Source organism: Gavia stellata, chromosome 1, assembly GCF_030936135.1.
Source record: "Gavia stellata isolate bGavSte3 chromosome 1, bGavSte3.hap2, whole genome shotgun sequence".
Lineage (NCBI taxonomy): Eukaryota > Metazoa > Chordata > Aves > Gaviiformes > Gaviidae > Gavia > Gavia stellata.
In genome coordinates, this window is record NC_082594.1 from 95101254 (window position 1) to 95245432 (window position 144179).

The 144179-nt window shown below is 39.5% G+C and overlaps 3 protein-coding genes across 7 annotated transcripts in view; 2 read left to right on the top strand and 1 right to left on the bottom strand.

Moving 5' to 3' along the window:
* The first annotated feature begins 9402 nt into the window (after positions 1 to 9402).
* USP9X (ubiquitin specific peptidase 9 X-linked) lies at positions 9403 to 90288 on the top strand. Of its 4 annotated transcripts, XM_059822222.1 has the most exons (45): positions 9403 to 9618; positions 11533 to 11678; positions 11995 to 12074; positions 15664 to 15776; positions 16563 to 16781; positions 17760 to 17875; positions 18120 to 18371; positions 18448 to 18586; positions 20191 to 20343; positions 24290 to 24394; positions 25921 to 26127; positions 27040 to 27176; positions 31995 to 32128; positions 36758 to 36845; positions 38434 to 38776; positions 40627 to 40722; positions 42312 to 42523; positions 44206 to 44446; positions 44655 to 44804; positions 44912 to 45032; positions 45491 to 45621; positions 45880 to 46158; positions 49196 to 49321; positions 51804 to 51929; positions 55272 to 55438; positions 61251 to 61359; positions 61941 to 62087; positions 62208 to 62354; positions 63159 to 63381; positions 66577 to 66797; positions 67191 to 67381; positions 67835 to 68008; positions 70171 to 70312; positions 70491 to 71241; positions 71767 to 71890; positions 73214 to 73439; positions 74601 to 74730; positions 78023 to 78208; positions 79906 to 80126; positions 81215 to 81303; positions 85718 to 85874; positions 86320 to 86532; positions 86984 to 87079; positions 87774 to 87784; positions 88534 to 88572. In XM_059822222.1, coding segments are annotated over exons 1-45 (7536 nt in total). In that variant the 5' UTR covers positions 9403 to 9522; the 3' UTR covers positions 88535 to 88572. The 4 variants fall into 4 exon arrangements, with proteins under 4 accessions (XP_059678205.1, XP_059678183.1, XP_059678197.1 ...); XM_059822200.1 differs by lacking the exon at positions 87774 to 87784 and having other exon boundaries at positions 88534 to 90288; XM_059822214.1 differs by lacking the exon at positions 87774 to 87784 and having other exon boundaries at positions 88555 to 90288.
* A 12375-nt stretch (positions 90289 to 102663) lies between these two features.
* On the bottom strand, positions 102664 to 106765 carry RPL8 (ribosomal protein L8). The gene is made up of 5 exons (XM_059818307.1): positions 106626 to 106765; positions 105054 to 105195; positions 104394 to 104612; positions 103150 to 103265; positions 102664 to 102864 (listed from the first exon to the last, which is right to left on the bottom strand). The coding sequence occupies exons 1-5, from the start codon at positions 106761 to 106763 to the stop codon at positions 102706 to 102708; spliced, it is 774 nt and encodes a 257-aa protein (XP_059674290.1). The 5' UTR covers positions 106764 to 106765; the 3' UTR covers positions 102664 to 102705.
* A 29059-nt stretch (positions 106766 to 135824) lies between these two features.
* DDX3X (DEAD-box helicase 3 X-linked) overlaps positions 135825 to 144179 on the top strand; it is an 18551-nt gene continuing 10196 nt past the window's right edge. For both annotated transcript variants that reach the window (XM_059830155.1, XM_059830215.1), the window contains exons 1-3: positions 135825 to 135953; positions 138497 to 138554; positions 139611 to 139661. In XM_059830155.1, the coding sequence (XP_059686138.1) occupies positions 135909 to 135953; positions 138497 to 138554; positions 139611 to 139661 (154 nt within the window). In that variant the 5' untranslated portion in view covers positions 135825 to 135908. The remainder of the gene's footprint in view (positions 135954 to 138496; positions 138555 to 139610; positions 139662 to 144179) is intronic.

The following is a 144179-nucleotide window of genomic DNA, read 5'->3' on the forward strand; positions in this document are numbered from 1 at the left end:
TCTGCTTTTATGAAGAATATTAATTGTCAAGAATTGTAGGCTGTATTGTGCACATCCTCATACAGAGAAAATGTGGAGATGAGTACTACTCGGTAAACTTAGGCGTCTGGTCTGTTGTCCTTTTCAGACTTTGTAATACATCCATTCTGTACGTTCCCAAAGGTTTTTATTCCCCTTTCATAGTGTGCTTCAGCAACTAGTAGGAAGCCACCGATACCTGAATGCTTAGAAATTTGTAAATTTCTTTTATTCCCCAGTGCTTTGCTGTAAAAATTCATGTCTTGCTGAGAAGAGCCTTCATGACTTAAGTGAAATTGAGCCTATATTTTTTTGCTACCCGTAATACTGGAATGCATTTTGATTTTTTTTTTTCCCCATTGACTTTTGAGCACCCAATAATAATGCTCTTTATAGCAAAAAGGCAGAGCAGTCAAGTTGAATGTGAAGTAACATTAAAAGTTAATTATCCCTTTTTGAAATGAAACAAGAGTAAATATTTTTAAAAAACATCTAATAGTGCAACATCTTGCAATTATTAGCATTTGGATTAATGCTTTAAGGAGCAAACAGGGTTCTTAAAGTGTTCTGAACAGTGAACTTTGCTATATAGCTTGGAGAGGTGTAACTATTAAATCCATTTTAGAATTGGATGAACAGCTTGAAGTATTTGATATGGCCATGACCAAACTACAGATTTAAAAATCAGAAACAAGGAACCAAGACCATTTAATCAGTCTTTGGTACGAACTTTAGACACACTGTTTTCTTGAAGTAGTGACAAGTGACATGATACAGTAATAATTGCTCCATAAATGATAGAGCATCAACTGTAAATGTGTGTATTTCTTTTAATCTAGAACATTATTTTAATGTAAACATTAAACCATGATTTGCCCTTGCTTATAGTGTTCTGCTGCTGCCTGTAAAGGACTGAGGTTGCAGTTGGACCCGCAATATCAACTTGATCATAATTAGCTATATTGCCAAGAACACGTTTTTTGGGTTGCAGAAGGGCAGCCTCCTACATAAATAAACTGTAGCATAATTGGAAAAAAGTGCAACATTGTGTTGCTTAGCAGCATGAGATTTAATCTGACTCCATCTGAAACAAATGTACATACAAAAGTTCTTAGATCTGATTTTTTTAAAAATTATTTTAGTGTTGAGGTTGTTTCCTGTTGCAGCTCATTCTTTTAATATAAGGTGAAAGGAAGTCTTGCCCTCTTCTTTCGCATTTTCACTGTGAATTCAAGAAGAGGGCTGCATAGTAAGTGAAAGTCATAGTTCAAAACATTTAAGCAATTTTTAAAATAGCTGTTAGCATTTTCCAGATAGAAGTGACTTACTAAGTTTGCTTTTCTCAGGTTATAGTGCATGCATTTACTGATGCTTTTTTTTATTTACTTCATTCTGTTCTTGGAAAATCTGGTTTGTTTTACTGCTGTGGCCAAAATTCTCATCTCCCAGCATAAAAACCCATGTTATCTAGCTACTTACAAGTACCTTGAATGTAGTTTTTTAATCACTTGGAAATATTTAAAACAAGAATTTAAATAATAGAATTGCAGGGGCTGTCACTTTTATGTCCCTCCTCCTTCTGTTATTGAGACATATTGAATATCATTGAGGATGCAGTTTCGTACCAGTTGAACCAGTGTAACTCCCATGGAAATCTCCTGGGAGTGAAGGAATGGTTGTACTGTGTGAGAGGTCCAGTCTTGCTCGCCGCTGTCCATGACAGCAGCCTGAAACCTATGCCTACAGAAAAGCATGGCAGCAGGGCCACAGCTCACAGTAAATTGTTTTAACATTTGCTGGTTTTGTATGTAAGGCATTGACTGCTTGTTTTCTTGGTGCTGTTCTTTGGAATTGTTTTCTATTTACTGTCACATGAGCAAAACACTTCTCCTTCAGAAGAGGAACTGAAATTGATTTTTCTGTTTGGTAGTCAGAACTAAGTGTATGATCTGAAGACCTGATCTCTTATTACATTATCTGGGAAAAAGCATCACGTACCTTAAGTAACCAGTGGTACACTATCTAACCGTTAAATGCCCCAAGAATTACTGGCAAGTGAATGTCTTTTAGAGAAAGACACTTGTTGCTGCTCTCCAGTTCCCTTTCAGGGCCTGACCTTCATTGATTATTGCCTTGAAGTAAGATAGTCCTTTGACTGGTGTAAAGAATTTCCTTGGTTTTTTTGAAGTCCTTTGGGAAGTTGTTCCATGTGGAAACAAGAAGCTGATTATGTTTTGAGTATATCAGTTTTGTTGCCTTGACATGCAGGGCCAAATACTGGGTTCTCAGCCTTAGCTTGAATATGGTTTGCTTTGGTTAGAATTTCTTGGGCTCCAAGCTCGGCATTTCAATGAGAATTTTATATCAAGACAGGAAAAAAATTTGGTGGAAGGGGATCAGCTTTAACCAGAGAAGCCTGAGGAGAGACTTTACTTCTGATCACCTGAAAAGGGAATCTGAGAATCGTAAGCTTAGGCTACGTGTTACACCTGAAACAGTTAAATGTAGTCAGATTCTGCTCTTCATCAGTATGTCTCAAGTCCGGTTAAATGAGAAACCAGTACCATTGTCCAGTTTTCTGTTTGGAATTTTTGTTCCAAAAGATTAAATAATCCATGTGGTTTTGCTGTAACTGAGCTATATTAAAAAAAAAATGCTTTTCGTATCATATATGTCTAGTTGTTTTGTTTTGGGTTGTTTTTTTTTAATAGTGATGGGAGAAATACTGAATTCTCTATTCCTGTTCTTGAATTATGCTACATAGATGAGTATTTTAGTTCTCTTAATACAGGATGCAAGTATGGCATTTTCAGTTCTTTGAGGTTGTTGAACTTTGTTTTCCCCAAATCTCATTCATATTAAAGCTTCAATCTTTGAATGTCATCAGAACTTTAAGTTTTTCAACCAGACCTCTCCGTAAGTTCCCCAGTGCTCTAAAATATGGGCGGAAGACCATAGGATCAGGCTGTCACACCTGTAGGTCTATAATACAGATAATATTCATATTTGTTGCTCACGCAGCAGGAAACATCATTGCTTAAAACTAGCATTCTCTCCAGTGTGTTCAGCATAGAATGCTGCTTAGCTGGTACTTGAAGATCTGAACGCGTTTAGATGACTCCTTTGAGACCATATTTATGGGGTTGAGAGTTGTGGTCCCTGTTCTTTGCCCTAGGCCTGACAATAAACGGTGATACGTTCTTCTGGAAGTTCACTTTCTGTGCTTTTACTGCTTGCTTAAATTCATGTGAATGGTAGGTGTAGGAGCATCTTGTACGAAGTGAAGTCACATACCATTAAGTAGATGTAGTTTAGCTACACCTAGTCTCAACATAAAGCTTTGAAGTAAAAAAAAAAAAAAACCACAAACCCAAAAAACCAGAAAAAAGTCCTGAAAGAATTGAATTATGTTTCCAGACATCCCACTTTATTTTATCATGTGAGGTTGAGGGCAAATAGATTTGTATGTTTGCATGGATATCCCCAGGGTTCAAGAAACTTATGCTGCCAAATGTCTTAATTTCAGATGTATGATGTGGAAAGATTAACAAAAAAAGATTACTCTATTTTTCAATGAGAATAGTTTTAGTTCATAACAATTATAGTTACTCAAAAATCTGCCTTTTACTGTATCACGTAAAAATTTATTGCTTTGAATTGTGTTGGAGCCTGATGCAGTTGGCTAAGTTGATTAAGTCCGATATACACTCACTTCTTTACTAGGAGAAGGAATCCAAATTGTCTTTGTCATATAAACTACTTGAAATAGCCTTTTCTCTGATTGCTGCTTATCAGGTATTTTTTAAACATTGAAAGTTAGACACTTCTTGCTCTGCTGAATAGTAGCGTAATGACAAGTTTTTCATTAATCGCTGAATACATTTCTATTTTAGTGCATGTCAGTGTTAATGAGCAAATTGCTGGGACCATCAGTTTTCTATTCTGATTATAGAAATAATTTCCTCCTTCCTGAAAGATGCAAGGCACAGAGAAGAAATAAAATTATTAAATGCGTGGGGTTGTGTATAGATTGTAACTACTAAATTAGGTCAGTGTTACAGTTTTGGGGGAGGTGTTTCTAGATGAGAAGGTGTTTTGATTGAAACAATGGAGTAGGGTGGAAGGTTAGATTCCTAAGTCTAGAATTTTTAGACTAGAATCACGTCATAACCCTTGTGATGAGTCAGTATTTATTAGGATTTTAAGAAGGCAGTTCCCAGAATCCTATATGAAACAAATCTGTGATACCTTTCAACCTAAAATTTGCATTGCTGCAGTTACGCTTTTTTGCAGTACAGTATTTATGATGAAAAAGCAAATCTTCTGTGAGATCCTGTTAAGATAGGAATGTTATTCTATAAATAATGCTGGAGAACAAATAACTTTATTTTTTCTTAGCACAGTTGTATAATTTTTAGAAAGTTCTATTGTTACATGTTGAGTAGACTAGTGTCCTGGCATATATTGTTATGACACTGCAAGTAGATTTTGTGGCATATATCCTCACTTGTATAAAACCAGAACACTTTAAATAAAAAAAAAATAGGTCTGTGGCCCTAGATAGGGCTTAGGTAATGCACATGAATAATAAATTGTATTTTGAGGTCTGCTACTGTCATCTGTCACCTTGCATTTGCTTTTTTCTGAGACTATGTTATAGGTAGCTAATTTAGGAGAAAGGCTGTATGTATTGGGGTATTTCAGTTACTTTTGAGGAGAAGATCTTGAGAAACTCACATGAAAGCTGTTCTAGAAGTCAACTGTATTAGAAAATGATGTATGTTCCTTGATCATTATATGCTAAAGTGCCATCCTTTGTATTTTCTGTTACATGTCCTGTAAGAGAGTAATATGTACATATTTGCTTCTTACCTAGCACTTAGCTGGTTCGCTTACCAGGAACCTATGTATGATGTTTTTTTCCCTGGCTTTTGAAAAGGTGCTTGATTTCTTCTCTTCTCCAAACAAAATTAACCTATTCTGCCACACAGGCACGAGGTTGCTGGCTGTGGAAGCTGAGGTGAGGCTCAGATGTGCAGCTGTACTGAATGCTTGAGCCTGGAAGCAGATGCCCCTCCCGGCAGGCAGTGCTGTGTCCAGCATCCTCTGCACAGTCTGCTGGTGCTCTGTTGGAATGCTACTTGCAGCAGGTGGTGTCTTCTAAATGGGGAGCATGTGGAGTCAAAAAAACTATGGTTATTTTTTCCTGGTGTTATTAAAATTACAAGGAGTCAGGTGAAACAAAAGCTGACTTTCACTTACAATTTTAGTGGTGGATCAGGGTGACATAAGGAGATGGCAAAAGCATGGTAAATCGGAATTTGCTCAGTTGGCAATTAAAAGCAAATGTCAGTGGGGTTCATTTGACTCAGTCTTCGTAGCCTCATATGTCACTTCATTAACAATGGATTAGTTAGTTTGTCATTTAATAGGTGTCTGTCTCCATCTTGACACTGTATCAAAACATCCATTCAGAGCTTTGGGTAAAGGTGATAATTTTTAACATGGCTTAGTGTGCTGAATCCAAAATCAAATCTAGTAGAAATGAGACATATATAAAAATTAATATAGAGTCTCCATTAGAATTCAGCTGGATACAGGCAGTTTGAGTTGTTTCTGTTGGGCTGTCTGTATGCTCAAAACCAAGGTGTCGCTGCATCTGTTTATAAATAATCAAATTAATTATAAATAGGTGTAAAGCTATTCTTGAGCTGAGCCAAACTGTGCCTTGGTGAGTTTTAACTCTAAAAAATTGAAATTGAATAGTCTGAATTAAAGAAGTGATGGGAATTCATCAAAAGAAGCATGACCAGCAGGTTGAGGGAGGTGATTCTCCCCCTCTACTCGGCTCTCATGAGACCCCCACCTGGAGTACTTGGTCCAGCTCTGGGGCCCCCAACATAAGAAGGACATGGACCTATTGGAGTGAGTCCAAAGGAGGGCCATGAAGATGATGAGAGGGCTGGAGCCACCTCTTCTATGAACGCAGGCTGAGAGAGTTGGGGCTCTTCAGCCTGGAGAAGAGAAGGCTCCGGGGAGACCTTGTAGCAGCCTTCCAGTACCTGAAGGGGGCCTACAGGAAAGCTGGAGAGGGACTTTTTACAAGGGCATGTAGTGATAGGACATGGGGTAATGGCTTTAAGCTGGAAGAGGGTAGATGTAGATTAGATATGAGGAAGAAATTCTTCACTATGAGGGTGGTGAGGCACTGGAACAGGTTGCCCAGAGAAGCTGTGGATGCCCCAACCCTGGAAGTGTTCAGGGCCGTGTTGGATGGGGCTTTGGGCAACCTGGTGTAGTGGAAGGTGTCCCTGCCCATGGCAGGGGATGTTGGAACTAGATGATCTTTAAGCTCCCTTCCAACCCAAACCATTCTATGAGTCTATGAACTCAAAATTTCATGGTTAATCAGTTGTAGAGAGATTAATGCGGTAGTGTGTTCTCTGTGGGCATGCAGTTTGATGTTTTCTCTAAAACATAAATAGTTAAATCAGTGGCTGAAAACAGGACTGTTAAACCTCCCTTCTAATACTGTTTAAAATGCATAAATTAGATGATGATTTGTGCTTACAAAAACATGTTTGTGTACTCTGTAATTAGAAGGAAAATACCTGAACAAGAATATCCTTGCAATTCAGAATATGCAGATACTACAGGAAGCAATCAGAACATTTATTGGAGATGGGGTGTTTTTAGTTAGCTGCAGCATAACTTGAGGTTACTTTTGTATCTCTTGAGGACATCACACAAATGGGGGGGGAGAAGCGATGAACTCACTTAAGCTGACCTTGTATTACGCACATGGCCAAGCCAGGTGAACTTGTCTGGAGGCCCTGAAATACACTATTCTGGGAATGTAATGTAAGTAATACACAGGGAGTATCATGATTAGATTCTTAAGTGAACAGTCACTAAATAAGAGGAAGAAAAAAATACATTAGTCTTTTGTGTAAATGTTCTGTATTTACTAGTGTCTACAAAATACTGTATATTTTCATTACACAGATTTTGTTTTACTCTGAATTTACAGGATTTTGAATAAGTTGGCTATTTCAATAGTAGTTTTCTTGTATCTCCTAGTTAAATTATGTCACTCACCTTAGGCAGGAAGGACTTTACAAGAATACTTTGGCCAGATCCTTCAACAAAAGCACAGAGGCAAAATCTGAGAGTGAATCCACACTAGTGTAAGTCAGTCTAACAGGAGAGCTGCAGTTTTGTCCTGGCTCCCTGGCTGGGATTAGGATGAGTACTCTGGCCTTGTGCTACACCAGTTCAGGTAATTAAAGAAACTGAAAAATAATCACAGTCTTTGTAAATTGAGGGGGTGGGGGTAGGTGGTTGTTGTTTCCTTTAGTGCTCTGAACTGGCTCATTGCATGATAGTTCAGCTAAAAGCATTAGAATAAGAAAAAGATGAGATTGAAGCAGCTTGCACTTGATGTAAGTTACTGTGGAAGCACAGCTGCCAGTGGTCACTTCTTGCTGCAGTTTAAGCCAGCCTAGACCAGGATTGGTGCTGAAAGGAGCTGTTTCACCCTTTTCATGCTTCTTTGCTACCTCACTCCTTGTGCCAGCTCAAGTTCTTGCATGGCCATATTGTGAACCAGACCTGTTAAGGAAGAATGGTGGTGATTAAGGAAGGTTTATTGTGGGAGTTGGCTTAGGGCTGTTAAAAAGTACAATGTAACTTGGCAGAAGTTTGATTTCCTTGCTTTATGCAAGTACTTAGAAGCCTCAGTCAGGTAGTGCAGGGAAACTGACTGCATTGAACTGCAGTAGACTGCAGTGTGTGTGTGTGTGTATATATGTCTCTATGTGGCAGGAAACTTAGTCTAGTTAATACTTTCTACCTAGTGATCTTTCTAAACATCAGTAGAAAACAATTAAATACTCAGGAGGGCATTTAAAAAAGAGCACCAATTAAAATAACTTCATTTTTAAAATTGCATTTAAAAAATCAGTTTCTTCCTAAAGAAAATTTGAGTTGGTAATGCCTTTGTTCTGGACTTGGCAGGCTTACGAAGCCCTATGAATATGAATTCTGAAGGGTGGGGATGGATTACAATTGACTGTATTCAAAGAATGCAGTTTTGTTTAAAAGTGGACGTTATTTTAGTGCCAATATTAGAGATCTCTAAATTTGTTGATTCTGTTAATATTGGACACTGGGCAGGGGAGGAATAGCATATTCAGTCAAAATTTTTATTGTATATGTAACAGCTTGCAAATTTTCACAATTTAGGAAAGGATTTTAAAGTGTCTTGGAAAAAGATAACAGCACTGAAAATTAATTTGATATGAGACATCATAATAAAACACTTACAAATATATATAGTATTACAGCAGAAAATTCACTCTTAACTTGTTAACTTGAAGCTTTTGCTGATTGAGTCAGGAACTTAGCATTGCCAAATGAATCTTGCTGAAAGCTTATACAATTCTTTCTACCATCCTATGTGGCTTTTGGACTTTGAGTACTGTTGTTGGTTTATGTGGTGCTTGGAAGTGTGAGTTGCTCTGGAAAATTACGTTTCGTCTTCCATGGTTATACAGTGCCCTGTGGTATAGACTGGAACTGCTGTTATAACTTAACTTTTTATTTCTGTATTTAACACAATGAAGTTGAAATACATAGTAATTATTGAACTGTTGGTATATTATGATTACAAGATCAACAAATAAATCTGATGTCAGAATTTTCCTCTCATAATCTGCTAAAATAGTTGGTGAGGATGTGATGTGCTTTGTAGTGGGCCTGAAAGGCCAGTGGACCCAGGCTTTCATAGGCACATGCTGGAAGAAGGGAATACAGGTCAAATGCCCTGGGTAAATACTGATGTGCTAATAGACGAAGTTTGGCTGTAGGGTCTCTATTAGTCTTAGTGGAGGTAGAATCAATCTCTAACTCCCTCTCAGACATCTGCAGTTAGACAGTGTCAGGAGAAGAGTATTGGAAAAGATGACAAATTTGGCTGTTTATGCTCTTAACCAGGTCATTTCTACATAGACCTTGATCAGCACCTTGAATTCAAATTTAAAATCTACTGTAGCAATTCAAGCACAACAGAGTCAGCGTAAACAGCTGTGTTTTGGATGTGTGTCAGTTTCTCGGTGTAGAGGTAATTATTGGTGTAATTTTTACTTAGAACATTAAAATCATGTTAAATGTTTCAAATGTTACCTTCTTCTGGTGTCAGTTGTACTCAATAAAAAGAAATACTATGTCTAAAAGAAAAGATTCTTTATAGCAGTGTATTAGTTTTTGTAGTGTTCTTTTCCAGGTACAGATTACTTTTATATGCATGTGTTAATATAGCATATGGTCTTTTTTGTTTTTTTTCCAGGTTATGCAATGGTCTCTGCAAGATGGCATGTTCTTGAGTTGGAGCTTTTTAAGGCAAGCATACGCTGGTACTTCAACTTTAATAAGTGGACTATAATTTCTTCTCTCACAACAACTACATAAGCAGACAAAATTGCAAAGATCTGCCCTGTGTCGAGTATGACAGCCACGACTCGTGGCTCTCCGGTAGGAGGGAATGATAGCCAGGGCCAGGCTCCTGATGGACAGTCCCAGCCTCCCCTCCAGCAGAATCAGGTATGATATTAACAATCAAGTTATCTAAAAATAAAGGGGTTAATTCTTTAGAAAAAAAATATCTGAATTATTTGAGTTTATATATTCCTAGAGATGTCTAGTTAAGTTAGATTTTTGTGTGTGTCTGGAAGTACAGAAAGATTTTGAGGGATGAAGGCAGTGCTATTTGCAAAGTAGATACAGTTAGGGAGCGCTGCATTGCAAAAGGTGCTCACTTTTCAGGCAGTGGAATAGTTCTTTCAAGCATATGTATTTTGAATAAGAAGCCTTTTTGGAATAAGATCAGAAGCTTCTTCAGAACTTCATTGTAGACTTACCTGCCACAGATTGGTAAAACTGCTCTCTGTGAGTTCAGTTTATGCTCAGTTCTGCAAAAGCACTTTTTGGATAAAATAGCTTACAAGCGGGTATCAGCTCTTTAAGACCAGCTTCAACTAGGTCTCCGTTCATTGTACTAGACTTCCTGAACAACTTAGCATGTTTCTGTTGAATAGGTTATCCTGCTTTCAAAAGACAAGCAAAAACTTTCAAATACCACATCATAATGTGATGATTCTTTTTTGTTGGGGAAAAAATACCAGAAAAGATGCTTGTCAACAGTGCATCCAAACTTATTTAAAAGAAAAGCCACACTTTGTCATTTAATTCAGTATGAAGATGACATTTGTTTAATACCATAAGGTTTAATGGTTGTTATTTCCTGAGAATGAATTCTTCTTTGGAACATGTGTGGTGGGCTGACTCTGGCTGCCACCCAGGGTCAGCCCCCACCCTGTTGCTCACTCCCTTCATCTCAGTGGGATAGGGGAGAGAATCGGAAGGGAAAAGTGAGAAATTGTGTGGGTTGAGATAAAGGCAGTTTAATAAGTGAAGGGGTAGGGGTGGAAACAAGTGGTGCAAACACAGTCACTCACCACTAAGTGATGGATCCCCAGCTAGTCCCCAAGCAATAACTACCTTGGAAAAAAACTACCCCCCTGTTTTATTGCTAAGCATGACACTATATGGTATGGAGTATCTCTTTGGTCAGTTCAGGTCACCTGTACCAGCTGTGTCCCCTCCCAGCCTCTTGCCCACCCCCAGCCTACTTACTGCTCGGGGGGGGCAAAGTGAGAAACACAAGGCCTTGAATCTGTGCAAGCACTGTTCAGCAACAGCCAAAACACTGGTAGTGTTATCAATACTGTTTTGGTCACAAATCCAAAACCCAGCACCATACAGGGTGCTGTGAAGAAAATTAACTCCATGCCAACCAGATACAGTACAACATATGAAAAATGTTCTTGAGGTTTTGATCCTCCCTTGTCCTCCTAAATCTTGCTGTTTTGATTTGAATCTTTATTATTGTCAATTCATACTATTTCTATATATGCATAAGCATGCATCTACAAAATGCATTGTATTTTGCATGGCCCATCAAAATGGGCTTAACTAATCATCTTCTTGGAGGTTGGTTAGTAGCCAACTGTAGTAGTGTGTTACTCATTTTTAGCAAACTTTTTTAGAAAATGTTTTTCATTATCATTTTCTTCTGTGCTGTCGCTGAAGTTTGTCTTTCTACCTAAAATAGTCATCTTTTCTGCAGAAGGTTTGTAAAAACTAGAGCATCCCTATAGTCTTTATTTTCGTGTTCTAGATGGGTGATCTGCTGAAAGTAATAGTCTGTTACAAAAACCCCCACTTTCCTCGCTGGGAAAGTAGCTTAATTTTTAAACTGTTGAGATAGAAAGCATAGAGCACATTTTATGCTCTAGTTTTTTTTAATAAATCTGAAATCAAATTATTTTATTGTATTTTATGATGACAGGTACTTATTTCAAGTGATTCTTTGAAACACACTGTGAAGGGAAAATGCCAAAATAAGTGACATGTAAGTGCAGGCAGTATTTAAAGTATTTTCCATACCAATTCTAGACTTCTTCGCCTGATTCTTCCAATGAGAACTCCCCAGCTACCCCGCCTGAGGAGCAGGGCCAAGGAGATGCTCCACCCCAGCTTGAAGATGAGGAGCCTGCATTTCCACACACAGACCTGGCAAAGTTGGATGACATGATCAACAGGTATTTTCACACTTTTTTCAGAGGGTGTAGATTATTTGTGAAAATATCTTCGTAGTGGAATCAGGATTCTTGTATCTTTGTTTCACTGGATTTCTTGAAATACTTTTTTTATTGGGTTGGAGTTGTAAAGAGAAAGATGCTCAGATCAGAGGTGGGTTGGTTGGTTTGTTTTTTTTTTTTAAGTGGAATACTCATCAGGACCTTTAAAAAAGTATATTCTTACCCTATATTAAAAACATTACAAAGGGGCAAGGATTCTTGATTTTTAAGAAGCACAATTGACATACAGGGGTATTTGTTTTCTTTTTTAATATAGGCCTCGATGGGTTGTTCCTGTATTGCCGAAAGGGGAATTAGAAGTTCTTCTAGAAGCTGCTATCGACTTAAGTAAAAAAGGTAAGCTGAAAAGACAGTTAATGATTACTGGGCCAGTGTGTAAGGTCTTCTCTTATTCTTTTGAATCCCTGGTGGGGGCTTAAAAATTCTTAATTATTTCTGCTGCAATCCTGGTCCTGAAGATTGTGTCAAAGTGGTATGCAGAACCTTCGTAGATCAGAAATTTTAGAAAGCCATCAATGTAATTAGAAATTAGGCGCCTTAGCATGAGTAGGGAAGTTGAATAAGCTCACAGCAATAAAAGTCTTGTCATTCCTGTCCTACCTGTTTTTCTGTATTCACTTTGATACCAGACCTAGTGGGTTTGGTCTTTATAACAGATACTCAAACTCAAAGAATTCTAGTTTTTTTAAAAATAAGCTACTAGTCTAGCTTTTCATATGTCTTGCCAAAATTTTTGTTCAAATTTGGCACACACATACTTTTGAGAATATTAGAGAAAAGTTAGAGTTTTAAACAGCATGACTTAGACTAATAATTCCACCATACTGTTTGCTCTGTCTGAGTTGCTTGGAAGTAGGAGAGTTCCGTATCAGGACTGCGTATGTGTTTGCTAAATTGTACTAATCAGATTGACAAGTTTGTCATGTGTTCTGGAAAGTTGCTTTGGTCTGCTTTGGTCAGTATTTGTTGCCCCAGTATTTGAGTAATACCAGAAGTCAGATCAAAATATTTTTGTAGGAGATCTACACTTATGACCTAGTTGTATGTCACTATATTTAAAACACAAAGTGCCTGTTCCTTACTTTTGCATAGCTGGACCACGACGACTTAATTTCCATTTTAATAAAGGTTATTCTTAGGCAGTTTTAAGAATAAAAAGCAGATTGTGGTCATGATATTCTGGGTTATCTTGATTGTTTTCTGTAAGTCTTTTTTTCTTTGGAGCACTCTCTGGAGAAACAAAACTTAGGGTGCACCCTTGTGATCCAAAATAGGATAATGACACGTTGTTGCCAACACTGATTTGTCAGCCGTAGTTGCGCTTGGAATTGGCTTCTTTGCATGTAGCTAGGTCTGGCAGGAATCCTAAGGTGAGTGTAGAATTTTCAAGTGAGGACATCTGTTCAGGAGCAAAAGAAATGCCAACTTACGGCAAGAAAACGCAGCCATCTATGTGTCTGGGCTGTGGGAACAGTGCAGTAAAAGGAAATTCTGTGCTTGTGATTTGTGAGAGAGGAGATGTATGTAGTGCCAGCTGTTAAGTCATCTTTAGAAAAAAAACAAACCAAAAACAAAACCAAAAAACTGTCAATGCAATGAAATAATAAGAGCAGAATTAGATTTTTGGCCACTCCTAATATCAACGTACTTCTCCAAAGTATTAGACTTTGTTGAAAGTTCCCAAACAAAGTCTTCTCTTTTTCCTCTTGAAGTTGTGAAAAACAGTGGAGATCTAGAAGTCGTTGATGTCCAATTCTGTAAAAGGCTTCTGCGTTGCTATTTAATTATTCTTTGTCCTGCCTTCTAGATGAATTCCTATGTGTGTATGTACGCAAGGATTATTGGCTAAGGAGAAAACGAGGAAAGCTGTTAGAAGGAGTTTGTTAACTGTGTTACCTTTACAGTTACATCCTAGATTTTACTTTTTTTTTTCCTCACTACTGGAAGTTACATGATGGCTAAGATGGTTCTTTTTTAAATAACTTCCAGTGCTCAAGGAATATGGTAGGGTGCCTATTTGGTGTAACTGACACTGGGTAGCTCAAAACTTGGTGTACAGTGTTTCAGAGCTGTGTACATACAGAGAAGTAATATAAATGATTCTGTTGTGTACATTTTTAATAGAGCAAAAATGTGTTCCATTATCTCAGTAAGATCTAAAATTGGACACCTTGCTACCTGTCTATGAAGCTGGCCAGCCATTGTGGGGGGAGATGGTCCAAGAAGTACTTGAAAGTTTGAGAGATATTTCAGTGCAGTATGCTCGTACTGTAAGGAGCATTAAAATCACTTGAGTGCCTGATTTAAATTTGTATTCAAGAATTAAGTTCACTGTTACTTCTGGGTTCAGAAAGGAACATTTCCCCTAGGTCAAGCTGACTGCATTGGATGCCTTCCCTGTCCTCTGTTTTGTATAGGGTGAAGTTTTCATCTTTACCTCCTTGAGGAGTTAATTTAACAAAGTCCTTTGTTTACTGCAAATGCCTAAGTTTTAGGCAGTGTTCATCTCTCTTTCTGTCACGTTGTCATTGCTGTGGCTTGTGGCCTTTGGTTACTGGTCTTAGCACTTACTATATAGCGTAGGGATATCAGCTATCCAGATTGCAAGCTACATAGGAAGATAATGTGGAGTTTTTTATACTTGGCGGCATAGTGTATATCATGTACCTCTGGTAGTGAATAAAAAGAGGGAACGCTGGAGTAGTTTTCAAGGAGGTGATGGGGGTTGTCCAAAGATTCCTGCTTTACTTGAGCTGCTTGAGAGCTGCACGTACTGTAAGAGGGCTGGCAAGCCCTGTTACGGGAGTTTGGAAAGCCTTTGTGGTATGTACTAACAAGCAGGGCAGATGCTCTGTGACTACTTTTGAAAGGAACCTCTGTTGTACCGTTGTTTGTGACTATGAGAAACTTTAATTTGATAACCCAAATCGATCCTTCCCAAACCAGTGAAAGTTACTGTCAGGATGTCTCATTAAGGAGGTTGCGGGGGGCTCTGGTGGTGGCAATAATTTTTGTGAATCTGGACTATGTAGGCTTGGTGAATGCTAAGATTTCCTGATTGAAAATTAAACTTGTTCTGTAAAGAAACTGTGCAGGCAGGTCACAGTTTTCTTTTTGTAATGAGCCCAGTGGCTTTCATTGTTTCCAGTGTGTACTGATACATGTTCAATTTATCTTTCTGTTGACTTTTAGCCCTATTTAGATTTTTCTAACTGAACTTTTGAAGGGGAAATACAGATTTCTTGAAATACTGGGCTATAAATAACTCAAGAATTTTAAAATAGGTAAAAGAAAAGTATGGAATGCTGTTCTTTAGTTTTAAACTTGACATAAGGCAGCTGCAGAGGTTTACGGCAGTGTGGGATCTAGGTGTATTGGGTCCTGGCAGCAGAATTACAAGAAACTGTACTTCAAGTGAGGGTGAGAAACAGAAGGATTAATGTTTATTTTTGCAGGTTAATTGTGTCTGGGAAGCTAAGCGGGTGTCACATTTTCTCCTCTTCATTCACTGAGTTTTACTGGTAGCAACTAAATAAGAGAAGGACATAAATGCATGCATACCAGAAGAATGGAAGATAAAGATTGTACTTATTGTTATTTTTGCTACTATATCTTTGAGTGTTACAAGTGTGGAAAAAAAACCCCCAACCCTATCACATGTTTTTAAAATAACTAAAAAATTATCTAAAGGAGTGCAATTTTTGAGGTGGCTTTACTAGAACATTAATCTGTCAGGGTTTTGTACATTCAAGCTTATGTAAGTTTGTTTTCATCCAAGGCTTCTCTTTCTAAAATAATTCTGAAACTTTGAACACCAAACCTTTGAAGTCCAAATCATTACTTTCAATATTTAAAAGTTCTTGTAACAACTAATGAAATTGCCTATCTAATAGTTTGGGTTTTTTCTTTTCTGTTTTTAAAATAGGCCTTGATGTCAAAAGTGAAGCATGCCAGCGATTTTTTCGAGATGGGTTAACAATATCTTTCACAAAAATCCTTACAGATGAGGCAGTGAGCGGCTGGAAGTTTGAGATTCATGTGAGTTTTTAAAGTTGTGTTTCTGGAAAGCATAATAATTTAAATGAGGAAGGAGCTGCCTTTTTGTCACTATGAGGAGACTGCAGAGACTGAATCTTGTTTTCGAAACTCACCTCAACAGAGAACTGGGAGAACTCTTGTGTACATGGCTCTTGGGGTGAGGGGAAAGTCATCCTTCCATCACTGTTTCATCTTACTGCCTCTGGTGGTTTTGGAAGGAAATAAAACATGAGAGATGATACGGGAAGGAACTGAACTTTTTATGTTCAGTAGTGCAGCTCTTGTTAGGCAGGCTGTCTTTGGACAGTTGTCTAGAGACCTGCTTATTTTTATGTGCATGGTAGGACATGAAAACCTCCTTTTTTAGTAAAAGCTATTAGCAACCTGTTAACTTCTGAATGTTTGTATCAGCTGTTTGAATATAAAATCTACCTGTTGGACAGCTAGTCACATGCCAGATTAGAAACTGTGAGGATCTTCATAAGCAAATTAAAATCTGTGAGAGAAATGGGTGAAAGAAGGAAAAGTTAGTAGTTCAGTGGCTCATCGTGAATGTCTCAAATAACCAAAAATATTTGTGTCTTTTTCCTAAATTTAATTTTTAGCTGAAAACAGATAGTTTAAAGTTTGTTTAAAGCCTTTATTGGAGGAAGTACAAATTAAAATACAACGTAGTAAAACTTCTATGCAACTCTGCATGCTAGGTACAAACGGTTCCGAGTTTATAGTTCATATTCATCGTACAGTCACCCGCCATATCTTGGTTGTCATTTTTTTTCTTAACAGAGATGTATTATTAACAACACTCATCGACTAGTGGAACTCTGTGTGGCCAAGCTGTCCCAAGATTGGTTTCCCCTTCTTGAACTTCTTGCCATGGCCTTAAATCCTCACTGCAAATTCCATCTATACAATGGTACTCGTCCCTCAGAAACAGTTCCTGCAGGAGTCCAGCTCGCTGAAGATGAACTTTATGCCCGTCCTCCTGACCCACGATCACCAAAGGTACGAGAGCATTTTCAGACTTGTATTTTTAATTTTATGCAGTGTTACCTAATTACACAGTAGCCATAGAGAAGTGTTTTTACAGTGGAAAAAAACCCCTTCATTCTCTATATCACTAAGATGTTCTGTTGCTTTTGACTTGTATATTAAATCATGATTGGTTAAATTTGTCCTTCTAACTCTTTCAGTTTTTGGTCCACAATCAGTGTCATGTGTTTCTGTGGTAAGCTGGCACAGCTCTATTGGAGTGCCATTCCTACATGTGTTAATTGGCTTGCTTGTATTTGCCAGTTGATGGACTTACGTTCTCACTCAATGTGATTTTGTAGATGACATATTTTGAGGAGGTTATGTGATAAAGTAGGATTTTTCTCTCCCTTTTCTTATAGTTCCCAATGATGGGAGAAATGTTTTTAATTAGACATGGGATGCTAGTGTCAGTGTGCTTTGGGGGTTTGGTTTTTGTGGGTTTGGTGGGGGGTTTTTTGGGTGGTGGTGTTTTGATATGTAAGAACCAAAGATAAATAACTCTATCCTTGGACTTTTTACATTGCTGACCGTGTTTAGATGAATGTTATTTTGCATTCTTACTGCTTTTATATGCAGCATTATCCACACCCAGGACCAGAAAAAAATACCAGAATCGTCATGCTCTCTGTAGTAGCTTAGCAGCCAAAGATGAACCTGAAGTATAGTAATTTTTATTCCTATATATTTGATAAAATTCTTTGAATAACTGATATACAGCACCTGTTTTTTGAAATGATAATGGGAAAGATAGTGTTGCCTATTTTTAAGCATTTCCTTAAAGCTGAGTATTTAAACTATATAGGCAAGTTCACTGTCAGTTCTATTACCTTCTAACGTTTTATTGTGCAAGGACTTTTTTAAAGCAAGTTTTGTTACTAACAGGTACTTGAAAGTATTTCTAGATGGTAATTTGTAAATGTCAGAAAATAACTGTTTATTATATTGCAGGGTTGGCTAGTAGATCTTATCAACAAGTTTGGCACATTAAATGGATTTCAGATCTTGCATGATCGCTTCATGAGTGGATCAGCATTGAATGTTCAGATCATTGCAGCTCTCATCAAGTAAGTTTTTTAAAAATAATAATTTACGTATTTTGAAAAATTGGACTAAGTAAAATATTACATTAGCGCAAAGCTTACTCTTTTCTTGAAGCACTTGTTCCATCTCTTAACTAGTTGTGTTTACTGTCAACATTTCATGTGCTTGTAAATAGACTCAAATTTCTTGACTGAATTGCTCCTTACTATGTTAATATTACACAACTACTGATTATGGCACTTTGATCCCTTTTTTCTTTCTTTTTAGGCCATTTGGACAATGTTACGAATTTCTAACATTACATACAGTGAAGAAATATTTCCTTCCAATTATAGAAATGGTTCCACAATTTTTAGAAAATTTAACAGATGATGAACTGAAAAAAGAAGCAAAGAATGAAGCCAAAAATGATGCTCTGTCAATGATAATCAAATCTCTAAAGAACTTAGCGTCAAGAGTTCCAGGACAAGAGGAAACTGTAAAAAACTTAGAAATATTTAGGTTAAAAATGATACTTAGGTAAGATGCTACTCCTAATATGATATGCTGCTTCTGACATTTTTTTCACACTTCTCACATTTAATTTCTCTTACAGGTTGTTACAAATTTCTTCTTTCAATGGTAAAATGAATGCACTAAATGAAGTTAACAAAGTAATATCCAGTGTGTCATATTACACTCATCGGCATGGTAATCCTGAAGAGGAAGAATGGCTTACAGCTGAAAGAATGGCAGTAAGTTCTCCTTTTCACTGAAATTCATTGAATGGATTTTCTTTCTCCTTATTACTTTACTTGTAGAAGTAGCTATATATTAATGATCCTGCACACACTGCTAATTTTCATATCTAGTGTTATAAAGGGTAGGTATCACATCATGGTAATAAATCATTTTAATAGTAGTCTTTCTGTGAAAAATTGCTGTATTTGTTTCAAAGCTGCTGTTGAGAATTGGTTTCAGTGCTGCTTCAAAAAGGGATCCTTGAATAGTACGGTTTTTATATGGTGTTTAAAAGAAAAAAAACCCCAAACAAAAAACCTAGATAAAACAGGTGTGATTCATTTGAAACTTTAGTGCCACTGTACTTAAAAATTTAATGTTAATTTAAATAAGGATATAGTCTGGTTTTTGTGCTTCAAATAATTTTTTCTCATTAGCATTCTAAGGTACAACTCTGCTTTTCACACTTCAGAAGCTGGATTCTTCAGTACAGAAAGTTCTAGATTACACATTTTTATTTTTTTATTTATTTATTTCATATTTACATACTTTGACTACTGTTTCGTGCTTGAGTGCATATGCAGGGAACTATTAAAACGAGCATTTATAAAACAGTAAGAACAATTTTCTCTCCATCTTTGTGAAATTTAATTGTGTTAAGTGATTTTTGCATTGTTGTGGCCCATCTTTGTGACTGGCTACCTGTTGTGAGGTTTATAATCTGCAAAGGGACTGCTGACAAAAAAAAATGACTGCAGTTAGACTTTCTAAAGCGATAGGAGGGAATAGGTCTCTTTTTTTACATACTCCCTATAGTTTGGCATCTCAGACAAGACCTCTGTTTTTAAATTAGAACTTCTAGATTTAAGTATTTCACGAGACCAGCTTGAATATTGTAAGTCTGTAATTAAGAACACTGTTGGAAGGTATGATGCTGTGTACATTTGTTTTCAGTGATCAAAGCACACGCTGTTTTGCTTCAGTCAAATAAAAAATACATGACCCTAATCTGTGTCAATGACACCACTGAAAAAAATTGCATCTACTTAAATAAGGCTTGAATATTTGCCTCTAATTCAATTAGAAGCATTTAAAAACACCTATAAGTGCCAGTACTTAAATAATCTAACATTTTTATACTTCAGTCCTTGCTTATGCTCTTTTTATGTGATACGATGTAGGCATACCAGTAAAGCTAGAAGTGTCTTAAACAATTTGGGTTTGATATTTAATGATTGTGAATTGGAAGAGAAAAATTCTGTTCCTTGAATAGAAGAGTTAACTGTTTTTCCCATTGGCTTTTTATGTTTGAAGTTGTTTGAACATTTTTATGCCTTGAGTTCATGAATTTAATATGCCTGAAAAAATATTTCCCTTTAAGATATCACAGTGACTAGCATACTGGATTATTTTAAATGCTATTTATTTTTTTTAAAGAGGAAATGAAAGTTAGAGATAAATACCTTACTCTTGTGCTGCATCTTTCTCACTTCTCCCAATTAGAATATAGTATATAAAGCCATTAATCTGTAACAGGTTGAAATTTTTCTTTTTAGCTTAAATATCAGTGACAGCACTTCAATAATTTGAGATGACACTGCTTTCTTCTTCTATTCAGGAATGGATCCAGCAGAATAATATTTTATCAATAGTGTTGAGAGATAGTCTTCATCAACCTCAATATGTAGAGAAGTTAGAGAAAATTCTTCGTTTTGTCATCAAAGAGAAAGCCCTCACTTTGCAGGATCTTGACAACATTTGGGCTGCACAGGTAAAGAATTCAACTGCTTGTCTCCTACTGTGCAGGAGGGATCTTGTTCTGTGTCATGTATTGAGAAGACGACTTGTGCTTCTTACGCTTGGTTTTAGACAAGACTAAAGAAAATCAAACGGTGTTCTTTTTTGGGGTCCTGGATCTCAAAATTGTCTTCTCAGATGTCTTCAGTAGAAGGGGTCAACTACACATGTATGGAAAGTCTCAAGGAACAGTTCAGAACATGGTGCAAAGATAATCCTTTTTAAGTATTAAGGAACCCTCAACGTTGAGCAAGGTCTTTATTAGGAAAGAACATGATATGTTATGGCTTAGTATTTTAAAATGCGTTAAGAATATATATTGCTCATCTCAAGAGTTCACCACAGTTACATAAATTTTTCATGGGCAGAGTGCTATTAATAGGGCTTACAATAATGACTGTTCTAGGAGTTGTTTTAACAGCAAATTCTTTCCTTTGTGTTGTAATGATTATTTTTGAAAAATTATAAATTCTGCAATATTGGCTTGTCTACTTAAATGATCGGTGAAGCTGGGCTTCCTAGCTGTAGGCTGCATGAGTTTAGCACACATAAAGGGCAGCTGAAGAGACAAAATCATTATTAATTACTGAGTAGGCAGAAAATAAAAGGTCATTTTAGGATAGAAACAAGCATGAGTACATATATCCTTGTTCACAAGTAATTGGTAGTGAAACTCTTAACTTGATTGTACAAGTAAGCCCTTAGGCCAGTCTTTCAAGTGTGGGAAGGCTAAATCTGGTTTCCAAGGTAGAGGGCTGTACTGGTTTTGGCAAGGATAGAGTTAAATTTCTTCATAGTAGCTTATATGGAGCTATGTAGGTAAAGTAAAAGACTTACCTGTTAAACTCTATCTCAACCGACGAATTTTCTCACTTTTGCCATTCTGATTCTCCCCCATCCCAGTGTAGGGTGGGGAGTGAGTGAGCGAGCAGCTGGATGGTGCTTAGTTGCCAGCTGGGGTTATACCACGACAAGGGCTAATACAGGAATTGGGTAGTATTATATCCCTAGTTTACATGTGTTCGTGTTCTTCTGAAACTGTAACAGTTTGACTTAAGTCCACTTATCCAGGTGTCCCTATTTTCAGGCATGGTATTTTCAGGTTATGTTTAAAGCCCTTGAGACTAGAGATGATGTAGTGGAGGGTTGACTTGAGATCTCTGGTGTTTCATCTAACTTCGTAATCTCTAGACTTCAATTCCAGCATGATAGTAATTGCACAGGCTGAAACTCAAGAAAGTCTTTATTTTCTCATTATTCCTAAGTCCCGTTTAGAAAATTACATCACATAACAGAGTAATATACAGATTAAGGTCTGTGATCATACTGTTAGTTTTCAGCTTATGGTCTGTAGACCTTTCCAGACTGTCTTTGTAAGAAGCCTGTGGGGAAAAAAAGACTTTGAGAAGTTAGTTTGCTGTTAGTAGGCGTGTATTAGCTATATTAAAGCCTCACCTTTTATAAGAAAAAAAAGAAAGACATTTGGAAAAAAAGTCTTCCAAGCAATTATATTACTCATAGTGCCTAGATATGGGACACGTGGATAAGCTAGTTCAAGCCAAACTTTTTACCCTTCCAGAAAACTGTGAACAAGTGATGCAGCCCTTAAAAGATATGGATAATCCACCCCAACGGTTGCAAAAAAGATTTAGGAAGAAATCCCCCATGCTCTCAAATACCTGACTTTCAATTAGGTAGTTGCCATAGTGCACTTGCTGCAGTTTTGCCCTGTTGTTTTTTGGTTTTCTTTTTTTTTTTTGTGCGTGTGAAAGTTGAATTCAGTAAGTATTACTCAGGTAGATGGTTTCACTGTGGCTTTGGCCATAGAATTAAAATAGACTCAAAGGTAAGAATGCCAAAATCTGCTAATACAGAATTATTTTTACTAACTTCACTACTCCATGTGTTTAGTAGTTTTTAGAAGTTCTTATTAAATGACTGCTTCTAAGAGCAGCTGGAGCATGAAATTCAGTAGTGAGGTGTTGATTTACTGTGTAGCTTTATATAACAGGCAGGCTATTTTAGCTCTGGCTCAGTGCAGCAGTGGTGTGGTTTTGCTTTCAGGATAGAGCTGTTATGTTGCTGCCTGGGTTTAGAAGGTGAGCATGCATAAATTTACAGTTGACGGTATAGAAATGCCCTGAAAATCTCAGTATACAACTAGAATAAAAATAAGTAGTTTATGAAAAGTAATAAAATCATGCTGCTTTTGTCTTTAGGAGGCACCATAAGTTCTAAGTTTTATTGAAGTGGTTTCATGTCTTACAAAGAGAGTGCTCACAAAATAGAAGTATATTTGATTCAAGTAATAATGTTGGAAGTCTCTAAAGGCAAGCATTAAGTTACAGCCTGTTGAATTGCAGGGAAAGATCCAGGTGGACAAGAAATAAAATTGCAGAGATTAGTGTTGGAGTCTCATTACTTCTGGAGCATTTAACTAGAACTTCACATGTGATTCCCTGTTTCAGCACAGCAAGCTGACAGTTCACACACCAGGTTCCTTATTTCCTCCTGCTGTCTTGTACTGCTTCCTCAGCCTTTTCTGTTCTTAAGGGCTTCCCCATGTCTGCTAAAAACCTCCCAAGACAAGATTGTTGTATGCCTTACTCTTAAGTCTTCTTGCTCTGGCCCTGCAGTAGCTGTGCGTACTTCTCCTTCTATTTGTTATATTGGAGATGCTCTTTCTGCCCTGTATGCTCTTGGTTTTTATTTCTATCCAGGAAACGGTCTGGTTAGAGAAAAAAATTATACAATGTTTTACAAAATCAAGTGGAGTAAGTGGTTTAGTAATTCCCTCTCTCATAATCTGACCCATAACATGAAAATAAATGTTACTACTTAAATTCACTTTTTTAAAGAAAAATTTATGGCATGCTGTAAAGAATTTATTCTTTAACAACGCTATTAGTCTCTTTTTTTGGTTTTAAGTGAACTACTGATGCAAGCTTTTAGACGGAAATTAATTTCAAAACTGCTCATGCATGCATTTTTAATACCGTACAAGATTAATTACATCAGAGTTTGTTTTCTTAGGTATTTGTTTCGCATTTTTTATTCTATACTTACAGAAAATTTTCTACAGTAAATCAGCTGTTGATTCACATAGTGCAAAATTATTGGTTTTCAGTGCAGATTTAAGGTATGGGATGCATTTTCCAGTCTGGGCATGTAGAAAAGAAGTTTTTTTCTCGCCCAGAGTTAAAATTGAGCTAACTGTTTTTTCCTTCTTGCCTTCCTACTTGACTGTGAAAATTGTGATGTACACCAAACTCTCATTTAAAAGTGTCTAGTATATAACTCAAAATCTTGCCATTAGTTGTTTGATTGTTAGACTTCCTAAGTTTATAAGCTGCTGGACTTCAAAATGTTGTCTGCCAGCAGGTTGTTTGTAATAGAAAGCTTTAGTTGTCCATGACTCCACTAGCACAAAGGAAGTACTTCAGCTTGAGAAACTATGTGGAAATACTAAAAATTGTTTTACAGCTTAAAACACCTCAATGAAATTCATTGAGGAAGAGGATTTTGAGTCCTTCCTTAAAAAAAAAAAAAAACCAAACAAAACCAAACTACATTAAATTACTGATTTGTAAGTTAAAGTACCTTTTAGCCTTTAGTCTACTGTCCCAGCATGATTTTGTTAAAAAAATAAATATTGTGACACAGCAGTATTTATATTCTAAACAAATACTTGTGTACACACACAGAGAGCCCACTTACATACCTACACATAAAAGGGAAATCTAAATATTTTCACTTCCCAGTGAAGTAAGTATTCAGTTTGCCATGCTGCTTCTACAGCATCAGCTTTTCTTGGTCACCACCTCAAACAGTCGTCTTGTAAAAATGATGTAGGATGTCTTGCTGTTGACTTAATATGCATTGCTACAAATGTTGGTGGATTCTTTTTGTCTTCTTGACAGGCAGGAAAACATGAAGCCATTGTAAAAAACGTACATGATCTCCTTGCAAAATTAGCTTGGGATTTCTCTCCTGAACAGCTTGATCACCTGTTTGATTGTTTTAAGGTAATTATGCATGTTTTGACTGTATTCAGGAAATGGATGTGGATAAGGTGGGTTGTGATGTTGGATACAGATTTATGACTCTTCCAACATCTACTTTCTACTTATTTTAGATACGGGTGGTTTCCTTGTATTAAAAGGCTTCTTAATGTGTATAGCAACAGTCTATAATATTCAATATTAGAAATGCTACATTTTGCTGTTCTTTAATGAGCATTCAATGTGACATTTTTGGTTTAGTTCCTGTCTAAACCAAAGACTAGTTATGATAGTTTAATTGACGATTTTGTTTTCTGGTTTAAATGCTTTTAGGTGATACACATCTGTTGAGGCCTGTAGTATTAAAGTGGTATTTAGCAATCCTAGGACTATTGAATTTTTCAAATAGAACAAGTTATTTATCTTAAATACCTTTTTGCATTTGTTCCAAATCATTCAGTCTGGGTGGTTTAGTAAATAATGGTTTTCTCCTACCATTAGAGTAGGTTTCATCAAGTTTACCAGGCATTGCTACTTCGAATCTTTAAGTAGAGGAGATCAAGGACTTCCATTCCCTGCTCCCCCAACTTCCTCTTTATCATGTAATAATCTTTTTCTCTGGTTAACATAAATATAGAATGAAACAGTCTCAGGAAGATAATGTTGGATGTTTATAAACATATAATGATTTGATTGAAATAGCAAAACAACTTGTTGCTGAAAGTTTGTTATTCACTGGCTTTTTATGTATGCTAACATTAACATTTGCAGCTTCTATCTGGCTTGTTTTCCTCTTCCACTTCTCGGAGGTGATCTGCTGTACTGGAAGATGCAAGCCAGCTTTATTGGACTCAGTTTTCTGTTTTTAGATAAATGCGTTATAGTCCCGTTTTGGCTTACATACAATTTGTGCTCCAGTTAATGGGGGTCTCATAGTTTGGTAAATATGTGTCTAATGTTTTGTAATCTAGGTGCTGAACTAAACACTGAAGAATTTTATGTGTAAACTGTCGCAAGTTGTGTCTGACTTGATAGATGGCTATAAAGTAATGTTATATTGGAAACTTACTTAGAAAAAGGTTAACTTAATGCAGAGGACGTTTGTTTCAGTCAGATTCAGAGGCACCAGTGATATTAAAATTTTACTTACTTAGTGATTATAAGTTATTAAATAAGTCTGTTAAGTATAAGCACAGGAGTTTTGAGAAAGCATTTGCAAGAAACTGCTGAGTCCACTCTATTTGGACTGTTGGTGGACTTGTCAATGATAATGTTAACTTTTACAAGCACGTCTGTGATCTTTAAATATTTTTTTTAAGTCTCAAGTTGAATACACTTTAGTTGTAAAGGCTAGAAGAGCTATTCAGTTGTGTCTGACATGTATTGATCTAATGTGCTTTTTATTTTTAATGAAAGAAATTAATGTGAAAGTTCTTAATATAGTTGCATTTTATCGTTGTATCATTTGTTAACGGTGCAGACTGTGTGTGGAATTTAAAAAAAAAAAAGGGGGGAGGACCGTATTTATACCAAATAAAATGTTTTCTTAGGCAAGTTGGACAAATGCAAGCAAGAAACAGCGTGAGAAACTACTTGAGTTAATTCGTCGTCTTGCAGAGGATGACAAGGATGGTGTGATGGCACACAAAGTGCTGAACCTTTTGTGGAATTTGGCTCATAGTGATGATGTACCAGTTGATATCATGGACCAGGCTCTTAGTGCCCATATTAAAATCTTAGATTACAGCTGTTCACAGGTGAGTAGTCTGGTATGTTCTGTTGTGAAATCAGTCACTGACAGTTTCCTTTCATCCCCCATGAAAAATTCAAGGGATTTGGTAATTTGACAAGTGTTCCTTATAGATTTGTATTATTCTACCAACATCCAGGTACTTTTAAAATGTTATGGGTTATATTTTAAATAACACAGTCGTGCTGTGGAGAGAGCAAAATACATCAGTTTGCCTGTCTTGTTGCAGTTGGTGACATACTGTAATGACCACACTGGAAGGAATTGGAGAAGAACCCTGTCAAAGTAAATAGGGAGAAGGGAAGAGCAGCCCCCCTCCTGTCTTTGCTTTTTTCTGAACTTGATTATGCTAATTTGTTTGGGTGGGGAGTTTTTTCAGTAAGTCCTTGTATGCCTTATATAATACTGGAAAGGACCTAGCAAAGGACAGTGAAAACTATTACACGCTGTCCTTCCCCACCCAAACTTCTGTGGAAGTCTGCCAGAATAATAATTCATTGTGGTTCAAAATCCATTATATGTCTTGACAGCCACTGGCAGGTTTTGTTTCTTAGTTGTTAAGAAACAGTTTCTCATTGTTTCTTGATATTTTATAGCAGTTTACTCAGAGTACCAGTGAGTAGAAATAAATGAAAAAAGGGAAGGAGTAAATTACGCTGATCGTATCTAGCTACAGGTTTTCTTAAATATGTACTGAATGCTTAAGTGCTTGAAGGCAGAGAGTTTGTAGCACACTGATAGCTTCTGCCAACATGTAGTGCTGCTCAGATACTTCTCTTATGCTTGCATGCTTCAGAACTCAGTTGATCTAGTATTTGTGTGGCTTTGTATGTTCTGTTCCATCTTGGAAACAAAGTAAGGGAATGATGATAGTTTCTGCAATATACTTGATTTTGATTATAAATGCTTGTTCTTTAAGGATCGAGATACTCAAAAGATCCAGTGGATAGATCGTTTTATAGAAGAGCTTCGCACAAATGACAAATGGGTCATTCCTGCACTGAAACAAATTAGAGAAATTTGCAGTTTGTTTGGTGAAGCACCCCAAAACTTGAGGTAAGAATGAAATGCAAATTAAGTTTTGTCTGTTAGATGTTGAATGGGTTGGAATGAGGCAAATTTTAAAATTTTTTTTACAAGAGGTGGTGAAATCATAACCTGTGTTTGAAAATGTTCTGGAGCTTATTTTAATGTGTATAAATAGCCTCTAAAAAGTCAGACAGCTAGTTTCAGTAAAAGAGCGTTAACTGTTTCCTCAAACATGCTTTTATTAATTTTTAGAATAGTAGTCTGATCTGTGGAAAATCTGGGTTTGTTTTTCTGTTATCCATGAACTTCCCTGCCTAACAATGGAATTAGCTTACAAAGTATAAATATATTTTATGTGTATATATGTATGCACACACACGAACATACCCACCCATACCTGTTCTTTGACGATAAATTTATAGAGGTCATGTAGTTTCTTTCTTTGAAATCAAAGGTGACTTTTTTTGTCTGGGAAAAATACTGATTCTCTCTCCTGAATGGAAGAGATTAGAAATGTGTTGGGTTTGTTTTATTGTGTTATTTTGTGGTTGGGGGTGTGTGTGTTCATTTGTTTTCGAAAGGAAGAAAAAAAGAAAAGAAAAGCCGTTGTCCATTTGGACTTGTTAAAATATACATGCTTATTTTGATTATTTTAAATGTCTTCTCACTACAGAAGTATCTGAGATTCTGGGCCCCTAACATTTTTTGGTGTCCACATCAGAATTTTTACAAACTCCAGAAAAATGTTGTTTGCTTATCAGTGTTGCATAATTGTTTTAATTCTTGTAAGCAGGTAAACTATTCAAATTAGTGTTGCTATTACAGTCTGCTTGCGAGAAGGATCATGGCAGGGAAAGTTGAAGAAAATAAGTCTTTAGTTTACACAATGTTATTTTCTTACTGATACCGTTTTAAGGAGCTGTGATAGTATTGCATTCCTGGCTCTTGGAGATTTCTTGATTCATTTAGTTTGCAACAGCTTTCTCAATTTTCATGACATTTTAATTCTGTACAGTTTCACATTAATGATTTTTTGAGGTTTTTCCAACAAGGTTACGAAGTTAGAGTCTTTGCTTTAAGTAGTTATTGAAGTAGAGCTCATTCAAGGCACTGATTAGGTTTCTGCTCTGAATTAATCTTGGGAGGAACCTAACTTCTTTTGATTGTGGAAATTTAGGTTCCCTGTATGGTATATGTACAGTTAGATGGCTTGAATATCTCCTTTTTCTTTCCTTTTTTTTTTTTTTTTTGTTAGACCACCTCTTCCATTCCTCAGATTTCAGGGAATTCTGCATTGCAGTATGTGATAATACCTCATTTTTATGCAGAACTTGAATATGCTTATGGCAGGAAATTAAACTTCGAATTCAAGGTTTTAATCAAGGAACTTCTAAAGACCTCTTCCTGTGGAGAAGCCTTGGTTAGCAAGATACTGTTGAGGGAGTCTTTTTAGTCAGGTAGTATTACCCCATAATATTTATACTACTCTTTTGGGGTGGTTCAGTTGATCAGCATTGGCAATTCAAAGTTTAGTCCAGAATGACTAAGGCTGCGGATTCTTGGCAAAAATAAGTACAAATTATCTTATGCCACTGGCACTATAGAGATTATTTTGAGGAGGATTTAATTGTTGCTAGTTATTCATGCAGTTGAGCAAAGTGATGAATTGGTTATACAGTTGCTGTGGCAAAGTTTAACTCTGTGACCACAAAGAAATGCTACATGTTTCTGGAAGTTTAGCTTAACCAGAACTGCAACAACATAAGAAAATAATTCTTATTTAGGTGCAAGGATTCTTATGGGTGTAAGGATACTTCTTAAGGAATAATCAACTTTATTACTCAACGTACTGACCTTTAGTGTACAGATAATTAATCACCTTAATTTTCTCTGTGTGGCTGATGGAGGTAGAGCTTCTTATAGACCCATTTCAAGCACTTAAGTTTGACCTGTATCTACTCAAGCAGTATAAGATCGGTCTCCTAAATTCTTCCACAGAAGAATTAACTGAACATTGAGAGGATCTCCTATAACAATTTAGGGGTTTTGTTAGTGCTTTAAGGCGACAATGATGCTAGCTTCAAGTCACTTTTTAGACTAAATAGTAGAATTTGCTGGGTCTGGTCGCTGCTCCTTGGACCTTTACTGTCTACTTTTAATGATACATAGCATTTGTTCATCTAGTAGAAGAACTCTCAACTTCAAAAGTTGTTACACGTGCAGTATTATGTTGGGCAAGTTATATGTGCTGATAAATAATTTTTTTTAATCCATTTAAATTAAGTTGTTTGGAATTTTGCCTTTGTCACTTTGCCAATATTTTTCTAGCAAATAAGCATGCATTCTAACTACTAAATATCCTCTTTAGTATTTCCAGAGTACTTTGGTACCCATTTCAAAATGCTAATTTTTCTTCTTATGCATTGGCTTTTGATATCCATTTATTAGAAACACAATGAAAAGATGAGTTTTTCTGTTAAGTGAGGAGCATGAAAAATTGCAGTTATTGCTAAAGGAATATGTCCCAATGGCAACATCATCGTTTAGCCTAATCTCAGATGGTTAAGGAATAATTCTATAGCTGCATGTGAAGTTTGCTTTAATTCTAGAAAGCGTGCTAGAAAGTCTTCTCAGATCAGCTTTTTTCTGTGCCTAAAGACAATCGTCTTGCCTTTGACTCCGTCCTAGCAGATGATCAAAATAACATCTTATGTGTTGCTCACAAATACTATGTAACAACTCACAACTCATAGCTCATAACTCTAGTTCTTAGAATTATTCAACTTTTAGAAGTAGTTGCTAACCAAGATGAATCCATGTGTCCAAATTTACTGTTTGTGCACATGGTTGAGAAAGGAGAAAAGTAAAAAAAGTCTAGCATGGAAGATTTATTTAGTCTTCTGCCTATAATGCTTTCCTTTTCTGATACTTTGTAAGATTGGTACAAACGCATAATATTATGAGTATATAAATATGTGCATCAATAGCTTGATTCAACAAGATATGCCATCTTGCTTCTGCTTGTTCCTTTAGCTGTTTCATCACATGTATTTCCCAAATAGTCAATGTTCTTATTTACTGTTATCCTTTGTAAATGCATCTCTCTATCTAGAGGTAACATCTCGGGTAGCCACTAAAATAGAGACATCCAGTCTTTTGCTGGTTTTGCTGCTGGTTTATGCTGAGCAAGGAGGGTTGGTGGAGGTGGAATGAAATGTAATTGGGAAGTTTCTTAAAGTGAAAATAGAGGATGTTCTTTCTGGGTATGTGAAGTCCTGTATGTTTTCTTCCTTCATGCTTCCGTCTGTTTTGGTTTCTCTCCGACAAATGTCTGGGTCTTTCTTTTTTTAAACACAGCTTGTGTTTTAAGTGCCTCTTTCAAGCTGTTTTGGAAAGCTCTGCACATTATGAAATTTAATCTTCTGAAGACCTTTGTGTGCTTAGCAGGCCAAATTCTGTTGGTTGCAGATAACAAAATTATTGGAAGGGTATTGATGGCTTCTGTCTTTTAAACCCAGATTGACAGTGATCTTTGGCCCAGTGAATCAATTTATGTGCTGTTCTTACATGTACAGGGAAATGTGGTTATTGGCTGCAAGTTCGTTATCAGCTGGTGCTGGAACTGGGATTTCTTGCCTTCCCTACTGTTCTCAAAAGGTGTGGCGGTACTGTAGAGTGCTGTAGGTCATCTAGTATGGAGTCCCTGTTTCCTAGGAAGGATGAGAGTTTCTACCTGTAATCCCTTCAGCTACTTTCTGGGGTCTGCTTTCTTTTAAGTGTTGAAGGAAAGGAAAAAAACAGTTCTGAAATCACATTTATATTTCTTCAGGGCAGGCTATGGGATCAGCTGAGTGGAAATACAGTGAGGAACACCCCTCTTTCTCCCCCCCCCCCCCTTTTTTTTTTTCCCTCTCTTTACCATGGAAGAGCAGTGCAAATTTGCATTGTTTATGCAGCCAAGATCAGTGCTCTGATCTACGGAAGTTGAGGCATTTTGAGACTATTCTGCAGAGGTTATTAGTCCCTAAGTTCTAGAATTTGATAAGCTCATGGCATGTGGGTTTTGGACCCAAGCTCTGTATTTTCTCTTGCAGTTTGCTTTTCTAATCTAATTATGTCTAGTATTGTTTGAGAGCAGCATTTTTGGTCAGACCTTGATAATAGACTTAAATTATCATCTAATTATTTATTTTCTTAGACTTTACTATTCTTCTTAAACTATATGCTCTGCATAACTAAGCTTTTTATGTTTGTACCAACATTTTTTCAGGTAGATATTGTTAGAAAAAACAAACAATGCAGAGTTGTGCAGTTTCTTTTAAGTCTTGAAAGAATTGGCGTGATTACTGGCTGGTGTTCTTTCACTATAGTTTTTAAGACCATGAGCTTTTGTTTTGAAAATTGACCTAGTTTTACTTAGTGTTTTAATATTAAATTTAGAAAAGAATATCGGATGGATGTGGAAGAAACTGTGGTGATGCATATTGTAGTTGTACTACAGTTGGAAGGTCTCTATCTTTACTATGCAGTTTGTGGGCAGGTATTTCTATTCCTGTCTTGCTGCAGATATTATCCCTGCAGCATACTGAGCTGCTCAGATTGATTTGATATTTTTCATACGTACTGTAACTGTATAATCCTCATTAACTGCTTTTAATAACTGGTACGAATTGTTGATGTGTCAGAAGAAAAAATAATATTGTCAGAGACTTAATATGCTTTCTATTAGAGATCTTTCAGGAAAATTTGGAACTTGCATCAAAGACGAGTTTCTTAAATGGATTTCTGAACTGTTAGGTACAAGACGTCTCCCCTTTTCTTATAACACTTGTGTTTTAATTTCAGTCAAACTCAGCGAAGTCCCCATGTGTTTTACCGACATGACTTAATCAATCAACTTCAGCACAATCATGCCCTAGTTACACTGGTTGCAGAAAATCTCTCTGCCTATATGGAAAGCATGAGGCAGTATGCTAAAGGTAAGTGTTAAAATAAAAATTGCCTCATAAATAGAGTGTGTGAAAACTTGAGTTGAAAATGGAGTTAAAAGCAATTTCTTACAATGAAATAACTATTATTTGTTTTATTTTCGAGCATCTGTGGGGTTGGTAGCCTTTGTGGTGTCTGATTGGGCAAGAAAAGCTTAAAATGTAAACATTTTGTTTCATGATAGAAAGTGTGGTGTGTTTTACAGCAGAATATGGAGAAGTGACAGATCTTGTTTATCTGTGGATTGATAAACATCATCGCATCCTACTTCGGCTAGGGTGGTTATTTTTTGTGGAAAGCCCTAATAATAATCTTGGATTTTGTCCCACTTCTAGTTTTGAATTTTTGTAGGCTCCTTTAAAAAATTTTTAATCACCTCTATTTGAAGCCAGTGTTTGGAATTTGTTAGGGAGAAGGACTTCAGACCACAGGGATACTGTTTCTTTTTGCCATGCAGCTCCATTTCTGTCTAGTTGCTTTCTCGCTGCATTTGGTTGTCAGCAACACTTCAGCAGCACGTTGGTATTTATATATTTCAGGCTAAACTCAACCCTTCGCTCATGAGTTTACCCTGTTATTCTGGACTAGCTTTCTAGCTACTGAGGTAGATGTAGGGAAGTGAAGGAGAATGATGTACCAGGAAACTCCTTGTTACTCTGGAGCACAGTACTTTATATAGAGAATTAAGCCAACAGATATGAGAAGAGGAGACTTATGCCCTCCCACATCTACTTTATTGACTGGAACTAGGGACCATTCGACCCTAGCATCATAATATCCTGCCAGCTTTTCAGTTACATCTCAAAAATGACACAGTATGTTATGTAGGAATTCAATGTAGATTGTTCAGAGAGGACAGGATATTTGCACATTGCAAAGCCTGTATGTATGTCTTCCAATGCTTAGGTAAGTTGCCTAGGCACCTTTTAATTTTTGAATTAATTTAATTTTCGAGTACTTGATAAAAGATACCCAAAATACATCCTGAAAGACTTGTTTGAATAATGGTGCTATATGAAGATGGCTAAATCTGCATACTGCAGCTATATTTCTCTATTCAGGAATACATGAGGGGGTTTACCCTAATTTAAGTTCCTTAATTAATGATAGCATTACACTAATTAATGTTAAAATAATGCGAAATGCTTTGTTCTGTTCTCAAGCCATACTGTCTTAGGCTTAGTCTTCTCTGGGAAGGTGGAATAGAACAAGTATTATTTCATGTAACTTCTGTAAGCTGTTGGAGTGCTCTTTAACTTTGCTAAAGTGATGCAAAAATGCAATTTCATTTATAATGAACTTTGCCTCTTAACTATATGGATAGCTTAGAATCTATGATTCTTTCCTTCTCTCGGATTTTGACCAGCTATGAAATCTAGGGTTTGGCCTCAGGGTTATGACAGAAACATAATCAACTACTATATTCTAATGCAGTGTTGTCTTTGTCCAAAAATAGCCTACACATACTGTTAATGTATGAACTATTATTAATTAATTTCCATTATTTTTAAACTCTGAAGCCAAAGGTCGTTTTTGACAATATTGCTTACCTATCAAATTGTTGGTTACTTTGGCAGAAAAATTAGGCTTATGTGTTGCATGGTTCTTCTCTTGTGCCAAAAAACACATTCCATCGCCCTGCCCCTTCCCAACTATAATGACTTGGTAAAGCAGTAACATAAACATCTTCAGCACGATAGGAATTACAAGTGTGCAAAGAGTTTAATTACAGAGCCATTAAATGCTTTCCAGAGACAAAGCTGCTGCAGAACTTCTGCTTGTTTTCATCAGAGTACAAAACCAGATGAACAATAGTGTGGATTTTTTTTTTATTACATGCTTTATTATATGATTAAGGGCAGCCAGAAAATGTCTCCTAATGTTCTGGATACTGTACTAAGACTGTAATACACAGTTCCTGTGCAACTTCTCTTTCAGTTTTATATATTAAATAGAGCAGAACATAGACCACTGTGAAGTTTGCCTTCCATGCCTTCCTGCAGGAGGAGAAAAGATAGTGGGGGGGCAGGGAAGGGAATAAATGAAAGGAGAAGAAAGAAGATTATGATTGTGAGGACAGGAAGAAAGAATTGGACAGCCGTAGAATTAAGCTGAGCTAGGGAAGGTGAATGAGACAGGGAGAAAATTCAAGGCAAACATCCAAACAGCAGAGGTCAAACAAATGCCATGGGGGAAAAAACCTCCAATTGCTCACAGATCTTTTTGGCAGTTAATGGCACAATTGCTGTGTAATTTGTGATTATTTTTGCTGCATTTTTATTTTCCTTGAAGGTTTCCATACTTGTGTTCTGTGGTGGAGAACAGTGTTCCCATTCTCCTGTTATTCACTAATGCATACTCTTTTCTATCATGCTCCCTTTTATGATTGCCTTTTTAAGGTTAAAGAAAAGCCTAATCTGTTTCAGAATTTTTTCCATCATCTGTGACTTTCTCTTCTACTGAACTCACCCTTTCCTCCAACTCTGCAAAGTGCTCCCTGAGATGAGACAACTGCTATTGCATTGCATAGTCCTCAAGGAGGAGGTCACAGTTTCATCTCTTTGACTATTTATCAAAGACCTTTTGAAAATTTAAAAATATTGCTAGCCAGTTCTTTATCTTCTGTTTTTCTGAAGTAATAAAAAAATCCAAAGTGTTAAAAAATGTAATTATTTGTAGAAATTGTACCATATGATCTTCTATGTCTGTTTATCACTAATTATACTTGAATTTTCAACCAGTCATTTTTTGATCTATAATTTCTCTGTTCATTCCTCTGCTCCTGTATGTAGAAAGAATTTTTAAGGAGATCACACTTAGCCTTGCTGTAGGATTCACAGTGTAGAAAATGAATCGGGCAACTGTAGAAAGATGCTAAGATGGAGAATATTTAGGGAGACTGAATTTTTTTGTAGTTCAGAGTTTTTCAGCATTCTTAAGTACATACATATTGCCTTTGGGCAACTGACTGGCCTTTAATACTTGAATTCTTCTATCATTGAGACTATTGACACTTGGGTCTGTGGACTAATCTCTATTGAGAAAAAAAACCCCCAAATAGTCCCCATAGTTAAAACAAACGAATGACAACACCCCCACCCCCCCCCCAATAAAACAAAAAACCCCACCCAAAACATGCAACACTTGAAGTAATTAGTTTTAATTTCTCTGCAATATGCTTATCTACCATAGTTGTTTCTTCTAGACCCACAGCATATTTTTCAGGTTTTCTACTTCTAATACTTAAATAATTTTTCTTCTGCTACTTTTAGATGATTTCTTCAGAATTTTTTTCACATTTCTTCTTTTGGTAATTGCCCATTTATGCTCACTACATTAGGGTTATAATTTAAATTTTTGAAGAATTCCTGGTGAACATAATGTCCCCAGTTTTGTAGACATAAGTTAACTACTAGTCTTCTGTTTTTCCCTTTTATTTAGTTTTTAAGCTAATGTACCTTTTGCACTTGTACATAGAGAGCAGTATTTATGACAACTATTTTTCTCCTAAATTTGAAACACTGATGATGCACTTCAGCTGTTAGACTTGTTTGGGTGTGGGCGTTTTTTTTCCCATCCTTGATACAATAGGAGATACTGATTTTTCAGTTCTGAAGATAAATTTTACCATGAGTAAAGACTGAGATAGTCTCCCACAGCTGGGTCATCTATGTTAAATGCAATCTGTATACCTTTGCAAATAAGCAATACAGTATTAACTAGTTTATAATGGAGCTGTCATAATGAACATGTGTCATGATGAAATAGTAGTAGTACAGATCAAGGTAGTGCAAGTACAGATCCAGATTGTATCTCTTTAATTTAAAGCAAAACAAAAGCCAAACAAAACCACACCAAAACCAAGTTCCTATGAAGCAAACAGCTGTTTGTTAAACAGAATATTATGCTGAGATTTGATAAAATGCAGATAAAAGTTTGACTTCTTGCCTTACTTTCAAATTACTCAACAACCTCTGTTTCAAGCTTGTCAGTATTACAAGCATTTGTTTTTCGTACGTGGAAACTTGCAGTAAGTAAAGTTGTCATACTTTGCTCCTCCCAAGTGATGTCATGTACATAGCTACTTATAAAGGTGTTAAAAGAACTGGAGTTGTGATTTCCTGTGGAGAGAAAAAACCCTAAGAATGGCAGACTGAAATTTTGGAAAAGATACTCTGTAACAAAACTAAAGCATCCTCAGAAAAAGCACTGGATAACCTGAATTATATGCTTGGTATACTTTTATTTTAACTGACTTCTCCCTTCAAACTGATTACTTGAAATAAGGAGAAATTGACTTGAATAAGTAGAATGCATGTTCTTAATTCTTCTGTAATACTTTCATTATCGTGAATGATGAGCATGTGTATTTCTGCACAAGTGTTTGTTGATTTGATTATAGACCTCAGTAATCTTTGCCTATACCTATTTTAATTTAGGATGAAATATTAACTGGTAGCAGGCTGCTGAAAATTATTTTCATACACCGTACTGAAAATGTATTGTTCTTTGAGTGTTCTTAATTATGTTCAGACTAATAAGTCTTCAAACATGTCCTGTCTTTTAGAGTCAGTGTGTCTTTTCTGAAGGCATTTTCTAATAAAACTTTATATTTGCAGAGCATGGTGAATATGATCCTCAAACTGTAAGACCAGGAAGCAGATACAGTCATGTGCAGGAAGTACAGGAGCGACTTAACTTCTTACGGTTAGTTTTAACTTGATCATTTGTTTAACTTCTGTAAGAGCACTTTAAATACTTTGAAGGAAAAAAAAATCCCTTGGTATCTCTTTCTCTTACCTAGTTTTAAGTTGCTGTGTTAACTTCTTCCAAAACTCAAATGCAAAAATACACCAAATGTTTTTGTTTTGGTGTTTAGTTTTTTGGGTTTTGGGTTTTTTTTTCCCTGCAGAGGGCTTCTGTGCTAGTATTGGAATATTCAAATAAAGTTTAGTGGGATCTTTGCAATCCAAGGCTCTGATTCTGCACTAAGATTTGTATGGGCTTTTTCTGTCTGTGTGCAGAACCCTACTGACTTTAATACAGTGTGGGTGTGGATACAGTCACATGCGTAGTGGTGTAACTTAGCTGAAAATCAAAATATTCCATGTAGGTATATGCCCACGTTTCCTTATTTTTTGTACCACACCAGAGTTAAATCTGTGATCATAAACTGACGTATACTTGTGTCAGATGTTAGGTTGTCAGCGACTGAGCCTTAGAAAGAGTTTGGGTTAAAAAAATTATTTGGATGACTTTTGACTAGCTGCTGTTTGAGTCAAATAAGAAAACAAAGGATCTTGGCTCTGTCTCTCTCGTCTTTTTCTTCCGTGGTTTTAACCTGTTTTAGACAAGTAAAAATACATAAACTGTCAAACTGTCAAGTTCTGAAGTATTTTTTTACTTGTTTTCCGAGATGTCTCTTTTTGCTTTTTAAAATTTTACCAAGAATTTTTATGAATTAAACTGAAGTGTTAAACAAGTGTTTAATGACATTATACGATAGCATATGGATAGCAGGCTTAATTTATCACTCCTGCATGTTAAGAATTGTAACTTCCTTTATGTTTACTAGTTGTTAATGTAAAGGAATTAATGAAGTCCCATGGCTGTCAAATGTAGAACATGTAGGTAGCAATTTCTGAAAAGCAATGCCATAACTTAGTGTCTGTTTTCTTTTACAAAGAAAAGATTTTTGAATCATAAAAATGATTCTGAAGAACTTTGATTATCGTTTGTTCTTCCTGAAACATTCTTAGTGTTAACTCTGATTTGAAGTTCTTAATAGTTCTTTAATAATTATTTAACACAAACGAAAAACTTACCTAAATAAAAGGAAAAATTACCAGTTCATTGACTTGTGCTTCTGTCTCTGTTCCATAGAAATGATACCTTATTTTGTGATTTCGCTAGTGAGTGCTAAAACATAGTGAATGATCGCAAAAGTAACTTAATCTCTTATGTTGTGACCTGACTTTTAAACTAAATAGTTTACATTAGGAGATGTGCATTTGTTTTTATATAATATGTAAACAGTGCTTGGTATTTTTGTGTAAAACATTTTTTGATGAATTTTATTCCTTTTTTTTGTTTGGACTATAAGGTCTTAATCCATTCAAACTTACTAAGAAATCATGGGGCTGATTATGAGTGGACTGATGATGTAAAAAGTTTTCAGGGTCGTACTTACGATATATGTATAATACACATACCTTTTTGCCTGTACTTGTTGCTGAATTGTAACTCTAGATGTCTCTTAGACAGTGCTGTTAATTGTCTCTTTGTTTTGCTCAAGATTTTTATTGAAGGATGGTCAGCTGTGGCTCTGTGCCCCTCAGGCGAAGCAAATATGGAAGTGTTTAGCTGAAAATGCGGTTTATCTTTGTGATCGCGAAGCCTGTTTTAAATGGTATTCCAAACTAATGGGGGATGAACCAGACTTAGACCCTGACATTAATAAGGACTTCTTTGAAAATAATGTGCTTCAGCTGGATCCTTCCCTATTAACAGAAAATGGAATGAAATGTTTTGAACGTTTCTTCAAAGCTGTGAACTGTCGAGAAGGAAAGCTAGTAGCAAAGAGACGAGCCTATATGATGGATGATCTGGAATTAATAGGATTAGACTACCTTTGGAGGGTAAGTTAATTGGAGGAAATGTCTGAAAGGTTAACTGCTAAGTCTTCGTCAGTCTCTTTTTATATTTTTAGGAATGAGTAATTTATTAGTTATAGACAGAAATTACAGAAAGCTACTTTTTCAAACTAAATGCATGGATATTGACTTCACTGTCTACCCAGCAAGTATGCAAGTTGGTAACTTTGCAGACTGGTGTTTCATGGAAAGTTATTTGAAACATCAAGTATGTTTGTGTATGCACATGAGATTAAAAATTTGCCTATACTGTTGAAGAAAGGATTATTCATCTCGCAAAGGGCTACGAAGATGATTAGGGGACTGGAGCATCTTTCTTACGAGGAGGGGCTGAGGGACTTGTGTCTTTTTAGTCTGGAGAAGAGAAGACTGAGGTGGGATCTTACTAATGCTTATAAATACTTAAGGGGTGGGTGCCAGGAGGATGGGGCCAGTCTTTTTTTCAGTGGTGCCTAGTGACAGGATGAGAGATAACGGGCACAAACTTGGTCATAGGAAGTTTCATCTAAACATGAGGAGGAACTTCTTGACTTTGAGGGTGGCACAGCACTGGAACAAGCTGCCCAGAGAGGTTGTGGAGTCTCCTTCTCTGGAGATATTCAAAACCCGCCTGGACACATTCCTGTGCAACCTGCTCTAGGTGAACCTTGTCTGGCAGGGAGGTTTGGACTAGATAATCTCCAGAGGTCCCTTCCAACCTCTATCATTCTGTGATTCCAAGTGAATTGTATATAGGTTTCTTTCTCTCTTAATGCACATTAGAACTAAACTTTGTTTTGTGCACTTTATAAGTTAGTTCATGTCATTCATTCTAGTATGGTAAACTGGAGTGATTCTAGATTAGACCCAGTGATCAGTGGTCTGATTCTTTCTCTTATATCCACAACCTTTTGCCTAAACATGATTATAGCTTTTCAAAAGAAATATTGTAGCTTTCTGAAGCTTGCCAAATGTATTGGTGAAAAACATCAGTACTTAATTTGATACTTAATTTTTTCAGAGTATTTCTAGTTTTCAAGAGCCGCATTAGAACCCATAGTAGCACACTGTGGCATGATTATCATGGCTGTGTTTTGTAAAATGTGCCGTATATAAAGCATCAGTCTTCAGTAATTTTGGTTGCAGCTTGTTGAAGGTTTAGGTATTTTAATCATGGTGATAATAGTTAAAACCAAAGTAGATCACAATTTTCATACAAATAAGTTTTCACACAGTGTTTGTGTACAAAGTGCCCGCATAATGCTAGCATGTTTTAGTTGGGGGAATGGACTGACTTGGACCTGCCCTGCTGTTTGGCAGCATGACAGAACTGATGAAGCTTCAGCTCAGTATCCTGCAGTGGTTGTCTGCAAGGGCTGCTTTCAGACCTGGTGGCTAGTATTTAAAATACAGGTTATCAGGTTAGAAACAGAACTAATTTGCCTGTCCCCCTTCCACTCACTCACAACCATTTAAATACTTGAAAATTCTGTTTTTAAATCTTTGGTGATGTAGATTGTTCAACCATCTGAAAAAATAGTTGTCTTATTCTCTGAAACTAATGAAAATGGAAATGTAATGTGAAGATGTATGTATAAATGCTACTTTCATTCTGTTTATAAAGCATTGGCTTGTTTTGCTAACTCTGAACTCCTTTAAACCAGTTAATTCTTAATTTTGACTCTTTAGTGTAAATTGTGTTGATTGTATTTTGTAACTAAGCATTTTAGTTACTTTCACCTCATAAAATAATTAGACATAATGTTGTGTCAACAAACTTATGTAGTTGTTCTGGTTTTAAATTTTATACCAGAAAGTTTTAAGATGTTCTAATACTTTTTTTTTTATTATGCTAGGTTGTGATTCAGGGAAATGATGACATCGCAAACAGAGCGATAGATCTTCTTAAAGAGATCTATACTAATCTTGGCCCAAGATTACAAGTTAATCAGGTAAAAAAAAAAAAAAAAGCAAAAGCAACAAGAAAACTGGAATAAAATATGATAGAAAAACAGTGATAAAATTCAAATTGGTGATATCTTTATACTTTTAAGCTTTGAAAACAGAATAGTTTTCATATTTTGGCGAGTATATTCCTGAGTCCAGCCATCAGGTTCTGGTCAGATGCAGGAGTAGATTTTTTTTCTGGTATTTACAAACTGAACTCTGATAAATTTTTTTCTATTAAATTGATCTGTTGTATTTGCTCTTTCTACTCAGAAAACAGTTCGTATCATAAGCCTTTTGTTGAACTTCCCGTTGCAGTACTTATTTGTACTAGTATGTTCACTGGATGGGTCTTGCTGAGTGTTGTGTCAAGCTAATCTAATCTTTTTTTGTCATGTCCCTTACAAAGGGTCACAGAGTTTCCATATAATGGTCAAGCTGAGCTCTAGCAAATAAGATACTTTCTCCCTGCATTAATATTTGCTGGGAGCTGCGTTTCAGTGGACAGAGAGAAGAGATAATGAGTTTCTGAAAGGTCAGAGGACGTGAACTATTGGATTTTACAAATTTGGAGGGGAATATTGTCCTCCAGACAGTCTCCAGTTGGTAGCTTGCCAGTTGTATTTCTTAGAATTCGAAGTATCATACTTGTCCTCAAGAATGTTTTTATACTCTTCAGAGCTGCCAGTCTGCTAGATAGAGCACTGCTGCTCTAGGTGGTGCATTTACAGCCATTCAAACTGTATCTTACTATAGTGGCAGATAGGCTGTATGCTTCTTTCTTGCTATGGGTCTGGGCTTACTAAGCATGCATAGACCTGTCCATCAGCACATGGTTAGATTAGAGACTTCCAGGAATGTTGGATTTACTTAATGTGCACACAAGTACTTTGTTTCGGTATGCTGGTAACTCCTCTGCTCCTGAGCTCCCTCTGAGAAAAGTGGCTACCGGACTGTGGTTTGCTGCCATAGCTATGACTATAATGTTTCTATTGTGGACTACTACCGGGAGACACTGCAGACTTTTCACAGTGATACTACAGGTTATATGTCAGTCTAGGTCAGGAGCAAGGAGATGTTAGATATTGGGCAGAAGAAAGAGATTTGCTGCAGCTGCCACTATACTGAATCTAGCTCAAAATCCATTTCTGAGTTTATGCAGAAAAAGAGTGTATCTGGAACTGGGTTATGTGATTGGGGAGGGGGGTCTGTAAATGGTCTGTGTTCACCCTTATTGTAAAGTAAGCTAACCTGTACTAGATTGTCAGCTAGAGATTCTTTAATGTAGTCTGCAGAAATGACTAAGAGAAAGTCCAATTTAGTGTTCTCTGCAAACTTTCACTTTTTCTATTTAAGTGTCAGTTTGTACAGTTACAGCTACTGATGACATGCAAAATTTTTGAAGCACACATTAAATTAGAGCTATTTATCAATGGGAGTTTATTCTAAAGTGGAATTAAACAGCTTTATAGAGTAACTGACCTCATTTTGGTTTGTGTTTTGTTTTTTTTTTAACTTCTACCATTGGATTATCCTGCTGAAAAGATGGTTTTTGATATTTCTTGTAATTGCACCATTTTTTAAATGTAATTAGGTAGTGATTCATGAAGACTTCATTCAGTCCTGTTTTGATCGTCTAAAAGCCTCCTATGATACATTATGTGTGTTGGATGGAGATAAAGACAGTATCAATTGTGCAAGACAAGAAGCAATACGAATGGTGAGAGTGTTGACTGTTTTGAGAGAGTACATAAATGAATGTGACAGTGATTACCATGAAGAGAGAACTATTCTACCTATGTCAAGGTATGTGTGAAAATGCACTACTGTGATTTTGATTTGTGTTAACTAAAATATTAGTAATATCTTTGATTTTTACATTCTAAAGGGTTTCTATTCAGGGAATGTATTTATAGAGTTTCAAAATTCCATTTTCTCTGCTAATACATCTAAACTCTGTTCTGTAGTTAAAAATATAGGCCAATATGAAAGGGACAGCAGACTTGAGGATAAACTTGTTTCTGGCGTTTTGTTCTGTAACTAGCAAAATGTACCTTATGGTTAGATTGTTTTGGATGTATTTCTTTTTTTCAGATAATTATTTAAAAGCAATACCATTCTTTAAGTTAGCATGGGCAAACATGCTTTGTTTTTCATAGTCCTGTCATACAAAAACCATGTTGTTAATGTAGATCTTCATCTTCCAGAGTTGTTTACAGAGATGCTAATCTTTGCAAGCTTAAATTTAGGATTATCTCTAAGTGAAATATTCTGTGTAAAAAGGGGAAGAAGAGAACAGCATTTGGAAGTGTATTTATTTTCTGTATACCTTCACTCTTCTTATACTTGTCCTTGAGTAAAAACTTAGCTTAAGTCCTAGCTGCTCCTTCTTTAACTCTCTTCGGTACAAAGAAAAAGGAAACACTTAAATCCGATGTTGTGTAGATACTTTCACAAACAAAATACTTTATTTCTTAAGAGAGGAGGGCAGAACACAAAACTCTTGAAGTGTTCCAGTGTTAGTAGCTGCTGCCTGTGGGAAGAAAGTCTTAAAAATACATAAGGAATACAGTGAGATTGCTATGGATTTATGATGCAGCTAACATATTTTTAGACATGGTGGGGGTTTGTTTTCGCCCAATTTTAGATGCCCTTTTTGTCAAGAATATTGAAGAGATTGCTGTTTCTTCATGATGTGTCAGTAATTTACAGTGCCTCTACAGCATTTTTATTGTATATATTCATTGATTAGTCCTAACTAAGTTCTGTTTTTGATTGCACGTGCATCTTTTTTATGTGGGCTGCTTATTCTAATAACTTTTTCACAGGTCTTGTTAGCAAGGAGCTTTTATGAGGAATTTTTGCCTTCTTTTGTTGCATGGGATTACTTTGTTGGGCTTATCTGGGCACATCTTTCCTAATGAGTTCCCTGCCATTGTGCAAAGTGTGGTCACTACTGGTGTGAAAACGTTTCTTCCTTTTTTGACCTCTTTGAATTTTTTAAAAGCATTTTGATTTTTAAAATTGGAATTATAATATAACAGCTTTTAACAGCTTTTGAAAGAAGGTATTAAGACTTGGTAACCTGATGTTTTTTTCTGATCTTGGTGTATTTAAAACTGAGTTGGCTTGCCAAAAGAGCAAAACATAGTTGCCAGTCTGAGCTTTATTTGCCCATTTTGATCAGGAAATTACAAGCAGGAGGAAGTATCTAAAACTTCGTAAGAGACTTTGTAAAATTCTGTCAATGTTCCTAACCTGACTCTAAAGTTGACCAGATGTTTAATGCACTTGTGTGGAGTGTGGCTTCTTGAAAGATTCTGTGTATGTTATGTTTCCGTAATTGGTGGTGCCTTCACAAAATAATCTCATGCTGGAGTATACCACCGTACGTAAAGATTTGATGTTGGTGCAACACAAAATACAGCAGAAAAAATAGTTTCTTTAATGAGGGCAAAAATAACTTTATCTGGTTTATTTATTTTCAGAGCTTTCCGTGGTAAACATATCACACTGGTAGTTCGTTTTCCAAACCAGGGCCGACAAGTGGAAGATTTGGATATTTGGTCTCATACAAACGACACAATTGGCCAAGTACGGCGTTGTATTCTCAATCGTATTAAAGCCAATAGTGCGCACACAAAAGTAGAACTGTTCATTGGCGGTGAGCTGGTGGATCCTGCAGATGATAGAAAATTAATTGGGCAATTGAATCTCAAAGATAAAACGGTAAGTGTTGCAGGCTGATTATTTATGTCAATTCAGATGTCACTTCCCTTTTGTAAATGCTCGAAAAATACCATGCATGGGATCACTTATTCTTGTGAAATAGTTCATTCCTCCACCTTGTATTATGCCATTAACATTATATCACATGCTTATGTAGTAAAGAATCTTCATTTTTGCATAGTGTTAAACCTACGATTTTGTTTTTCAGCTGATTACGGCTAAGCTTACACAGATAAATTCTAATATGCCCTCAAGTCCAGATAGTTCTTCTGACTCTTCAACTGGTTCTCCAGGCAACCATGGCAATCACTACAGCGATGGTCCAAATCCAGAAGTTGAAAGCTGTTTGCCTGGAGTGGTAAGCATATACTTAGATTCTGAAATGAACAGTTTAAAAGCTTTTTTCCCTATACTTTGTCTTTAACTAACAATTTTTATGGGGTTTTTTTATTTGCTTATTTTAAGATCATGTCACTGCATCCTCGATACATCTCTTTTCTTTGGCAAGTTGCAGACTTAGGCAGTAGCCTAAATATGCCACCTCTTAGAGATGGAGCACGTGTTCTTATGAAGCTCATGCCGCCAGGTAAAACTTCATTTTATCCTGTTTCATATTGTAATATCCTGTATAATAATATCTCACCTGTTACGTAAAAATGAAGTTAGGGGGTTATTTTCTACTTTCTGGTAATTTACTGATACTGTAATTAATGACTGTTACCCTAATTAGGATTGTATGTATTTCTCAAATAGTTATTTCTTGTCTGTCATATAAAGTTGCATAGTTTGTAGTTGATACTGGGGTTCAGTGCTGCGAAAATGGGGTGAAGCATTGTATTTTGAAGTGGTTTTGTAGCAGTACTTTAATAGGATCACTTTTGTACTGACAGAAATAATCATTGCAGAACATTTTATAGTCTGATCTTGTCTGTCAGTTATTTTTTTGCAACTTTTCTGATACAGATTTATAATTGTAAATACTACTGGCTTGTCCTGTGGAGTAGTTGTGTTATAAAATGTTTATAAGTTGTGTTTTTATTGCAGATAACACTACGGTTGAGAAACTAAGAGCTATTTGTTTAGATCATGCAAAGCTTGGGGAAAGCAGCCTTAGTCCATCCCTTGATTCTCTATTCTTTGGTCCTTCTGCCTCACAAGTGCTGTACCTAACAGAGGTTTGTGATGCTTTGCCTGTTCTTTAAAAATCTTGAACTCTCTTTGGCAGTACTTTCTGTAACATTGTGGAAGTCTAAGATCAAATTCTGGTTTGAAATTAACAATTGAAAATACTTACCAATTTACTGGAATAAACTGGTGTATGGCCAATGCTGTCAAAGGATTGTATAAGTAGTATTCCAATATAGTCTCATGTTCAATCATCTGTATTTAAGCTAGTGCATTTCTGTTAGTTAACTCTGTATTTTGTTCTACAGGTAGTTTATGCCTTGTTAATGCCTGCCAGTGCACCTCTGGGAGAAGATGCCAGTGACTTCCAATACAACTTCCTAAAAAGTGGCGGTTTGCCTCTTGTATTGAGCATGCTGACTAGAAATAACTTCCTGCCAAATGCAGATATGGAAACTCGAAGGGGTGCCTACCTTAATGCTCTAAAAATAGCCAAATTATTGCTAACAGCAATTGGATATGGCCATGTTCGAGCTGTAGCAGAAGCTTGTCAGCCAGTTGTGGAAGGCACAAGTACAATTTCACCGGTAATATAAATCTTCCTTGATGAAATAGCAATGTACTCTGGTTTTTATATTGTCTGCAGCAACATCTGTCTACTCTCCACTGACAATCTCTTTGAGTGAGTTGCGTATCAAGAACTCACGGTACTTTCAGATAATGTTGTCTGACAATTCTACAGAAGAGATCAACTTACTAAACAAATCCTGTTTTTTTCTGACTGTAGAGAAGTTAGGTGTGAGGTCTGCCTGCTCTGTATATGACTTTCAGTGGTTTACATGATTGTCAGTACAGGTAACTTTGCATTTTCAACTACATCTATTCCATAAATGTGAATTCTGATTCTTTTGAGCTGTTGAGTCTATTGAAGTATGTGCCTGTGAATTTCTTCTATCTCCTATTTACGATTAGAGCATAAAACAACAGAACTGATGCTGAGTCATGCCAGCCCTTTTTCTACGCAAAAAAAGTCTTTAGCTTGCTAGATTCCTAATTCTGTCCATTGCTTTTAGAAAATTCATGTAGAGAACAACTAGGTACATTGCACAGTTAAGTGCTGATAGTTGAAAGGTGTCCTATCCTAAGATTTCATGGCTGTGGAAAGGGAAAGTGTAACATAGGTATTCTGAACTGTGATCTCGTATGTCTATAGTAGTAGATTTTGTGCATGTTTAATATGGCTAGTTTTTTCTACATCTGGACAAATATGCTGTGGGTCAAGATTTTATTTCTGCCCTCTTACACGAGGCGTACAGCATAGATCCCAAAAATTAAAATTTGCTGCTGTCCATCTTGGGCATTTGCTTCCAGGTGTTCCAGCTATTTTTATTTTTTTTTTCTCTTGTGGAGTTTGTTCCCAAATAGTTGCTTTGAGCTATCAACTTATACTCAAGAATACATAGAGGGCCCCACTTCAGAGCACTTTCTTCCAGAATATTTACTAAGATCCATCTCTGAAGCAGAGAAGTACCTTCCCCTTAAGTCTGAAAACTAAATACCTGTTCTGGTTAGCGCCATCTGTTAGAAGATACCAGATTCATCCTTTCTCAAGGGAATCAAAACTCTTGACAATTACAAAGAGGTGAAGATCCCTTTTCATGTCTCATGTTAGAATATAATAGAAACATCTTAAAGCCAACATGTTTGCCACCCTATCTTTCATCTGTTTAAAATGAGTAAGTTTTTACTGCCGTATTTTCTAATGACGATTATTCAAAAGGCAGTTTGGAACACAGATAACATTAGTTGAGTCTTGAAGTACTGTTTGAAACAGGAGTCTTGAAGTACTGTTTGAAACAGGAGTCTTGAAGTACTGTTTGAAACAGGAGTCTTGAAGTACTGTTTGAAACAGGAGTCTTGAAGTACTGTTTGAAACAGCAGTCTTGAAGTACTGTTTGAAACAGCAGTCTTGAAGTACTGTTTGAAACAGCAGTCTTGAAGTACTGTTTGAAACAGCAGTCTTGAAGTACTGTTTGAAACAGCAGTCTTGAAGTACTGTTTGAAACAGCAGTCTTGAAGTACTGTTTGAAACAGCAGTCTTGAAGTACTGTTTGAAACAGCAGTCTTGAAGTACTGTTTGAAACAGCAGTCTTGAAGTACTGTTTGAAACAGCAGTCTTGAAGTACTGTTTGAAACAGCAGTCTTGAAGTACTGTTTGAAACAGCAGTCTTGAAGTACTGTTTGAAACAGATTTATGCTGACCACTTAGGAGGTAGTAAACATCTGTCCATGACTAATGACATTCAATGTGAAGTGTTGCAAACATCTAACTTTATTATTAACTGATTTGTTGGAAAAAACATGGTTATTCTTGCCATCATCGTCATCCTGTTTGAAGGACTTTGGTCTTGATACTTTTAACTGCTGCAGCACCATCCTTGGGATGGAGGTGGGATTTGTAAATACCTTTAATCTATCCTATCTAAAGCATAAATAGCATAGCATAACTTTCTGTCTTGGCTTTCTGTGAGTACTTAAGAGAATGAGGTAACCAAGACCACGTGTCTGCAGTCTTGCAGTTAGTGGTCTGCTGTCACTAGGACCTTTTAAATTTTTATTTTCTTCCTTGCTTTCATAGAAAGTTTAATCAATAATGTTGTTAAACATAGTATTCTGGTACATAGATCTTGATTTGCCCCCATATATATTGTTTGATCCTTTTACAGTCTGCTGCTGATAGCTGATTGACTGTGTAAGCTCTATTACAGTCTTCAGTGGGAGTTCTGTAATTTTGCTCCCCGAAAAGTGTCTTAGTGAAGCTGAAAAAGCAAAGAGAGATGACCAGCACCAACTTTACAGTTGGTGTGTCTTTTGAGCAGCATTTGAGACAGGTTTTTTTGATAAAATGGTAGTAGAAAAATGAAGAAACTCTTCTACAAGAAGCTTTTAACTTCGAACCACAATACACAGAGTCTTTTCAAGCAAGTTTGTCTGTGAGAAGGAAACAACCATTTCAGATTTGAACTGTCAAAACTATGGAGCTCTGTCAGCGCAAGGAGAAGGAACTCTATGCTCAAACTAATACAGAAAAGATAAAAACTTGTCCTGCTGCTGTTTCTGTTGTGGAAGTATGATAAAGAACAGGAGGGATAATCTGGAACAGAATTCTTCAATAGCGCTCTAACTCAAATGTTCAAAATGTACTTAACAATAATGAACACTGCAGCCATGTTCTGTCTGGACAGTATTAGCTAATCCAGAGGGGGACACACTGTTTAGCAAACCCTTTCCTATATCAACAGAAAGGGAAGGAGGCATTGTAATTCTAAACGTTCTGTTAACTTGAAATAGTCTGATCAATAAACAAATCCCCAAACATAAGTAGTTTTGAGCAAGTGCCTCTCCTCTTAACTACTTGTACTCTATGATCATGCACCGTAGCATTGTGTCTTCAGATGTGATGGTATCTATTTGAAAATGAGGGGGTTAGCAGTTTCTGTAAGTAGTTTTCCTTCCAAGATCTTACCTACTTCTACCAAACCTTTCCAAGTAACTTTATATTTTCCTATCTTCTTGCTTTCTTTTTTCCATGTAAAAATAAGTATAAGAAATACTTTCTTCCAGATAAACCAGGCTACACATGACCAGGCAGTGGTGCTACAAAATGCCCTACAAAACATTCCTAATCCAACTTCAGAATGTATGCTAAGAAATGTAGCAATACGTCTTGCACAGCAAATATCTGATGAGGTTAGTGAATTTCTTACTGTATCACCTTTTTTCCTGTAGTATCTTTTTTTTTAACCCTTAAATTTATTGCCTTGTAAGACATGGATTTTCCTTCTAAAAAATCATGAAACAGTTTAGGTCATGTTCATATAGTTCATAAGCTGTTAACTAATTTAAAGTATTCAATGAATTGTTTCCATATGCAATTATGAAATTCAGTGTCTAATAGTATAAAGAGTCTTAAGTGAACTAGGCAGGTTCTGTGCAAGCTCTTTAATGGATTGTGAATATTGTTACACTTACATAAAGTTTCTGAAGTTCTGATCTAATAGGTTTAAAGAACTTAATGGGTATTTTGAAAACATTTTTGTGATTCTTTTTTTTGGAGGGTCTTATGTTTTGGTTTGAGTAACATTCTCGAAGAGAAACACAGAAAAGGGGAGGGAGTTTTTAAATATTGAACAGAATTTTTAAATGCTGAAAGATACAAGTCTCAAATTGTTGCCAGTGTATCTTTAGATATTGAAAATGCATTAATGATATGAGTGAAAAGTTGGGTTGTGGAGTTCAGTAGGATTAAACAACGTGGTTTGCAAATATAACAGTCTTATCTGTATGGTACTATGTGGTACGACCAAACCCCATTTGGATTTGGAATTATGAGTCATGTTAGCGAATACATCAGTGAATTCTGTTGAATTCAGCAGAAGCTAAAATTGGAACTACTGCAACTTCCTCTTCCACAGTGAATCGGGATCCCTCAGTTTCCAGTGTGGAAGCAGTGAATATTGTTTTTCTGTAATGTATAGAATCTCTGCAAAGCTGTCTCCAAAACAGTTCTGAGCTGTCTAAAAAAAAAAAAAAAAAAAAAAAGTAGTCTCATATTCACATCTTAATGTTGAAAAGTACGCTGTTCCTTCTGAACAGAGAGCAGTGTCTAAAGAAAGCACAATGTACTAGCCTGTAAGACTGAACCATCTGCCTTCCATTAGTGGTGGTATTGCATCCATAGGTGATGTATGTGTAAAATCAGCCAGTTGAACTCTGATTTAATTAACTTCCTTCCACAGAAGAAATGTCTTTTGAGGTGAGGTATGAAGAAAGGTTTTTAATTGTGCCTTTATCCTTTCTGGAGGACTTATAAATAAATAAATAGTTTTTCTTTCACCAGGCATATCAAAGGAAACAAAATCTGAATCTCTTTTACAAGAGTCTACACAGTATTGGTGTTGAAGTATCGTCTATAATTTTCTGAAATCATGAAAACTGCTGTAGATCTGTATTTCATATGTATTGTAGTTTGCCTTTGAAAGACTTTTTTTTTTCTTTTAATGTTTTGATGGTCAAAGACTCTTTTTCAACTGACCTCACAATTTAAAAAAAAAAAAAAAAAAACCAAAATCTGATATGGTTTCTGTAGGTCAGACAGAAGACTACAGCACAGAAAGAATTCTTTCACCTTTTTAAAACTCCAATGAGATTAAAAAAGAAAATGTTCTTTTTCTGAGTGACAAAATTTTCTTGTGATGCTGTCACTGTAAGGTTGCTTTGCTTGTGGCAAAGGTGAAATACCTATTATTTTTCTTGTAACTACTGTTAGTGTCCATATCAGTAGCAAGAATGCACATTGTTCAGATTTCCTGATGCAGCTAGCTTATTAGATAAGGTTCTTAGTCTCCTTTTTTTATTAAGTCTGAGCATTAGAAAAACAAAATTCGAAATTTTTGAGAACTGTCTGCCATCTGCTTTTAAAGATTGCCCATTTTTTGGACAGTTCTATTTTTAATCTAGACTGCAGATAGGTTTGGGCTTTTTTTTGAAAGTTGATGCAAACTATAAATAATGGCAGTTCTAGCATGTTTTGTAATGCCTGTATATCAGTAGAAACTAGTGGATGTTAACTCTGACCGTGCCAAAAATACTGAAGAGTGGATCTGCATTCGTAAGATACATGATCTGTGTTCTTATTAATTTTGAACCCTGTAAAACTTAAATATAGAACAATCCTTTTATATATTAATCACATACTTGATAAGCGTTAGTTTGTATAGCTGTCAGGTAGCACAATAAATATCATGGGGGGGACAAACCCTAAAATAAGTAATGCAACAAGTTGAAGTTAAGAGGCCAGCTGCTTTCCAGATGGATGCTTGGTGGTTTGTTGGTTTTTTTCCCCCAAAACAAGAGTGTTTTAGCGTTGAAGTTGATAGTTTCTGCTAAATCTTACTTGGAATCAAAGCATTTCTGGTTATTTATAAAAAATGTTCACTTTCTTATATTTCCTTGTACTTGCAGCGTTGCGATTTAAGATTCTGCAATATATCTAAAATACATTCTACTTTCTATTAAAAAATGAAATATTACATACATGAAGTACAAATGGTTTTCAATATGTTTGGGGTTTTTTTTTTCTGTAAATATATTTGTGATAATTTAGAATCCTTTGTAATGTTACTTACAACTGCATTTTAACCTTGCTTTTGTTCATTTCTCTTTTTTTCAGGCTTCAAAATACATCCCTGATATCTGTGTTATTAGGGCAGTACAAAAAATTGTTTGGGCATCAGGTTGTGGGTCAGTTCAGCTGGTTTTCAGCTCGAATGAGGAAATTAGTAAGATCTATGAAAAGGTAAGAATTCCAAGCAACTTCTTTTCTATATAACTGTTCCTTTGTTTACAAAAGGGACAGTGTCAACCGGGCCAGGCTTAGAGTCTGATGAGCTTTTAGGTAGTTATCTTGGTGATGATGTATTTTGGAGTCTAGTATGATATTTCAGTTGTCGTACCACAGTTTAATTTTCTATTCCAAATTCCTTTTCTCAGTAGCTATTTAGTTGTAACTTGAATCTGGTGTCAGTTAATGCTCCGTTCTGTAAGCTGCTGTAACATGTTTTCACCCCAGTTAGATTCCGTATTGCAATAAAAAATAAGCGCTTCTTTGCAATGGTAATTTTTCTAGTCTTCAAATTTAAAAGGTCTGTTCTACAGAAGTTGATTTAAAGCATATGTGCAGTCTAGAATGAGAAATGAGCTAATTGATCCGAAATTAGCACTGAAGCACTGGTAAAATGAAATAATTGCTAATCCTATATGGCTTTTTTCCTCTTACTACATAGACAACCTTCATGGTTTCACATGTGGTTTACACAAATAGTTAAGAGTTGGGGGTTATATATTAGTATGTTATCACACACCTTGTGTTTAACAAATGTTGCTTACAGTTAATAGGAAATAGTATCTATATTTTCATAGTGATTTTTAAAAAAGTATTCTTGTTCTCTGAGCATACTCACCTTTTCGCCTTATAAAATCAAGTTTAGTACTCATCAGTACTTGCCTAAGAGTAACAGGGAAAGGACTGTATAGGGAAGTTTTATTCTTGGTGCATTAGCTATTGTGCTTAAGTGATCAGAGGAAGTATATTTATTTCAGCAAAATGCAACACCTTTCCATTTAGTTTATGTAGTGATATAATGGCATCTGCTTCTATTGCTGTGAGAATGACTTCTTGAAATAAGTTGGGGGGGTTTTGGTTGGTGTTTGGGGTTTTTTTTGTTTTGTTTTGGGGATTTTTTTGGGAGGAGATATAAGTTGCGTGTAAAAAGTAGTTTAGTTACCATGACAGTCCAGGCACTTGAAGACGTGCTCTTATATCTATATATTTGATGTTTTAAGAGCAGGAGTGCACTAGAGAAAATACACCTAAAGGAAAATATACCTAAATGTTCTTTTCTGACATTTTTCTGGGTGAAAGTTGTACAGTTAAGTTCTGTAAAAATATTTTCAAATAATTGAAGTTTTAAAATAGGTGAAATTTAAGCTGTGTGTTATCAACCATCCTTCAAAGTTTTGTGTGTGTGTGGTTTTTTTAATTACTTTTATTGACACTTATATGGACATCTGTAATAAATGGCAGCTGCATTTGGTTTATCCTAAGCAAAAGGGAAATAAAAATTGAAGGGCAAAATTGGAAACTAAAAAGAAGAAGAAATTGCAGAAGTAATAAGAAGGGGGAATAAAGTACACTTTGATAAAATAACGTCAAAAGAGAGGCAAGTATCGCAGAAATAGAGTAATATGATGCAAGAAAAGACACGTTCTTAATTTAAGAAAATTGTGTTTGGTTATAGATGAGGGGAAGTAACTCCTGTGGTAGTTTTATAAAGATTGAATATACTGGTTACTGGCAAACACTGGCTTAGAGGAAAAAGTATTTTAAGAAAAATGCTTTCAGTTTTCTAAGTTGACCACTAAACCTTAGACTTTTAACTCATAGCTTGTAGGAGCATTTTGCTAAGTCTGTGGGGTAGAGTTTATCATTAAATGTTTAAGAACAAAAGCAGACTGATTTTTGTGGAGTCAGGGATGATGTGCAGGATTCCTAAAAACATCAAAGGCAACTATGGTAAATGTTTTTTTTTAAGAGGCACTTCAGGGTCGTCCCATCAAGTATGACTTCTGAAAGAATGTTCTGAGCACTTTAAGAAGCTTCTGAACCTAACTGGTGAATTCAGTTAAACTTTAAAGTCAAGATTATTTTGAAAGCATAATTTTTATGGAGTCTCTTCTGCCTCCTGCCTCAAAAAAATCTGGTATGAAAGTCCTCTCTGTGGTTGAAGACGACCGTGTGTGACTTTCAGTGGTGTCAAACTGCTGTTTCCTTGTTAGGTCAGAGAAGGCCCATACCCGTCTGAAATACTGCAAGTATGCTGCTCGTATAGACCTGTCAGCTCTTGGTGCCTGAGTATAGGGAGGTACTTTGTTGAGTCTAAAATGCACTTTGCCTTTCTACTAGATCCCTGCACCCATGCAGAAGTAACTTCTTTTTTTAAACAGGGCTTCAGTGCAGAGCAAGTGCAGTCCTGAACTTGTTGAAAGCATTCTGCTTTTACTTTCATATCTTGAGATGTGTCAGAATTACCACATCCTCCCGCTGCAGTGGGTAGTGACTGTCTCAGATTTTTAGCTGTTATGCAAAGACAAAATAGTGTTTCATGTCAGACTGAGACATACTTTGTCCTCTTCTCCTGCTGTTCACAATTAGTTACCTCTTCTGCATTGTAATACCTTCTTTCTGCCTACTTAATCTTGATAACCTTTCCATATATAAAAAAAGTACTTATTTCATGTCTCTGGTTAATGTTGCTAACTTGCAGCCATGATTACTGATGAATTAAGATTGAAACCTGCTCACATTCAGTTTCTTCAGAACTTTTTCAAGCTAATTAATTTTGGCTTATATGGAGGAGAGGGCTTGCTTTTTTTCTCTAAGTATTTATTTGGGGAAAATGCACCAAAATCAACTCACTTGAATCAAGTGTTTAATTGAAAGAATAACCTACGTACCGATTAGAAATACTATTCTATCATATTTCAGAAGTCACCACAGCAACTATGTTTGAAATTTGGTTCAGCTGTTTCGTGTTTCTGAAAAAGAGCAAAGTGCTCAATAAATTTTAGGAGTATTAAGAAGCTTTTGGTCAAATAATTTGTGAGTATCAAAGCTTTGTAAAACTGGACTTCTTGACAAGTCATACAGCACTACAGCCTTCCTCTCTTTAAATAGTAACTGTTTCCAAAGCTTTAAACTCCAGGTTCTGAGTAGTGAAGAAAAGCATCTTATTTAAAAATTAAAAAAACAAGCAAACAAAACCCAAATACAAACCAACAAAAAACCCCAACAGTAGTAACTGATGTAACTTTTGCCTGCAAGCTTTCTATTTAACTTCTGGCTCCTTAAGTTCGTGCTTGGAATCCTCCTTTGAGAAGCACAGTACTGGAAGTTCAGGTCATCCCGCATAGTGCTTTGAATCACATCTGAGTGGAGTGCATAAAATACTTGGCACTGATAATCACTTAGTATACAAATTTGTGGTTTCTGTTTGTATTTAGTGTATATACCTTGGAGCCAGTTGGGTTTCTCAGGATTTTTTTCTATACCCACTTTGTGTTCTCCTGTTTATTTTTACAGACAAATGCAGGAAATGAACCAGACATGGAAGACGAACAAGTTTGCTGTGAAGCATTGGAGGTGATGACCCTGTGTTTTGCTTTGATTCCAACGGCACTGGATGCACTCAGTAAAGAAAAGGCATGGCAGACGTTTATCATTGATTTGCTATTGCACTGTCACAGCAAGTAAGTTGTGGTGGTGGTTTTTTTTAATCACTTACTAATTTTGAATTGTAAAATAATGTATAAAGCTTAAACGCAGAGCAGTGACTTCTTGTTTAAGTGATTTTTCTTCAGTTGTCTTAATTTATTGTTTAGCAATATAATTCTGTAATTTGGATACCTAAGCTAAAGTGGTAGCTATATCAGTCCCATCTTCTTTGTACTCATAGGGAGGATATTGTCAAGCCAGATGGCCGCCTGATAATGTGCTACTGATGGCTTTAGAACAACTTATTTAGAATAAAATAATAGATTCTTTGTTTTTCAAAAATTATGTGACTACTTGCTACATTAGAATATTTAATTGACTTAGGTATAGAAGAACTTTCCTATACTTTTTCTGTAAGTTAAGACAAGATACATTGCTAGAAGTTTGAGGAGAGGGGGAAATTAAGATTTAATCCTCTGGTTTTCTTGCATTGGAGTGGTACACTTGTGACTCTTAACACGACTCCCATGTTTTACATAGAGCTGTCGCACTGGAGCTGTCACCTGGTGCAGTAGCAGTGTCATGCTGGAATTCTTAGCACTGTTGGGGGACAGATGGACAGGGAAAACCAGGAGGAGCTGCCAAGAGCGATGTGGTTCAGTTGCTCTGCAGTCCTGCTGTAGAGTTCATGGATCTCTTGTTATGTCCAAGCTATTCTTAACAGTTCTCCTTAGACAGCATCTGCGTGATACAGCATCTGTATGATGAGTGTCTTGTGACTTTTAGCCCATCTGAAATTGTGAAGTACTGGGGTGTGTGCTTTTAGAAGCCATCCAGGTGGAAAGTTTTTGTATGTTGTTATTAAAGTTACCAGCGCTTTGAACTGTTACTAAAGATTTAATTCTAGTTTTGTAAGACGTCTCCACTGTTGTTTCATGAATATTTTAATTTTTCTTTGAGAAATGACAGAGATCAAATTAGTGAAGTTGTCTAAGCCTTTCAGTACATTTTAAACGGAGTCGGATTGTGGTGCTCTGAGATGAGTGGGGTCAGAATTTCAGCACCATGTTTTGGGTTTTTTACTTTTCTAGATAAAACAGGTTGAAAAGTCTTACGTTCAGGAATATTAGCCATAACAAAAGGATCAGTATTATCATCAGAATATGTCTTTACAATGAACTACTTGCACACCTTGGTGAAACTGTGGAGTGTTATTATCAGAATCCCACAACCTTTATTTGTTGGCAACCTGTGAATACAGGATGTTGAATTTTCAGCTTTACTGAAGCCTGTTATTATCACTTAAGTTTAACAAAACATGCTGAAGCTTGTTATTATCACTTAAGTTAGATAAGTTTAACAAAACATGCTGACAAATATATGTTGTAATTTTACACGTTAAATGAAACAAGCTGTCTTTCACTATTTTTGGTAACTTTCAAGGCTGAGTAAGAAATCACTATAAAGTTTATTTTTAAAACTGTCGGCAGTTGATAATCAACTTGCTATTTTGACAGTAAGTGTATGTTGGCCACATGTCAAATTTGGAGTACCAGTACAACTGAATAGCATGGGCAAGTGTTAGTGCTGCCCCATCTTTTGATTATTTTTTTTTGTGTGGATCCAAAGATTTGTGGCTTTTTTACATTATATTAATTGTACAAATGTAAGTAATGGGTGATAATTTTTATAATAAATTTCACTGTAGTTATCTGACTTTCTGGCATTGTACTTGAAATTTAAGTGACATTTCTCAAGTGTTCACCAGCATTTCTTTATATTTCAGTTAGTGTTTGGTATCAAAGCTTTGCAGACAGAAGTATTTCTTTGCATATTAAGTTCAGTGAGCTGTTCTCAGGTTTAGTTTGTAAGTAAAAAGTGTGTTTGCACAAATTATAACTTTGGAGAACTTAAAGATTATTATCTAATATAGTGGCCAAATCTGTGTGGTCTCCGTGCTTATTTATTGGCAGTATTACAACATTAAAACTTCTGGGGCTGCTTCTGGTGTGACATGTCTCTCATTAAATGGACATAAAAGCTTTCTTTAAGCTTTGAGTATCACAAACTGAGATTCTTGTCGCTTTACATGGGCTGAAAAGCCATCATCACATCTGGGTATCTCTCTTCTTTTGTTTTTATCTCTGCCACCATTTATCAGGTGTCAGGGTTGGAAGTTGATTTGCTATCACTTTCACTGGTTTGGGTTAATAGGCCGGGATTTTGTCATCAAGAATAACCGAAAGAAGAAAATACTGGATATTCTTTTGTTGCTATGAATCTATTTTGTGATCCTTTCCACTATAAAAATGCTGAGCCCATAATGCCTTTTTTGCTGCAAGAACTCACAGAATAGCTGTGTTAATGTTTACTACAAAAACAAACAAAAAACCCCATAGAATGAGTACATTTAACTGTTAATTGGTTGCATAAAATAATTAGTCTGCTTTGTTTTACATTTACAGCACCGTGTAAAACACTAAAATAGTTACTAGCAAGATAGCAATGTTCTGTTTTTACGAACAGAATGACAAACCTACACCAAAGATGACTTTTTCCCACTCTTATCAGTCTTTGAAAACTGCAGGTTCTCTTTGTGAGGATTTTTCTGTAAGTCTTAAACAGTTTAGTCTCTGAATTTCATTGCACAGGTTCTGTCTAACACAGTTTGTGATGGAGGTAGGTCTTTTTAGCAAAACCTACAGTCTTGATTTACAGATGGAAATATGTGTCTTGGTTTTGCCAGTCTCTTCCAATGGTTAGTCGTCTTGCTGATTCGAGCTTTGTTGACTGAATTTGAATCCCAACTATTTCATATTGTTATGCCTAGTGAATAGTTGACTGTTGTACTTTTTATTCCTAAAATATTGGAAGAAACTAGATGTGTCCCCAGGCTGGGGCTTCTCTTTCCACGTGTTTTGCTGACATGTCAGCCCAAGTCTGAACAGCAGTGGCTTAATTCCCCAGGTATGTTAGCTTTTTCCCTTTTAAAGATAAGAGTAGCATTAATGAATGAAGTTTGTTAGGGTTTTTTGTCAGAGGGGATAAAATTTTTAAGGGCTTCTCTTACCCAAGTGGACTGCTGCTCAGCTCCTTATCTCTGCTTTCTTTCTCCGCCAGAGTGGGAAATAAGCTGCATTTATTGTATGGAAAAATGGTTCATACTGTCAATACAAGAAGATAACCATTGAGCTCTTTTCTCTCATATGCTTGTAAAATTTCTGATATATATTATAATCTCACTTAGAATGCAACTGTTCATTATTACATGATGGTTAGAATAGCATAAACATGAGTAGAAATGGAAGACCTCTTTGAAAATGGAATCAGTGAAGTTGAACTAAGATAAAAAGTTCCTTTTCTGAATTAATGTGGAAACAAATTTAGTGTTTGCAGTGCAGAGAAAGTTTAGCAAATACCAGACAGAATTCTGAATATCTTTGTTTTCAACTATTGTTCTCTAATCTCCTGTCCTCAATCGGAGAACAATGTGAGCAAAAATATGCATGTGAGAAAATGTTTTTGGTGCACCATAAAAGACAAGGAAGATGATTAAGTTCAGATCTCACAAATATGATCATTCTGGAAAAGATCAGATGGATTGGTGGGTTTTGATTGTTTCTTTCAGAGGTTGAGATTGTATGTGACTTCAGCTGTTTCCTCATGGCATAAACATGCTACGTATAAATTGAGAAACAGAATGCAAAATGTTTAATACTAAATACAAGAGCAGTTCTTACTCTTCAAGGTAATTGATTTTGTAGTGGTGACCCCTGAATACAAGACTGGCTTAGTCAACAGTAGATAGCTGAACAGTTAGTCCTAAATGATCCTGGAACCCAGAAGTATTCAGCTGATGGCTACAAAATATTTGGTGGTCATACATACGTGGCGCAAATAAATAAAAATTCTTAGTGCTTGTGTAAAGCAGTGGCACTTATACCCATTGAAGAGGCTGACTTCTGTTAATGAAATAGAAATCTGTATCCTGGAGCTATCAATAGAGTGGGATTGAGGTTGCCTGCCTTAATGGAGGCATTTGGCCTCCTGCTGTTTGACCAGGTGAGTGTGAGTTCATCATGCAACTCATGTCCTATCTGCCAGCTCTACACAGTTGTCATGGCGTCTGACATAGCACTAGATGCCTGCATTTAGGCAGCTGCATCCCTCCCATGGTTCCTTAAGAGCTCTTAGATTGTTACAGCTTCACAAAAATACAATGTCTGTGTTCAAATACTGCATATGCCTTAGAGACATAATAGTGTGAAATATGTGTTTCCTTGGTCACATTTCTCACTTTGGGAAAATACCACCTTTAACTATTTCATTCTGCCTTTAAGTGCATGAACCTGAGGAGTGTCTATGTGATGTGTCCCAAGCAGTTGTAAAAGAAATTTCTGTGAGAAGCTTTATGAAAATGTCAGCTCAGCAATCAGTTCCCATAAAATGTGAATTATTATTATTAGGAACAAAACAGACCCCCTCCACCCCATGGTCTTCTGCAACTCAAAGCAATGTAGTAGAACTTGCGAAGATCAGAGAAGGCTGACAAGGGAGATCAAACCTCTGAAATGACTTCCATCTGAGGAACAGCTGAATAGCTTGGGGCACTTTGTATTGGAGAAGAGATAAATGGTGGGAGGAGAATACCACAGAGACCTTTAAAATCAGAATTAGCAAAGGGAGAATAAATGGAGAACAGTGTTTCTTTGTATAAGAACTTCTTGATCATAACATTTAAGCAGTGTAAACCTTCAGTTTGGAAATAGTTAGAGGGGTTCTTTCATGAATTTGTCCAGTGAGGGCTATGAAATACTGCTTTTGGTAGTCTTCCTGAACCACAAATTGTTACAAGCTGAGAGAACATTCTGGAGAAGTGTCACTGCATGCTTCCCTCTTCTTGTGCACTTCCCTAGGTGTATACCAGAGACGGGGTGCTCAGCTAGGTGCATCTTTGCTCTGACCTCATGGTCATTCTTGCATGTCTTTGAAACACAGTTAACCACACATGAAAGAATTCTGAAGGAAGTAGGAATCTTTTGTGTGCTTTCCACAGCGACCTCATGGGCAGAAAACAATGACAGCCATGCCAAAAAGACACTGTAAAATTCAGTTTCTTATACATTGGGATACTTTCATAAAGCACAGCATTCATTTGTATTCTCTCCCCACCCAAGCAGAGTTGTTTCTGACAGTTTTTAGAAGATACAATGCTCAGACAATCAATCTTGCAACTTGAAAGAGCAGGGTTTGCCTTAGTGTTTTTTTTTTTTTTCCTTAGTCTTATCTGTTCCCACATTATTGCAGTGGTTAGATTAAGTTCTTAGATGGAAAATTTCCTTTAATTCCAGCCACTTGAATTTTCAGGGGGTCATCTTTTCTCATTTCTTACTAATGGTAAATTTTGATCTCTTCATAGATGCTCAGCAAACTGCTGTAGTGATACATAAGAGCAGTTTTACTAGGATAGTTCTGTTTTGTCTTTCTGGCACAACTGGTGCTTGATTAGAAAAAAACAGTAAAATTTAGGGTTGCAAATTGCTTGTTGTGTTATCCAATATTTGCTGGCAGTTGTGGAGGTTTAGTGGTTAGGTGCTGATAAGTTTCTTTTACCTTTAAATATTTGATTTGTGAAACAGGTTTTGTAATAGTAATTCACATGTCTAAAATTTCACTACAAGGAGAAACAAGCGATGGGTAGTGAGTAATTAAAGTATTTCCATTTATTACATTATGTGCTATTTTAGAAAATGACATTAAGCAGATAAGCACAAATGTAATTGGGTTTTTTAATGTCCTGTTTGGATAGGGAGATTGTATTTAATGTTTCTATTAAATGATTTCCAGAACTGTTCGTCAGATGGCACAGGAGCAATTCTTTTTAATGGCTACCAGGTGTTGCATGGGACAGAGACCTCTCCTTTTCTTCATTACCCTGCTGTTTACTGTTCTAGGGGTAAGTTTTTAGAGGTAAAGGCTTCAGTACAATGCAAATTACTGTAAAAAGTAATAAGACAAAATACCTACCTGCTATTACAACAGTCACTAAAATGTAGATTCCTTTTGACGTATAGGCAAGCAACACAGTTAATTTCAGTTTGAGTTAGATGAGGAGGAAAGGGACTTTTTTGCATTTTCTGATAAGAACATGAACAATAAGCTTTAATATATGCCTTTGATCTTCAGTGAATGCTACCCTTCAGGTAAAAATCATTAGCAGATTAGATAGATACCTACAGTTATTACCTTCTTTTACTGGGCCTGCCAGGGCTCTTCAATTCTGCATGCTCATGGCTCTCTTGAACATTTGATGACTTGACTGACTGTTTCCCATTCAGATATAGAAATTGCTGCTAAAATATTCCAGAAGTCACTCATTAACAGCTAAATATAATTGTAAACTTCTAAAAGGTTAAAAATTATCTTACCCTTCTTTTCTTTCATATTTATTGCCCATTTTAGGGAAAATATGTTAGTGTTGCACTGTAAGTAGAAGTGTGTGTGAATTTATATGTAATTTGTCTTTGGTTTACATAGAGTACTGCAAGAGAGAGAGCTAAGCATTCTGGAGACTACTTCACTCTCTTAAGACATCTTCTTAACTATGCTTACAACAGTAATATTAATGTACCCAATGCTGAAGTTCTTCTCAATAATGAAATTGACTGGCTTAAGAGGATTAGGGTAAGTTCTAGGATCAATTTATTTCTGATAATCAGCTTTTTGCTGCTTTGTTGTAAAGTAAAGTTTTAAGTTTGGAAATGTATATTATTTAAAGTATCCTAACTTTCTTTTAAATGGCAGGATGAAGTAAAAAGAACAGGGGAAACAGGTGTTGAAGAAACTATCTTAGAGGGTCACCTTGGAGTAACAAAAGAGTTGTTAGCATTCCAGACACCTGAGAAGAAATACCATATTGGTTGTGAAAAAGGAGGTGCTAATCTCATTAAAGTAAGTTCAAGTTTTTTGACCTATGGAGTTTTTCAATTTTTTTACTATAAATAGGTAAAAAGAAGCTTCGCATCTTGTGGCCTGTAACCATAAAAGGTCCCAATGTAACTGTTTGACAAGGGCTTCTAATTGGAGTTCAATGTTTTATTTTAAAATACGTTTTTTTAAAAATTACACATTTCATTCATAAGAGTACTTAACATTCTCATTCTTCGGAAGTACTGTATATGGAATTGCTGTGACCTAGTGAGCTGTTAGTCCAAGACTTGGCAAAGGCAAACATCACACAAGGATAGTGAGCTAGATACAGGATAGTCCTGTGCAGGACTGCTTTCTTTAGTTACCCCTGTATTGTCTTTTCTCCACATGTTCTTAATTAGTGCTGTTAATGTTTATGGCAGGTTTGAACAAATGCATGACATCTGAGCATCTCTTTAATCAGACATGGGGTTTTTGTACCTCTGATATTATACAACAGCAATGTTGTTTTTTTCAGCACTAATTGATAAAGAGATTTGTAGATAATACTGGTTTGGCAAAAGAAAATTTTTGCCAATCAAGAATAATAATACAGATTTATTTTTAACTTACAGTGGGCAGGTGGGTTTGCAGGGAGCCACTTTAGGATGGAGGTATTCTGTTCTAAATTTAAAAGCTCGTTATGGTGTTGACCTCAATTTTAACTCTTTTTAAGTACTCCTCTGGTTCTCAGACATTCATTTATATAATAACTCTTACTCTGTTATAAAATAGTGTGCATTTCTATGTTAACAGGTGATTTATTTTCTTTTGGTTTTTTTTCAGGAGTTGATAGATGATTTCATCTTTCCAGCATCCAATGTTTATCTACAATACATGAGAAATGGAGAACTGCCTGCTGAGCAGGCCATACCAGTCTGTAGTTCACCAGCTACTATTAATGCTGGCTTTGAACTACTAGTAGCACTAGCAGTTGGATGTGTCCGAAATCTCAAACAGATAGTAGACACCTTGACTGAAATGTATTACATAGGTACAGCAATCACTAGTATGTAATATTTTTAATTATCTATTTTCTATTTTTTAATGTATATATTATGTATAGGTTTTGTTTATGTTATCAGCTGGACTAGATGCTGGGTTTTTTAGTTTGCCGTTTGTTTGTGGCTGCTTTTAATGTTGCAAAATCAGGCTGTCACAATTTAGAAAAATTTGTTAGTGTAGCCTTTATTTGTTTTTCTTTGTGCAGTAAATGTACTGACTTGCATTACATGGTTGCATCCAAGTTCCAGCCTCAGTCACTTACACAGTGTGACCCTTCCTTACCCCAATCTCGGGCTACTCCCCTTTGTCCATACCAGCTCTCAGGAACCTCATTCAGTCTGTATCTTCTACTTTTGTCTCATTGTTTCAGGCTCTGCCTAACCAATCCCAGAAACTCATCAGGTATTTTCAGATTAGTTTTGGTGCTAGTCTCTTGGTTGCTAACGTAATTTGTCATCATTGTCTGCACACAGACACAGGTCCACTGTCCTGTTTCGCTTTTTAGCTCTATACTCATTCTCTGCTTGTCATAGTTCCTTCTCAGATGTTTGTTCTTTCAGTTTTGGCCTTGTCTCAGCACAGCTCTGCACTTAAAGAACTTTTCTTCTTCTCGCTGGAGAAAGATTATAGCAATTGCTGTCTGTACAAAAACTTACAAATGTTAGTGTTTCAAAAGCTGATAGTCAAATGGAACTTGGGCTAATTTTCACAAGGATGGCAAAAGGCACATACTTAACACAGATTTTGTTATCAATAAAAAGCATGTAAGACTTTCTTAAACATAGGGCTGCAGAAAATATGCTCCTCTAAATGGGATATTACATTTTGGCTGTAATATTAAGAGGGAAAGAAAGGGGTGGGGGGAGAGGGATGACACACCAGACTTGAGCTAATAGGGGAAGAAAGGCTGAGAGAGTTGGGGCTGTTCAGCCTGGAGAAGAGAAGGCTCTGGGGAGACGTTATTGCAGCCTTTCAGTATATAAAGGGGGCTTATAAGAAAGATGAAGAGGGACTATTTACCAGGGCCTTGTAGTGGCAGGACAAGGGGCTGTGATTTTAAACTGAAAGAGGGTAGATTTAAATTGAACATAAAGAAGAAATTCTTTATGATAAGGCTGGTGAGGCACTGGAACAGGTTGCCCAGAGAAGTTGTGATTGCCCCATCGTTGGAAGCGTTCAGGGTCAGATTGGATGGGGCTTTGAGCAACCTGATCCAATGAAAGATGTCCCTGCCCGTGGCAAGGGGGTTGGACTTAGATGATCTTTAAGGTCCCTTTTAACCCAAATCATTCTGTGATTTAACAGAATGTTTAAACTTGTATAGTTAGCAAAACCAGAAGCAACTAGAAATAGTATCCCATGGTGGGAATTCACAGAATCACAGAATCACTACGGTTGGAAAAGACCTGTAAGATCATCAAGTCCAACCTGGAGGAAGAAAAAAAAAAAAAAAAAAAAACCACCACCACCAAAAACCCACCACACAACAACAACAACAAGCCACAACCCACCCAACACCACACAGCACCATGTCCATCAAGCTACATCCCACAATGCCACATCCACATGCTCCTTGAATATCTCCAGAGAGGGTGACTCTACCACCTCCCTGGGCAGCCTGTTCCAGTGTTTCACTACTCTCTCAGTAAAGAACTTTTTCCTAATATCTAGCCTGAACCTCCCCTGGCACAACTTGAGGCCATTTCCTCTTGTCCTGTCGCTAGTCACTTGGGAGAAGAGACCAACACCCACCTCTCTGCAACCTCCTTTCAGGTCGTTGTAGAGAGCGATAAGGTCTCCCCTCAGCCTCCTCTTCTCCAGGCTAAACAACCCCAGTTCCCTCAGCCGCTCCTCATAAGATTTGTGCTCCAGACCCCTCACCAGCTTCGTCGCCCTTCTCTGGACACACTCCAGCACCTCAATGTCCTTCTTGTAGTGAGGGGCCCAAAACTGAACACAGTATTCGAGGTGCGGCCTCACCAGAGCCGAGTACAGGGGCACGATCACCTCCCTACTCCTGCTGGCCACACCATTTCTGATACAGGCCAGGATGCCGTTGGCCTTCTTGGCCACCTGGGCACACTGCTGGCTCATATTCAGCCGGGTGTCGATCAACACCCCCAGCTCCTTTTCTGCGGGGAGCTTTCCAGCCACTCGTCCCCAAGCCTGTAGCGTTGCCTGGGGTTGTTGTGGCCGAATGGGGTTGTTGTGGCCGAATTTTCCACTGTCTCTCAAAATGGCAGTGCTACTTGCCTGGTTGGTGGTATCAGTGAGTCATTTGTGTTATTTTTCAGTCGCTTCCTGTTCAATTCCATCTCAAATGAACAAATGAAAAGGGCAGCTTTATGGTTTACCCCCCGCCTCATCCTTTTTTCTTCAGCTTTCTGTTGGGAAGTAGTGTATTTCTTATCACCTCACAATTAGAAGGATTTTATGGCGTTTCCTTCTACTCAAATATTTGATAGGTAGGATAGAATGCCAGATCTCCATGGTACACGAGACAGAAGAGAGAACACATGTATGAACTGTGCATGCTGTGTGTTTCATATACCAAGTAAAGCTTGCTTGTAAACATGCACGCTCTCTTACTTTCTTTTACATCAGAATTTTTTGTGTTTAAAAACCACAGAACAACAGGTTAGCATAGGAAACCTGTGATCGTAAATGTACTCTGAAGAGATGTGAGAGGTCTGAGGGAGAAGACTGAGGAGGGAAAAAAAAACCCCCTATCGTGAGTCATATAGATAGCATTATCTAAAACTGCTTCCCATCCTGGCAAGGAAAGGTGAAGCATAAGTGAAATATTGTAATTTTAAAAGGTTTATAAATTTTGTAAAAGGCTTATAAATTGGTTATATATTCTAGAATCATTCAGCTGAATTCTTCAGCTAAGAAACTTGCTGGTATTGAGGGAAGACTTCTGTTTGATACATAAATAGACTGAATTTTTGTCTGGCCACCTTTTTAGTTATGCAATACGAGAAAATGGTGTAATGTTAAGATTACAGATAGAACTGTTGTTCATAGAAGTTGTGTTAATTTTAGCAATTAAGTTTTCTGGTGGACCATTTGTTTTATTAAGCTGCAGTGTGATACAGACTAATATTAATTTTATGCAACTGCCCTTTGTACTGCATTGATGGTCTAATTCTTTTATAACAAAATAGTTTCCTAATCACATTCTGCTTTTTTTTTTTAGCTTGTGAAGCGCTTACAGAATGGGAATATCTACCACCTGTTGGGCCTCGACCGCCAAAGGGATTTGTAGGACTGAAAAATGCTGGTGCCACTTGTTATATGAATTCTGTCATTCAGCAGCTGTACATGATTCCAGCCATCAGGAATGGGATTCTTGCAATTGAAGGCACAGGCAGTGATGTAGATGATGACATGTCTGGGGATGAAAAGCAGGACAATGAGGTAAATTTAATTAGGTAGAACTTGCGTGTCTTTAAAATAGAGTTCTATTTTATGAAAAGGTTATAACAAATTTAAGTTACTAATTGCCTTGCTTTCAACTGCTAGCAGTGGGGACAATAGCATAGTGTTTCTTACTTGAATAGGCTTGCTGCCAGAGAGGCAGTTCAAAAGATCCAAGTAGCAAGGTTTGCAGACTTCCTCCTCATGGATTTGTACTTGAAAGCACTGTACACCACTTCTGCCACTAGAACTCTGTTAATGCATGCAAAGACATTGTTTGTTCAGTTGAGAATATGAAACACCTTAGATTGTTAAATTAAACAAGGGATACAACTAGCTGTGAGACAGCTACATATCAAAGTTAATTGCACAAATTTTCTTCATGCTTTTCAGAGCAATGTTGACCCACGAGATGATGTGTTTGGTTATCCGCATCAGTATGAAGACAAACCAGCACTGAGTAAAACAGAAGATAGAAAAGAGTACAATATTGGAGTTCTGAGGCATCTCCAAGTGATTTTTGGTCATTTAGCAGCTTCCAGACTACAGTACTATGTACCAAGAGGGTTTTGGAAACAATTTAGGTAAATAGAAAAATTAGTACTGATATCTGTTCACTGGACCACTGAAATGCAACAAAACTAATTGTAGTAGAAGAAGTGATAGTGATGTTAGGTGTAAATTAGCAGAACTTGTGCAGCATTGTATCTGTTATCCTTCCTCTTCACCATTCTGTAGAAGTCTGTTAATAAACCAAAATTTACAGCAAGACGGTTATTTCGAATTCTAGTAGTTCTTGACCTTGATATTGAGACTTTGAATTAGGTATGAAGTTATACACAAAAGCTTGTTTTTACTTACCAGTAAGTAAGTGTCAGGGACGGAGTAACAGTTGGTATACTACATCACAAACCAATAAATAGTTTTGCCTACTAAGAAGGAGGGATTAATAGCTTGAATAATATTTTTTTTTTTTTAAAGAAATTGTTGGAGAACAAACCAAAAAATATTTGACAAGAATGTGCTTTTGTTTTCAGACTTTGGGGTGAACCTGTAAATCTACGCGAACAACATGATGCTTTAGAATTTTTTAATTCCTTGGTGGACAGTTTAGATGAAGCTTTAAAAGCTTTGGGCCATCCAGCGATGTTAAGTAAAGTTTTAGGAGGGTCCTTTGCTGATCAGAAGATTTGTCAAGGATGCCCACATCGGTAAGTGTTTAATATTGTCCTTTTTTACAGAAAAACAACCTGCATTTATATCCTTATAAAAGTGACTAGAGAGTCAAGAGTGGGAGTTTTGTCGTGGTTGGTTTTGGGTTTTTTTTTAAAGCTAATAGAATTTGTTACCTTGGTTTTTTTACAGCTTTAACATAAATTTGTCTTCAAGTGCCTTGAAATACAATCTGCAAAGTAGATGAAATAATAATCAAGTATGTGAAGCATTGTATATAGATTGGGGAGGAAGAGATAGCTTTTTCATGTTAAAAGTGAAAACAACTTAGGGACCAAATGCAATGTGTAAGATCTCAACACATGGCCAACAGCTGTTGCTGTCTTCCACAGTGTGTGGCAGAGCTGACCCAAGTATGACTTTTTAGTTCCAATGAGTAAAACTCCATTCATACTCACTGTGTAAGGTATAATTAAGGAGAATGATGTAGAAAGTTTATCTTAAGATTTCTGCTGTATTTTTAATTAACTTTAAATGTGAATACTGAAATTCAGCTTCATGTAGGGTATGTAAAAAAAAAAAAAAAAAAAAAAAAAAAACCAAAACAAAACCACCCATACCAAATCAGACTGTAAGTCTGTAGCCCACTATTTGATGATGATCAATGACAAATGCTTCAGTGAAAGAACAGAACTAGGCATTGTACTTCTCTAGACTTTTTCTTCTATATCCCTTTTGAGGTGGATGATTAGAATTGTGTACAAGATTCAAGGCAGCCTAATGATAGACTTGCTCTTTTTCAATAGTTGGCTTTTTTAATTATTGTGTTAAATTTTGTATCACTAACTTCTTACTGTTCACTACATCTTTCAGATTATGTGTGATTCTTAAATGATACAGATCTCTGCACATTACCATTGCAAATTCTCCTTATTGTGAAAGTTGATAATTTAGTGTTATCCTTCAATTAGCAATTAAAATACAGGAAAAACACAGATATAAACTGGTTTTATTGTGGTAATCTTCCAACTTCAGTTGAGCTCATGTATGAATTAGGAGAACTTGTAAGTGGAACATCTTAAGTTTCATGGGTTAAAATGTGTGACCAGAAGTAAGCTGAAATATTGCAAGATAAAATGAAAGCACTGATTTTATTTTATATGCAATGGGTAATTAAATAGAAGATACAGATGTGAAGCAACGTGAGTTACCATTCATTCCTGATATTATGTACTATTCTGAAGTATTACCTGTCTTTTTGGAACTCTGCTGGATTTGCATAATCATACTTCTTAATGAAAATGTTACCCTGATTGTAGTTTAGGGAGGAGAAAACTGATGATAAACTAAACTATTGGATTGGGGTATGACAGATTAACAGCCTTTCTAAATTTGTAAGTTACTTAATAGATGAACGAATATTACTGTTTTGGTTGAAGTGTTTCTAAATATTAATTTATTCACTGTTACAAAACCCTTTGTATGCTTGATTGCATATCAGAGAAACAAGCCCTGCAGGGTTATGTTGAATAGATGCAACTTTTTTTAATTTATTCATTGCTTCTTTATCTTTCAAAAAAACCCCAAGCTGTTTCCAAAATGTCTTAACTGGTTGTCTCTCAAGCGTTGCTGGTTCATTGCTAGGAATCAGTAAGTCAAAGCCAGTCATAAATATGGAAAGTGATTTTATGAAGACAGCTATTCAGGTTTTTCAGGGGTTTTTTATCTGTTTTGAATTGTTGTCTTCAGGTATGATACAATATTTGTGTTTATCAGTCTAATTCCTGACAGTAAATTTCAGCAATGGAAAAAGTACTCTACTTTGCTATCTGTGCTTTTCTACTAGTTTAAGTTAGCCAAGAGTCTGTCAAGCTACTTCAGCTGCTCTAAAAACAAGATGTGCTAAAAGATTCAACTTCCACAATGTTCTTGGTGAACTTGAGACATACAAGTAATTTCTATGATGTTCATAAAATAATGATAGTGCAGATCAAAAAATACAATGTGCAGATACTATAATGTAATCATAGGAAGACTGCAATAAAGAGTTCAGTTCTTCCTTCTTTTTTTTAACTTGTTTTGCCAGAAATTGACATCAAATGTTGAATAAAACTTCCACAGTAAAGTGCTCTGTAGCACTCGTAAAATGTGAGTTGAACACATTTCTACCTTTCTCTTACATCTGTCTGTTTATTGGTAGGTATGAATGTGAGGAATCCTTCACAACTCTGAATGTAGATATAAGAAATCACCAAAATCTTCTTGATTCTTTGGAACAGTATGTCAAAGGAGATTTATTGGAAGGTGCAAATGCATATCATTGTGAAAAATGCAACAAAAAGGTAATGATTCCTTATATATTAAATTTATGTACAGCTGTGGTGTTACAGCCATACTAAGTCCAGTCTTAGTTCATGTTCAGGGGAAAAAAAGTTGTCCTTTAATTACTGAATTCGGTTGTTGGTAAGAGTATATGAATGGAAATTTGAGATCTGATTAACTGTTCATGTCCTTTTTTAGGTTGATACAGTGAAACGCTTGTTGATTAAGAAATTGCCTCCAGTTCTTGCAATCCAGTTGAAACGATTTGATTATGACTGGGAAAGGGAATGTGCAATCAAGTTCAATGATTATTTTGAATTTCCACGAGAGCTGGACATGGAGCCTTACACGGTGGCAGGTGTAGCTAAATTGGAAGGAGATGATGTAAATCCTGAAAATCAGATAATACAAAATGAACAGTCAGAAAACGAACACTCTGGGAGCACGAAATACAGGCTTGTCGGTGTACTTGTACACAGTGGCCAGGCCAGTGGTGGACATTATTACTCTTATATTATCCAGAGGAATGGTGGAGATGGTGAGAAAAATCGGTGGTATAAATTTGATGATGGAGATGTGACAGAGTGTAAAATGGATGATGATGAAGAAATGAAAAACCAGTGTTTTGGTGGAGAATACATGGGAGAAGTGTTTGATCATATGATGAAACGTATGTCCTACAGACGCCAGAAGAGGTGGTGGAATGCTTATATTCTTTTTTATGAACGTATGGACACAATAGACAAAGACAATGAACTAATAAAATATATTTCAGAACTTGCTATCACCACTAAACCCCATCAGATTAAAATGCCATCAGCCATTGAACGAAGTGTACGGAAGCAGAATGTGCAGTTCATGCATAATCGTATGCAGTACAGCCTAGAATATTTCCAGTTCATAAAGAAGTTGCTTACTTGTAATAGTGTCTACTTAAATCCTCCTCCAGGTTAGTATGTTAGTGCTATAATTACGGATTAATTTCTTGCAAGAAGAATTTTTATTTGTGTTGTCAAGAATTTGTCTAGCCAGCGAAAATTTTGTGCATTCTGCTTTGAATACACTTTCTGGACTTCTGCAGTTAAACATCTGTTGTTGAGTTTGTTCATCAGTGATAACATGCCAGAATATTTAACAAAAAATACTTTGAACTATTAACTATATTACTCAGCTTATGTACTAAGTCATGTTAAAATGTCTAAGTTTGTGGGCTGTTCTGCTGAAGACAGTTCTCAAAAGTGAGATGCTGAATTTCTAAAAGTCAGACATACATGAGCCTCCAGGTACTTGTTACTGTCTTAGAGCTTAAATTTTCAAATGATACGTTACAGAAGCTAGAGGCTGTTTTGATCAAGTTTCCTGTTAAAATTGGAACACAATGTCAGACAAAATAGTAATCTGGAATCAGTTAAATTATTAGAAGTAAATTGCTTTTACTTTGACTACATGTGAGTGTTTTGATTTTTTTCCTTAGGACAAGATCATCTGTTGCCTGAAGCAGAAGAAATAACTATGATTAGTATTCAGCTTGCTGCTAGATTTCTCTTCACCACAGGATTTCATACAAAGAAAATAGTCCGTGGCCCTGCTAGTGATTGGTATCTTGTCTTTTAAAAACAATTATAGTTTTGGAAGTTTGATGTCTGTTAAAAGATCCCAGTCATATATATATATATGTGTGTGTGTGTGTCAATAAAAGGTGTTAGTGGTCTTGTCCCATTTTTGCTCCTCCCCCAAATACATGGTCTCGGTGTACATGAAAAGGGGGGGAAATTTGAACAGAAAACACTGGGAAGGAACAGCCTTCAAATAAGCTGCTGAGCTGAACAGCTTCAAAATTCATTTTCAAAGAGAGCTTAAATCTACCTTTTATCCTTTAAAAAGAATAAGGGAGTAGAATCTATTGCTAGCGCAAAACTAATAGGTTATGTATTCTGACTTTAATTCAGAACGGTTTGTTCATGGTTTGAGTAGTTTTAAACAAAGCTCTTTTCAACCCATTTTTGCAGCTTATATTTGTATTCTGTTTCTGAAACATGTATATGATCTTTTAGAGTCTGTTAGCAGAGTGCTTTGTGTACATTGCTACGGGGCCTGTAATTCAAATCTGTAGTATAACAAACAGTACAATCTTATTCATAGCACCACAACTTTTTAGTCTTTAAGCTAGGTTATTTTGTGTTGGGGAGAGGAGTGTGGATTACTGCTGGTAGAACTAGAGAGAAAATCTAGTATTCATGATGACCAGTAGTTTACCAGCTACTAGTAAGTAGTTGTGTAATACATGGCAAATACGTACCTCAAGTTTTTCTGCAATAGCAACTTCCAGAATAGCTAAGTTACTGCTGTTATTTTAAGAGATCAAGGGGAGTTCAAATACTGCTGCATGAAGGAGGACAGTCACACAAGACCCTCTCTGGAACAGATATTTTACTCTTTGGGATTTTGGTTTTTTTAATCTGTAAATGAGAATATAAATTCCTGATAGGTTGCATATTTAGTTACCTGTCTTATACACAGCTCATGAAATCCACCTCACGTGTTCTCCGCTGCTTGTCCTCTCCCCCAGTTCCAATACAGAGGCAATGATGGCTGCCAATTCAGGACCTGCATTGACTAGTAGTTTGGGAGTTAGGGGGATGTAATCCCGTTTTAGTTCTTACGGGTGATAGAAGTAAAATGCTACAGTTAAATGTTAAGTTTTTTAATTGAAGTATCTTTTTAATTTGTGATTGCTAGTAACAGAGGATCACTATAGGAACTACAGTTTATCTGATTGTAAGCATTTTGTGAGCAAAAATGTTTGGGGATCACCTTTTAACATGTATTTTCTTCAAATTCTGCAAAAGAATATGTCTGCCAAAATTCATTAATGTCTACATTTGGTCATAATACTTCAGTTGTGTCATCTTCTATTTCAGGTATGATGCACTATGCATCCTTCTTCGTCACAGCAAGAATGTACGCTTTTGGTTTGCACACAACGTCCTTTTTAATGTTTCAAACCGCTTCTCTGAGTATCTTTTGGAATGCCCTAGTGCTGAAGTGAGGGGTGCATTTGCAAAACTTATAGTATTTATTGCACATTTTTCATTGCAAGATGGACCATGTCCTTCACCTTTTGCCTCTCCTGGACCTTCCAGTCAGGTATTTAATTGTCTAATGAAAAACTTCTGAAATTTACTCTTACTTCTTCATTATAAGCATGTAAAGTAAATTCTGGGCTAGATGCATCAGTGTTGACAGGAAAGCTGTACAGTCCATTTTGCACTACATACATCATGTTTACTCAAACAGTTTGTGTGAGAGTTGCTGTCAGAGAGGTTCAGTTTCCACCTCATTTGTAAATCTCTGTGGAGACTAAGTAATGAGAACTTTGAGTTGAGTTGCAAGTGTGAAATCTGCAAAATGAAAGTAGTGGCTTATAATAAAGCACTGTGTAGGGGAGTGAACCCTTGTTTTTAATTCAGAACTTAAAGGAAAAAACTCACAAACAAATAAAATCCCCAGACAAACAAAACCCACGAAAACATGCAGAAGTTCCCTAAGTTTTCTTCCCCTGTATCCTGGAACATTGAAATTGTCAAAAATTGTAACTTTGCGTAGGAGTAGACAGTGAATTGCCTAATTTTATACACCTAGAACTGACCAAAAAAAAAAAAACCCAAAAAACCCACACACACAAAAAAACCCCACCACGAAATCTTAATGTAATGCTTGCCTACTTGCCATAACAATGTTTTTGTTTGGACTGTATTAAAATTTAGAAGATCAACCTTTTTGAGCCTTTGCTTTGTCATGTTTTTAATGTCTACAGTAAGACACTTTTTATTTGTATTGTTCCACTTAGCTTCTCAGAATGTTTTCATTACAGTATCCAGCAAAATAACTTGTATTAAGTTAAAGCTATATATGCTTTGACAGTGTTTTGTTTCATGAGGTGTTTGAGATACACCTGTAGAGGTGATATGGTTGTCTGTCTTAGTCTATGAAGTTCATAGTGGAACTGCATGTGCTTTTCTGAGTATTTAAGCCTAGCTGCTATTGGAGAAAAAGCTCAATTAAAAGCTTCTATACTTGCATAATTTCTTAGACTTATATGGTATTTATTGATGGGAGTCTTATTACCTGTATGTATGTCTGTCTTTGTGTGAGATACAGAAGACTAACCAGCTTATAGTATTTTTTTGGAGCTTGTATGAATCCCATACCTTTTAACCAATTCTATTTTCTGCCATAGTAAAAAGTGTAACCTAAATAAAGATTTGATGGGTTCAACTACTAATATTAAAACTTTTTTTTTAATAGGCTTATGATAACTTAAGTTTAAGTGATCACTTACTGAGAGCAGTACTAAATCTTCTAAGAAGGGAAGTATCTGAACATGGACGCCATTTGCAGCAGTATTTCAATCTGTTTGTGATGTATGCCAATCTAGGTAAGCAAATTACACACGCTTTTACTGACAACACTGTAATAAACTGTGTTTTATTAATGAACCAGTTACGCAGGTAACAGCAGTTTTTCAGCCTCAGGCAGATTGTTATTAAATGCCATATAAATGCTCTCTAGAGCATCTGTGTTCCTCCAGTTTGGAGTTTGGAGCTTTAGTCTTCCTGCCGTCCTTGGAAGATTAAGATGAGAAGCTTGGAGCAATAGGAGTGTGTCATTCTGAGAGGATGTGGGGATGAAAAAATGGCAAGAGAGATGATGCTTTGTTCAGGGCTCCTTTGCAGGGACATCATGAGACCCAAGAAGCATATGGGGCTGTCAGCTGGTTTGAGCCTGAAGAAGTTGAAGATAAAAGTTCAAAAAAGAGAGAGATGCATGATTGTCCTTTATGGAAATGTCAATACAGATGGTCATGCTTTGTCTATATATTACAACTGTGCCCTTTCAATATTAATTTCTTTAGTTCACCTTTGACGTTCACAGCTATGAATGCAAAGCACTGACTGTGTCTGTCTTCCCTTTAAAGATTCTTTGGGAGGCTGAGGAAGTAGCTCAGTCTGTATATGGTCTTAGACATCATTGCTTGCCAGAATGCTTTCACCATAGCCATCATATGAGGTAAAAGAATGGGGAAATTCCACTATAAATTTATCAGGTATTGTAGTTCCTCCAAGACAAACAGGCAAGAAAAGCCAGTGTTTTTGCAATATAGGAAGGCTTAAGGAAAGTTCTCTCAGGCTTGAGACAGTGATTCTTTCCATAAAGACTAGAGTCCTAAATTTTCTGATGAGATATTAGAGACTGAGTATGATTGTGAATGAGTTACTATTTTTTTAGTATCTTTGAATGTAAGACTAGTAGGACTACCTGTATTTGCAGGTGCTACACTTAAGACCCATTATACACATGCTATAATATAACTGAGATGAGATGGTTATCAGTTGTGTGGTGATCCACATGAAATATTGGCTGTGGCACTTCCAGCATCACCCATTTTTTTCTTCAGGATCTTAATTGTATCCAGCATTATGAAAATAGAAATAAGTACAGATTTAGAAGTACACAAAACCGTGTATTAAATTCTGGATTGTGTAGGTTCTTGGCATAGAAAGTCACTAGCCTGTATACTAAGAATAGAATAAAATAATACTAATAGTATCTGAAGTAACTGTTCCAAACAAAAATAATTCTTGCGGTTAAACTGAGATTAGTCCTATTCACTTTCAAATGAACAGCTGTAATCACGCTTTCTCTCTGCATGATCAGCATGCTGAAAATCAATTGATGATTGATAGAATAAACTGTTTCTCAGGTGGGTTAATCTGTTACTGCTTTATATATTTGCCCTGAGAAAGAGCAATGAAGAGTAATAAAATGCAAGTCGAATAAAGGATTGCTTTTGCGCTGTAAGGGTGATGAGGGTAGTCCCAGGTTCATATATAGTGAATTGTCACAGAGCTCTACATTCTTGCTTTCCCCAGTTATTAGGGTCTTCCATCAGGGGCCCGTTTCTCTTCTGCATGTGGTAGCCTAAGTGACAAAGCATCTTTCTCTACGGCAAGTTCTAAACAAGATACAATATTCTTCCATAGTGGAAGAATACTCTCTCCCTCTTACTCCAATACAAGATATTTTCATCCTTTTACGTAAAGTGGTATGAAGCTAGGAGATGCAGTTCCCTTGGAAATTCTACAAAATGCCCATAATACTGAGCAGCTCAGCCATTGCTGGTTATCGGCTCATGCAGGCAAGTTATAATTGTGAGTTTCTGTTAGATTACTTTGTGCCTAAAGTGTTGAGCAAGTGTATTAGTCCAAATGGAGGTATTTCACTATTTCCACATAGAATTGCCACACACACACACACACAGTTCTGGAAGCTCTGTAAAATTGTCCACCCACATAAAAAGAATTTAATTTCTGATCTGTAAAATTAATCCAGGCAATTATGTTAATTTAATTTAGCTTACAGTGTATGTTGCTTTCATATACTTTGTCTACCAAAGCATTCTCTGTCAGGCAGGGTTCCGTTATGACCCCCAGAGTGGACTTAAATGTCATTACAGAGAAGAGGGATGCAATTCTTCTGCTCTAACTTATCTTTTCTTCTTCACTAGCTTTTCATAGTCAGTCAGTGCAGTTGAAGCCTCTGACTAGGAAAGCACTCAGAAGCCAGATAGGAAAGCATAACTAAATTTTATTTCTGGGTCTGATCATTATCACAATCTACCCCACAGAGATAAACATGGAAATATTAGTCAGCTATGTTTGTCTTACCACTGTTAACTGAAGGCTTCTGTATGGATGTAGAGTGTTCATTCAGCAAAAGCCGCAATATATTACTCCTGCAGTGCCCCAAGTTCTGTGAAAAAGATTAAATTGTCTGACATTCTGAGAAATCAAATAATACATTGTTCACATCAAGGCAAGCAAGAGATAGGTTGTACAAAGGATGTAACTACAAAACTAAAATAATCAAAAAGATACTGTAAAAGAGCTCTAATAAGGTGCTCTCTGGATTCTTCCTTATCAGAAAGATGGTAGGTGAGGTCCAGTTGTATTTCAGAATAAGAAAAAATTTGGAAATTTATGAAAAATCATAACTTTTAAACAAATTGAGAAACAGACAAGATCAGAAGGGACATATTGAACTTACTGGTAAGTACTTGTGTACTGTGTGCAGGGTATTCTTGCAGTGAAACTAGCTATATGTTTGGATTTCTTGGTTGGGTGGGGTTTTGGTTGGTTTTGGAGGTTTTCTCATTTTGTTTTTTATTTTTTCTTAAGTTGATTTTTGTCACTCATATTTACACTTACTGCATAGTATGGCACAGTTGGAAATGTTTTAAATTTGTAATTGATGTATCTAGGACATGACGGAAAAATAACGAAATATACTGGGGGGGGTATCCATCCTATCCTGGGGCTCACAGTAAAAAGATTAATTCTTTCTCCAAAAGACTTCTCTAAGGTTTTGCTATTAACACAGATGTTAGTTACTTTAGTGCTAATGAGCACTGTTAAGAAATTGTAGGCATTTACAACTCTCCTTCAATGTGATTTTTCAGCTGAACATAATTTTCTTGTGCATCTTTACTGATTTGATTTTTTTTTTCCCCAGAAAGCATAGAAGATGGTTATAATAAAACCCAGCAACTGAAAAGTTACAAATAATGTAAACAGTAGTTATTTTTCTTTTAAAAAAAAAAAGAAAAAAGTATTGTCAGTGCCCAAAACAAGATACATATTTTTTGGTTTCCCCCCCCCCTTCCTGTAAAGGTGTAGCAGAGAAGACACAACTTCTGAAACTGAATGTTCCTGCAACCTTCATGCTTGTGGCTCTGGATGAAGGTCCAGGTCCTCCAATTAAATACCAGTATGCTGAACTGGGGAAGCTATACACTGTTGTGTCACAGCTGATCCGTTGTTGCAATGTGTCATCGCGGATGCAGTCTTCTATCAATGGTATAGTGAATTTTAAGTTTTCCTTAATTTAATATATCAGTAAATGTCTTTTGTGCATATTTAGCTATTATGTGTAAACTGGATTAGCTGGAAAAATGTTTGCCTTTTATGTTTACCAACTCCTTTTGTTTAAAGACAGAAATCTCTTTGTCGTAAGCAAAACTGAGTTGCTATACCAACATACTAAAAAGCACAAGACAGAAATCTGTTTTATATTTTATGATTCTTGGCTTATTTCTTAAAGGACAAAGAACCGAGTAGTGAAGTAGTAGTTTGTTGCTTGCAAAATAGTAATGATTTTAGAATAGTTTAAGCTCATTGTAAAGAGGCGTGTAAAGATCTTTTGATTCTGAGTAGACAATAAAATAGTAGATTACTTCCATGTTACCAGTACAAAAGTAATCTGTACAGGAAAAACACTACAGCAGGCTCTAAAATAGCTAATATTGCATATCAGTAAAGAGATCTTGCATTGTTGTGGATAGCTATTGAAAACGATTTGGTGCTTGTTCGCAGTCAAGAAGACAAACAGAAGCCAGCACTTTAATTTGTAAAAGATAAAGAATCAGCTAGAAATCGGTCGACCACAGTATAAATCATTACTATCTCCAGTAGTTGAATAGAGGGCAGTTATTTTTGAGAAATGGTGACAGAATATTGGGCTACATGGACTTTATAGCCTGTATATGTACGTGTTCTATTAAGCATATTTTAGAAAACCTAATTAGGAATCTGTAGAGAAGCTATTTAATGGCAAACTCATTACAGCTTGATGTGTCAGGCTATGAAGTCAATAGGCTAGAATGTGCTATAGTAAGATTAATGAACTGAAAATTTTACTGTGCTATAATAAGCTTCAAACCATTTGGCAATTTTGATTTGGTTTTGTTTCCAGTGCATTATTTGAGGCTTACGCTGAAAAGATATTCTACTTATGAAAAATAATTGCATATTCACTGTATTCATTATGTTGTACCAAAAAAAATTACTTTGTATGAATATTACTCTGACTACTTATTATGATTACTATTTGCAGAGTAAAGTTATTTTTTGCTTCAGCATATTAAGGTAGAAAAGTTGTCCCTTGAACTTCTGGGCATCTTCAAACCGTAACTAAAAACATCACTGAATTTAGAAACATCAGGAGCAAATGAACAGTCTTTCCTTAAACAAAATGTAGCTTACTAAATACATTCATTTTTATTCTTTCAAGAGTGTATTTCTTCTCTCTACGCTCTAGAGATTCAGACGGGACTGTTCTGACAGATGTTCCTCTGAACCCTTTCCCATTGCTTTGTGAAGTAGATAGACCTTGTGTCCTAAAATATGATAGATTTGGGCTGTGTTACACAAGCAGTGAAGCAGATAAATTCCGGAGATAAGAGGATTTCACTGAGGAAACTCTCAGTAATTTCTCTTCTTCCATATGAACATGTCTCCAGCTGTTCTGCTTTGATTGTTACTGCATAATCTTATCGGAGAGGGAGAAGTAGCTCTCTCAGGCATCAAGTGTCAGGCTTCACAATCAGAAAACTTAGTTATTTCATACCGTAGTATTTTTCAAAGAAAATAAACTGTTAGGGAGGGGATGGGTTTTTTCTCCATCTATTGTTTTTTGATGTTACACCAATTTATATTTTGTATCTACAATGAAAGTATTTCAGTACCTTTTCATCTGTAATAACTGTTTGTTCTAGGTAATCCCCCACTTGCCAACCCTTACGGTGATCCTAATTTATCTCAACCTATAATGGCACTTCAGCAGAACGTAGCAGACATTTTGTTCGTGAGAACTAGTTATGTGAAGAAAATTATTGAAGATTGCAGCAACTCTGAAGAGACCATCAAGTTGCTTCGTTTCTGCTGTTGGGAGAATCCTCAGTTCTCTTCCACTGTCCTCAGTGAACTACTTTGGCAGGTAAAAATAAAAATCTAGGAGAAAGATGGGAATATAAACGTGCATGATTCAAGATTCTATATTTATATATAGGAATGTTGTATTAAATACTGAACAGGTGCTTAATAAATAAAATTCCATTAAGGTGGCATCCTCTGTCAGTATTTACCCTCTTAGGTCTATACATCATGTTGGAGTACTATGAGTAGTCCTTTTATGAGTTTAGGAAAGCAATCGAACTTTTATGAGTTAGGAACGCTATGGGAAGGATGGAAAATAAGTAGACTGAGGTCGTCTTTATGTATTGCAAGAGTATTTCTTTCACCTTTTCTGTCATTATCCATAAAAGAGCTTCTTACATTGCATGGATAGTTAAAATAATTTCCTAAGATCTCCCTTGTATTTATTTTGAGTATGTTCGTAAGGTTCTTTTTTACAAGTCTGCTGAACATACTTGGCTTCAGACTCAGGAAAGAATCTTTGGGACTGTCTTGTTTTTCCTTTGTAATCTCTGAAAGGTTAGTCACACTTTCCACTCCAAATCAAATTTTTTACTTCTGTTAGCTCATCATTATATTCACCCATTTTTTTTCCATGTAAACGTCAGATTTTTGTATGTCCGTTTGTTTGGCACTTGAAAGAATCATAATAAAAATCACTTTACTGATACTTTGCTAGCCATGTATTTTACATTTTAGTATAACCTTTGAACATACTGTCTAAAAGTAGCAATATCAGTGAAAAATACCGTTTTGTAATTTTGTTTTTCTAAAGGTATTTTTTAAGGTAGCTTCTTCAGCATTTCATGCTTGGGGCTTCAGATCAAATGTGTTAGAAACTCCTGAGGAAATATTTTTGTCCTTTACGAAACCTACTATATTTAAAAAACAAAAACTAAACAACCCCAAAAAACCCCAACAAAACCACAACCCCCAAAAAACCCTGACACAATCAACATTTTTTTTTAAAATAGTATGCATTGTATCTTGAAATATCCTTTAAATTACAGTAAACTTCACTTCAAATGAATTGTGTTCTTGTATTCACCATGTAATCTGCATGCTTCAAGGAAAGCTTTCTTGTGTTCTCTGCATTTTTACTTTTTTAAGGTTGCATATTCATATACATATGAGCTACGACCTTATTTGGATCTGCTTCTGCAAATCCTACTAATTGAGGACTCTTGGCAAACTCACAGGTTAGTATTTACCTGTCTTTTTATAATTCACAATTACTGTGTTTTATGCAGCTTTTTTCCCAGTGGTCCTGTTGCTAATCCTTTTAAGAGGTTTGTTTTAAATATATATTAAATCACAATACAGGAATAAAGCAATTTTTTTCCACTTCTAGCTCAATTTTTGAGACAAACTGACAATTTTGCAGCTTGACCTTCCTTACTATTGAGAAATTTGCTACTTAGCTCTATAAACCCAAGATTTTTCACATACAAGAGAATGTCCCATTTAGGCTAAACTCGCTGGTATTTACTGTGAGGTCCTTAGACTGATTCTTAAAAACATCTCATTCAAGAGAGTCCAATGATAGCCTGGTCTTACTAAGAAATAAGTCAGTCATAATAGTGATACTAAGACATGGATAAAGTGTGAAGTTGGGAGAAAAGTGTATTTCATACATAAATATTCTCTGTGTGATCACAATTCAGTAGAATTTTAACTTCAAGATATTAAATATCCAGTTTCAAATCTAATTTTCATATGTCTCCAGAATAAGGCTTTTCAAAGTTGAAATTTAAAAAATCTAATTATTGCAAATACTGACTACTTGAGAGAAAAGTCAATTCCTTAGAAGTATTATTGCAGAGAGGGAATTAGAAAGGCAGAAGCCCAGCTAGAGCTCAATCTGGCCACGGTCGTAAGGGATAATAAAAAATGTTTTTACAAATACATTAACAACAAAAAGAGAGCAAAGGAGAATCTCCATTGTCACCAAGGATGAGGAAAAGACTGAGGTACTTAATGCCTTCTTTGCCTCAGTCTTTAATAGCCACACCAGGTATCCTCACGGTATCCAGCTCCCTGAGCTGGAAGACAGGGATGGAGAGCACAATAAACTCCCCATGATCCAGGAGGAAGCAGTTAACGACCTGCTATGCCACCTGGACACTCACAAGTCTATGGAGCCTGATGGCATCCACGCAAGGGTGCTGAGGGAGCTGGCGGAGGAGCTTGCCAAGCCACTCTCCATCATTTATCAACAGTCCTGTTTAATGAGGGAGGTTCTGGATGACTGGAGGCTTGCCAACGTGATGCCCATCTACAAGAAGGGCCCGGAAGGAGGATCCGGGGAACTACAGGCCTGTCAGTCTGACCTTGGTGCCAGGGAAGATTATGGAGAGGTTGATCTTGAGGGTGCTCACAGGGCACATGCAGGACAACCAAGAGATCAGGCCCAGCCAGCACGGGTTCATGAACGGCAGGTCCTGCTTGACCAACCTGATCTCCTTCTATGACCAGGTGACCCGCCGAGTGGGTGAGGGAAAGGCTGTGGATGTTGTCTGCCTGGACTTTAGTAAAGCCTTCGACACTGTCTCCCACAGTATTCTCCTGGAGAAACTGGTGATTCGTGGCTTAGACAGGTGCACTCTTCGCTGGGTAAAAAACTGGCTGGACGGCCGAGCCCGGAGGGTCGTGGTGAATAGAGTGAAATCCAGTTGGCGGCCGGTCACAAGCGGAGTCCCCCAGGGATCACTTCTGGGGCCAGTCTTGTTCAATATATTTATTGATGATCTGGATGAGGGGATTGAGTGCTCCCTCAGCAAGTTTGCAGACGACACCGAATTGGGTGGGATTGTTGATCTGCTTGAGGGTAGGAAGGCTCTGCAGAGGGATCTGGACAGGCTGGATCGACGAGCCGAGGCCAACTGTATGAGGTTCAACAAGGCCAAGTGCCGGGTCCTGCACTTGGGTCACAACAACCCCATGCAAAGCTACAGGCTTGGGGACGAGTGGCTGGAAAGCTGCTCTGCAGAAATGGACCTGGGGGGGTGTTGATTGACAGCCGGCTGAATATGAGCCAGCAGTGTGCCCAGGTGGCCAAGAAGGCCAATAGCATCCTGGCTTGTATCAGAAACAGTGTGGCCAGCAGGAATAGGGAGGTGATCGTGCCCCTGTACTCGGCGCTGGTGAGGCCACACCTCGAATACTGTGTTCAGTTTTGGGCCCCTCACTGCAAGAAGGACATTGAGGTGCTGGAGCGTGTCCAGAGAAGGGTGACGAAGCTGGTGAGGGGTCTGGAGCACAAGTCTGATGAGGAGCGGCTGAGGGAACTGGGGTTGTTTAGCCTGGAGAAGAGGAGGCTGAGGGGAGACCTCATCGCTCTCTACAGTTACCTGAAAGGAGGTTGCAGAGAGGTGGGTGTTGGCCTCTTCTCCCAAGTGACTAGTGACAGGACGAAAGGAAATGGCCTCAAGTTGTGCCAGGGGAGGTTCAGGCTGGATATTAGGAATAATTTCTTTACTGAGAGAGTGGTGAAACACTGGAACAGGCTGCCCAGGGAAGTGGTGGAGTCATCCTCACTGGAGGTGTTCAAGGAATGTGTGGACAAGGCATTGTGGGACATGGTTTAGTGGGCATGGTGGTGTTGGGTTGATGGTTGGACTGGATGATCTTACAGGTCTTTTCCAACCTTAGTGATTCTGTGATTATATAGTAGTAGGTGAGGTAACACAAAATAAATATAATTAACATGCTACCTGTCAATATTTCAAAATGTCACTGTTTTATAATAAGTGAATATAGGTAGTATCGGATTTACTAAATCATTTGCAACCATGTCTCATATGACATTTAAAATACTTTGAGTAAGAGAACACTTGCCGTGTGTAATAAGGGTATTGGAGTGAACTTATATACTTAACCTGTAGAAGTAGACTGTGCTCTTAGGTTTTTATCAGTTGCCTAGCCTTACTTTAGAAGAGAATCTAAGAGAAGATGGTGGTCTGGCTTACCATACTCCAAAACACGAACACTGAGTTGGAGGTATTTCTTCATTTTCTTTATAGGAATTACAGCTTAGGTAAGGGAAGAGAATACCCTTTATACATACGCTTTTCAGTTTTGCATATATGTGTATGTGTAATGCATATATAATGCAGTTTGTTTATATTTTCTTCCTGATAAACAAATACATCCATGAGATGTCATTAAGTCCACAGAACGCTGAAGGGTGGGCATGCTTTAGTAGATGTGAAGTAAAATAATATATTTTAGGGTGGAAACACAGGTGAGAAATCATGGAAGTGGTGGGTTTTGATAGTGCTATGTTTGAAATAATGGAGTGTGAAGGAGGTTGAATGTTGTAGTATGGCTTTCACTATACTTGGAGATGTACATCACTTCGTATTCAAGATGGCAATCTCAGGAATAGCAGTGTTCGTTGGAATTGTGTTAGGCTTCAGCAGATGCGTATTAAGTGGCCAGCTGCTGTCATCCTCTGATTTCTTGCTGCCACTTCCGGCAGTAGCTTGAAGTACTGGTCTCTGTCCTGTTCTTGGTTTTGCTGTGATAATCATAGAGTTTTAATGATCTTTGTCTTCTCTTTCAAGAAAAAAAAACAAAAATCAAAAAACAAAAACAAAACCTACAAAACCCGAATAGCATAACTATCCGTAGTATATGGTAATATATTCTAACTCTTAGATAACAAACATCATCTGATCTTGGGCAGTGTGCATCCTTTGGTTCTCCATGTATTCTTGTACTGTGAGATGGCTGCTGCTGTTCTTTGGCATCAGACCTGCTCTGATAAATTTCTCTTGATTTGACAAGTTCAAGTGCCAAGTTTGGGACAGTAGTGTTACAAGTACCATTAAGTTAAATCAGCTGAAGTAAAGCTCATAATCACTTTACAGATGGAGTATAGATTGCTGGCTACCTGGAGTCTATTCACTGGCTGTTGCTAGGGCTATAAGGAAAGAGGGCAATTGCTTTTCCTACAGTGAGTGTAGCTCTTTGAGATGTCAGTGTAGGTTCCGTGTCCTCCTCTGACTTTTTTTCAAAGCCAAAAGTATATCAGTTCTCAATTCTTGCACAGTTTCAGGGTGGCAATTAATTTTTCTGCCCCTTGGTTGAGAGCAGAAGGCACAGAAAGGGGACTTAGTTCCAGGGAATGCCCAAGTCCCTTATCCCCATGCACAAATATGTACCATTCATTCGTCTTCAGAGGAACTGCGTCTAAAAGAGTGTATCTTTGAGAAGCATAACTATAATATAAGTAACCATTCTGTTGAGGATTTAACTGTTGCAATTCTGTAAGGACCTGTTGGGTTAACAGGTCTATTTTTGTAAATGCAGTTGATTTTAAAAATAAGTAATAAAAATTAACCAGTTAAAGTTGATTGCTGTGAATCAAGTTAATCATACTTACATGTTTTATATATCTCAGAGAGTTTAAATGTTACCAAGCATGCTAAAATTGTAAGTTACATATGTGATGCGTCAAGTTAGTTTTCTGATCTAAAAAAAAAAAAACCACTTCTTTACTAAAACCAGAAGTCAGAATATGAGCTATCCCTTTTATAACTACATTGTAAGTGAAGCTTTAGTTCAAATACTAAAACTCTAACTTGAAGTTTTGGTGGTGTTTTTTTGTAGGATTCACAATGCACTTAAGGGAATCCCGGATGACAGGGATGGACTATTTGACACGATTCAGCGCTCTAAGAATCATTATCAGAAAAGAGCTTACCAGTGTATAAAGTGCATGGTAGCTCTCTTCAGCAACTGTCCTGTAGCCTACCAGATCCTTCAGGTGATACCTTTTGTTCTGTTTCTTGCTGCTTTTTTCTCCCAGTTCTGTGTTTAAAAAAAAACCCAAAAAAACAAAAACCAAAAAGCCACAAAAACCCCAAACTAAAAACACAAAACCAAAAAAACCCCCACCACCATTATTCAGTTTTAATCGCCTTGATGAAATTAGAACTTCCCATTACAACTCATTTGAACCTTCCCATATCAGAAGGTCAATATATGGGATTGAGAGTCATTTGGTTAAACTTGCAGTCATGATTTGGTGATGTAGCTGCAAATCCATAGACTTAATTTCAAATTTGAAGGATATTTCAGGGAGTCTTTTAAACAGCAGCGTATGTTTTGGTGGTCTGTTCTCTGATAGCTGATGTACAGGAAGGGGAAAAATATTTCTATTTTGAAGAATAGAGAAAATAATTCTGACTTGTTTATTTTTCCATCTGCAGAGCAATGGAGATTTGAAGAGAAAATGGACCTGGGCAGTAGAATGGCTTGGAGACGAGCTTGAGCGTAGACCATACACTGGCAATCCCCAATACACCTATAATAATTGGTCTCCACCGATACAAAGCAATGAAACATCAAATGGCTACTTCCTAGAAAGGTCACACAGTGCTAGAATGACTCTTGCAAAAGCTTGTGAACTCTGCCCAGAGGAGGTAAAGAATTAATTTGACTTCTGGCAAAAATTTGGAGTAAAGTGCTTCTATAAATAATTAACCTTAGCAACAGTCTCTGGTCATTATAGAGGTAACACGTTTTATAAGTATATTTATAAATGCGGATTTCTATTTTTGTTGCCTTCAGTTGTGTACTCCTGTGCATTTTTCCACTTCTATTGCTGGTTCTATAGACATCTGTCACTTAAAGAATTAGCAGTATAGCATTGAAATTGATCATCTAAAGTAGATTATGAATGGGTATGTTTTTCCAATAATATGTTGATAGTGGAAATTTTTATGTAATACAGTACAAGGTATGGGTGACACGGTGGGGTGGAATTTTTCTCCAAGTATGTCTGAAACAATCACTTGCATGTAGGATTGGTTCTGGATAGAATAATCGTAATACTTTTTACCTAAGTAAATGAAATGGTTTTTCAAACTTCAGGAACCAGATGATCCTGATGCCCCAGATGAACATGAGTCTTCTCCACCTGAAGATGCCCCACTGTATCCCCATTCACCTGGTTCCCAGTATCAACAGGTAAAAGCTCAGAGTTGAACCATTTATTCAAGTTCCAGGTTAGCTTTTTTAGCGTCCATGGTAACTTAAACTATAGGCGTTTAGCCAGAAGCATGTTATTGTCAAATACCACACTTGGGGGAATAAAGATAAAGATACATCTCCATTTTGCCAGGAACAGTTTCACCATGAGAGTTTCAGGTGAGAATTTTCAGTGTTATCAGATCAGGGATTAATCATCCATAGAAAGAGTAGGGGGACAGATGTCATCAGTCTAGTGCATAGTGAATTTGGTTCTGTCGTATTTGTTGACATGGTTAATATTTTGTGAGTTGCTTTCTTCTTTTTAAATATAAAATCAAGCTTCAAGGCCTGAATTTCAGTTTGGGGAATTGAAAGGCTTTCAGAAAAACGCAAATGGCTTTGTTACGTGTAATTTGTGCTATGAACACTGATCTCTAAATCTTAAGTAAATATAAAATGTAAATCTTTTTTTATATTAAATGTCTGCTTTGTTAATATCTTTCAGTGGAAAGCCAGATCTGAAAGAAATCATAACCAGGTTTTATTGAATTGACTATATTAGTAGATCCCCCACTTACTTGCCGGTTTTTGTTCCAATTAATTTTATATATTCCAAATCTGCTAATTTAATTTCCTTTCCTGCCCAAATCCATTTTCCCTCCATCTTGCTTTCCTTACTTGATGTTCTCAGCAGAGCAGTTGGTAAGTCATGCAGATTTTCCCACTCCTTTCTGAGCTCCTGAGTTCAGACACGTACCGTAACCTCACCATTACCCGTGTGATGTGTTCACTTTTTTGCAAGGGATGGCTTTTCTCACTAACACACACAATCCTCATATTCCTAGTTTCTCCACAGTTGGTTAAACTCTGCAAAACAGTAGATAGATGAGACGTTTTCATTTGCCAGATGTGTGTATGACTTCTGAAATTGGGACAGAGCATCTGGAGAAAACTACTGGTCTAGATTTCATTCAGTTCTGAAACATTAACGTTTTCCCTCTTAAAATTTTAAGTATGCTGCATAAATACAGGTATGCTTTTTCCATTGTCTTTGGAAAAAAAATTCAAGCTGGTTGAATCTGTTGATAAAATATGTGCACAGTTTAATGTCCACAACTTTTTGTCTCCCTTTTTTTCTTTCTTGCTGCTTTTGCTTTGCATGTAAATGTTTGTTACTCAAAAGCTGAGATTACTATTTTAGCTACTACTTTCATCTTTACAATTTGAAAGTTTGTTTACCTTCTGTGTAACTTAAAAAGGTAAGTGAAAGATGTGATTCAGAGGAATGAAGAAGCTGTGATTTGTGTTCATACAGATACTACTACGCAAGAAGTTCAGTGTGCTTGAGGATACTTTTCAATAGTCTGAATGTAAAGGGGTAAAGCAAGTAATGGGTTAGGAAACGGTCCATGGGTTTAATGTCCCTTTAAAATGTTTATGCTTTATTACAGAATAACCACGTGCATGGACAGCCATATACAGGCCCAGCAGCACATCATATGAACAACCCTCAGCGAACTGGCCAACGAGCACAAGAAAATTATGAAGGCAGTGAAGAAGTTTCCCCGCCTCAGACAAAAGATTAGTGAAATGCACATAATCAATTAACTTGCTCCATCAAGACTGTGCACCCAGGCCTTACAGTCCAACCTTTCTCTGTGTCTGGCTAATATTTAAAACTAGAAAAACTATTCCTAATCAACATGGAGTGGAGAGTCTATTCACTGTCTTATCTGCAGAAAATTGCTGTCAATATATAACCCGCCTGCAGTGGAAAGTGTATAGTGTTTTGTAATAAATGGCCTGATGCTAATGTGTAAATGGCAAAGGTGTATATAGTATATTAATGTTTGACTGTTAATTCTTGAGCAAGAAACATTTTTTTTGTCTTGATGAGACTCAAAGATCTACAAAAACAAAAAAATAATTTCTTGATATATCTGCTGCGCTCTGCAACCAGTGTTGCCTGCCTCATGGCAGTCGGATCAACTCCTTTACAAAAAAGCCTATCCATGTCAACCACAAAAATAGTTTCATGTTAATTCTTTGCCACTGGAGTCGATTTTACTATGAGCAACGTAATGGCTGGTAACCTTTTAATTATTTGGTTGATGTGGAAAATTGGTGATGTAACATTGTTTCTAGATCTTTTTTCATTGCCTTTTTCATTCTGGTATTAGGTTAATCACTTTGAAGCTATAGTTATGCTGTAACATTTAGCATGGCTTCACACCAAGTTAGTGTAGCCAATGAGGGGGGAAAAAAAAAACGTGACAGCAGTTGTCCCAATGTGACAACTGTATTGCTCAAACTTTTTCTTCTTACACCTAGACTATAAAATGGGGAGGGAAAATGTGACAAACAAGTGGTTTTCAGTTTCACATATGTTCCTCACATCTGATGTTTGACAGTTCTGTCTCTGGGTGGGATAAAGAACACTTAGTTTTCACTAATAGGAATTTAAAAGATTTAAAACAAATATGCAAAAATTTGCTATGCCAGGATGCCTGGAGCATAATAGACTGTATTTGGTGTGCTTGTTTTGTTTCTTTGGTAGAGCTTATTAGATAAACTTCTAACACTTTCCTTCTACTGCATCCCAGTGAAGTGGAAGTCAACAAAATCACACAGTACTTGTGAGTGCCACTGCACCAAGTTAACTTGCTGGTTTTCTGCTCGTTCACAGTTCTACTTGAAAGCGAGAATTGTCTTAGCTCTTTATCCATTATACAGAAAATCTTAACATTAGAAGCAGGGTTTAATTATAAAAGAAACTACTGGTTAGTCAAATACAATTCTGAGGTATCTCTATTCCAGAATAAACATTTGTTTAAAGACTTCAAGAAACGCATCAGTAAATACTGTATTTAAATGAAAATTGGTAACTTGAATGTGTGTAATTTTTTTGGAACCTGTCTAAAAACCAAATACCCCTGCAAAACAGATACAGCCCACCCTATACTATTTAAATATTTTGCTGTTTTATTTTATAGAAATTATTTTGCTGAATTCACAAATAGAATTTGATTTAAGAAGAATGTTTTGTCCTGTGGTGTGTGTTGTTTTGGGGTTGGTTTTTTTTATTGGACTGCACAGAAAGGTGAATTCTGTGCAGCGGCACTATGCTGAATTCTGGAACAACAGTCACATTGAGATTCTGTGCACAAAAAAATTGGCCCTTAAGAATAAAATAATCAGGACAATTACACTGTAAAAGTTTCTTAATGTGATTTATCTTGTACTTTTTGTATGTTTTTATATATACATATATATATTTAATGAGCACAAGCTTGATGGTGTTTTTTACAAATGAGTTGATAGAAACAAAGCTGCTTATCAAATTAAAGGTCTGTAGTTTTGAAATGAACAAAGGAAAATTTGGTCACAAGTGCATTCTTATGCATTTAGTGTAATAAGGAAGGGACACAGAAAATTTTTGAATATGTTGTGTAGCGATAATCACTTTTATGCTTCCATGGTTTACCTAGTGCTCAAGTTAATTCAGATTTTTTCATAGTTTTTAGTAATACCATTTTACCTGGACTTAGTAAATGTAGATAAAGTGTTCCCATTTATGTTTGGGAATGCTTGTTGGAAGTTTTAACTCAAAAATTCTACCCTGAGTACTCAAGTTGAAATAGTTCATATTTATTTGGACCAGTAATTGTTAAACAGGCTATCTCAGAGGTGATTATTATGTATTTTTTACTATATAGGTAAAATATAGTTCAGCCTTGCCAAATGTGTTTGCTTTTAATAGTGCAGTGATTGTAGAGACGTGTCAAACCTGTGACACTTTAAGGCTGTGACCCTCTTCAGTCATACACACCTCTGTCCCTGAACTGAGAGTGACTGCAGTGGCACTTGTTTTTCAGGTGGCAAATTGAGAATATTGTGCATCTTTGTGACTTTGAAGAAGGATAGCCTATATTGTTTGTTGCAGCTGCTGCTTTTAAACGGATAGCTACAGTAAAAGGTGCAATGTTTTCTTCACTCTGGGCAAAACAATTTTGAATTGTACTTAACAAATATTGTACAAGCAAAAAGTTTCATATGTGTGTTACTGTCACAGCATTTTGGCAGTGGTCATTTTCAGGTGATCCACAGTACCTCATTGTTGATGGCACACTTTAAAATAGTAGTCCTCAAAGTGCCTAAAGATTTCATTCCCCCATCACTAATTTCAGTCCTGTTTTCTGTTTAGAACAGTTACTAGGGAATCTCTGGTCTTCCATGAAATGAGCCAATAGATGGTAAAGCAATTACTCATGTTTCTGACAATGTAACATCAAATACATAGAAACTGAAAATTCATTGGTGATATTATGTGGTGGTTAATGTGTAGTTTGACCTAGGGGAAAATCCATAACCTTACTAAGCAGGATTTCTCCTTCTTGTACATTTGGATTGTGGTTGTTTAGTGACTAAAATAAGCTTTTAACACTTCCTACTGTTCGTGTTAAAAGATCAGTACAGCCATATATGAAAAGAATTCAGTTACTGTTTGTATATCAGTAAATGTGCTGAGTTTCAGTTACAAACTTGGTCACCTACACCTGTGTTATCCCATTGACAATGATGAGATTGCACAGGGTTCAGTCAAAGCTGAATTTGCCATGCAGAGCGATTTTGTGGTTATGCACAAGCAGAAGACGACTCCACTTGACTTGGAATTTTTCAGATTATTTTCCCTGCTAACTACCAGCTCTGAAAATATAAGTTCTCTGTTTTTTTTAAAGCTAGTATATCTTGCTGAAATTGAGCCAGAAAGAAATTAAATTCCACAATGACATTTCATTTTTTTTTGAGTGAAACTTTACTTTAGATGACATGAGAAAATTTTGTTATGGTAATTGCTGTTACGCCTTCTCAGCCACTTGGTTGTGCCTAGCTTGTATGTTTTAGCATATGTATCATCAAAAAGCACTTAGGGTTCCAAAATTTTCTATGTATTTCATAAGTTCTAGGAGAGGACGAGATTAGCCATTCTGCCAAAGTTAATGGGAAAAATTGGCTGCTGTAGCAATTTACTTCATTTTTGGTTTCAATAGATTTTGTCTACCTCTGAGTCTTTTGCCAGAAATGAATAGGCTGATAAACTATGTCAAAGCAAAGTGGCTCAACATTTTTGTTGGCATGTGTTTCAGTTACTCGGCATTGCAGTGAGGCTGAAATTCAGTGCAGTGAATTTAACTTCAAATGTAAGTTAAAGACTAACTATATAAATTAGAGGAAGAAGCGGCATGTTAGGAAGTTTGGAGAGTGACCAATTAAGTGTTTAAATACCTTTGTTAAACCTTGTTAGTCCACACTTGCAAATCCACATTAAAAGCATATTCACCTCTGTGGTGACACACACCTTAATTTTCTGGGAGCGCGAGATGCTGATGCTGACCTTACCTTTCTTAAGACAGGTGTGGGAGTTTCCCATTTGTGGCCCTGCACAGTGTAATCAGGACAACAGTAATTTTGGCTCCCTGTCTTCTTACCTCTTGAGCTCTCCATCATGTTCATGATACCACTTTCTCACTGCCGTGAGGTCTTAGGAATAAAGTCTAAACCTGCCTTCTTTCTAGAGCAAGACGAGGCTTTCTGGGGGAGAAGTAGGAACAGTCTTGTAAATACTGCATGCTGCACACCGGTACTACAATAAACAGAAGGCAAGGTGGAAGAAACCCAGCTACATCCTTCTGCATGATTTCTGTTCCTCTTGCAAGTGGTCTTGTGAGGAAGACGATAGCAAACAGCTCTTTAAAGCTTGGTGCATTTTCTTTCTGGCTTGCAGCTAGAATCAATCTACACTAGTGCAGTAAAGATCGCTGTGCAGCAGCAGCACAAGCAACATGCTCTATATACGCCCTCCATATTCTTCCAGGCTGTTCATTATACCTTCCTTCTGTTGGTCTTCGGGGATTGTGATGTTAATACATTCATTAATGCTGAGACTTGCCCTCCATTACAGACTAGACAGCTTTACTGCACTTTAACCCAATGTGAGCACTGTCACTTTTTACACTATGTAACTTCTTAAGATTTGTATTATAAATGTCCTTTTATTTCTAAGGTATAAAAATTTCCCTTGGACTAACTATTTTAAAATGTTAAACAGCCATTTTTTTTGTCCTTTTTTATAAGAGCAAGTGTTCAGTCCTGCCCCTGTAATGTCTGTTATGGTAGGCTGTTGACAGAAGTGTGTTGACATAGATTCCAGCACTTAAACTCGGAGATCCTCATCCTGTAATCTGACTTTCCACTGCAAGTTCTGGTGGATCCATGGATTTCAATGGCATTTGTATGAGTCCTGTTGATTTCAGCACGAGACGAGTTGAAGTTTGTGATGTATTGCAGGGATCAAGCCAGATAAGTCAGCTGGTGGCACAAAAGGTGGCTATCTTACTTGCTTTGTTTACACTTACTTGCAGACAATGAAATCAAAACAAGCACAGGAGAACCAGTTTCTGAGGGAGAAAAACTCTCCTGAATAAGGGCTAACTTTTCATCAGATTTTAAATACCCAACTCTATTTTTAGCTTTAGAATTCCTTAAAGCCACTTTTTGATAATAAGACTGACCTACAGGATGTTTCTGTAGAAGGATTTAATACAGCCTTAATTACATGAACACAATTCTGAAATTACTGTCATTCTTCAATGGTCAAAATAATGTGCAAACGTCTTCTAGTTTTTAATGATGAGCTCACCTTGAAAAATGAAAATAGGAGAAAAAAGGAAAACAGGCTCTGTGAATTCATCCAAAATCTAATCATAGGAAAACATCCAGTGCTGGAAAATAAGATCATTCCCTTCTTTTCTGTCTCTATACTATCTAAGATGTCTGATAATTTTTATTGTTAATTTACAGCTGCTTTTCCAGTAACTTTGTTTATATTGCCCTAAGCAATGTCAGCTGCGCAGTTTGCAGCTTCCTGATGCATTTGCAGTTATGTCCCCTTTAGTCCTTACCAGAGCAAAATCTTCTAAGTGTTTGTTTTTCCCATGTAAGCCAGTTCCCTAGTCTGCATTTCCATTTTCATTGTCGTGATGTGCTGTTTCTGTTTTCGTACAATGACCAGGACTGAATGAATGCTTTCCAAGTGTGACTTCACCTGAGCCATTAAGCCAGCCATTATGTTCCTTTTCTGTAACGGTACCTCTGTGGATGCATCTTTTAAAGGTATTGGCCTTTTTTGTAGCTTTATTTATTGAAATGCTGCTCAGTTCTAGTCCATCACTCGTAAATTCCTGTCCATCATTTCTTGCGATTCTTTCTTACCAAGTTTCTCACTCTAGATTGCCAGCATCATTTTCTGTGTAATATTTTTGTATTTTCTTGAAATCAAATCCCTTCATTTGCCATGATGTTTTTTACCTCCTTTTCTACCCACACCTACTGTTCTGCTCTTAGCTGCTACAAAAGAACCATGTCTGCCAGGCAGCCTGGCTCTCCAAACCGGAGCCTTTTACAGTGCAGTAGCAGTAGCTACAGCCGTTACCAGGTGGGCTTCGTCATCTCTGAAATCTTCCCAGAATTTATGTGGGATATGAAAGCTTCATGCTACTGATGGCAGTCTTGAATTCAAATAGCTTGTAGCTTACTGGGTTTTGTTTGGGTTTGGGTTTTGTTTGGGTTTGGGGGTTTTTTTGCTTCATCTTCTATCTTGAACAGTTAGTTTCTACAGATGAATAAAAATGGTAGGTCTCGCTGGAATCTGCTTTGGAAAAGAAGGCTGATGGCAAACTCGGACACTTCTTAATATACTTGATTGTATTTAAACGACTGGTAGGTGCTTTAGAGTCCTTAGAAAGTCTTCTGGAAGCAGATTCAAAAGCTTAGAAATATGAAGACTAGGTCTTCAAGATTTAAAGATACTCACAAATTCTATCTACCTGTCCTGCTGCGTGATTAAGAACAGGTAGAATAGCAGAAATTGAAATATTTCACTGAAGGGGGAGAGGTCATGCTATGTGAAATCCTTCAGGAACTGAAAATGCTGAGTGTGCTTTGCCTGGGCTCACACCACTGGTAGCAGCTGAGTGTGAGTCCTCTCCATGTGAACTTGCTTGAACCACAGGCTCCCCCAAGAACCGAAGAACTGATTTCTAGCAGGAATTTGATGAAGTAGCGTATAAAGCATTTTCTATTATTTTTCTTCTCCAAGATCTGTACCGAGTTGAATCCTCTGAGCAAATAAAGACAGGGAGTGAGCTGAGCGAGAGGCTTCGCAAGCTTGTTCTGTTAATACTTTCTACCTCTTGACGTTCATTGCCAAGCCGCTGCAGACTGATAGGCCAGTTAAGTGGCTTTAGCAGCATGACCGTTTCTTTTGAGTCAGGCCAATATGGGTGCAGGAATACCTGGTCAGGCTGTCTGCAGGGCAGGCACAGGGCAGTCCCTGCCTCCCCCGAGGGATGTATGAAATCATGTGAAACGTGACTCCAAGAGTAGGTACGTATGTTTGCATCAGAATGAAGAATCCCGCATTTTTTTCAGATGGCACCAGATGGACTCACAAACGCTTCTACTCAGTCTCTCGTGCTACCTCCTTACCAGTGTGAAGTAGCATAAAATCCTTTCACAACTAACACTTCTCAAATAATGCAACCGCAGGGAGGTATATAGGTTTCTAGGTATGTTGACATGGTGAGGGATTAGAAAGGGAGGGATGTCAGAATGTGAAAAGGCAGTATTCTGCAGACCAACCCAGGTGTTTATCTAGAAAGAAATGTTACTGATTGCTACCGTGGTTGTGTGTAAGACTGAAATGCTGAAAGAGAACTGTGTAACCCTCCCACTCCGAGCCCGAGAGAGACCTGGCATTGGCTTTCTGAACACTTCTGCAACCTGAACCAAAAAACTGCTATGGGAATGTAGACTTACCATATAGCTGTGGAAGAAAACTTCAGTTGTGTCACTTCTTTCGGTCTTCAGAGCAGTCAACATGATTTTGATGTAGGTTTTAGATTATGTATATATAAACCTGATTGAAGTACCAACAGCAAACCATAAATAAAATGTGGACTTAACTGAAGAATGGGCTAGTGGAGAACTCTTGTGTTGAATTTATTAAAATACAATATAACAAAGTTGTGGATGGAAGAGACTCGCTGTGATGAAGGCAGGGAAATAAAGCTGGGGTGTCCTCAACTCAGGAAAGTAGCCAGGTTCACTGTTGCCTTTGAATCAATTATAGCACATAAGGACCGACTTGACTGCGCTGTAGTCGCTGGAGAAGAGTTGGCTGCATGGGAACATTCCTGGGGGTCACTCCAACCTCATGCCCACTGAGGGCCAAAGGCTTCTGCAAATTGCCCTTGCCTCTCCTCCGTACAGAGTGGTTATTCCAGGGACAGGTTCCTTCCACATTCCTGGTTGTTAAAAGCCAATGCAGGCTGCTGGATAGTTGCTGTTATCCCTGTGCTTCCCTAATGTGCCATTTACTCAATTGCTTTGCTCTACCAGAGCAAGGGCCATCACCTAAAATGAATTTGAAGTGAGTGTAATGGAGAGCTAATGGAAACCTCTGGTTTACTATGTTTGCTCTTGGCACTGGCTTTGAAGACATGTAAATGAAAATACAAAACAATGGCAAATTACTGGGAATTTGTAGTACTAATGTTAAATAAAAAACAATTAAAACAAGACATCTGTGGAAGCAGGTAACACTGGAGTTTATCGTAGCTCTGTTCAGTTGATGTAACCCATCTGAGCGGGCATGCGTGTGAATTCTCTGGACATGAACATGTTAGCAAAAATAAGAATTCAAGGTAAATTTTGGATGTATCCCAATAGTTCATTGCCATTTGGGGGTTTGCTATAAACTGGGAGAAGAAAGCTTTTGATGAAGACAGCAAAAATGTAAAGCGACTCCCACAAATGTGTTCTGTTCTCACATTTCTCTCTGAGAATTCATTAATGCCACAGGACAAAACCAGCCAATTTTTAATATAACTTCTGTGGAGTCTGTGAAATATGTAATGATTTATCGATCACCCAACCCCCTGAAACCTTTTAGAATTTGGGTTCCTGTGGTTTTTGCATTAGCTGAAAATATGGCCCAAAGCATTTCTCCTGGTGTTGATACTCACTTACCAGGTAACTTTAACATAACAAAGTCAGCATTTTAATTTTGTTGCTGAAGCTTGTTTCCCTTTCTTCTTTTTGCAAGACCTCTCTGGATGGATTTGCTCTGACCTTTTTCTACCTTACACAGTTTCCTTGCATCTCCCTTTGTATTTTTTCCCTCCCTGCACTGGTCTGTAGCAAGTTGTGGATCCTCCAGAAATGCACCCCCTTCCAATTTACCAAGGGCGGGCAGTTATTTTGTGGGTGTCCCAGTAGGACTGAGAGATGGTGATGTGGAAAGCACTGGAGAGGTGAGCCTTGCCCGTCTCTGGATCAAGTCTTGCTTCTGCTGTGTGGGTCTCAGCGTAAGTTAGAATTGTGTGCGGTCTGTGCAACAGCCATCAGGCTGCTGAGGGATCGGTGGAGCAGTAGATCGGGAAAGGGATAAGGGTGTTTACATTATGATGAAAGAATTTGTGATACATGTCAATGCTTAGGACTTGATGTTTCACAATACACCCTTAAGAAAGAAAGTATAAAGAAAATGCTGTTTGGTCTCTCGGTAGGTGGAAATTTGAAGCCCTTCTAAAGGAAGACTTTTTAGTGCTTCACTGGTATGTATCTTCTCTTTCTTTTTTTTTTTTTTTTCTTTTAGCAAACGAAGCCTTATAGTGGAAATAACCACTGAAATTCCTGCATGAACACTTAACATCTTTCTTTAAAACAGAGTTTGCTTCACTTCAACATTTTCTGATGCAGCCATGCTAATCTTTACAGGAGATTTCTTTTATTATTATTTTAATAATAAGCGTGGCTGTAGTTTTTGAAGTTTGATTATATGTATAGTAGCTCATGTCCTCTGTGCAGCATTAGGGCTGGGAATTAAGACATTCCATCCATGAAGTAAGTATCCTGGATATAAACCATATAAGCAAATCAACTGTGTAGTCTATCATGCTGATAAGAACAGCTGGTTTGAGCAAGAGGTTGCTGAATAGGATATACATTTAAAATATTATTAGTAGGAGTGAATATAAAAGCATACAATGAGTTACGTAGGAGAAGCACAAGACCACGCAAGGATGCTATGTGTTTTCTGCTGAACATGGTTTGCATTTATTTTGCTAACTTACATTCAAAAGCGTTTTTGTATTAAAGCTTCTTCAGTAAAGCTAGGAGCTCGAAGTCTGTCCACCTCACCGCCAGGTTAGCAGTTCTCTTTCCTGCTATCTGTGGTCAGCACCTTCTCAACGGAAAGGGGGACTTAGAGCTGGGGTTGGAGGGACCACCCTGCCAGCTGCTGGCAGGGGAACTCGTGCCTCATGCAGATGCAGGGGAAGGGGGATGCTTGAGCTTTTAATTTCTTCTATTGGCACTTCATGGCTTTAGCGGTACCCGAGCTGTGCAACACCGGAGTGCAGCAGACACCTGCCTACTGCGCGACAGAGGCGATACCAACCAAGGCGGGAAATAAGGGGGGCTATTTCCAGTCAGTTTACTTCACTGTATGGTAAATCTCTCATGGGTGAATCCCAGGACCAGTCGTAGATCATGGTTAAATACACCAGATCCTGGTGACAAAATGCTCTTGACTTACCGATTGTCCAAATGCTGTCCCACTTGATACTGCCATGTTTGCACCGCATTTTTGTTGTTTGAAAGTAGTAAGCCTACACCAAGGATCTTGCCAGCCAAGGTGGTAAAGGAAGGCGCCGTGCTTCTTTGCAGTGTCCCTGTCTTGTTTAATTTCCGATTTCTACAGCGTAAATTCAGAAGGAGCCGCTACCCTGTTCAGCTGAACCTCCTGCCTGCCACAGGTGGCTGACACTCCATTCAGCCCACGCAGAGGCCAGCGACTGATGTCAGCTTCAGTCCCATTTTCATTTTCCATTCAGTGCTTTCAGAGATCCTTCCAGGCTGAAGTAAGCTTTTTAGTAACTCAGTGGTATATTTTTATAGGTATTTTGGTTTTTATTACTTCCTTGTCACATTGTTAGTTCTCTTAATTTCCCCTATTGTGTAATCTGCTGGAGTTCCCCCTCTATCTTACAGCTTGTCTTAAGTTCGACCTTCAGTTTGTAAAACATATTTCAGTTTATTGAATTTTTTCATTTTAGGTTGGTTTCTTTAAAGCCTCTGTTTTTTTAGTCATTCACTGTATTTAATTCCCACTTCCCTCCCATTTCTTTTCATAAATTTATAGCACCCGTGGGGCTGGTGCTGGGGGGAACATTTTGCCCTGGACAATGTTTGTCTTTTGCTGTGATCACTTGCTAATATCACTGTGGCTTTTTTAATTTAAGTTACATGTTACTGGACTTAAAGTCTCTAGAGTAATTTCTCCTCTGAAAGAATTAAGTTCTGATATTGCTGTTCTATATTTTGTCCCGTCAGATCGTTTGACAGCCTGGCTGTAGATACCCACTGTTTCACTAAGCCGCTGCTACTTTCACGCCTCTCCACGGTGCGCCAAGGGACACACCTCAATGCCATCGCGGCTGAGGACTCCCAGGGATGTCGGTGGCCTTTGTGCCACCTTCAGCATACTCATGGTGCGGTTCCACCAGGGTGGAAGCCTGATGCTTGCAATCACAAATTCTGCTTTGCATGTACACACAGACATGGGCTCCCCACAATTTTTTCAAGCACAGTCTTGCATTAAATTCCACCTCTGCCTTCATCTGCGCTTCCAGTTCAGTTTGTCCGAGTGGTTCTGTCCTACTGCTCTGAAATGTGTGTTGCCCCAGGGACCACTTCATTACCTATTCACACACTTAAAGCTTTCTTGTGTGAACAAGACTTGATGGATTTGATGATTTTACAGGTCTTTTCTAACCTTAGTGATTCTGTGATTCAAATGGACATACCTAATTCTTCTGTGGGCGACTGGCTTAAACTCACTGTTTAGCACAGTTGTGGGGTCATGTTTGGCACAAACTTTAGGATTTTTCACAACCCTGACTTTCATTTCCAGTTAGTCTTTCTAAAGGAGCAGTTAGAATGTGTTGTGAGCATTCAGGCCTCTAGGATGCAAACATTGAAGATAAGCCTCCAATTTGTAGCAAACTTTGTACTTTCATAATAGTTACTTGCAACAAGAGCAATTGTTCCTCAGTTTGAAGAATGGACTCAAATCTTCAAAATCCTCATACTACTGTGTGAATTTAAAGAGACTTTTAGCACTGCATCCTGTCTATTTACATTAAATGTGTTTGTAGCTGACTTCAGCACTATAATATGGTACTTACTCAATTGTGCAATTATTCCGCACCTATAGATTTAGCACACTGATACTCCAGCTGTTGGCTGTGAACACCTGACAGCCTGTGGGCTACTGTCAGAGCCTGGGATCAGCAACAAAGGCAGCAAGTGTTGTCAGTAAGAATCTCCCCCCTTCCCTAGAAAATATATGGAGTCAACAAATCCAAGTGTGGCTGGAAACCATGGTTTATGTGAGTCCTTTAGGTGCATTTAATGCAAATTATTCTGGAAGTTCTTTGTACCAACAGCCTGAAAGTACAGTGCTCATGTGAGGAAACTTCTACTGTATTTTATGTATTGTGAAACCTTTCTTAACCTGGCTCTTGTCAAGGTAGTCATTTGAACATTATATATTTTAACTGTTCTTCTGATATTGTTTGGGAGAAGCAGCATTACATTTAGATCCATGTCAGGAGAATACGGGTACATCAGCAAAAGCTTCTGATCTCATGGCAAAAAAAAGGAGGCAAACTTTCACAAATGCTGATGGTATTGGGGTTACATAAAAAGAAACAGAACTTGTCAAATTGCTTTTTACATTTTTCCCAAATGTGATCTGCTGCCTTTCTTGCAGGTGTGTGGTTGGGTTTTTTAATCACCTTTTCCTCTCTAGACATGTGTGGCCACATACAGTAGTATTTTTGTGGGTGGATATAGAAAGTAACTTTTCTTGCTTTGCATTCCACTGAATTCCTATCAATATGAGGTCATACTCATATGTGGAGGTCCAGCACGAGCATTTCATGATTAGCGGTGTTATTTTGATTGCTGGATGTGAACTACCCTGTACATTAAAGGAAAGAATATTTTGCTCTGAAGAGCAAATATGCTTTTGCATTCTGTATACCTTGTTGCTATGTCTTCCGAAGGATGGTTGCTTTACTGTTTGGGAACATCTAGCCCTTAGAGAAATCCACCTCTGTTCTGGTAGTACTTCCAGCTATGCAGAAGTTAATCACAACAGACTGATTGATACAACTGAAGTCAACAGAAACTAGACCTGACCCCTTCCCACTGCCACTGGCTTGCAGGAGTGGTGACACCAGCTGAAGTCAAGACCAGACTAGGACTGGGTGCTGTGCTGGTGCTGCAGCAGGCAGGGACCACACTTGTCCCTGGATGCCAGGTTGTTTTGCTGCAGCAGGTACACATACACACACCTGGGGTACCCCCCCTATGTGGGGAGGGAAGGTGTGAAGGGCATGCTGTAACCCAGGGTGCACACCCAGGCTTCAACAGCACCAAGTCTCAGCTGAGATAGAGCGAGGGGTGCTGCTGGTACGGTGCCCTCTGCACTGCGTGTCTCCAACAAAGCCAGAGGTGCTACAGACTGTGAACAGGAGTCCTTGCTTCAGCAGTGCTCAGAAGTGAACCTGAGCTCCAGCTGCTTTGGTATTTTTACTTATTTTTCCCCTCCAAAGGCCAGTTTAAGAAGGCTGTGAATTAAGCCCTTTTGCAATAAAACCCACAACTTCTTTCATTCCCCACCTGTCCAAGAAGTTGGCTTTTCACAGGACAGCTGTTCTTAAGAGAATACAGCTTATTAGTGTGAAGCATTAGTGCTATTACCTGTGTTATTACAGTACCTAGGAATATCCAGTCTTGAAAAGCTGGACTCCACTGCTGAACGGCCTGCAAAGGAGAGAATTTTGAAGCTGTTTGCCCTTCCCAAACACCGAAGAGTAAAGGTGGCAGGTTGTCAGATACTTCAAACTTTTGTGTTTGCGCTCAGAGGGAAGTAGCTTTGATTTGGTTGAAGCTTGCTGGTTCAAAAACGAGACCCAAGATTGACAGCAAGAGTAGCTGAAACACTTCCTCTGTAAGGAGTCCTACAACTCTCACAAGCTTTTCCTCCGAAGAAACACAGCAGATAGATAGATCAATAAAAATGGCAAACCACTATGTTAGAGTCCATGAACTTAGAAAACCGAGCACCCTTTAACCATTTCAGCTAGATTCCTAAGTTAAGCCAGGTAACCGAGGGACTACTTGACCAATCTGAATGCTTTGTCAGGCCTAAGCAACCACATAACTAGGCCAGTGTTAACATCACACCTGCGCACAAGAGCATCGACACCAAGTGTTATTCCAGCCTGTAGCACCAGCTCACAGACTGAAAGTGCTGGCTGAAAGAATTCCTGCTCTTGAAGGCAGGGGAAAAACACCCTCATCTTCACTCACACTTTCCCCTGCTGAAGTTGAGTATTATCCCTATTTTAGCCACACTTCAGCAACACATAACTTGAACTTCACACAAGTGATGTTTTAAAAATTTATTCCGTAAACTCCATACTGGGTCTTTAGTTCTCCTTTTCCTGCACAGTCTTTGTTCCACGCAGTCTACCTGTACGACGGGCAGCAATGAGACCGACTTTGCGCCCAGCAGGAGCATCTCTCCTGATGGTTGAAGGCTTGCCAATGTGCTGATGGTTACCACCACCAAAGGGATGTTCTACAGGCTGTGGAAAAGGAAAGCAAGTTGTCAATACGATTAACAACAGAAATGGGTAATGATGTTTAACAGCAATAAACTGATTTAAGGGAACAAAAAAATTTAACTGCTTCATTTTTCATACAGTGCAGTAACTACCAAGTGCTGCTAATGACCCCAATTAAATGTGCAACTACAGGGTAGTCTGTGACGCCTTCTTTCCAGATATGTGCCAGAGTCCTCCCCGTATCAAACAAATCCTTTCTGAACCATAAAAAAGGGAAGTGAAAACTCTAATTGAAAATAGACTCACATTCATGGCCACACCACGGACTCGCGGCCAGCAGTTTCTCTTCGCCTTGTATTTGTGATAGGCGCGGCCAGCCTTCAGGATGGGCTTGTCAATACGACCTCCACCAGCAACAATTCCTGAAAAAATTACAGGAATGGTAACACGCAAATGTAACAGACAAGAGTGTGAAAGAAACACTTTAAGAACAAGACTGATGATTGCTAATAGTATTCAAGTTTAAGAATAAGCTTCTGATGACCAGTCTCAAAACAATCCCAACTGTAAGTTCAAACTAGTATTTTCCAGCCAACACACACAATGAGATTAAGCTCAAGCTACTAGCCGCACATTAAGTGATCTGCAAGGAGACACGTACTTTAATTACTGTTTTTCAATCCAGACATACAGGATTGAGCTTAGCACTTTTTCTAAAGCATTAGCAGTTTTATTACTAGAATTTCTTGGTGAAAAAAAGTTTTGTTAGTGTTACAACCTAAGAAAGCGTGAATTGAAAGAGCTCAGTGGACTTTCTAACCCTTTTGAGGTTTAATAGCTAGTTCTTTCATTAGTCATTTTTACCAGAGTAACAGACCACAGTGTTGATTTTGATATCTTCTATTTGGATGCAGAGATACTTGGTAACTTCTGTCTCATCAAGACAAGTAAAACTGCTGGAGTCTAACAGTGCTCTCTCTCTCCTTCCACCTTTAATGCTTGCCCAGGACTACATCAAGTGTCAAAGGACAAGTACAGCTGTCAGTCAAGTGTATAATAAACCTGGTAAGACATCTCCTTCTTGACAATGGTCTTTCTTTTAATTCATATTGTCAGACCTTCCAGAATACTTCACCCAACTGACAACACCTACAGCGGTTAAGCACCTCCAACACTACCTGAGAGGCTCAATAGCTGTATCAAAAGCAGGAATCCATCATGCTGTTTTCTGCAGTTCTTCCCAGAGGACTGCAGCTTTTACAGGCTGAGCAATTCCACTGCAGCTTGAGGACAATCAGCATCTACTTTTCTGCCCTCTCACTAGGCCAAACTATCTTCAAGTTTAAGTTTCCCATTACCAAACGTAATGCAGGCGTAATACACAAGTTGTTAGGCACCTGTGCACAGACTGTACCCATGCATAATCCTCGGTCCAGCCTGTAAATGATGCTATTTTCTAGACAGTATTGGGAAGTGGGTCCCCGTTTGAAAGCTTGCTTAGCAGTCAATAAACTCAGTGACAAAACAAGTTCATAGTTGTCACTCCTTACCAACAACAGCTCTGTTTGCAGAAGAAATCACTTTCTTTGAGCCAGAAGGCAGCTTCACTCTGGTTTTCTTTGTTTCAGGGTTATGAGAGATGACAGTGGCGTAATTTCCAGAAGCACGGGCCAGCTTTCCACGGTCACCAGGTTTCTCCTCGAGGCAGCACACGATGGTGCCTTCCGGCATGGTGCCAACGGGTAGAACATTGCCAATGTTCAGCTGAGCTGCAAAGAGCAATCAGAGCATCGACAGCTTCATTCAGGCTCCTGTACTTGAATTACAATTCTATTTAACAGGGGCCTCTGCACATAGAAGGAGGGCACTGCATAAATGCTTCGGTAGCGACAGGCAGCGGCACTTTTTATGGTTTGACTTGAAACACACGTTTCACATTCAGTTTAACAGAAAGGCAGGCAAAATGGGACTCTAGATAGAACAATCCACACACCTGACAAGAACTGCAGTTAGTCTTGTTAACCAAAACAGGCTGCATGAGAAGACCACAATCTCCAGGAAGGAAATCTAGGTTTGCTTGAGGCTAGTGTAAGAGTAGCTTTGTGATGGCTCACGATGGCACTTAAACATCCTGAACTTCACATATTCAGACAACATCTGCTTTACCATTCTGAAACTGCCCGAGCAACACACTTTCTGTCCTAACTCACCTTTCTTGCCGCAGTAAACAAACTGACCAGTGTGAATACCCTCAGCAGCAATGAACAGCTCAGTTCTTTTCTTAAACCTGTACGGGTCACGGAAGGCAATCTTGGCAAGGGGAGCGCCTCGGCCAGGATCATGAATGATGTCCTGTTGGAACGGAGATGTGCTTTATAACAGGATACAGCATTTGTCATGGACTCTGCAGAAATCAAAGAACTAGAAAAACTGGAGATGATTACTACCGAGATAATTCTCACTACAATCCCCTTTTCTCAGAGGTATCTTGATTCCTCCTGCCATGGATGAGTCTAAGATTCACATTTCTACCAATACAACCTCAAGTATCTGTACCACAAAATGACAACTCTGGTTAAGTGTGCTGCTTGAAACTAATCGTGCCTGAACTGTTTTATTCCTTACATTCTGCAGATATCAGTCTCTCCATACTAAGAAATTCACTTTCACTAGTTGCCCAATCACCTTTGAGCAGCAGCAGCAAAGCTGGACACAAGCAGCAATTTCTCCAAATGTTTTCTTAGAACACAAGTGTTTCTAACTTTCTGATATTAAGTATATTGAAGTTATACAAGTCCCTAAATGAGGAAGCACAGACTTATTCTTTTTCTCCTGGAAAAATACATCAATTGTGTTCCTGAAGTACACTGAAATTCCAATACACAACCACCTATTTAGACTACAGCCACGTAATTAAAGCTCTTTAAGACGTGTCTATTTTCTACAGAAACTCAGATGTTGTTGTTGTCCAGTATTAACATTTTTTCTGCTGTTTTCAACCCTGTTAGGTAAACCCCCCCCATTTATTACATAAGTTTAAGTCAAAGTGACCTACCTACTTTTAATCATCAAACTCAGTTATGGTGAGTGTGAAGAAAGTTCTTTCTACAGCCTAAAGATAACCTTGCTCTAAAAGGCTGAAAAGACAGGAAGATGTTTAGGTCATCTAGCTAGGTACCCAGTGGCACTGTTTGCAGTCCAAGTCACTGACACCCAAAAAAGTCCTACAGCACACCTGAAAGACTGTACCATGCCCCAAATGACAATACTGCCTTGCCCCCACTGCTCAGGACTAAGATGATGGATAATACTTACTGTTTACAAAGACCGATTTATTTTTTTTAAAGATGCAGTCAGCTACGCAGACAACTCTCCCCATCCATGTTTCATGAGGTACAGGGAGTTCTTAGGTGATATAAAAGCACGCTGATATTCCTACATTAGCAAAGCTCTAACAGAAAATCGTACTGCTGTCTACATGCTGCCAGCTTCTTTACTTAAATGCTGTCATAAATCCAAAGAACTTTAACGTTTCAGAGAACATGACTTATTTAACAACACGTAAGAAGCCTGAATAAGGAACAGCCAAACAGCTTTCAGCACAGCTGACCGGGCTTCAGATCCCTTACACAAGCGAGGTGTGGGGGGATGTGTGCCTCAGGGCCCTCGGCACACGATGACAAGGCTGCCGAGGGCCCCTCCAGCCGCGCGGCCCAGAGCAGCCGGGGCCGGGCACCCGGCGCGGAGCCCCGGGAGCCCCGCCGCGGAGGGCCCGCCCCTACCTTGACGATGCCCTTGATGTACCCGTGCCTCTCGGCGAAGTCGACGGCGCGGAGCTTGGCCGGGCCCTTCCTGTGCTTCACGTGGGCGCGGAAGACGGAGCCCGCGCCCTTCCTCTGGCCCCGGATCACGCGGCCCATGGCGCCCTGCGGGCAGAAGGCAGCGCGCCGCCGCCCGCCGTTAGCGCCGCCGCGAGCGAGGGCGCCCCTCCCCCATAACCCCCGCAGCCGTTAACACCAGGCCGCGGCCGCCGGCCCCCCCCGCGCGCAGCAGCCCGGCCCCCCCCGCGCGGGGCAGAGCCGGGGTAGAGCCAGGGCGGGCGGCAGCGGCGGCCGCGCCGCGGGTGAGGGGCGGATGGCGGCGGATGGGGGACACGGCGGCCGCGCTCCTACCTCCGCTCCGGCCTCGCTGGGAAAGAAGGAAGCGCCGACGTCACCGCCGCGCCAAGACCCTTCCGGCGCGGGGAGGGCAGGAGGCAGTCGCGCTGCCGTGACGTCACGCCGCGCCGCTGCCAGGCAACCGAGCTCTCGCGGTTCCTGCGGGGGGCGGGGCAGAGCGCGGCGGCAGCTCCGCCTCGCCAGTGACGTCAGGGTGGGGCAGCTGGCTGGGGCGGGGGGGCGGAGGCGGAGAGGGGGCGTCCCTGGGGGCTGCCCGTCCCCGGGAGCCGTTAGCGCTCCGCCCGCCGCCCGCTGGGGCAGGCGGTTCCCTCGGCCCTCGGGTTCCCTCACAGTTCGCGCCAGCCCTGAGCCGGGGTGTCCTCGATTCCCCTCTGGGCCGACTCGGATTGAGCCGGCGGCGCCGGGCGTCAGGCGGCCCGGCCCAGGGCGGCCGCGGTAGCCAGGCGCCGGGCGGGTTTGCCTGACCCGCCCGCCCGGGGGGCCTCGTCTCGGCCGCGGCAGAGAGGCCCCGCGGACGACGGGGGTTGCCACCCCCCACCCCAGTCCAGGCGGGAGCGCGGGGCAGTTGCCGGCCCCGGGCAGGCAGGCCGGCAAGGGCAGCTCCTCGGTAGCTTGGACCGCCGTTTGGCGTAGCTCTGACGGGCTGGGGAGGCACTGCCCCCGCAGTCTGGTCGAGGGTCTCAAGAGTTTATTGCTCCAGTTCTTTGGGGGTTTCTCGAGGCAATTACTGTTTAAAAACTCGGGGGGCTGATAGCCTGTTGCCCGGAGACCTCGCATAAACAACCAACTTCCCTGAGCCATGAGCCGTTCCTAAAATAAGCCGTCACGCCAAAGCCTTTCTTCATTTGCCAGACCGAAGACGCTGTTTGCAGGAAGGGGCTCCTTGACCGATTATGGTTTTTTCTAAGACGTCTGCATCGTGCGATTTAACAGCTGTGGATTTCAGGCTAGGAAGTGACTAAAGATAAAAACCATGCAGCTGCTTTAAGCTGTCTTTGCCAGATTTTTATCAATATTAATTAGGGCATAATTGAGCGAGAACACAAAGCAGAGGTAATCGTCTCAGTGTTCCTCATCAACTTGTGCTGCACCCTGGAAGGGGAAATGAAAAGTGCCTTAACTTCTTTAACAGTCCACTAGGTTTCAGCATCAGAGGCCCTTCTTCCCAAAGGGGTCACTGCCAATGATCCAGTTCACTAGGGATGGAGTATTTGACTTCAGATTGACCCATTGGAAATTAGGAAAAGTTCATCAGTGTAGGCCCATATATGCAATCGTTCTCCTTGCCTTGAACTGAGAAGAACCTAAGCATCCACCATTTCTTGACAGACAAGCTTTCTGACATCAGCCTTCCCAGGACAAATGGAAGTCACCCCTCTCATTCCAGGCAAAAAATCCTAACACTAGGGGCTCTGAGTCACGATCCTTGTCAGATTCAGCCACCACAGGTAAGGAGATTAACACAGCCAGTTGTCCACTCTGCCCATCTGCCGGAGGTTACTGTCCCTCCAACAAACTGCCAGTGTGTCAGCTTCTCAGCCTGAACCCCATTTGACATATTACAGCTTGACGTATTATGACAAAATGCCACTTACTTTGGTTTACATTGATACACTGAGTGCGAATATCTAGAGACTTTGATTTATGGTTCTGTTCGCTTCAGTTGCGGGGGCAGGAGCGTTGTTAGTTTTTGCTGCTAAATCTCACAAGAATCAGAGCCTTAAGCAACTATCTGAATTTCCAAATAATGCCTGTGTAACCAGCAAATTACGTTGGTCACTCCTCTTCCATGTTCTTAGTAAGGACTTAGTAATCAATTATATAAGAAGATAAGTAGTTGTGTAATGATTTAGTACACTCATTTGTTTTATTATCCTGTACCAACTATACTTTGTATTAATTTTATTATTATTTAATTCATGGTGCAGTCCTGGATGCTGCTGTCACCATCTGTAAAGCTGCAACCTCTCAGTTATATTATGGGCTTGGCCAGGTGCCTCACTGCTAAGGTATTGCTGCAACACGGAGGGTAAGGCTGAAACTGGAATAATCCCCTGCTCCTCCCTACCAGCTTTTTGGATGTTCTGAATATTGTTAGAAATGTCCGTACCGTAACAGTGTGAAGAGTTCTGAGTTCACCATCGCAACAGATCCTGTTTCAGCCTTTTCTCCCAGTAATGCTGAATGGTTATTACTTATTTGTATCAACTCAGGCTGTGTTTATACGTACCTCTGGATCAGAGCATGCTGCGTGCGCAGGGTTCCAGTGCCGGTATCGTCCAAGCTGGCTCTTAAGCGTTTTTCCATCAGAAAAAAACAGGAGGAGGCTGGGAATAGTATGCATCTAGGCCTCATCTCTATACGTGCTCATGATTTCCTTATGGTAGACACATGTACACAAAACCCTGAAAGGCTCCCAAGTTTTCTGGCTTTGACGGACTTTGGGACTAGAGGAGACATGCAAATAGATGACAGAACTGCATCAATTATCATGTAACTTTATAATTGATTTCTCCCACTGTAAGAGACAACGTTTGCTAAACACTTTCATCATCATGGAGTAACAGCATTGTATTGCCTGACCCGACCAAGCATGGACTGAACTCACAATAAGGCTGAATATCTTGTTTAGCTGTGCCTTCAAAATTTCATGGATCCAAAGAAATGCAAGGAAGGCATTTACACCTGTTTGCAATCAAAAAGTACTGTCCAGGGTTTGTCAGAACAGTGCTGCTATGGGCCACGCCCTTCGAACCCTGGTGCTGAAGAAATATGGGTGTTGGGCACTACCAACAATCACTGTTCTGTTAAACTTCTAGGAGGCAGAGGCAGTGCCGTGGTTTGAAACGAGGCTGTTCCCCTCCTCACTAAGCCCCCATTCCCTGGGCTGACGTCATTTCCCCAGAACCCATCCGCAGGGGATTTCGCTGCGTGAGGAGGAGGTGGCAGTGGCACAGCAGGACAATCCCATTCTGGGCGACACAGCATGAGACACGGGGCTACTGATAGTACAACAAAAAGCATCGCTCACCAATACAGGCATTGCCTGGCATTACCTACCAACAGCACTGCTGTGCAGCAGCTGTTCCCTGGCGCAGCTTCGAGTCCTGAGATTTTGGCCTTCAGGACATCATCTCTGGCGACTGCAGCTGCTTTGGCTTAAAACATTACTGCCTTTACCGGCGGCCCTGCCTCTCTGCCAGGAATTACAGCCGCGTGGGAAGACAGGCGGAGGCAGGGCCAGTGTGCTGGATTTCCCTGGCCAAAGCCTCTTTTTCCACCAGAACTCAGGCTGTGCTGGAGCTGGGGGAACTGGTTCATCTGCCTGAGGGTTCTCCGAGGCCTGGCAGCAAGCACAGGGATGTCCAGATAACCCGGGCATGTCCTGCACATCTGCACAGATCAACTCCGCTGTACAAGGGCCAGAGGTCTAAGGCTCTTGGAAAGCCTTGGCCTCAGCGTGCATGCATTATGCCTCCTAGACACGCACACAGAAATCTGGATGGAAGTCTGACGGTGCTAGGCAAAATAGGGTATGTTTCCAAAGCACAGCTGCTGCATATCACAGCCTGATATTTTGGCAGCAACTTCGTTCTTTGGCTGCTTCAACTACAACACTCAGCTAAGGTGGCTGAGGCATGGCCCCACATCCTTGCTACCAGGGCAGTAACATTCAGCAGTGGGGAAGCACCCACACTGCTGGGGAAGACCAGGTCTTATATCACCATAACTACTTCCACGGGACTGTGCCTGTCAGAGCCCTTCCTCACGCATCTCCCTCTGGCTAGCAAATTTGCTGGGATAACGCAGAAAGGATAAAAACTACCCTGATGATTCTGGAAGGTTTTTGGTGGAGTCATGGGTATGCTGCTGCAAATGCAGCACACAACACGCATGGTGGGAACAAGTCAAAGGTGTGTTGCCTTAATTAATCCTTTCATGACTGTCACAGGCTAATTTGCTAAAGGTTAATTGCACTGTAAATAGCAAAAGGGGTGGTGTTCTGCTTGCGACAGATGGTAGCCACCGAGAAATTTTGATGAGATTGCTGTTTGTGTGATTTTCGGTAACATTTGGAAAGGGGGAAGAAACAGCAAGGTTTCTCTAGGACCCCACCTTGAGAAGGGAACTGAGAAGAGGGGAAGCTCCTAACTCTATCTGTGCATCTTTTGAAAGGGAAGGAAATAAAGGATGGCTGTAAGATTCATATGAGTGTTTCCTCTCTGGGAGTGGTGCGCTACAATGAAAATAATCCTAACCTCCTTCCGGTGGGTACATACCTCTGTTCACGGTCTTGCTGACCTCTCTGGGGCTTTGCATGGGATTAGGAACTAACATGTGGGCTCCAGCCAGGCTGCAGCGTCACAGTTCCAGCCTGCAAAAATAACATACCTGCTAATCCCCAGCAAACACACTCAGGGCGATCCTATTACTGTGGGCTGCTGCTCCCAGAGCAGGGCACAAGGGTTGCAAGCCACCCGCTGCCACCGAGGAAAAGGAAGGGCCACCGAAAGGACCTACCGAACAGACTGTTGAACGGGCAAAGCCTCACCTCTTGCTGTGCATCCAGAAAACCTCCCTGGACTCGGAGGAAACGTCCTGGGCCTGCAGTATCCTGTATCGAAAAGCAAAGGAGCCCTTAGATCCCCTCACAGCAGCCCCACCCCGTACCACCCTCAGCATCCTGGCGAGTCACAGGCTGCTTGTCTGTATTCAAGTCTTCTGGCTTTTCAGAGGAGACAAAAATCCCTCTTCTGAGATGCTACAGGCCTCTATTCCAGTGACTGCTCCCAAAAGAAATACCTTTGCTCTCTTCAGCGGAACTTCTCCTCAAAGGACCAGCTTCTGTTTGCTGTCTTGAAATAAATACTCTCCCTCAACTGTACCCAGCTCCCTCCTCCCCAGCCTGTGTCATTCCTAAACCCTGGAGGGAGCTCCAGGAAAATTACTTGAACTTTCCCTTCTGCTCTTGCACGAAGCAGATGAGGTCTCTGGCCTCATGACAACTACTTAATCATAATTAAATTGTAGCTCCTCTCTAAACTTTCCCTGTAGATACAGCACTGGGTGACCTGGAAGGAAACCTTACTCTTTACAGGGTTTCCTGTGTTTGCAGATCATAATTTGCAAGGCAAAAAAGTACATAGAAAAATCCTTGCCAGTTACCTAATCTGCACGCTCAGCCTGTGCTCTCTTTTCAATTATTGCTTTCATGCATCAGCACGAGAGAAGGAACTGGCATCCCTCTCACTTAGGTAATACTCATGGCATTCACTGGGCTTACAAAGGTGTGGCAAAGACATCGCCTGTGGGGCACAAGAGACTCTAGCTGTGCCAGGGCAGGTTTTATCACAGAAGCTCGCAGGTAAGATTGGAACTGTGCCGGGAGGAAAAGATGCCAGTCGGGTGACTCTGCTTCCTTACCCAAAAGGAAGCTGACTTCTGTACGCCAAGCCTCTCCAGAAGGGTATGGGTTTACAAGCATTTTATGGTATTCGCTATGTAATGACAGTCTGGATTCCCCGTGCGAAGGGAGACCCAGAGCTGCAGAGGTGGGAAGTCCCAATCAAAACAAAACAATTTACACTTCACAGATGGGTATAGCAATGCTTATTAATTAGGTTCTGGTGACCTCTAGAGGCCTTTAGCCCAAAGCACCTGATTTCTGAGACTCCTGTTCTGGAACAATGAGCACAAGAGTTCTGCTTTATTTTCGTTTCAAACCAGGATGAATTTTAGCCTCAACGGGGAAGGTATTGGGGAATAGTAATTGATGGTTATTCTTTTCCTCCGACTAAATATGGTAATAATAATTCCCCGTGTACAGCAACCTCAAAGTCCGCACAGTGTTGTAGGTATTCTGGAGATTCCCATTTCGCAAGAAATTTGCTTTATGCATTGTCAAGTAAGAGAGGAGCTACTTCTCTTCCTTCCTTATCTCTAACGATACATTCAGCTAATCACTGATCCTGGAAACACTGCCCACATATCTGGCAAGGTAATCTGGTTGCTTACATGCGTGGAAGTTACGTGTGCTTAACATACAGGCATTACACATGCATTAAGATATGTGTCTTTGCAGAACACAGCCTTTGTGGACTAGTCCTTGCAAGGGAGTGCTCAAATACTGTGCTAGTCCTCTCAGTTTGGAGTATGACCATGTTTTCTGAAAAATTATTTTCAGGTGGCAACATTGAAAAATTGACAACCCACCAGATTCAAGGCCAGGCAACCCTGTATGTGGGAAAATTACCTTCTACCTGTATTGTAAAACAAGAATAAAATTACCTGTAGAGAAGAGTGATGCAAGAAAATGTCTAAGAAAAAAATGTGTTGCTTTAGTTACACATCTGGATAAGCATTTTTCCTTAATGAGATAAATAATAGGGGCAGCTGATGGAGAAGGGGAGAAATACACTGAGCTTATTTTCTTTCCTCTTGAGCAGCTGAGATATGGGATTGAAACTGTACCGAGGAACCAAGAGAATTGGAAGGAGAGACGGAAAAGCAGTGAGACACTGCCCAGAGAGACATTGGGGAGTTAACTGGGAGAGGCTTACAGCCATGGAGAAGCTTAGCAAGAAAAGGATAGCAAAGCTGGAGGAGGTGAAGCATATCTGCAGCAATGCACAGCTCAAAAAACTCTTTAGCAAACTTGCAATCCTACGGTGATGTGTGGGAGACCTCCTAAAGATTTCTAATTTAAGAGCACCCAGCTGTACTTCCAGATTCAGTATTAGTTGCTTTTCCTACCCAACTACCCCCACCCCCACCCCCCCATTTGTTTTTCTCTTTGCATTTCCTAATGGACCTCCTATCAACACTTTAATGGCAATGTTTGGTGACAACATCCCTGGAGGCTACAGCCAGGGCAGTTGTGCATCCAGCTTGGAAACCAAATACAATAGCACAGGATTTTCTCTTGCTTGATAGGTGTGACCCATACGAGAGGAAAAAAGTGTATGTTTTGGTATTTTATGTTTTCTTATGGCATAATGATGGATAAGCTTTTTTTTAAAAGAAAATGTCATTATTTGCTTGGGTTTGGTTTTTTTTTTTTCATAATCTCTTGCTTTGTTCTTGCTCCTTTTGCCATGTAGGCAATAGAGCTGAAGGGATTTCATGCCTCAAAACAGAAAGGAATCCTGAGCTACTGAGGGGAATTAAAAATGGAGTAAGGGGGAAAGACTTAAAAAAGGGTTTTAAAAGAATTTTTGTGTAAAAACTCTTCTGAGATTGTTTGAACCAAAACTCCTGAGAAACACATGGGAGAAAAGCTCCATCTGTTAAAGAAAGATCTGCATTCTCCTGTATCTTCTAAGTGCATCCTACAAAACTAATTTGATTTTGTTGGTCCTCCAAGAAGTCCTCTAGCAAAAGAAGGCTGGGGGTTGGGGGAACCTCTCTTGTTTGATATTTGTGAGGTAAAAAGAAAACCAAAAAAAGCTCTAAGGCCACTTGCATAAGCTTTGTAAAGCACTATGAAGTAGGAAAAAAAAAAAAAAGGGGCATTTCTTTTGTAGTTACCAAGAAATGCTGGCTCTGTATAGTGCACAAGCATTTTTAATTTACACAGGTTTGTTGGCTGGATACTTTTGATCAATAGTGTAACAGTGCTAATCAGAAAATGACAGGTGCTTTTCATGTGGACTTTTTCTGGGCAAAACCTTTTGAACGTTTCTAATTTCTTAACCAAAAATGAGAAAAAAAAAATTGCTCCTGCTTTTTCTCCAGATACTGTTTTTCCTTCCTTTTTCAGAGATAAAATAGGAGAAAGAGTAAAAGGAAAGATAGGAGAAAGAAAACAAACATAAAATGGGAAAATAGAGAAGTGAAACTCCCTCTCCCTCCAAGTAACTGTTGGGTTTTTTTCATTAAATATGCATTTAAGATTTCCATTTCCAAATGGAAAAAATGTGACCGGCTCCAAATGTAAGAACAATGCTTGAGGGCAGGCCTAAAGAGAGCAATAAATCAGAGCAGAAAATATTTTGCTTGGGGAACACATCATGATTAGAACATAAATAATCCTCTTTTCTTCTATATGCAACATAAAATGCCCACAGCTGTGTGCACAGACGCATGCACATACACATGCTCGTACACATACACACATCTCGGCCCCCTTTCCCCAGGGCGGTTCTCTGACGGCATGAGAGGTGAGGGGGTATGACAGAGGGGTCAGTGACATGGTGTCTGCTGAAAATCTCAATAAAATAGAGTAGCAGAGCCAAGCTGGCAGAGAGCACTCAGAGGTGTTACCAGGAGGAAGCAATCCCTTGGCTGCTGGCCAACAGGAAACTCTGTGTACCAGTCCCCACAGTAAAATCCTACTTATTTCTTAGTAATCGTGGCAGTCCCAAAAGATTTGCTTCTCTGTGACAGGATTACACAATGGAGGGTGGCCTTAAATCGGGGCTGTGCTGAGAGGGAGGCTTGCCGGGGTAGGTGTCTACTCCAAGCTTTATGCCAGAGCTCAGGACCACTGCACAAATTATGCATGGGCTGCCTGTGTAGGTTTAGATGCTCATATGGAGATGATTTAAAGCACAATATCTGGGTCTCCAGAGCCTTCCGCCTGACCTGGGCTCTCAGGAGCCCGTTGCTAGCACACAGCAAGTTTCAGGGTCATGCTGCTGAACCTGGCCTCGCTGCGCAGGCTACGCATAGACCCATCTCGTGGCCTCTGGGAGAGAGGTTGCTCTCTGGGTTGGACAAGCCCAAAGCACTGCAGGTGCTGCTGATGAGCTTGTGCACACCCACAGCACCCTGTGCTCTCCCAATTCTCAGCTCAGTCTCAAGCACAAGATTTGTTTTCTCCGTTTTGGGCCCTCTCGGTGGCCTTCCAGAGTTTGCCCTCCCAACAAATGTGGTATTATTCTTCCTTGTCCACTGAACAGCTCCTTAGTCATTTTTAGCACCAGAAATTAATGGAGAGGTTTTTCCATTAAAGACCCCTGAGGAAAGGTAGCTTACTCCAATGTCTTCAGGGACACTTCCAAAATCCAGCACATGTAGACCTGGAGTGGGCCACACAAGCGGGAGCGGTGCTGGGGCAACTGCTTTCCTTTCCAGTCCTGAGGAACTTCCAAGATGAAAACAATTCAATTCAAAGTGAGTCTGAGGCATCTAGAGAGATCCTGGGTGGGCTAAAGCTCTTTTGCAGGGTGAAAAGCAAATTCATATACCTTCCAGCAGAACTTGCTGTGATCTGTGTGGCAATTTCCCCCCTCTTAGATCTTCCAGTGAATTTTTCCATGACAGGCATAATCCAACCTAATCACTTCCATTTGACCCAGTTTAATCACCACCTTCCTGAAATGGAGTTAATAGGCGCTTAATGCTAACCAGCAAGTGAGAAGGATGGTTTATAGAAGATCTCAGAAAATCACTCTACAGTTCCTAACGCACTCCATTTTTTTTCTTTTAATTCATTAACCAGAGTTGGTAACTTCTGAGGCCTAAACCACAATACATCTTGAGCTCACTAAGCTAAAAATACTGACTTGCCAATGACAGAATACTAATGAATTCTCCACAGGAAAACTAATCCATCATTTCCCTCCCCACAGGAACACACACAAATGGTTAAATATCTAAAGATTTTGTACAGCCTCTCTGCCTGTAACATTGTACATTGAGATCTTGATTCAGGTACTGTAGGCATATATTTTCCTTCTTTTAAGACTTGGTTTTGGCTTATTATTCCATGTCTGTCATCCTGCAACAGCACTAATTTCAGTTTTGCTTTGCAAGCATGACAGCATTCATAAATAGAGCCTATGCTTTTGAGATGGTTTTGGTTTTACTGTTAGATATATATGTCAGGGAGCAGCAGGAATGGGGCTGCTCCATGCGGCAGGACTAGTCAGGAGCTCCGGGTAGCCCCGAGGCAGGTGGTGCCCTCACTGCCACAGTGCAGACCCAGGCATGGTGCTCCTGGAGCAGTGGGTGCTGGGGTGGGGGTCCCAGGCCAGGCTCCTCGGGGTGGCTCAGGGCTATTAGTGCACTCAGGGCCCCAGTGATCCCACAGCAGCACAGCAGTACTGTCCTAGTTAAAGCTGAAGACTGCTTCTTGGTTTAGACTATTCTATGTTCTCTAAAAGTCACAACTGTCATGTTGTCGTACAATCTCCCGAAAAGCGAGGGAGTAGAGCAATGTTGATAAGTCATTTGAGCTGGAGTTGTCAAGTTACAGCTACCTCTTCCTCCTCCCCCCCGCCCCTTCCTCCAAAAAGGTCATTTTATGCATATTTCCTTGTTCTCCTTTGAGTGACAACATTTGTAACCATTGCACTGTGGTGACACGTGCACTCTGCATGTGTGAGCTTGGTTAACTCTACATATATGGTACGCCGTGCTTGGTGCTAAGAGCATGAGGGGGAATGCGCTCTGAGTTCATTGCAGTTCACCTCCACTACTTGACTTGAGATGTGAGTTTCTTGCTGCATCAAAACCACTGCTTCTTAGAAACATTATGCATTTGTCACCTAATTAGACTGAAAGTTGTTTTTCTCCCTTCCCTGCTACCTGTTGGCACCCCTTTTTTGTCTTGTGGATTTTCTTTTCCATTTCATTACTGCTTATATTTTATTTAATTGTTTGTTTAGGCTTTAAACATGGATCTTTGAAATAGTAAAGACACTTAATGCCTTCACTGCCTGGAAAAATCTCACATCCCAGGGTTGGGGCTCTAGTGGACTTACACTGCAATCTCAATTGCCTGTTGTCTTCTCATGTCTCACTGATGATACCATCACCCTCTCTGCCTTCAACACCAAGCTCACGTGCTGTTCTTCTACTGAGAAAAGGACCTTGGCATCATCTGTGGATAGGGTGCATTGGCTCTGTTCAACCTCGTCATCAGCATCAGGGGTGAGTGGGATTCAGTGTTCACACACATATCCTGCCACGGGGACTTCTCTCATGCCCCAGCCAGAGGTGGCTGTCACAGAAGAGCTGGCAGTCTCCCTACAGACTACAGTTCCTGGCTCCTTGCTGCTGGAAACTTGTTCATTCATGGTAATGTGGTAGTTTAAGGAAAAGGCTCAAATAGCAAATGCTTATCTTACCACCCTAAGACCCCTTTTGTAATACTCCTGTCTTCCCCAAAACCAGGGAGACTGAAGATGAGAAAGGATTCATGGGCAGCTTGAGGACTTGTGCCGGGTGGGCTTCTCGCCAGGGGGACTGTTGCCAAGGAATGGGAGGTAGTGGAGGTGCACGGCTGGGCTCTGATAGATGTCGATCCTGAAAAATGACTATTTAATAAATAAACAAGACATTATATCCCCACAAGTATTGTTAGCAGAGAAGCGGGTTGCTTGCAGAGCCTCACTGCCATCTAGCACATGAAGATGGTCTGTATCTAATCCTTTGAAACTTCCCAAATAAGAATTATTTTAACATGAACTGAAACCTCTGACCACCATAAAATACATGGTAAGGTTACATGTCCCCGCTTCCTCCCTGTTGCCACAATATGGCCTTTGTACTTCTGTATTTGAATCATCAGGTTTCCAATGCTAACACCCAGTCTCCAGCAGCGTTGCTACACAGTTGGGAAACAGAACATGTGTCGGACAAAACCTGACAAAGCAACACTTGGATTTAGGTCAGGCACCGCAAACAGGAGTTACTTGTACGCTATACCTGGCTTCCATTCAAACACGGAGCCTGATGAATTCACACTAGCCCAGACACGCAGAATGGTATCTCCCTTTTTCCTTTGCACAGAGATTTATTTTCAGACAGTACCTTCAGCTCCTTGTTTCTGTGCTCTCACAACCACCATTCACCTAGACTGCCTGACTGTTGGCCACCCCCATGGCAAGCAGACACACTTGTGCTGCTCCTACTATTAACACAAACTGCAGAAATCACCGCTGACACAGAGCATGTTTGAACCATCAAGATACACACGTACCTCTCTTCTTACTGCAACCACAGTGCTGCCAGCATACTGCTACTCACTCACCCATTTACCATCCAATACTGCTGCAGCTACTGTCATAAAGCAGGTAGCAGACAGTGCTGAAACTCCAACTGCACATCCTAAACCATGCAGATTGTCTAGCTTGGCCTCCTGCATAACTATGACTAAGAAATCCTCTGCTGGACCTTATGATGGACTATCAAGACTCACAGGGCATCCAGCCTTCATTTGATGACACTGACAATGGCAAATTCACCTTTCATCCTCATGGTCTTTTAGCTTTTGTCTCTCACCCCCCTGTTTCTTGATCCCTTCCCATTTTTCCCTGGCTGCTATTGCTTCCTGGTGGTGGAAGCAGACTTCAGTTTCTGTTCCAGAATTGGCAGAGGTTTTTAACTCTGCATTTTAGTCTGGTTTTGCAGAAGCTTCGGTCGTAACTCCTTAAGTCCTCATTTGCTGGTTGTTGGAGTTGACTTTTGTCCTTTCCTGTCTTCTGGATCAGCTCAAGGCTCCTTAGTGCAGCTCACTCTGCAGTAATGAAGTTATGGACAAACATTACAAATATTTTTATTAATATCAGTATTATTATTCCATAATAAATGTATGATGAGTTTACACATTTATAGGGATTCTCTTTACTTACATTTTATGTTCAAAACAGAAAAGCACAACTATCACAAACACATAAAATATGCAGAATTTAGCCATAAAGTATTTCTCAGCTTTGCCAGTTCCTGATGGAAAAGAGATTGAATCAGACTGGGAATGTAGTAACCTCACCTACAAAATTTAAAACTGATTTGGTGGTAGGAGATCATATAGATACTGGTGGGCTTTATGGGATCACTTGGGCTTAGGTAGCAACTTGAGTATTTTGTCAGGCTGTACAAGAAACCAATTTAGCATGGCTCTATTTGTTCTTCAGCTTATACTCGAAGTTTAACATGTATACACCTCAACCTTGAAATGATTTTCAATGTTTCTATTGAAAACATATGCGAGCTAGGCACAATCAACCGCAGTATGATTTCTCAGAGACATATCTTAAGTACTGGGATTCCTGAAAAGCTTTCAGGCTGTTCTGAAGGGAAACACACAGCTCCTGCCTATGGCACATGTTGCCCCTGGCTTCTACACCTGTGTGCGGATCTGGAAGGCCAAGTTCATAGAATGCAGTAACTCTTGTCCTCCCAGTTTCTCTCCGCTCTGTGTGCTAAAACAGTTAACTAGTGTGGTTTTTCTTCACATTGCTAATTCTATATTGGCTCTTATATGCTTGGGCATCACCTCCGTAACAGCCAGAGTAACTTCCCAGCCCTGGTATTTTCAACACCCATCTAGAAGTCTGGAATGGAGTGGTGAATTTGAAGCCTAATGGTTCCTGCATGCTGTAATTGTTGATCTGGACGTATTCGTTTCTTTCCTTTTCTACCTTAGTTTTGTATTTGTATAAAAATTAAGAATCCTGGCGGATATTTTTAGTGCAGGGACTTCAGCTTTTTCTTAAGGGTTTAGATGGAGGACTCTGAGCTCTTCGTTAGCCAGTGCGTTATCTGTACTGGTGCCATACGTTCAAGGAGCTGGAATAAAATTGGCACAATATCCAGTTTCACCCAAATGAGGTTGCTGAGCTGGATCCAGAAGATCTGTATCCACAGAGGGCAAACACAGTATTTAAACAGAAACAAAGCCTGTGATTTATTTCATTATTTACTAAGTGCTGTCATGGTGCTCAGTACTAGATAAACATTCTCTGCCCCGGGTTATTAATACCACCAGGCACAAGCCAGTTCAAGACTCAAACACCTTACATGAAATACTTCCAGAACAAAAACTTTAAGGACAAGTTAAAAGGACAAGTTATCTGTAGAGGAATCATGTTAATGAAAGTTCAGACTTCAAAAATAGCTATGTGTTCCAGGAAGAAAAAAATCGCATTTGAGGACCTAACTCTCTACCTATCCCTGTATAACTACCCCTTACTGACTATTGCTATAATACATTCTCTGCCCTGTTGGGTGTGTGAGTGATGCCAGAATGGTCTTTTAGTTGTACGATAGGGAACATCCACCCCTCCAACAAATATGGAGAACTAGTAGGAGATCAGATTTTAGGGGTTACACTACATAATGATCCCACATTTAAGAAGAACAAGATGGTTTTGGTCTTTAGACTGCTCAGCTCTGGGAATGCTAGGGAGTCACTGCAGGGTCCCCAGCCTGTGTTGTGAGTGGGTGGACAGTAAAATGTAAAATGTGCTGAAGGAAAGACAGTATGAAGGTACTGTAAAAGGGCATGTCTTTAACTCTTCTAGAAGAACTAAAAGAGACAAGCAGAAGAAAAAGAAGGAATGTTTTACTTAAAGATAACTTAAACACATTATAAAATCTTGAGAAAGGCTCAGAAAATTGTACTTTTACCTAAATGTATCAGGTTGAAATAACGCCAAAGGTATACAATTCCTTGATGAAAACATCAGTAAGTATAATAAAGTGTGTCTGCATACTTAGGTCAGGGAAGATTATACCTTATGTAAGGCCACTTAAAAGACAGAGCTCTCACAAGAATTACAAATTATTCTGGGCCCATGAAAATCATCCTGGTTTTAATTACAGCATTAAAGACAAACCCACAAAGTTGTAAGTTCTGCTGGCATGGCAAGCAATCATTATAAATTTGGACAAGGGATCACACAGAAATTGTAAATAATGACTGTGAGAGATTTCAGTACTAGCTATTTTTGTCTTTAGAAATGTTTTTCATTTCAAAAAAGTCATTAGCACTTGTGCTCAGCCAAAACTTGCTCATAAGACTAACCAGGATTTCTTAAGACAAACTGTTCTTAAAAGGATACTGTCAACTCCCACTTAAGTCAGTTTTTTCAGAAAAATTTTAAAGATGTTTCAGTACATTAATCGCTGGGGCGATGCCTGTCCTTTTGTCACAGTAATTTACCTTTTTTTTCAGTGCTTTACCTTGCCCTTTTGCAGCATCAAAGGCTCAGGGAACCAGAAAATGGGGAGGAAGCAGTGAAACTGAAAGCCTGAAAAGCACTGTCAAAGCTGAAATAAGCTAGGGGACCTAAACAAAGAACCAAAGGGGTATATGTTCTTTTATTGATTTTCAGTTCCAGGAATTGTTTAGAAAAGAGAGAAAAATGTCAGGTAATGATGTCTCTGTAATTTAATGTTTAATTACAGTCAGTACTGAAATAAAAAGAGGAAAGACAGACAGAATGAAAATTCTCTTCTGATATTAAGATGACTTTTAAAAAAGAAAAAGGTTTTTTAAAAAGACAAAAATTCGGCCAAAGCAAGAGTGCAACATATTGTGGAACAGTCGTACAACACAGCTCCTCTGTCTTGGCACTTTAAAACAGAAGTTTGTTACGAATATTGTGATCCAATGCCAAGATGAGCTGCTGGAGATAGTTACACTGACTTCAGCGGGTACTGCAGGCCAAACTGGAAGAGGAGTCCCACAGATCATCAGACAAGAGTTGTACAAGTCTGTAATACATTTGTTTCAGCAGCCCTATCCTGCCAGTGGGATTTGTGTAGCTGGGCCCTTCTTCTTGCAGGGACCCTAAATGATAGCAACAAAAATCTTTCAGTAAGGATGACACTACAAGGTTGTGGCCTGAGATGGTAGAACAAGGTAGCAGTTGAATAGGATGGAAAGTCCTCTAAAGCTAAAGCTGCTAGAGTTTAAACTACACTGCTTCTGCCAGGTTTATCTCAGTACTAGTCATATAATTAGTACCACATCAGAAAAAAGGCTCTGACTTTCTGATTCTAGCTATATTGTCATTTTGCCTGGAGCGTGACAAGGATAACTGCATGTTTATACAACTTTTGGTGATGACTTCTTGGAAAGTTATTTGTGAAGATGGAAAAACCCTAACTCTTCCTGTTTGTTGGAACAGAATCTATATGCCTGGAAATTTGTGACTGACTAGACAGAAACTTGTATAGCTAGACCTGTGTAAATAAGGAGCATTAACTATTACCATGTCCTGATAAGTGGGAATTCACACCATTAAAATAACACGCAAGAATCAGTTCCTATGCAAGCGGAAGGCAGAGGTGGGTGAAGAGGTAGAACTGCTGACACTGGGAAGGATACATCTGCTGTGCAATCCTCTCCCTTCTCCCAGCCCATTTTCATCAACTTCCTTGTCAGAATTCAAACACTGCTGCCCCGCTTCTCGTGCTAGATTTGCATGAACATGAATCCTACTGGGACCTTCGTTTGGCCTTTTTTTTACCTTTTGTATTTGCTTGAGAAGGGCTGCAAAGAGAGCCCTAAAAATCAGCCCCTGCAAGCCCCTGCCCAGTCCAACCCCAGCTTTACTCCAGATGAAGAGGTTTGGATCTGGTAATCCAGATCATCCATGCAAGATGAATTTCATGCATAAATGAGTATTATATGAGCCTATCATTATACGCTCATACAACGTAACTTTAGCTGTCTGACGTTAGACGACAAGTAGGCAGAAGCACCCTTTGGAGGTGCTTGTGTCTCCTGTTGACTCAGCAGGATGACTATCCTCCACACTGGTGCCTACAGTCAGGCTGGGCATGTTCCCCCTCTCACTGTGCCAGACCCTCACTAGGCAGTTTTCCATATACAGCAGGCAACTCACATGCTACACATACATCACTCATGGTGTCTGCTGATATCTTAAGACACAATTATAACATAGTTATTTGGAAATGACAGTTTCTTAAAAAGACAGCCTAAGTTAAAGCTTGGGATACAACTCCTCTGCTTTCTTCTTTCCATTTGTCTTCTCAGCTGCTCTCATTGTTGTCTAGCATTTGGCACTGCTGTAAAAGTTGTGCCAGAGTGTTTCAAAAAATAAGATAACCTTTTGCTGTGTTTTATACTGGGTCCATTCATGAAGACCAGAACTTTCTATCCTGCAATGGCAAAGAGTTAATATCCCTGTGATAGTCTACTATTCTACAGCTGTAAAAAAGAAGCCAAATCAAACCTAGAAGAATTTAGTATGGAAAGCATATTCCAGCTTTAACGACACACTGGAATTTTGTTTAGGTTTCTTTATTACAATGAGTCATAGTATGTAAACTTCACATGCAGTTACTGAAGTCACATGTCTGCCTTATTTTAGCTTTGGGAACAGCAACAATGCCAACATCCTTTGCTGCCTTTGAGGGAGGACTTGAGAAGTCCTGAAAGACAGCAATGTTATGGTACCCTAATAACCAATGCATTGCTTTTTCAACCTTTGGCTAGAAAATAAAGGGGTAGGTTCTCTAGACAAGCCCTCTCCACATTAACTCTTCCTATAAACACCTTGGCAGAGCTAATGCTGGCTCAGCTCCACTGGTGTCAGCAATGGTGGGATTCCCATTTGGGATGGTCTGACAAAAGGATGTCTCATTCTGTATCTGTCTGTCCTGCCTTAAACAGAAGTTTTACACAGGCAAAATCAGCAGAGCTCTGTTAGTACTGGTAGTTCCACTGCTATTTTTATTACTGGAGCTGTACCGATGAGAAATCCCTTCAGAAGAGCTAGGGTGAATGGAGTCCAAAAGCAGCTCCCCGCCCCTCTCCTTACCTCTCAGCTAGGCCCTACAGAGGACTGAAACTAAGCAGAGAGATTTCCACTGTTCTCATTCATCAGGTGAGTTTCCTGCAGTGCACCTCTGCAGTCCTGCAAATAGACTCACAGAGGGGGGTGGAAAGGGAGACAGAAGACTTCCCTGGTTCAATAAGTGCAATGCCCATTCTTGCAGGTATAAAAGGGCAGTATGCAGTCATCTGTGTAAAGAATGTTCTTCAGATGGGTTATGTATAACTCCCCGATGGCAAGGGTATCAAATGAAGGTTGAACATCAGAGACCTTTAGGCTATTACAAAATATGACTCATGGATTAGTTAACTGCCTGTCAGATTTTCCATTATGAAACTTTAACCACAGCCCATATCTGCACAGCACCAACACCTGTAGAAGTACAAACAAACAAGTGATTATGTATGCATTTGCACTGAAGTGGGTCAGGAGATGTGCTATGGTATCAAGAGAACCTTTTTCCTTAATTACAAACTAAGGAATAAAAATTAGGGGGGGAAAGGGGAGAAAATATGGTAGTAAAATGATTGTTTTGAAGTATGTATTTTCCAAAGATTCTGCCAGATAAATCTTTACAGTTTAACTGTATCAGATGAATCCAACCTAAACATCCCTCTCTGCAGAATATCATTATTTTAGCCGTGACGAACATCAGTGCTTCCTAATCCAAGCATTTGCTTTTCCAACTCCACATGCTGGCATGAGCAGAAGTGAAAAAGCAACTATTCCTGTTCTGAAAAATTATTATTTAAATACTAAACTAAAAAAGAAGGAATTGGGTTTTTTGTATTTTGAAAATCAGTAAAAAGATTCAGACATTTGGTGGAAGACTCTCATATGTCTCTCAGCAGCCATTACATCTGGCTGGTTTTAGGTGGCTGTAAATTCAAAAAGGCAGAAGGTGTGCTCTGAAAATTCAGCACAGGAAGTGAGGCTTTTGACCTGTGCATCATCAGTTTAATGAACTCCACAGGTGAGACTCAGCTCACCGTAATTTTAGACATCTACAGTGTCTATCTCTACATCTGAGCCTGTTGCCCCATAGGCAATTTAAAGGTATGTCTTATGTGATCTGTTTTAAATATCTACCTTAGGATGAGATGATTCATGACCTCAGAGTGTCTTCTTCTCCGCTGCGGCTGTAATAGGGGCCTGGGGTGACTAGCTTGGCTGGAGAGCGTTCCATGTAGCCATCTACAGCTGATTAGATGAACCCTGCCTGAACGCTGTGCCTCCACAAGGCTGGTAACTTATGTGAAATGAGTTGGTTAACACTGTTCTTTGCTATAGCAGTGTTTTGTCTGTATCACAAAAACACTACCATATCTGGCACAAATGAATCCTAGCAGGCTGAAACAGCCTAGAGGCTATTGATTAAAGAGGAAATCTGAACCACTTAGATAAATTTCATCACTATATTATCTTCTTGCCTCTAGAGATGTTCCAGATCACAAGTTAGGTATGGAGTTCTCACTACACCTACCACTGTGGTATCTAATCTGTGAAGACAGAAGTCTCCGCTTACCATGCCTGTTAGTCCAGCTCATTTCAAAAACACTATATTAATTTAAATGTTAAACTGCTGCTCTACTAGAAGTTCAGAAGATACAAACTGTAAGGCACAATGAAATACAATTTAGTCTCAAGAAGAGAAGTCTGAGGAGAGGCAAAATAGCAGTACACAAATATATAAAAAGTAACTGCAAAAAGGAAGGAAATAAACTACTCTTCCTGTTTACTATGAATAGGCTAAAAACCAATGAGCTTGTAGCACAAGGAGACTTAAGGTACTCCAAAGTGAGGTGGCATGCAACAACAAGCCATACAGCCACTTCTTGGAGCTGAACAGCAGCATCGTGCCATCTTTTAGACATAGGGGAAGTCAACAGCAGCTGCTGTCTCACACAGAGACAGCAGCTCCTGCTTCCCTGCAGGCACTGAGCTGGCTGCCTCTGAAATGGGTGGGAGGGTTACAGCTCCACAGCACCACTGGGCCTCTGAAAGGAGTTGGGAGCTGTTGGCTTGCTAAGCAGCTTTTCAGTCTCAGCATGAAGCAGGGGTTCCTGGCTCACAGCTGAGGAGTGGTGGCTGTGGTGAGATGATGGCAGCCTGGTATCCGAACCCTTCCACAGTTTGGGGATGCGGTTGATGTTCTGGAGATCCAGTCCTGTGAGCATCCATCCAGTGTGTATGGATACATTTAGTCTCAAGGCAGTGTGATGGACTCCATGTCTCAAAACCCCTTTAACTTCTGTGATTTGTTAAGTGGTAATGTGCAAACTGAAGCCTGAGCTAACCCTCTTACAATGGCATGGGCCAAAGCTCCAGCTGCGAGACCTGCACTGCTGACCAAAGCCAGCAAAAGGGACAGGGTGGTCTTTGAAGAAGCAATCTAGAAAGAAAAGACTCTCTTCTCCTGCCATAATTTTTTTATGGTTCTTTCTCTGCTGTCATCACAAGAAATAGGACTGAAAGATTATGTATCTGGGTGCTCCTATTTACTACTCCTTGTTCCTCTGTAGGAAATACTGTTGCGACACTGTATCAACAATGTAGAAAACATCGGGGGGGGGGTGGGGTGGGGGGGGGGGGGGTGGGGGGGGGGGGGGTGTGACCTTAAGGAGAAGAAAGTGATTTTATTTAAAATAAAAACTGAAACAAAACAGATTTCACTCACCCACATCCACAGTCTCCCACTCACAAGTGCAGCCACCAGGTCAGCATGTTCAAGCCATCCATCCAAAATCCAGGCAACATGAAGATTGTGCCTAGATAATAGGTCCAGGATCTGTTGTGATACCATGGAGAACAAGCAAATGCCAGCTATCAAGTCCTCCTGATGTCTCCTGGGTTATTCTTGGGTTGGTGACAATGCAGAGGGTTTGGATTTTTATCTTTTTGGAGCTGGCAGTATCTCCATCCTGTCCCAGCTCTGGCAGTCATCAGGACTAATCACTTTGTCTCCAGATCTGAGCATTTTGTGAAACAGCAGGTGGATGCCCTGCAGTCTTGATGACCTGCTAATCCAGGTGTCACTCAGGCCAGGTGTCACTCAGGCCAATCACAGGCGATTCAGAGAGCCCTTGCCCTGCTAAGTGCTCCTGCTGGTGCCTCCACACCCAGGCCTTCCCACTCCTTCTCTGTTCACCCCTATACGAACCTTTGTATTACAAGTCTCTACTACGCCTCCATTCCCTTGCGGTTGCTGGAGATCCTTCACTGGCCAAGGGACAGACCTAATCAATACTCAACAGCAACAGTGAGGGAACTAGGAAGGTGGGCTTTTCTCTTGAAGACCAGTATTGTATTTGGTTCATTGCCCCTCAGGCTTCACGACTTAGGTCTTTTAGTTCCTGCCAGGGCACAGCAAGGGCAGCGAGGACAGTGGCTGTGGCCACTGCAGCATTGCTGGGGCAGGGGCTGATAGCTCTGGGGGGCTTACATGGGGTCCTGGTCTGTAGGCAGGGTGGGGGGAGCCCTGGGGGGCTGACATGGGGTCCTGGGCTGTGGGCAGGTAGGGGGAGCAGTCGGGGCTGGTAGTGTCTTCACCCTGACAATCCCATGGGCATTTTTGAGCTGTCATCACCCTGGTATTTGGTCAGTCACTCTCTAGAGGTTTTTCAAAGAAGACTCTAATGTGACATAAAAGTTACATTTAGTATTTAGAAATGGTAATTGGAAGAGAAAAGGTTTACAGAAACCAAAGTGAGAAGCATTAGTGCCTTCTTCAAAGTGTAATACTAATGTTGCTGAATATAGGAGCCATCTTGACTAGGTGCCTGTTTGGATTTAGGCAATTACTAGCTTACCAGTTCAAACCAGTTCACAATGAGAATGCACAGCACACAAGATTTACTGATGTGCCTCCTTCATTTCTTCTTGCTGCTATAAGTCTCTCTTCTGTCTTCACTTTCTGTTACTTTGAGCTTGCCTACAAGAGAAAGACACACTCATAAAATTGCAATCCGCTTGTAAACCAATGCAGTTAACTCCAGGCATTCATGTGGTGTTCAAAGAGGGGCAGTAGATGGATACGCACAACTTTTCCCTATTGAGCAAGATCATACTATAATTTTTCTGGCAAAAGGCTACATTTTTAACACCTGTAGGAATGCAGTGGCAGCCTACACCTTGCACATAGGCAGCAGTCCCTACTCCTGGTCTATGAGTGCTGCAGATGAGGCTGCCTTCGGTAGGAAAAAGGCAGTTGCTGCAGTGTGAAGCAGCCTGCTTCACAGCACATGCCAGAACTTAATTACAGCAGCGGCTGCTGCTTTGGTGGGACTAGCTGACTGGCGGTATGTTACCTCTGTCCAGCAGATTGTGGTTCCTGCTGAGGTCAAGCCCATGCCCCCAGCTTTTCTTCCCATTTGGAGGACACAATCTGCAGAAGAAGCTTCTGGACTCTCTTTGTTCTGGTGTAGGAAAATGTATTGCTTTGCAAGTTCTTCCTGTTCCTAACTGACCTGGTCTAACCTGAAATAAGCCATTTGTATTCCTGCAAAGGAATACCAGGGTATCCACATGGCCTTTTGCCCATGTTTAACATAATTTCTTTAAAGCAAACTGCAAATTAATAGTAGCACAACTTTCCTGTGCAGGCAAGCCCTTAATCTAATTGGAACATGGAAAACAGCATTTGGGAAGACACAGCAGTGCATAAGTCTGGGGAGTGAGAGAGGGAGGCAATGTAATTTGGAGTCCAGTGGGGAGGATGGAGGGATCTAAGCCAGCAAGGAATCTAGGGATATGAAAAATAGAGCCTGACAGAACTTTTCAATATTCATTGAACTGCCATGTTCCTTCCATTCGTTCTTCCAATCAGGACAACAACCCTTGCCATTTTAGTCAAAACCCACTCTCCCTTCCATCCCCTACAACCCTGAGCCATGGAAAAAGCCCAGCATGGTTCTGACAGTGCATAAGCTGAAGCATACAGTTAGCGCCACCTCTAAGTAACAATATTTACTACTTCAAAGTCTCTCTCACTTAATGAGGAGTACTAGCAACCTCGGGCATTCCTCAGATAGCTGAGGCCACTGCTGCTTAACCTGAACACTCCTGGCAGTTGCACCATGTTGCACAACCACCACCTCTGAAGGTCAAAGCTTGCCAGATGTTCACACCTGGCAGCAGGAGTCAAACTCATACACACAAGAGGGGAGAGCGCTGGCAAGGCCTTTCCCTTGAAACCCCAGGACATATCTGCCCCATCCCGTATGTGCAGTGTGGCCAGGGTTGGATCTTACAGGTCTTTTCCAACCTTAGTGATTCTGTGATTCTGTGATTCGGGGCAAATCCTCCACAGCCAAGAGAGGTACATGGCAGAGTGAGGGACTAACTGGCATAGCAGGCATATTTAGCTGGGACATGGGCTGGAGGCTGAGAGTGAGGGGCTGGGTATTTCATCAGGCTCTGCTCTGGGTAGTAGCTACTAGCAGCAATCCCTGCTAGGCTGGGCTGAGGACACCTTTCTTCAGACCACAGGGCAGTGGCTTCAGTAGCCTGTCGGCTGTGCACATGGGGGGCTCAAGGAGGAGAAAGGGCGAGTGAGACAAGCCTCTCCTGCTGCAGTACTACACTCGCTCTGGACCCAGGCAAGCAAGGCAGCCCCAGTAAGACACCAGGCCCGTCCTTTTTTGGGCCAGGCAGGTAACATTGTAGGCTCACAGCAAGCAGCATGGGTGTATCTTTGCTAGTCTGCTTACTCTTGCCTCAAAAGGGGACTTACTGCAAGACCCAAGCAAGAGACACATAGGAAGGGAGTGCCATTAGGAACTATACACCTACAGCAGAGACCTAAAACTAACTAGTTCTTGTCTCATCTCCCATCCCTTTGCCCATATTCTTGTTCCCCTCTGCTGCCATTTCAGTGGCAGCCTTGGGTGGCACTCAGGTCACCAGCTCCTGGGCCCTGACCCCGGCTCAGGAAGCATCTCCTCTGTGAAATTCATGGACTCATTCTTCCCTGTGTCCGATCCTAGTGTAACAAAAGAAATAAGGACAAAACTTGTACTTCCTCAGTTCCCACAGAAGCCTGTGACTACTTGATCTTGTCACTAAACAATTACAGAAAAGAAAAAGAGGACTTCATTAAAGAAAAAAAAAAAGAGAAGCCTTGAGTACTGCCTCAGGTAAGGACTAGCATATGTTTGAAATGGCCAAATCCTCTCTGTCTATCCCTATTACAGAGTCATAGCTTACAAAACTTTCTGATTCTGTCTCTCCTTTCTGTAAAGAGTTTCTGCTTTCTGTAAACAGTCTTTTGTGGCTTTTCAGGACAAGATGTGAATGTCTTTGAAGTTTTCAAACATGGTCCAGGCATCTTTTCAGAGAATCATCATGAATCTGCTCTTCTTCAAGGCCTCCTCCATCAATTATGTGCATTCTATCAGCCTCTACCAGTCTGGGAGTGTGGAGAAACAAGGGAAGGGAAACTGGCAAGGCTGGGGTGGCAATACACTAGCCAAAGAACAGAGGAGCTCTTAATCAGATTGCCTTCTAATTCTTCATATAAGTTGAAGGCAAAATGTCCTCTCTAAGACTTAGGGCAGAGGTGTACTCAGCATAGGCAATGATAGAACAAAGTGTTGCAGCATAGTGGAAAATTTTGTAAATATTCTGTCAAATGCTGTCCAAGCACAGTTTAATAATAATATTTTTATTATTACCAACCTCTTTCATTCCTTAGAGTAAGATTTTGTATCAAAACAGAGATAAAAGGACCCAAGCCAGAAAAACAACTGTGGACATTTTGGCTAAAATACCTAATATAATTCTACAGGCAACAGAAAACTCTGGACAGATTTTCCTGAGATTCCCCGCTGACTCCCATGGTTTGTGTAATGAGCACCCCAGTGCATTCCTTTCCTGAGAAAATGCGGGTGCACATCCTGTGCTTTCCTGTTTTGCCCCTGCCTACCCGGAGAAGGAGGCTGCGGCTCTGCACAGGCTTCTTCAGCAGCAGTGCTGTCTGCAGCAGCTCCCGGCCCCTGTCTTCCCAGCCTGGGGCTAGTTACCCTTGCTCTTGTTGGAGTGGCATAGGCATGTGTAGCTACCCCAAACAGACTGAAGGACTGATCCGGCTGAAAAATAACACCGGTTTATTTGAGAGGCTGAAATGAGCTGGGGATGCAGAGTGAGGTAGGGACTATGTAAACTGGCAATGCTGGTGAAAGAAATGCCTGGCTTAAGTACACTGGCTTTGCCCTGCACACCTAGTTAAGGCATGTATGGCAGGAAATATTCACTAAATTGAAGAAACTCATTGACTACGAACCAATATCCCATAGGCATATCTCTGGGCAGAGAGCTGACTTTGGCAGGTTTTTTTTTTTGTACCCCTATGAACAGGGAGAGTTATTTTAAACTCAGATCAGTTCCTTCATTCACTGCATGGACTGGTGTCACTAACAGCTATAATGGGACAGCCAAGGGGACACCTTGAGGACAGGAACAAATGGCAAGTGCTGGGAACTGCCTACACCAGTACTGCTGCTGAGAGAAATGTCTGAAGGACGACAGCCTCCCAAATGTGAGGAACCTGGGAAGGCCATCCAGTGCAACAGGCCTGGTTTTGTTTTGAAATTAGAGGAAGGGTGCCAGCTTTAAAAATGCTTTTTCATTTTATTCTGCCACATAAATTGCTTTTACATATATTATTTTAAAACTTACCCATTGGTCCAAAGAGTTTTGTAGCCCTGCTGTAGGGAAATGCAGACTTTGTAGTGAAGGCTTCACTAACAGTGTATCAATGGTTGCATGTGGTTATTCTTTTCATGTTACTTCTTCAAATCAGTAAGACTCTGCCTTTTGATGCCTAAAAATATCCCCCCAAATTTGGGAACTGATCAGATGCAGCATTTAAAAATTATGCTGTTAAAGACAGATCTCTGATATTACTGAGAGATAGACACTGTTGACTAAAGACTGTTTCTCAGTCCCTTTGCTAATTTGTGGCTGGACAACATTAACTTCATATTTTTTATTGCCCTGCCAGCTTGCAACATGAAAGACTCACAAAAATATCATACGTGGTCTTAGCCTCATGTCTAGCTCTGTAGAACAAGTTTTCAGTAGTGCAACCTGAGAATTATATCCATTGTAGGATTTATTTTTTATCACACTCTGGATTTCAGGCCCTAAGTCTGAGTTGCCTTACCATTAGTAAAATACCTTCTTCCCTTAGAAGTAAGCCCATAGTTCTGTAAGATGGGAAATCTGCTTGTTAAGATGTCTACTACCGCATGACCTGTTGATAGTCTCAAAACAGATAAGGAAACTCGTGTACGCAAGGCCAGTGTCCATCAGCTTTGGGTAAAAATATTCTAAAAGGCAGCTACAACTTCATAAACAGTGTTGACAACCCACACTGCCTGGTGGCAATCGGGGATACTGCTTTTCTAACGCACAGCAACGATCTCAACACTCAGAAAGCTGTTATCTCTAGCTATTTTGAGGCTAACAGCGTAGCCTTTCAGAAGGCCTACCAGATGAGACTCTGCAGGTGAGGGAATAGCAAATTTGGGACTCCTGCTAGGATTTAAGAACTGAGTGTCCAAGCACCAAGCAGTGTCAGGTTTTAAGCAGTTTTGATTGAGTCCCTCAGCAAAAACTTACTGAGTTTAACAGACAGTGAGCAGGATTTGTGAGGAGTCCAGTGTGAGCTTAAAGCTTGACTCAAGTACTCATTAGCTGCTCAACTTCCTCCAGCAAATTTACTCTGAGTCAGCTGCAGGAGAATAAAAAGTGAAACTGAGAATACATAGTCCTGCCTAATGCAGACGGTAACTTAATAACAAAGGGAAAACTGACTTCCCTAAGCAATGGGAGCACTTGTGTGCCTGCAGCAGAAGACTCCAACTTTGTAACTTGCTCTGCCTTGGGTGGACTGCATGGAAGCACCCTGTCAGTGTGACACAGTATGACACCCACAGGCCCCTCTACTAACCTGTCATGGAGGCAAGTGGGCCCACCTGCTTTCCTGACTGCAGGACCAAGAAATAAATTACTGTGATACTTCTAAAATCTGTACAGTGAAGAAAGATTGATTAATTTAATCTTCTAGTGCATATGAGTGATACCAAACAATCCTCTTGTTTACAAAAGCATTGCAGACATTATAGAGATGTGAACATTGCAGAATTGTTTAGAATTTAGAATTGTCCACAAAGTTGTAAGAAAAGGAATTAAAAGATTTATTTGAAATTTGCTTTCAAAAAACCAAAATTTGGGCCTAAGTCCAATAACAGCTTTTTAAAAAATATAGAGACTTTTTTTTCTTTTAACAGTCAGGCAGCCTTGGTGAACACACCTGCAAGCATTTAAATTATATAAATAGGTGCACCTGGGGAAGAAATGCAGGTATAAACCTTTAACTCTGGAGCTGTAGCTGGCTAAAGCAGCGTTATGGAAGACCAAAGCAGAAGAATGGTAAATGTTTTGTTTATGGACAGAGCCTGTCCTGTACAGAACTGGCTAGTTTGTCTGTGAGGAGTATGTGTTGCTCATTTAAGGATTTGTTTGTGGGTGTTAAAATCTTGTAGGACTTCATTTCTGGAATGGAAGGACTTTGGCTGTAGAGCCCCAACTTTAAGGGCAGCTGTGTGAAAGAACTCTATTTTTAAGGAAAAATTAGGTAAAGATAAGTGTTTTTATGTCTGAGTACCATGGAAAAGTTTTGTCTTGCTTTTAAATCCCCAAGTGAATCTAGCCATCCTTCTGGAGTATGAATCTTACTTGTCCTTTCTTGTTGGAAAATGTAGGAGGCAGGAAATGGAGGAATAATTGCTATGTGTGGATCAAGGACAACCAAACCCCACGTCCTTTTCCCTGTGACTTAATAGCCTCCGAGGTATCCTGATCCTGTAAGCATGTCTGTCAGTACTTTTGCTGACCTAAATTCAAGGAAATGGCTTTAATATTTTCTGTGTCAGCAGGCTGTGATGTGATGGAAGGGTATGGGCGTGTTCTTATTTTTTGAAAAGTGACAGGTAGCTTAATGCTTATTACTTGACTGGCATTTTACAAGCCAACAGTAAACATGACTCCTAATGTGTCCAAGGTGGGGCTTTTTGTGGCTATAATGGGGTGGCTTAGTAAAACTGTCCCTACAGGGAAAATAGGGGTGACCTTTGGCACCTCAATAGAGTTGATGGCTAAAGGTTTTGGGGAAAAAGATGATGAATGTCTGCAGTAACTAGTGTTGACTGCCAACACATCGGGCTAAGTGGCTCACAGTGATGTGCCATTGGACAGTAGGCACAGTGGATCATTTCGTAGCCTTGTAGGCACAGCCAGAGCCACCAGCATCAGTTTTGAAGGCATCTCAACTGGGATGGTCTGGAGCAGCTGAGAGGGGTGGCCTGGAAAAGGGTGAGGTGACAGAACTTCACAGGAAGCATGCACAAACTAACGCCAGGATGCACAGTGGGGTTCCTGCCCCCCACGGTGCAAAGGCACCGTGTACGGACCTCTGTGTGTGGCGGAAGGGGGAAGGAGGAGGCCGGTGTATTTGGGGTGAAGCAGCCCCCCCCTCCGCTGACCATAGTCCCCAGCTTCCGCTCTAGGTGACACTCAAGCCGGGCGGGCCTCACAGCGCGGCACTACTAGCGCCCTCCTCCTTTCCTCGCCGCGCTCAAGCCCCGCGCCAGGGGCTCGCCGCGCCTCCATTAGGACCTACGCCACTATGCCGAGGTAAGCGCACAAGATGGCGGCGGGCGCCGGCCAGGCCGCCCACGTGACCTAGAATCCGACTCCTTCTAGAGACATCTCAGCCGCGCGCGCGACGGGGGCCGGCGGAGCGCTCTCGCGAGCACGCCGAACAAAAGGAGATGGCGGCGGGGGGGGGGTGATCTCGCGAGACCTAGTGGCCGTTCTCCCCATGCGGAGAGCCGGTCGGGGGAGGAGAGCGGGCCGCCGGGGACAAACCTCGCGGTATCGCCAGCAAAGCCCGGGAGACCCAGCGGGTGCCGTGCGGGCCCGGCGCCCGAAGTCTCGCGACACCTCCGGAGCGCCCTTCACCGGGGGCTGAGCTGCGGAGGCCAGTGCAGGTCTCGCGATAGCCCTCCCCCGCTTCCTCGCCGGCGCAGCGCAGTCGGTTTCTCTCGCGATAGCGCTGGTCAGGAGGAGGGGGAAGGGAGCGCTCGGGCAGGGGCGGTAGCGTGCGCGCTGAAGTCAGCGCGCGCCGCCGGGCAGGAGGGGGCGGGGACTATATAAAGGCCGGGGCCGAGTCGGGGGGGGCTCAGTCAGGAAAGCGATTTGTGGGGCACGAGCGGCAGCAGCGGCGAGGTCCCAGTCCGGCGAATCTGAATTTCTCGAGGCGGAGCGGGGCACCCCGAGACGATCTCTCGTTATGAGTCATGTGGCGGTGGAAAATGCCCTCAGTCTAGACCAGCAGGTGAGGGATGGGCCCCGGAATGCGGGCCGCTCCGTTAACCGGAGTGCGGTGGCGGACCGGGCGGGAGGGGAGGCGCGGAGGAGGCTCTGAGTGCGTGGGGCAGGGATGGCAGGAGGGGCGGTTGAGATTCCTAGCTTGGGACTTCCTTCGCTCCTCGGTCTCCGAAGGTTGCGTCGTGATTTCCCCCCACACCCACCCCCGCGTTTTTTCGCCGGCAACCGCCCCCCCCCCCCCCCCCAATGCGGTCGATTTGTGGCGTATTCGGTTGTTGCGCAGTTTCCGTCGTGCGGCGGCTCCGCGCCGCGCCGGGTTTACTGCCGCGGGGGCGTGCCATCGCCGCGGCGGGGAGCGGATTGGGGGTGGCGCGGGAAGGACGGGACCCCCGCTGCCGCCCGAGCGGCCGAGGCGGGAGCAGTGCCTGCCCCGCGGCCTCCTCGCCACGCTCCAGGCCCGGCTTTTGTGTGGCGGCGAGCGACGATGGTAACGCTGGCTGCCGGGACCCCTGGCGGCGGTGGCGGGGAACAGCCGCGCGCGCGGGGCGGGGCGGGTGAGGAGGAGGGAGCCCGGGGGGAGGGGGGCAGGGAGAAACACACGATAAATGGCGGCCATTGTGCCTCTGGCGGGGCGAGGCGGGGGGTGGGGGAGGACGGCGCTTTGTGTTGGCGCCCCCTTCCCCAGGGAAGGGGCTGGGGGAGGGGACGCTGGCGGCTGCCTTTGTTTGAGCTGCGTCAGCAGAGCCCAGCAGCAGCCTTTCCCGCTCTTTCCTCCGGTGCCCGTGGGCCCCGGTGACGCAGTTGGGCCTGGACGAGGAGCGCCTCAGCAGGCATGTGTCCGGGCGGCGTCCGCGATGTTGTTGTTCTCTCCTTTTTTTTTCTCTTTAGTCCTGCTCCCTAAGTCTTCCACCCCCCCACCCCCCCGCCTTTGCTGGGCGGAGTCAGGCGCAGGCCGCTGCCCAATGTCGGGGGGATAGATGGTTATCTAATGCCGGGGGGGGGGGGGGGGGGGGGAGGAAGAGGCCCCTATGTTGTAGCGAGACTCCGGGCGGGCAGCTGGCGTGGCGGGGCAGCGCTAGGCCTCGGCGGCTTGTAGGCTTCGGGCAGCCGTTGCTCTGGAGCCTTCAGCGAAGTAGGTCAGGGAGCCGGTCCTTCCCCCCCCCCGCTGCTTCTCCTCTTCCTTTCTCCTTCCCCCTCCCCCCAAGACAGCACGTGACGGGTGCCGGCTGCCGGATTAGCTGGGCGGCTGCGGCTGCTCCCTGCTGCGCCGAAAATCCCAACCCGCAGTGCCGGCTGCACCGCCGCACTGAGATGGCGGCCGCGCCGGGCTTCGTCGCTGCGCCATCTCCGCGATCAGATTTTGGCGAGTGTTGCCCCCACGGTGGAGACAGTGGGGGTCCAGTGCGAGAAGATTTATGCATCGCTTCTGTTGACTGCTCCTGGAGAGCCACTTCTACGTAGTATAGAGTCTTTTTTCGTTTACTGTTCAAATAAGAATCATTCTTTAGCCTCATGCTGATGCTTGGATCAATTAGAGATCAGATTTTAAGCAGTAGCTTTAAAGAGGATAATACGAGGCCTGCCATGGGAGGATTTTTCAAGAACCTGAATGTCCTAAAAGGCAGCACACAAAACTGAACATCTAGAAGGACAGTGCGTTGGGATCTTTGCTTTGGATTGATTCAGGTCATATTGGAAGACACTTGTGTGCAATTGGTTTTCCATAAAATTCAGTTGTGTTTAAACGTGTCCTGTTATTCTGAAATAAGTTTCTAATCTACCTGTGCAGGTGAGCAACTGTAATAAGCTGGTGTTCAAGCTTTGCGAGTTGCCACTGCTTTCTGCTGAAATACGTCAAGTACAATATGGACTCAAAACATTTGGGTTACATGCTAGTAGTGCATGAACTGAAACACCTTTTGGTAGACTTTACTGGGAGACTGAAGGCTCTAAATGAAGTTTTAGAAAAGCAAACCGGAAATGGTATTTGCTGAATTAATTGTAGGAAGAAGTCACCTGATGTTTTGTGAACAGTAGCTGCCTCAAAGATGAGGACTGTAATGTCTCGGTAGTGTTAATGCAGTGTGAAGAAATAGCTGAGTCTCTACAAGTGAAGTGCCCAACTGAATTGTATTATTTGGGCTGTAGTCTCTGTAGACCTAAAAAAAAAAAATTGCCATTGATTTCAATCAGAATGCATTTTAATGGACTGAAAGACTATTTTAAATGGTTGTTTAGCCTGCATATCATCTGTGAAGCAGAAGTCTGTGGCAATTGATTTGGTGGGTGTAAGGTATTCTTCTGGACTTGCTGCCCATGTGGTACATGTTTATTGGTAGATACGAACATACTTAAAGATGGTATAGCCTTGAGTACTAACTGTGGTTTTGGTCCTTCTCCTATAGGGGAGAGGTAACTGACATTATAAACAAATTTCTTTGCAGCAATAACTTGTTGGAACACTGTTTGCTTTTGATAAGCAAAAGGGCTTTTTGTATCTTAGCATAAATTCATGTTATAACATGTTGATACTTGTTTTATTTCTTCTAGTTTTCTGGTCTAGACTTGAATTCCTCAGACTCTCAGAGTGAAGGAAGCTCTTCAAGCAGTAAGTACATGCAAGTTCTCAAGCTTACAGACACAGCTTTAGAAATAAAGGGTTTGTAGCTGTGAAAAGTAATTTCTGAAGCAAAGATTCACAGCGGCTGGTGGGGAAACTGAGGAGGTTGCTAGCTGTGCCTGATTTGAAAATGCTGTATACTTTAAGTAGGAGCACTTAATTTACCAGTGATAAGGCATGTGTAAATTTCTTAAGTACTTAATTAACTTGAGAGAACTTGGTGTTCCAATTTTGTCCCAGGTTTTCTGTTGCCTCTAGGCAAACAGCTGAGGCCACTGATGGTAGTAGTAGTGTGATAAGTCTTCTCAAAACATCCAGCTAGAGTTGGAATGTTTGAAGGTAAAAGTTTTAATAGTTAACTGTACTAATCCTACTTCATTGAGTAGAAACTGCATTCTCTGGCATGCAAGGCTTAAGTACATTAAGAAGAGAGGGGAATCTTCCAGGAATTCACATTCAGATCGTGCCTGGTACATTCTGATTTGTGTTGCTTAGCAGACAGATGCTTCTGGATCGTAAATGAAGAATGCTATTCAGAGGCAATTATGTGTGACTTCTGGTTTGATCTGAGCTGAACGGATAGGGATGGCTAAATTAAGCGGAAGGAAAAATACTGGTAGTAGTAACACTGTGAGTGCCAGTACTTGAATGACACAGTGAAAATCTTAAGCAGCTCAAATATCTGGCACCAGGTTAAGCCTTAATGAGTTCTAGGAAGACAGGCTTTCATCACAAGACACTGTAACATCTGTAAAAGGCATATATGACTTGGTAAAAAAAAAATAGCAAGAGATCTGTGCCTTAAAAAACAAACCTGCTACTTAAATGAGTATGCAAGAACTCAGATCTTCACTGTGTTGGTCCTCTGAGAGAAGGATATTAAATGCTGTGTTAAAGGAATCTTGTTTAAAGATGTTGTAAGAGGCCTTAAAGCTTCTGAGGCAGACAATTTTTTTCTAACCAAAAGCTGTTGTTGGAAGGGCTAGTATCTCAAAAGGTGCTAATGTTGCAATTTTGTAACACTACCTTTCTTTTGTCCTTTAGAAGGCCGATACATTCCTCCTCACTTGAGGAACAGGGAAGCTTCAAAACAGGGTATGTATCAGAAATACAGTGGCAACGCTTGTAACTGGTTCTTGGCCTACTTCTGAATCTCTAGGAACAGACTGTTAAAGGCTTTGACAGTACTGTTAAAGGTGATTATGCAGGCTGTTCGGCTGTTCTGTGCAAAACACTGCAACTTAATCTTCTGCTTTTAGTGTGCTATTCTTGGTTCCTTCACCAGGTTATAGTCTAAGCTCAAGTTCAGTATCTGATTGGCAGAATAACGTCCATATCTCATTAAGCAATTAACTGTGACTGAAGCAAGATGGAGTCTCCTATCTTAACTTCACTAGCTCTGTAATCTTGAGTATCGATTTTAATGGATTTTGGGAGTACCAGTTTTTCTGCTAGTGACTGTGATGTGGAACTTACAGTAAGCAGTTGCTTACTGTAAACAAATAGCACAGTTTCACTTTGTAAATGGATGTCTCTTGCACAACTTGCTCTTAACTAAGGGAGCATGAGGAAAAAAACCAGAGATTTTGTCCTTGTTTAGCTTCTTGTAGTTTTTATGGAAGTCCACAAGAGTACTTGCAGAAGGCAGTGCGGGATGCTGGTGCATGAAACATGCAATACATGACCAATGTTGGTCATAGTTTACACAAGGGGGTTTGTGCTGAGAAATGGCCCTTGATTTATCTAAACAAAACATGATAAAGAAGAAAAATTTGTGGAATTCTTCAGTGAAGTAAATCATGACCTTTATTTGTAAGATATAAAGCTTGCAGATACTGCAGCATGCATTGTCATCATGTCTGATGACTTGTGTAGGTACAAGAGAAACATTAACACCTGCTGAAATACTGGAATGGAGGAACTAAAACACCTTCTACAACTTAAGGAAGACTTAAATCTCATCTGTTTCTAAAGCAGTGGACTTTCACAGGTTCTCTTTTCAATACTGCAAGAGGACTCCTTCCATTAGGAGTGGGTGGGAGGAGAATATTGAAGTATATGTTGATAAATTTCGTAGCACTTAAGGAGCTATGTAATTTTTAATTTGATTAGATGAAAAATGCTCTGTTCTAGTTTTATGCCATTTGAAGAAACAGATCAGTCTGGTTTTGTCTTGCCTTTGCATGTGTCCAAGCTAGCGGTTTTTGGCTTTTTTACCTAAAAGAAGCATGGCCTAAAGCACCAAATGATAAATGGGCTGTTAGGAGAGCTGGATGTTTTGGGGAAAAGTAGAGGGACTGGTTGGCAGCTCAGTGATCTTGAAGTTCCAAATCACATTAACCTCAAACATGAGCAGTCTTTCAAGATATCGACTAGCTAATCCTGAGAGGTATGTGCAGGTTTCTCAAAAGCAGGAAATTTGCTGTTCATAGATTTCCTTTCCCTGTATGGTAATCTGTACCAAACTCCAGTTTAACCTTTGGGGATATTGGATATGGAGGGATACTTAAGTCTTAACCTTGAGTTTATATCATGACCTGTTATGTGCAGGACTGTCACTGTCTTTTTTTATTGTGCAAGGCTAGAGTTCAGACATTGCAAGGTACATGTGACCACGTATGGCTTTTCTGGGGGCTTCAAGCTTCACCTTGCAAAAAGGTAAACAAGTCATGAAACTTGTTTGACATGTGGCTTGTTCAATTAATAGAATGTAGGCTGTCAACTTCCTTTGGCAAACTTAATGTTTCAAAACCTCCTTTAAAACCTGTTTGAGTACTGTATTGCTAGACTCCTCATGGCTCCCTGTGACAAGGTTCATGATGGCTGAATGGAAAAGCTATGAATCTAGTTCAGGCCCCTTACTGAGAAGCAAAGTGGTTATCATCAGTGCAATGATGATGTAAAGCTGAGATATTTTATAGGATTATTTGAAGTCTGTAACAGAGTTGTACTTCTATGAAAGTAATGTTTGCTTCTGTTATTTATAACTAAATCAATGATTGCTTCTTTAGCTATGTTAAAGCTGTTCTGTATATTGACTGCTCTTCGGAATCTTTAGCAACAGATCTTTCAAGGTGTAGAGATTAGCAAGCAACAGGCAAAAGAGACCTTGGGTAATAGTGGCATTTGGCCGTGTAACAAAATTCTTGATGCAGCCTTACAAAAGTGTAGTAACCTAATAAAATTTTTATTCATGTAAAAATCAGTTAAACTATGTGGTAGAACTGTATTTCGGTAATCCAGTAGAATTGTCTTACTCACATACCATAACCTTCTGGACTTCTGTGAAAGTGTTAAATTACTGCACCCAAAACCTTGAAAAAAGAATTACTTGTATGTTGTTCTCTTAGACATGCTCTAGAAACAACTAGTGTATAGTTTCTAGCTTGGGGGTTCTCACTTTCCTCTGTAGCTGATGACGGTATAGTAATTCATAGACACTATCAAAGTTGCACAGTGGGCTTATTTGCAGCTAAGTAAGAAATTGCTTAAGGCAGTGGATGTAATACTTGAAAAATAGCTGTTCTTCATGTTCATGAAGAGCTGAGCACCTTCATGATTTCAGTAGGTATTGACAGGGGAAGCATGGTAAGGGATCTAGAGTATTTCTGTTTAAAACTCCTACAGTGCTTTCTTCAGCTTACTCTTTCCATATACCTGCAGATCTGTCCCTATTGTAATACTAATCTGTTAGCTTTGTGCATGGGAGCAAGACAGTACAGAACTGCAGGAAATGAGAGCATGCATAAAAATATGTCCTTGGGTTACTTAATGGCAGTTCTGTTTTTCAGCTGTTGAAGCTACAGTATATGGAGCTTCGTATGCAGGGCTGCCTGGTCTGAAGTGTTTTGCTTCCATGAGCTTGACTTGATTAACATTAAAGCTTGTTGTCATGTCATTTTCTTGTTAGATTTCCTGGAAGCTGCTCTTGGATATTTGAAGTCTGATCTGATCTAGAGTAGATCAAGGAGGAGATACTGAACTTACCTTAAGGGTCTTTTCTAACTGTAACGGATTCTGTGATTCTAACTATTTTTCCCATCTTTAAAACTGATGATTGCTGCTGCATGTGGGAGCTTTTCAAGTAAGCTGACAATGATTGGTGTTAGAGCATTATAAAATGTAAACTAAAATGCTGATTGAGGAGAAACATTGACAATTCTACCACTCTTCATAGGCGCAAGAACTACAAAACTGCTCTGGAAGTTCATTAACTTACTGAACTCCAAACTTAGCCCTTTGAGAAATATGTGCTGGATGGAATCTATACAGGTTCTTACTTAAAACTTCAAGACTGATAATTCTTGCACGGTTTCATGATCATTCTCTTCACTTTCGAAAAGTCAGTCTATGGTCCGTTACGTGTTGTCTCAGTGCATTTACTTCTTGATTTTTAATTTCTAATCGTGTTCTTAATAATGATGATGTCTTCTGCTAGCTGGCTACTTAGAATTGGCTTGTATGGCCTGGACCTCTTGTTCTGTGCTGATCCACAGGTAAAATCAAACTAGGAATACCAAACTGAAAGTGGAGTTAATGGCCCTAATTGTCAAGCAGGGTATGTGTATGTATTTGTTAAAGATTTGGTCTAGAAGTTGCTGCAATACCTTAAAGAAAAATATGGCGAGGTACCAGCTTCAGAAAGTAGTGTAGTAACAAGCTAATGAGTAAGCTTACTTTCTATGCTATTTGGAGTATAAAATTTTGACTCCTTTCTAGAACTTTTCAGACTTGGTAGAAGATCTTAATGCAATACAGAGTCAGCCTAGTATTGTCACTAATGAGAAACTACATCTGTATCTTCCTGACAATTGCTCTGTCAGTGCCACTGCTGTAGATCTCTTGGCAGGATGACATACCTGAATTATTTTGGTGTAGTTTGAAAGTTACTCATACTAAAATCTGGATTTAGATGCCTTCTAAACAAGCTACAGATAACTTTCTCATGTTTTAATGAAGTGATTATGGTATTCCTGATCTTCTGTCAGCAGTCTCTCAGTGTGAAGTTAACTTATCCTTAAGGACTAAAGTGACTTCTTAAAGCACTTCAGAGGTCTTGAAGCATTCCATGATCTTGTGTGCTAATAAACTTTGTGCATGGATTATTTTTGCTGTCCGCCATACCAAATGATTTATAGTTACCGCACTAGTTTTTAAAGTTCTCTTGTGACTAGTGTGTGTCTGGATTCTGGGGAGTAGAATTTCTTACTTTTTTTAAAGTGTGGGGAAGGGGAATGACACTCTGCAGAGAACATCTAACAAAGCAGGGTAATTGTAGGAAAGCTTTTTCAGAGAGATAGGGCCTAGAACAACCCCTTTCTTTGGAGTAATTTTGTTTCATGGTTGCTTTTATTGTCTGGTGCATAAGTCTTGATTGGTTTTGTGCTGTGGAGCTGGCAAAAGCATGCTCACTAATAGGTGTGACATTTGTTTATCTGTTTAATTATTTCACTTATTCTCTGCCAGAATCCCATAGCTGAGACACTAGTTGGGTCATGTTTTCAAACTTGTGAAGGTTGTAACTCTGAGTCAGAATTTGCAAGTTCTTAGTCTAGTACCAAAGCAGTGTAGTACCTACTTAAGTACTGTTTAACATGCTACATTTCTGCTTAT

Bases quoted from the DNA above. Each gene is read 5' to 3' on its own strand.
- USP9X (XM_059822200.1), top strand. From the start codon at position 9,523: ATGACAGCCACGACTCGTGGCTCTCCGGTAGGAGGGAATGATAGCCAG. The intron at 55,439-61,250 runs GTAAGTTGTGGT...AATGATTTCCAG, and splicing joins CTATTGCACTGTCACAGCAA to AACTGTTCGTCAGATGGCAC. The intron at 70,313-70,490 runs GTAATGATTCCT...GTCCTTTTTTAG, and splicing joins GTGAAAAATGCAACAAAAAG to GTTGATACAGTGAAACGCTT.
- RPL8 (XM_059818307.1), bottom strand. From the start codon at position 106,763: ATGGGCCGCGTGATCCGGGGCCAGAGGAAGGGCGCGGGCTCCGTCTTC. The intron at 104,613-105,053 runs GTGAGTTAGGAC...TGCTCTTTGCAG, and splicing joins TGTTTACTGCGGCAAGAAAG to CTCAGCTGAACATTGGCAAT. The intron at 103,266-104,393 runs GTAAGGAGTGAC...TAATTTTTTCAG, and splicing joins TGCAAACAGAGCTGTTGTTG to GAATTGTTGCTGGTGGAGGT.